This window comes from Mobula birostris, chromosome 4, assembly GCF_030028105.1.
Source record: "Mobula birostris isolate sMobBir1 chromosome 4, sMobBir1.hap1, whole genome shotgun sequence".
NCBI lineage: Eukaryota > Metazoa > Chordata > Chondrichthyes > Myliobatiformes > Myliobatidae > Mobula > Mobula birostris.
Window position 1 is genome coordinate 28,247,518 of NC_092373.1, and position 119,681 is coordinate 28,367,198.

At 43.0% G+C, this 119,681-nt stretch overlaps 1 protein-coding gene across 9 annotated transcripts; it reads left to right on the forward strand.

Moving 5' to 3' along the window:
• Nucleotides 1-31,810: 31,810 nt before the first annotated feature.
• Nucleotides 31,811-119,407, forward strand: zbtb38 (zinc finger and BTB domain containing 38). Of its 9 annotated transcripts, none has more exons than XM_072255066.1 (4): nucleotides 31,811-31,906; nucleotides 69,776-69,882; nucleotides 90,666-90,807; nucleotides 95,413-100,569. In XM_072255066.1, exon 4 carries the CDS (start codon nucleotides 95,413-95,415, stop codon nucleotides 99,526-99,528), a length of 4,116 nt encoding a protein of 1,371 aa, XP_072111167.1. In that variant the 5' UTR covers nucleotides 31,811-31,906; nucleotides 69,776-69,882; nucleotides 90,666-90,807; the 3' UTR covers nucleotides 99,529-100,569. The 9 variants fall into 9 exon arrangements, 8 of the variants coding, with proteins under 8 accessions (XP_072111167.1, XP_072111169.1, XP_072111170.1 ...); XM_072255068.1 differs by lacking the exon at nucleotides 31,811-31,906 and adding an exon at nucleotides 34,332-34,386; XM_072255062.1 differs by lacking the exon at nucleotides 31,811-31,906 and adding an exon at nucleotides 43,142-43,308.
• Nucleotides 119,408-119,681: the final 274 nt, after the last annotated feature.

The window sequence follows — 119,681 nt, forward strand, 5'->3', positions numbered from 1 at the left end:
TTTGATGACACATCAAGTCTCCTCAAATTCCTAATGATATATAACTGCTGTTGTGCCTTCTTGAAAAGTTCCTCAATATGTTTGGCCCAGGATAGATCCTCAGAAATGTTAACCACAGAACACAGAAAACCTACAGCACAATACAGGCCCTTCGGCCCACAATGCTGTGCCAAACATGTACTTACTTTAGAAATTACCTAGGGTTACCCATAGCTCTCTGTTTTTCTAAGCTCCGTGTACCTGTTCAGGCGTCTCTTAAGAGACCCTGTCGTATCCTCCTCCACCACCATCGCTGGCAGCCTATTCCACGCACTCACCACTCTCTGCGTAAAAAACACTTACCCCTGACATCACCTCTGTACCTACTTCCAAGCAGCTTAAAACTGTGCCCCCAAATGATAGCCATTTCAGCCCTGGGAAAAAGCCTCTGACTATCCACACGATCAATATATCTCATCATCTTATACACCTCTACCAGGTCACCTCTCATCCTCCGTCGCTCCAAGGAGAAAAGGCCGAGTTCACTCCATCTATTCCCATAAGGCATGCTCCCCAATCCAGGCAACATCCTTGTAAAACTCCTCTGCATCCTTTCTATGGTTTCCACATCCTTCCTTTAGTGAGGTGACCAGAACTGAGCACAGTACTCCAAGTGGGGTCTGACCAGGGTCCTATATAGCTGCAACATTACCTCTCAGCTCCTAAACTCAGTCCCATGATTGATGAAGGCCAATGCACCGTATGCTTCCTTAACCACAAAATCAACCTGCGCAGCAGCTTTGAGTGTCCTATGGTTTCAGACTCCAAGATCAGACTCTGATCCTCCACACGGCCAAGACTCTTACCATCAATGCTATATTCTGCCATCATATTTGACCTACCAAAATGAACCACCTCACTCTTATATGGGTTGAACTTCATCTGTCATTTCTCAGCCCAGTTTTTCATCCTATCGATGTCCCACTGTAAACTCTGACAGCCCTCCACGCTATCCACAACACCCCCAAACTTTGTGTCATCAGCCAATTTACTAACCCATCCCTCCACTTCCTCATCCAGGTCATTTATAAATATCATGAAGAGAAGGGGTCCCAGAACAGATCCCTGAGGCACACCACTGGTCACTAATCTCCGTGCAGAATATGACCCGTCTACAACCACTCTTTGCCTTCTGTGAGCAAGCCTATTCTGGATCCACAAAGCAAGGTCCCCTTGGATCCCATGCCTCCTTACTTTCTCAATAAGCCTTGCCTGGGGTACCTTGTCAAATGCTTTGCTGAAATCTATATTCACTGCATCTACTGCTCTACATTCATCAACGTGTTTAGTCAATTCCTCAAAAAGTTCAGTCAGGCTCGTAAGGCACGACCTGCCTTTGACGAAGCCACCTCACGATTCCTAATCATATTATGCCTCTCCAAATATTCATAAATCCTGCCTCTCAGGATCTTTTCCATCAACTTACCAACCACTGGTCTATAATTTCCTGGGCTGTCTCTGCTCCTTTCCTTGAATAAGGGAACAACATCTGCAGCCCTCCCATCCTCCGGAACCTCTCCCATCCCCATTGATGATGCAAAGATCAGCAGTCTCCTCCTGCGCCTCCCACAGTAGCCTGGGGTACATCTCTTCCTGTCCTGGAGACTTACACAACTTGTAAACACAAAATAATCTGCAGATGCTGGGGTCAAAGCAACACTCACAACACGCTGCAGGAATTCAGCAGGTCGGGCAGCATCCGTGGAAACGAGTCAACGTTTCAACGTTTCAGTCCTGACGAAGGGTTCTGGCCCAAAACGTTGACTCATCGTTTCCACGGATGCTGCCCGACCTGCTGAGTTCCTCCAGCGTGTTGTGAGTGTTACTTAAACAACTTGATGCTTTCCAAAAGCTCCAGCACATCCTCTTTCTTAATATTTACATGCTCAAGCTTTTCAGTCCACTGTAAATCATCCTTACAATCACCAAGATCCTTTTCCATAGTGAATACTGGGGCAAAGTATTCATTAAGTACCTCTGCTATCTCCTCCAGTCCCATACACACTTTTCCACTGTCACACTTGATTGGTCCTATTTGCTCACCTTTTATCCTCTTACTCTTCACATACTTGGAGAATGCCTTGAAATTTTCCTTAATCCTGCTCACCAAGGCCTTCTCGTGGCCCCTTCTGGCTCTCCTAATTTCATTTTTAAGCTCCTTCCTGCTAGCCTTACAATATTCCAGATCTCTATCATTACTTGGTTTTTTTGAACCTTTTCGTAAGCTTTTATTTTCTTCTTGACTAGATTGTAAACAGACTTTGTACACCACGGTTTCTGTACCCTACCATCCTTTCCCTGCCTCATTGGAAAGTACCTCTGCAGAACATTACACAAATATCCGCTGAACATTTGCCACATTTCGGCCATACATTTCCCTGAGAACATCTGTTCCCAATTTATGCTTCCAAGTTCCTGCCTGATAGCTTCATATTTCCCCTTACTCCAATTAAACGCTTTCCTAACTTGTCTGTTCCTATCCCTCTCCAAGGCTATGGTAAAGAGGATAGAATTCCACCCACAGAGACTCAGTAGACAATCCCTCCATGACTTCCGCCTTTTCTGCAGCCAAGACACTATCTCTGATCAGCAGTGCCACACCCCCACCTTTTTTTCCTCCCTCCCAGTCCTTTCTGAAATGTCTAAACCCTGGCACTCGAAGAAACCATTCCTGCCCCTGAGCCAACCAAGTCTCTGTAATGGCCACACATCATAGCTCCAAGTACTGATCCATGCTCTAAGCTCATCCACTTTGTTCATAATACTCCTTGCATTAAAATACATGCATCTCAAACCATTGGTCTGAGTGTGTCCCTTCTCTATTACCTGCCTATCCTCCCTCTCGCACTGTCTCCAAGCTTTCTCTATTTGTGAGCCAACTGCCTCTTCCTCTGTCTCTTCTGTTCGGTTCCCACCCCCCAGCAATTCTAGTTTAAACTCTCCCCACCAGGATATTGGTCCTTCTGGGATTCAAGTGCAACCCATCCTTTTTGTACAGGTCACACCTGCCCCAAAAGAGGTCCCAGTGATCCAGAAATCTGAATCCCTGCCCCCTGCTCCAATCCCTCAGCCACACATTTATCCTCCCCCTCACTCTATTCCTATACTCACTGTTGCGTGGCACAGGCAGTAATCCAAAGATTACTACCTTTGAGGTCCTGCTTCTCAACTTCCTTCTTAACTCCCTGTAGTCTGTTTCCAGGACCTCCTCCCTTTTCCTACCCATGTCATTCATACCAATATGTACCACGACCTCTGACTGTTCACCTTCTCACTTCAGGATATCGTGGATGTGATCAGAAACATCCCGGACCCTGGCATCTGGGAGGCAAACTACCATCCACGCTTCTTTCCTGCGTCCACAGAATCGCCTTTCTGACCCGTAACTATAGAGCCCTCTACCACTGCTGCCTTCCTCTTCCTTTCCCTACCCTTCTGAACCACAGGGCCAGACTCTGTGCCAAAGGTACGGCCACTGTCACTTCCCCCAGGTAGGCTGTTCCTCCCCCCCCACCAACAGTACCCAAACAGGAGTACTTACTGTTAAGGGGGACAGCCACAGGGGTACTCTCTAGTATCTGACTCTTGCCCTTCCTCCTCCTGACTGTTACCCACTTATCTGTCTCCCGAGCCTCCGGTGTGACTACTTGCCTATAGCTCCTCTCTATCACCTCCTTACTTTCCCTGACCAGACAAAAGTCATTGAGCTCCATCTCCAGTTCCCTAACCCGGCCCCTAAGGAGCTGCAGCTTGATGCACCTGGTGCAGATGTGGCCACCTGGGAGGCTGGGAGTCTCCTGTACTTCCCACATCTGACAACCAGTACAGAACACCAGCCTCACAGACATACTTCCTATTTCTATTCCTGACAGGTAGCTTACCTCACCTCGACCCGTTATTGCCAAAGCCCTACCACTCTGCCTCAGATTACTCCGTCGATGACCACTCCTTTGATAATCGCTCTGCTAGGCAGTGTCTCCCTTTTATACCTGAACCGTCCCTGCTATTTAACTCACTAAGGTACTCTGGTTATAGCTGCTGATAGGCCACGTACAATGGACAAATGCTCTCAAAGTTCCCTTTTTAAATAACCGCCGCCGACCTGAGAGAAGTCCCTCTTGGCAAAGCTCTGTTGACGACGCTGATAAGCCATGTACAATGTTGACACCCATAAAATTGAAACTGCTCACTTTTCCACTTTTGGTTCCTCAACGTGGACTGTTGTGTGTTCCCTTGACTTCCCTTTCCTGAAGTTCAGAATCAATGCCTTGGCCTTACTGACATTGAGTACAAGTTTGTTGTTGCAATACCACTTAACCAGCTGATCTATCTCGCTCCTGTATGCCTCCTTGTCACCATCTGAAATTTTGACAACAGTAATTGTGTCATCTGCAAATTTATAGATGGCACTTGAGCTGTGCCAAGCCATTGTGAATGTAGAGAAAGTAGAGCAGTGGGCTAAGCATGCATCCTTAAGGTGCAACAGTGTTGATTATCAGCAAGGAGAAGATATAATTTCTGATCTACACTGACTGTGGTCTCTCATTGAGGAAGTCAAGGAACCAGTTGCAACAGGAGGTACGGAGGCCCAGGTTTTGGAGCATGTCCTGCCTCACCAGCATTTAGTGCTCCATTTCCTTCCAGCTGAGGTGACATATCACTCACGAGTTTGTCAGGGCCATCTATTGCATTCAGTGCTCTCAGTGGGTCCTTCTCTACATCATCGAGACCTCAGACAGATTAGAGAACTGCTTTCTCGAGCAGCTTCCTTCTGTCCACTAGAAAACTCAGGGTCTCCTGGTATCTCTGTCATATCAAATTGACTTTGAGCGATTACCATACCAACATGTCACTCCATGGCCTCGTCTACTGCCATAAGGCCGCACTCAGATTGGAGGATCAACACCTCATATTCCATCTGGGTAGCCTTTAACCTGATGGCAACAACATCAATTTCTCCAGCTTCCATTAATTACTCCCCCATCCCCCTTCTTTCTTCCCATTCCCCATTCTGGTTACCTTCTCATCCCTTTTCTTCTCCTCACCTGCCTATCACCTCCCTCTGGTACCCCTCCTCCTTCACTTTCTTATTTATTTATTGACATGCAGTATGGAACAAGCCCTTCTGGTTCTTCAGGCCACACCACCCATCAATCCCCCAATTTAATGCTCACCTAATCATGGCACGATTTACAATAACCAGTTAACCGAACAGCTAATACGTATTTGGGTCTCTGGGAGGAAGCCCATCAGGTCACTGGGAGAATGTACAAACTCCTTTCAGGCAGCGCTTTCCCATGGTCCAATCTCCTCTCCTATCAGATTGCTTCTTTCTCAGCCCTTTGCCTCTTCCTCCAATCCCTCCCAGCTTCTTATTTCATATCCCCTTCCCCCCCACCCACCCACCTTCCTCCACACCAGAGCACCCCTACATTCAGCCCTGGGCACGGCCATTCATACTGGGCTTTTCTCACACAATGAACGCTTCACAATGAACGACAGGGCAATGTTCTACCTCATCTAACACACCTGTGTGATGCGTGGCCAAGTGGCTAGGGCATTGGCCTAGTGATCTGAAGGTCATGGGTTCGAGCCTCGGCCGGGGCATCGTGTGTGTCCTTAAGCAAGGCACTTAACCCACACAAGGCTCCGGTCTACCCAGCTGAGAATGGGTACTGGCGAAAATATGCTCGGGGTTAACCTCGTGATAGACTGGCGTCCTATCCGGGGGGCGGGGGGGGGGGGATGTCTCGTACTCTCAGTCGCTTCACGCCATGGAAACCAGCATAAGCACCGGCCTGATGGGCCACAAAGGCTCATGACAGACTTCAATCCTTAACTTTAATCTAACATACCTGTTCCTGTCGGAGGATGAAAAATCGGTTTATTACTGTCACTTTTACCAAGTTGCAGAGAAGAACGTGCCCTACATATGGATGGCACAGATCAAGCCATTGCGCAGTGCATTGAGGCCAATCAACAGCAGAATGCAGAACGGCGCGTAACAGCGACAGAGGAAGTGCAGTTCAGGTGGGCAGTAAGCCGCAAGATTGTGAGGACAAGGGTCCACTTTATCATCTTAGGAAAACATTTGATATTTGATAACAGGAGTGTAGAAAGTGTCCTTAAGCTTGGTGGTATGTGCTTTCAGGATTTTGTATCTTCAGCCCAATGAGAGACGGGCAAAGAGAGTATGTCCAGGGTAAGTGGGGTCTGACGTTGCCCTTACTGAGCCACCAAAAAGCATAAACAGTTACAGCAGCTCAGCACAGGCATGGGAAGGGGAATTGAAATGGCACGTAACTAAAAGCTCAGTTTCCCTTCCCCTTCCCAACCCGATCTGTCCATCGTGGACCTCTGCACATCAAGGGTGAGGCCCAATGCAAACTAGAGGAGCAACACCTTATATTCCGCCTGGGTAGTCAGCAACATAATAGCTCCAATACAGAATTCACTAACTTCGGGTAACCTCTGGTATGCCTCCACCCTACTTTGATCCAGCCCTAGTTGTCTCATATTTGTTCCGCTTCTCGTAACTCCCTCCCCAAAACCTCTGTCATTGCCCATTTTCACCCCTTCACTGCTGGTTCCAACCAGTTATTTCATCCACCAGATCCCCCTCCCCCATTTGGTCCTGGTTCCATCTGCCTCTCTCCGTGTTGTAACATGAACAAGGTCATTGGAGACACTGAACCTACTGGATATAGAAGTGTTTTATTCATCAGAAATGAGCAGCAGGCTCATTGAGACCTGTTCGGAGGAAGAGATCTGTTTGACCCAATATTACATGACATTTTATATGCTAAAGATCAAAGGACAGTTCTGTAGTTACAATGTATTTACAATGCGTCACTTGAATTACATGTAACTTTCACACCTCCTTCTTCACACCTACACTCCAGACACCCAAAATGAATGTTAACCAGCATTGTCTGGTTTTCAATTAACTGGTGTCCACAGCGCCAGGAAACTATTGTCCGGGGCTGCATTTTAAATTTAATCTACAATACACGTTCAGGTCTAAAGATTGGTTGCAGAATATTTTGTTATATAACCTAACTCCAGTATGCAGCCTCACAGTCCCTCCTCTTCACCCTCCTGGACAAAAATACATTTGTTCCAGGAGAGGTCAGTTATCCCTGACAGTTACCTACAAGACTCTAAGCAGAGATTGTGTCAGAAATTTAACCAGCAGTTTTAAAATGGAGCTTCATTAGTCGTATGCCTGCTGCCTACTTCCCTGTGGGCTGATTGCAGTTTAATCACATTCTTTATCTTCACCCCTTCATTCTCTGAAAGCTAAAACTCCACATTGGTTGCCCTCTGGTCAGGGGCACCAGCAAGGTAAATGCATCAGGCTCACAGCCCCTCTCATCAGTGTACAGGAGGGGTTGGGTGGTCTCTCTCTAAGTGACTGCAAGGATCTAACCCCAGGGCATCCCCTTCCGGCCTGTCCAGTCGATCGCTGGCCCAGCCACTGAAAGGGCCCAGCTCATTTGTATTCACTCCCCATTCAGGCCGGGGTAACTGTTTTCAGATGCTGAGTGGATTTTCTTTTCGTTCTCGGTCCGACCTGAAACCTAAGTTGATGTCTCTGCTGTAACTTGGAGCCCTTTGCATCTAATTTTCCCAAATGTTTTTCTATACAGTACTGAGCTATACAACTAATCAGCTGCCTTCAGCAACCAGCTTTCATTACAGAGTACCGTTACTGTTATACTTTAACACATTGTTCACGGCTTGGTGTTGCGCTCTCTTGGTGTCCTCTGCCTTCGCGTTTGCTTCCATCGGCTGTGGTCAGGTCTGGTGCAGTTGGCTGGTGTTCATCACTTGGGTTCTCTGCAATGATGCCATTACCGGGTACACTTGAAACTTTGCTCTGTCTGAGGGGGTGACAGGAAGGTGGGTCATACGACTTAACCTGAGTCCAGTGTTTCCACTGGCTGCCTCGTTGGGACTATACACCAACACAGACGTTAATTGTCCAGAGCACCGCCTGTAGTTCCAACCACCTGGGGGTGAAACCTGTTCTTTCAACCGGGTCCCTTACCGTGACTTGGTCAGCTGTCTGCGGGAGGACGACCTTCTCTCCCTCTGGCTCTCACTCTGGTCATCAATATGTCACTGTTGCTTTCTTGATCCCTCAATGTGTTACCCTGGTTCCAGTGGTTCTTCGCATCTCCAAGTAATCTCTCTAACCTGGCATTTGTATTTCTTCCTGTACACTTGGAATTTCTGTTGTTCTTCCACTGCCCTCTTCGCACTGATGTCTGTCCACTCGTTCCCTTTCTGCTCTGCACTATCCCCTTTCTGGCGAGCCCTTACTTTAATCACTGCTACCTCCTCAGGCAACTACACTACATCTCACATCTCCTGACTGTGCTGGTCTCTGACCCATGACTTCCTGACATGATACCCACACATCGCCCTGTCGCTGCTCCCTGCTTCGGGCTGCTGTGGGCCATGCCAGCTGCTCGGTGGGTCACACATATTCGCTGTCCCGGTCTTGTCCCTGTTATTTCTCCTTTTTCTGAGTCTATGATCACACCTGCCTTACTCAGTGTGTCTATTCCCAGGATAGTACCCTCATTGTTTGGGCACACCCAAAAAACCTACAGGAAGCTGCACTACCTTAGTCTCAAATAACAGGGGCTGACTTCTCTCCGCCCTCATTATTTCATCTCCTGCTCTGGTAATGTAAGTCACCTCTCCAGTCACGGGCAAGGGTAGATCAATTATCAATATCATGTCCACAAACATTTCACATTTCCAGCCCCCTAGTAAACTTCTTTTGTTTCCATGGATGGCCACTGCAGGTAATAGGGGTGGCCGTCGACATTTGTCTGACCTTACCAGCTCTATAATCTGGTCAGCAGTCAAGTCGAAAAGAGAGGGCACTGCTGTGGATTCTGCCTGCTTTGGTGAGTGATTTTCACACTTTGCTCTTTTCTCAGGGCACAGCCTCCAGCCATGGCCCGAGAAGCCACAACTGTAACTCCAGTGGTTCCTTGCTAAGTGCCCCAGCTGCTGGCACACAAAGCAAGTTCTTCGCTTTTACCAACATGTGTATATCTTTGGGGTGCATCAGGTGGATTTTAATCATTTCCTTGAGCTTGCGCCAGAATCCTGCACTCCCGCAGGCGACCCTATGTGAGGGCAACTCTGACAAAATGCTGTGCTTCTCTCTGGGGATGAAGGGCTTATGGATGGTCGTAATCAAAGTCAAGGGCTAGCTCAGTTCCTCAGGGTTCTCAACCCAAAGTTGCCTGACCTTAATCGGTGCTAGCCCAACAGAAGTACCTGAGGATAACCTTTCCTTCAAATATCTCCACACTAACTCCCATATTATGCAAAATATAAATGATGGACAAAAATCAAACAATGCACACTTATGTACGCTGCAATCTGCCACTTTTGTGCATCTGAACTCATAATGGCTGTTGTATTCCTTTGCATCTAACTGTTGCAGACATATTGTTAAAACACAGGTACACTCATACACACGTCCACCAAAATTCAGTTCCTGGAACGAGTATACGTACTCGCACTGGCATCACAAACTGTCAGTAACCCTCCCTTCGCAACTGGTGGCCCATTGCACCAAACTAACGCACAATGTTTGGTCTCTTACATAAACACACACACACCAGACTACTGTTATGTCCATTAGATCAGCTTTCCACTGTGCTCGTGATATCTCACGACCTGTAGCCACCGACCCGAACAGATCCAAGTGTGAGTGCTAATTTTGAAAACACTCACTCACTTAGACTGCTGAGATCAATAGTCACACAAAGGTATTCTGGATGAGCCCCCAGATGTAACGTGAACAAAGTGACCAGAGAAACACTGAAGCTAGAGGATATAGAAGTGTTTTATTCAGCAAAACCAAGCCACAGGCATCATACTGAGAGCCTTGCAGAGGAAGAAGCCTGTTTGACCTAATATTACATGATATTTTATAAGCTAAAGATCAAAGGACAGTTCTATAGATACAATATATCTACAATGCTTCCTTTGAATTACATATAATTTTCACACCTCCTTCTTTGCACCCACACTCCAGACACCCAAAATGAATGCTATTAAGCATTGTCTGGTTTTCAATTAACTAGCATCCACTGCTCCTAGAAACTATTGTTCAGGACTGAATTTTAATTTAATCTACAATCCCCATTCAGATCTCAAGCTTGGTTGCTGAGGTTAATATTTTGCTCTCCACTGTGTTCGGGGGGCAAAATAACCAAACTCCAGACCACCCCCTAACACCCCATTCCTCTAATGGTTCCCATGATCACCTTCCTTGCTGGTCAGATCCCAGGTGTGCTTGCAATTATCACCCTCCCATCAGTTTCTGACTCTGACACAACCAGCCACCCACCCCGCCCAAAGGCTGGCTCAATCAGCTTCTATTTTCTGTCTGATTTCCCTATCACACTCACTGCACTTATTTTCTAGCAAGGAATCTTGCAACTCTACCTCTCTCCCTAGCCCGTCATCCGTCACCCCCCTCCAAGCACATGTCACTACCCCCCCGTCCTCTTTATACTGCCCATATTCTCTCAGTCCTGATGGAGGGTTTTGACACAGACAGTTCCTTTCCTCCCCACTGATGCTTTTCGACCTGCTGAGCTCTCCCAGATCCCGGTCTCTGCAGTACTCTCTCGGGAATACGTGCAAACTCCACACAAAAATCACCCAAGGAGCTGCTTGCTCCCCTTCCGACCATTTGTGCATGCAAGAGAGAAAGAAACAGAGCACCCATGATAATCAGATTTCACTGGGCCAAGAGAAGGGGCAGGAAGTGGACCCACATACTGGATGCCCTGAGAGAGGTAAGGATTTACTGTATGTCATTACAGTGCTACATCATAATCAGGCAATGCAGTCCTGGTGAAGGATCTCAGCCCAAAATGTCGACTGCTTTCTCCCCTCCATAGATGCTGCCTGACTTGCTGACTTCCTCCATCATTCTGGGCATTTTGCTCAAGATTCCCAGCATCTGTAGAATCTCTTATGTTTATTATTTATTCCCATCTTGCACCTTGTCATGCCTAGTACTAATTAGTTGTCTCATCACTTGGTTTAAAGTGGTCCAACAGCACTGCCTGGAGTCAAGTTGGCTGTTGTAACCTGGTGCCAGCCTGCCCTCTACAGGTGCTAGGAAGTATTTACAAGGTTTGTCCTTTCACTCTTCAAACCACCAGGAAAGGTTAAAGAAAATCCTCAGATTTGAAACTGATTAGATGTTTCACTGTCAAACTACTTCTGTGTAAGGTATTCTTCGGAATGGAATCGTGGAGCTTGGAATTATTTCCAACAGTGCAGTGGCACCTCACAGCTCTGGGGATCTGGGTTTAACCTTGACCTTGGGTGCCTTTCGTGTGGAGTTTGCATGCATTCCCTGCGGCCACGAGGGTTTCCACAAGTGCTCTGGTTTCCTCCAACAACCCAAAGGCATGGCAATAAGCTCATTACTGACTGTAAACTATGACTTTGTGTAAGTACATGGTGAAAAGAATCAAAGGGGATTTGATTGGTGTCTAACAGAGGGTAAATTACAGGGATTCAGGGGAATAAGCAGAAGGGAAAACCGACTCTGGATTTCACTTCTGGAATCCAACATGGAGCTAGTGGGCTTGATGTCTTCCCCTCCTTCTCTGTCATAATAAACATACAAATGAGTCATTTATTACACCAATCTAGTTTGTTGTTTAATATATGTATTAGATTGTGTTACCCCACAACAAAAATATTACTCCTAAATCTACTTTTATGATTTACAGCTCTTTAATGCACTTTGAACCATAGGCTTGTGGGATGAGATATGCTATGGCTTTGAAACGGGATGTTTTCTTACAAATATTTGTTTAAAGCTTTGTATTAGGTAGGTTGCATTTACTAAATAGTCTGGGTTAGCTTTTCTTAATGCGACTGGTAGGTAATGGAATATTTGTAGCATCTGATATTATTATCAATCACTCCCTGATCAAAAATAAGTTAAATGATATCAAACTTCCTCTATTTAGAGATGAGAAAATCTGCAGATGCAGGAAATCCGAGCAACACACACAGACTTATGTTACAATTATGTGGTTTTTGTTAGTTTTTAAGTCGGTTTGTCATGTGTTTTCGTGATATCATTCTGGAAAAACATTTTTATTATTTCTTGATGCATGCATTACTAAATGACAATAAAAGGGGACAGCATGTCCTCATAATAATAATAATAATAATAACAATAAATGCTGGAGGAACTCAGCAGGCCAGGCAGCATCCATGGAAGAGAGTAAACAGTCGAATTTTTGGGCCGAGACCCTCCATCAGGACTGGAAAAAAAAAGATGAGAGGCTGGAACAAGAATGTGGAGAGAGGGGAGGAAGAAGTACAAGGTAGTAGCTGATAGGTGAAACCAGGAGAGGGGAAGGAGTGAAGTAAAGAGCTGGGAAGCTGGTAGGTGAAAAAGATAAAGGGCTGGTGTGATAGAAGAAGGTAGAAGACCATGGAAGAAAAGGAAGGGGAAGGAGCACCAGGGAGAGGTGATGGGCAGGTAAGGAGATAAGGTGAGAGAGGGAAACAGGAATGGGAATGGTGAAAGGGCTGGCAATTACTCAAAGTACAAGAACCTGATGTTCATGCCATCACCTCCAAACTTCCCATTCTTAATTCTTGGACATGCTTGCTATAGGTCTAATGCTTACTTTGTTAACTTTTACTTTTAAAGTATTTATGGAAAATCTTATGATCTGTTTATACTTCAAGCTAGATTTAAATCAAATTCTTCCTCACTTTTTTTGGTAATTTGCTGCTTTTCTTTTATTCCGTCCAATTTTCTGACTTGGCATCTACCCTTAAACTTGATGTTCTCATTCATTTCTTGATTTAACCAAGGATGGTGGGTCCTCCCCTTGGAATTTTTTTTTCTTGTTGACAGATACCTAATCTGTTAACTTGTCAAGATTCCTTTAGGTTCCTGGTAAGGTGTATCGTCTGAATGATCATAAACACAAGATACTCTGAGATGTTGGGAACCTTGAGCAACACGCATGAATCGCAGTCGATATTTCAATGCTGAGACGAGTCCCGATGAAGAGTCTCAGTCCAAAACATTAACTGTTTATTCCCCTCCTCAGATGTTGCCTGATGTGCTGAGTTCCTCCAGCATTTTGATTGAGGGATCCCTGAACCTAACTTGTCATCTCACCTTAGCTCGTTTTACCTCTTATTTGTTTTTCTTTCAACTTAAAATACCCATTCTTCTCTCCCTCAAATTGAATACTTCCTGGCATCTAAGAGATCGTAAATTAATCCGATCTTGCTGTCCAATAACTGGTTAAATTTCGGCTGCTCACTAATTGGCTGCAGACTGGGTTGTTCAGAATCAGGTTTAATACCACTGGCAAATGTTGTGAAATTTGTTGTTTCGCGGCAGCGGAACATTGCGATATGCCATAATAAAACTGTAAATTTCAGGAAGAATTATAAACATTTTTTTAAAAGTTAAATTAAATAAGTGGTGCAAAAAGTGAGAGAATGAAAGTAGTGAATTAGCGTTCATGGGTTGAATATCCATTCAGAAATTGGATGGAAAAGGGGAAGAAGCTTTTCTTGAAACTTTGAGTGTGTGCCTTCAGACTCTTGTACCTCCTTCTTGACGGTAGCAATGAGAAGAGGGCATGTCCTGAGTGATGAGGGCCCTTAATGATGGATGCCGCTCCTTGAAGATGCTGGGGAGGCTAGTTCCCAAGATGGAGCTGACTGAGTTAACAACTTTCTGCAGCTTAGTTTGATCCTGTGGAGTGCTCTCCGCCCATACCAGAAAGTGATGCAGCCAGTGAAAATGCTCTCTGTGGTGCATTTGTCAAAATTTGTGGGTATCTTTGGTGACATACCAAATCTCCTCAGACTCCGAATGACAAATAGCCACTGTCGTGCCTTCGTTGTAACTGCATCGATATGTTAGGCTAGGATATTGGCACCCATAAACCTGAAACTACTCACCCTTTCCACTTCTGATCCCTCAACGTGGACTGTTGTGTGTTCTCTTGTTACCCTTTCTGAAGTCCACAATCAATTATCTGGTCTTATTGCCATTGAGTGCAAGGGTGTTGCTGTAACAGCATTCAACCGGTTGATCTATCTCACTCCTGTACACCTTCTCATAGCTGTCTGAATTTCTACCCGCAATAGTCGGGTCATCAGCAAAATTTATGGATGGCATTTGAGCTGTGCCTAGCCTCACAGTCCATAAGACATAGGAGCAGAATTAGGCCATCTGGCCCATCGACAGTCATGGGTGTGGAGAGAATATAGAACAGTAGTCGACGCATCCTTCATTTGCACCCGTGTTGATTATCAGTGAGGTGGAGATGTTATGCAAAGAATATCATGGACGAAACGAATATCTAATGAGGATGTCAAGAACACAGCAAACACAAAAAGAGAAATAATGTATGAGATCATGAAAAGGCAACGTAACTTCATTGGACATGTGATTAGGAAAGAGGAGTTAGAATGCACAGTAATTACGGGAAAGATTGAAGGGAAGAAAGCAAGAAGGAGACAAAGACAAATGATGATGGAGACAGCAGCCAGAGAATTGGAAATGAATACCAATGAATTGATCCACTTGACCCGAAATAGGAGTGTGTGGGCCATGGCAGTCAAAGCTCAAACTGGGCACGGCATAGTGATGATGTTGGAGATGGAGATCTTATTTCCAATTCATGCAGACTGTGGTGTTCCAGTGGGGAAGTTGAGGATCGAATTGCAGAGAGTGGTGCAGAGGCCCAGATTTTGGAGCTTTTTGATCAGAAATGTGTGAATGATTGTGTTAGATGCTGAGCTGTAGTCAATAAACAGCAGCCTGACATAACTATTAGTATTGTCCAGGTGATCCAAAACCGTGTAAAGAGCCAGTGAGATCACATCCACTATCATTGTGATAGGCAAACTGCAGTGGGAATATCGCCACTGTTCAATTTCCTGAAATTGCTTTGCAAGTATTTACCCAGGATGAACACTAGGAACAGACTATCTCAGGTACAGTTGGTCATACGATTTTCCCTGAGTATACATAGATTAAAATCCCCCCCTTATTTTCACAATTCATTTCTGACAAGCCCCCATCACCCTTTGTATTCTGTTTCATTGACCAAAAACTCAACTATTGAGTTATATTTTAAGGGATTCCTTGAGGAAGGGAGGATAGAAGGGTGAGAGAAAGGAGATATAGGGATGGAACCAACGCACCAAAAGGCTTCTAACGAGGTTTAATTGGTTTGATGATGATGTTATTTCCTGGCTGGGATACTGAGGACTAAGAGACACTGAGTCAAAACAAGGGATTGGCCATTCAGGTCTGAGGTGAGGAGAGTTGTCTTCAGACAGGGGACGATGAAGCTTCCCAAGTCTCTACCCAACGGAACTGTGGAGGTTCAGCTGCTGCAATGTATTCAAGGGAGAGCTCAGGAGATTTTATCTAAAATATCAAAGGAATTATGGTGTGTGGAAGTAGTATGTAAAAATGTTACTGAGGCAAAAGATAAGACAATTTTGTATTAAATACTGGAGCAGGCAAAATGGGTCAAATAACTTCCTGCTTCTCCTTTTTCATGAACTCTCCAAAACCTGGAATGTACAGTGTACTCAAGGAGTGAGAACTGTAAAAGACAGACTGCTGAACTTTGGAGTCCCGTGTGGAGGAAGTCACAGCTCAAAGTGTGATTAATCTTTGATGAATGAACGGTAACATATATTAATCATTATACCAAGAGGGAGTAAGCTTACTACCTTGTTTGCAATAGTAGATTGTGCAGTAGAGAAAATAAAACAGAAATCTTAATGTGGCATTGCAAACAAAAACATTGAAAGCGTAAATGAGATAATTAAGAAGATGAAAGTTTAAAATGGGCATCTAAATTAAAAAATTATGTACATGTATTTAGTTTTTTTAAAAAGCATTAATGAAGTAAACTAAGAAATAGATTTAAACCGGAAGCCTAATAAAGTAATAAACTCAACTCTCAGTCAAACAAAGATCAGCAATTGATAGCTACATAGAAAGACTATAAAGGCAGCCCATCAAAGACTGATAAAATTAATTGCAACTCAATGGCAAATCTGACAGTGAAGTACTCCTTTACACTTTTTTTTCCTTCAGAGAGAAAGGAAATTAAACAGATTTGGGCAAAATCTGATCTACAAAGCGAACAAGCTTGTGTAGATGAATTATACTCGCCAGCTTGCTGGGGGTATGATTCTTTTCCAAAGCAGAACGGCTCACATGTTACAATGCCAGCTATTGAGTGTGCCCTGATCATTATTAACCCATTGCTTTCCTCTAACCTCAGCACCACTTTATCCTTGAAAGGGCATTAGCGCTTAAATGATAGAGGTCAACTCCCATCTCCTTAGTTCAACGAGAATTGAGTGTGGAGGATGGGTGCCTCGCAAGTGTATTGTCACAGATATAGATCACCCTCCTGGACGTGGGTAATCCACATTATGCATTGTTTTAGTTTTGGTATTGTTCTTTTGGAAATTCTCACACTGCATTGGACTTATTTTTAACACACTATGTGCTTGGAGAAAGCTGACCCATGTCTTAACATTTGGATTGGATTCTTCCATTTAACAATACAAAATTTTCACTGTTGTCTTAATCCCTTCAGAAAATACTCACAATAAAGTCAGTATACGGACTCAATGTCTGCAGAGAACAGTTATCCCAGCCTGTGACCATAGGCATTTGAAACAGAAAGGGCTTTGTGATAACCCTGACAAACACTGAATAGAGGCCAGATGTAGAGGGAACCAGAGAGGGGGAGGGAGTGTTACCAACACATGTCAGAAATACCCCCAACACACGGTTCAGTTTACAGTTATCAGTGATACGACTTGACCTCGTGAGCGAGTGAACCTCAGGCACCACGTGATGACGTGAAGTAAAGCGTTGCATTATTCAGTCTGGATTACCCAGGTCTGATGTGGAGCTGGAAGTAGTGGCGTAGCTGTTATACAGTCCATCGCACTGCTTTCAGTTCTTGCTTATTTAAATAGCTGTTAGAAGGCAGTTCAGTGGGAGCAGGCACCTTGACACTGAAAAGGCTCACTGGCACTTTCCGAACCAAATGGTTTGCAATCCAATCACAAATAAGAGAAAATCTGCAGATGCTGGAAGTCCAAGCAACACACACAAAATGCTGGAGGAACTCAGCAGGCCTGGCAGCATCTATGGAAAAGAAAACAGTCGGTGTTTCAGGCTGAGACCCTTCATCAGGACTGGGTATGCCTATACCAAAGAAGCTTAAACCCTCTATTCAACCCTGTCTCTCCTGAAGAAGGGTCTTGGCCTGAAACGTCGGCTGTACTCTTTTCCATAGATGCTGCCTGGCCTGCTGCGTTCCTCCAGCATTTTGTGTGCGTTGAATGGTTTGCAGTTCCAGCCGGTGGGTTGAATCAGCCGGAAGCAGAGGGTCACTTCTGATTTAAGCTGCTTTTGCTTGTTTCCCACCTCACTACTCTCTGCCGGGTTGCTGAGTGCAGGTGAGGGAGTGAGAGATTTCCAAAAGCAGACGCCTGAGAGCAGGTCACCAGCTCTCCGCCCTCTGACGCCCCGCGTTCGACGCAGACGTGTGATGCAGAATGTCCGTGGACGGAAGCGGGGCCAGACAGCAAAGGGTCTTGTTTTGCTGTTGTTGTTTTGTTGCTGTTTGCTCTGTTGTTGTGGTTGTTGTTCTGCTGAACATTGTGGCCGTGCTATGCCAGTGTCAGAATGTGGGGTGAGAATTGTGGGCTGCCCCACAGCACATCTTTAGATTGTTAATGCAAACAATGAATTTCACTGTATGTCTTGATGTACATGTCACAAACAAACAATCTGAATCAGAGCTCATTGGGTCAGGCCCAAGAAATCCATCAAGATGAAGGGTTTTATCAGCAACAAAACCAGTTTAGACTGCAAGTGATATGCTGTCAGAAGTTTGAACAGGCAAAACGAATGAATTGTTAACATCTGAGAAGCCTGTAATGGCCAGCCGGATGATGGAATTCATCCCCACAGACTGATAAAACGTTCATTTGAAGAACTGTGAACCAATTGACCCAACAGTCATAATGGTGATGTGAACATAAGCGATTCTGCAGAGACGGGAAAATCTGCAGATGCCGGAAATTCAAGCAACAGACATCAAAGTTGCTGGTGAACGCAGCAGGCCAGGTAGCATCTCTAGGAAGAGGTACAGTCAACGTTTCAGGCCGACACCCTTCGTCAGGACTAACTGAAGGAAGAGTTAGTAAGAGATTTGAAAGTGGGAGGGGGATGGGGAGATCTGAAATGATAGGAGAAGACAGGAGGGGGAGGGATGGAGCCAAGAGCTGGACAGGTGATTGGCAAAAGGGATATGAGAGGATCATGGGACAGGAGGCCGAGGGAGAAAGAAAAGTGGGGGGGAACCCAGAGGATGGGCAAGGGGTATAGTCAGGGGGACAGAGGGAGAAAAAGGAGAGAGAGAAAAAGAATGTGTGTATATAAATAAATAACGGATGGGGTACGAGGGGGAGGTGGGGCATTAGCGGAAGTTAGAGAAGTCGATGTTCATGCCATCAGGTTGGAGGCTACCCAGACAGAATATAAGGTGTTGTTCCTCCAACCTGAGTGTGGCTTCATGTTTACAGTAGAGGAGGCCATGAAGCCACACTCAGGTTGGAGGAACAACACCTTATATTCTGACTGGGTAGCCTCCAACCTGATGGCATGAACATTGTCTTCTCTAACTTCCGCTAGGCCCCACCTCCCCCTCGTACCCCTTCTGTTATTTATTTATGTACACACATTCTTTCTCTCTCTCTCTCTCCTTTTTTCTCCCTCTGTCCCCCTGACTATACCCCTTGCCCATCCTCTGGGATTTTCCCCCCCTCCCCCTTTTCTTTCTCCCTCGGCCTCCTGTCCCATGATCCTCTCATATCCCTTTTGCCAATCACCTGTCCAGCTCTTGGCTCCATCCCTCCCCCTCCTGTCTACCCCTATCATTTTGGATCTCCCCCTCCCCCTCCCACTTTCAAATCTCTTACTCACTCTTCCTTCAGTTAGTCCTGACGAAGGATGTCGGCCTGAAACGTCGACTGCACCTCTTCCTACAGATGCTGCCTGGCCTGCTGCGTTCACCAGATTCTGCAAAGGTTGGAAATGCTGATCAACACACACAACGTGCTGGAGGAGCTCAGCAACTATGGAGGGGAATAAGGAGCTGATGTTTCAGGCCAGGACCCTTCATCAGGACTGGGTATGCCTACACTGAAGAAGCTTAAACCCTATCTCTTTGCCCCCTGTCTGTAATCTCTGCTGCTGTCTGACTCTTCAACCATCTGCTCACTAAGACTCGCACCTATCACCTGCCAGCTTGTAGTCCTCCCCCTTCTTATCCTGGATCTTGCCCCCTTCCTTTTCTGTCCCGATGAAGGGTTTCGGCCTGAAATGTAGACCGTTCATTCCCCTACATAGATACCGCTTGAGTTGCTGAGTTTCTCCAGCACGTTGTGTGTGTTGATCTGGATTTCCAGCATCTGCAGAATCTCTTGTGTTTATGATCTGCTGCTCCACTGCGAAGTCCCTTCAACAGGAGTTCTATGAGACTTTCTCGCCCTGCTCCCCCTCTGATGTCCCTGCTGCTCTCTAACTCTTCCACCATGTGTTCACCCAAGCTCATTACCACAGCCAAGTGTCCTTCCAGAGAACTTGTCTCTGCCACCATCTTGTGCTCCCCTCCCTCCTTATCCTTTGCCTCCCCTCATTTTATTATTCTGGCTCCTGCCCCCTTCCTTGTGCTTCCCGATGAAGGACCTCAGCCAGAAACATTGACCGTCCATTTCCCTTCCATGGATACTGCCTGACCCACTGAGATACTCCAGCATTTTGTGTGTTTTGCGCAATCCTGATACAGTCTGGTTCTGCTACAGAAAAAGGGTATCTCACCATCAGAACTTTGGTGTCTTTCCTCATGTGAGTCAACTAGTTCAGTCCACTTCCATCCACCATTCAGTCAGCACTGCCCTTCAAAGATCCTCTTTTCTGGTAACCCCGTGACATTTTTGCTTTTTTCCCTTATGATTGAGGTGAAAGAAAATTCCGGAAATGGCAGCAGTCTCAATTCCCAGCATTCCTTCTTGTTCTGTACATTAGGCAGAAACTCTTCCGGGTGCTTTAAACACGATGTTAATTCCAAGAATGAATCAGAGTCTCCCTGTCAAGATGGGGAGCAGCAAGGGACTTCACTTTGAAACAAATCAGTTTTATAAGCAAAACCAATAAAAAAGAAGCTGGAGGAATTCAGCAGGTCAGGCAGCATCCATGGGGAGGAATGAACAGAGGACGTTTCAGGGCCAGACCCTTTGTCCACTCCTGAGAGAGGGGAGCAGGAGATGATGGTGGAGACGAAGAGTCTCAGCTGAAAACATTGACTCTTTATTCCTCTCCACAGATACCGCCTGACCTGCTGAGTTCCTCCTGCATTTGTATGTATTGTTCTGGATTTGCAGCATTTGCAGAATCTCTTTGTGCTTATGCAAGATTTTATACTTTACCTTTGCATTTTGATATTTCTTGGATGATTATATCTTGTTTGTTAATGTTTTCTTATTTCTTTAATGGTTTTTATTGCAAAATTCACAATTGTACCTTCTTCAATGGAATCCCACCACCAGTCACACCTTCTCCTCTCCTCCCCCTCTGCTTTCCACAGGAATCATACTCTCTGTCTGCTCATTCCTCCCCCATTTTACTCCTTTCCCTCCTCCCCAGGCACTCTCCCCTATGACTGCACAAAGCATAACACCTGCCCCTCCCCCTCCTCCCTCACCACTGTCCTCGGCTCTAAACAGCTCTCCCAGCTGAGAGACTATTTCACATGAGAAACCTACAGTGTGATTTATTGCATCCGATGCTCCCGTTGTAGCCTCCTTTATATTGGTGAGAACGGATGGAGGTTAGGGTACCACTTCGCCAAGCACCTTACCCCATCTGCCGTGGTTATCTGGATCTCCTAGTGGCCTGTCACTTTAAATCTTCTTCCCATTCCTATCTCTGCCCTCAGCCTCCTCTACTGCCCAGTCGAATCTAAATGCAAACTAGAGAAACAGTACCTCAATTTCCACCTGGGTAGTCTCCAACCTGGTGGCATGAACACTGAGTTCTGAAACTTCTCCCATCAGATTCCATCATTTTTAGCCAAGTTCTGACATCACTCCCACTCTCTCCTACCCCCCAAAATCTGCAATCACTCCGCTGACTTGGATCCATCTACCGCGGTGGTTCCCGAACTTTTTTATGGTTACCGCTCCCTTGGCTCCCAGACCACATCCCCAGTGACCCCTCTCCCTTTCCGGCTATTACATCAAACTATAAAGGATTTTGACTTACGATGCACAGCGAAAGAAAAGCGGAACTGCATATTCAAAGTAGTGACAAATAATTGCAAAAATTATTCAAATCTATTTAAAGCTACAAATAAAATTATTTCTTTGCTTAACTACTATAAAAGCAATTTTCATCAACAATTTCAGAACATACATTATAGTCCAACTATTCACTGCTTCGTTACTTTTTCACCTCTCAATGAGATGGACGGGCTTGGTGCAGTGATACCAGCTTCTCAACATCTGGCTGAACGTCACTCAGAAGGAGTCTCAGATCCCCATGTGCAGTAATTTGCAGTCTGCTTCATTGCTTTGAAAGAAGTTGGGCAACTGCACTGAAACTGTGCTCCACTAAATATGACGTTGGAAATGCAATGAAGAACATCTTGATGTTTTTCAACAGTGCAGGATAGGCACTCAGAGATTTCTTTTTGCAACCAGAAGTCTCAGTACGACTTTTTGAACCTTGGCTTCAGCTCAATCATTTTGTCGTTAAGATCAGTTCTTCCTCCGCCCTTCCTGTTAGTTCCTCATTACAAGTGTTCAGGAATGGATGTACTACCCAATCTGGAGTTTGGATCGAGACAAGATCCTGAAATCTCTGACATGTCTTTACACAGCTCACACTGTACTTGAAGACCTTCATCTGCTATTCTTTCTTTCTCTTCCAACTCAGAGGCTTGGGAATTGGAAAAGGTCACAGTGACCGATGTTGCTCTTAAATAAGATTAACTTGGACCGAAATGTAGAGACAACTGATCAGACTTTGATAAGATTCACATCATCCTTAGCAGTTGAAGACTGAGTTCATTAAACTTTGCGAATAATGCTGACAAATAAGCAATGCCGTGCCTAATGTTCTTAAATTGATTACTAAATGAAGTATTCGAGTCTTCAAAGAATTTTATCACAGTTTCAAAAAGTGCATAAAAGCGTCTCAGGCCATTTCCTTTTGAGAGCCATCTGACTTCCGTGTGCAACAGCAAACGTTCAAGCTCTTCATCGTTCTCAATCCAAAGCTCTCAAAATAGTCAAGAATTGAGAGCATGGAACTTGACTTTATTTACTGCTGTGATAACAATATTTATGCGGCTAATTGTTCAAAAAGGGTTCTAAAAGTAAACCTAGCAATTATCGGCCTGTGAGTTTGACGTCAGTGGTGGGTAAATTGATGGAAAATATTCTTAGGGATGGTATATATAATTATCTGGAGAGACAGGGTCTGATTAGGAACAGTCAACATGGATTTGTGCGTAGACGGTCATGTTTGACAAATCTTATTGAATTTTTTGAAGAGGTTACTAGGAATGTTGACGAGGGTAAAGCGGTGGATGTTGTCTATATGGACTTCAGTAAGGCCTTTGACAAGATCCCGCACAGAAGGTTGGTTAGGAAGGTTCAATCATTAGGTATTAATGATGAAGTAGTAAAATGGATTCAGCAGTGGCTGGATGGGAGACGCCAGAGAGTGGTGGTGGATAACTGTTTGTCAGATTGGAGATCGGTGACTAGTGGTGTGCCTCAGGGATCTGTACTGGGTCCAATGTTATTTGTCATATGCATTAATGGGGTGGTAAATTGGATGAGTAAGTATGCAGATGATACTAAGATAGGTGTAGTTGTGGATAATGAAATATGTTTTCAAAGCTTGCAGAGAGATTTAAGCCAGTTAGAAGAGTGGGCTGAAAGATGGCAGATGGAGCTTAATGATGATAAATGTGAGGTGTTACATTTTGGTAGGACTAATCAAAATAGGATATACATGGTAAATGTTAAGGCACTGAAGAATGCAGTAGAACAGAGGGATCTAGGAATAATGGTGCATTGTTCCCTGAAGGTGGAATCTCATGTGGATAGGGTGGTGAAGAAAGTTTTTGGTATGCTGGCCTTTATAAATCAGAGCATTGAGTATGGGAGTTGGAATGTAATGTTGCAACTGTACAAGGCATTGGTGAGGCCAAGTTTGGAGTATTGTGTACAACTTTGGTCACTGAATTATAGGAAAGATATCAACAAAATAGAGAGAGTACAGAGAAGATTTACTAGAGTGTTACCTGGGTTTCATCACCTAAGTTACAGAGAAAGGTTGAACAAGTTGGGTCTTTATTCTTTGGAACGTAGAAGGTTGAGGGGGGACTTGATAGAGGTGTTTAAAATTATGAGGGGGATAGATAGAGTTGACATGGATAGGCTTTTTCCATTGAGAGTGGGGGAGATTCAAACAAGAGGACATGAGTTGAGAGTTAAAGGGTAAAAGTTTAGGGGTAACATGAGGGGGAACTTCTTTACACAGAGAGTGGTAGCTGTGTGGAATGAGCTTCCAGCAGAAGTGGTTGAGGCAGGTTCGATGTTGTTGTTTAAAGTTAAATTGGATAGATATATGGACAGGAAAGGAATGGAGGGTTATGGGCTGAGTGTAGGTCAGTGGGACTAGGTGAGAGTAAGAGCTCGGCACGGACTAGAAGGGCCGAGATGGCCTGTTTCCGTGCTGTAATTGTTATATGGTTATATGTTTTAATCACTTAGGTTTCATACAAGATGTTGCCTGAGAATTGCACAGAGAATGGTACATATGATAGGTACAGCTTATTTCAAGGAAGTAATGACCCCATGGTGGCATCTTGTCATTCATGCACAAGCAAGACTGTTGGTGAGCAGAATGCCCTTCTCTTTGAAAAATTGCTTATCAACCCAAATATTGACTCCCCCTTTGTATCAGTTTTGCATCCCTTTACAAATAACAACTCTTGAACCATGTTTTCATATTTTATGAAGCAAACATGACAAAGAAGCAAAGATCCATTGTCTGCCAAAGTTGACTCATCCAACTGCAGAGCAATTCCTGTTGTCCCAAATATGCTGCTCAATGTGCCTTCCACATTCTCAGACATTTCACCTCTTCACCTTTGAACAGAGTTGTTGATAAATGGAAGCGCCTTAATTGTTAACCGACGCAAAGCTGTACTCAGAACCTCCCTTACTGCTGGCAGAATCAGTTCTTCTCCAATTGTATGGGCATTTCCAGATTTAGCAATGAGTTTTGAAATGTTGCACGAACCATACAAGCCATCATTGTTTTCTTGTGAAGTGCCTGGAAACATGTTTCACAGAGCATAGAACACAGAAATCTACAGCATATTACAGGCCCTTCAGCCTACAATGATGTGCCAACAATGTAACCTACTCTAGAAACTGCCTAGAATTTCCCTACCGCATAGCCCTCTATTTTTCTAAGCTCCATGTACCTATCTAAGAGTCTCTTAAAAGACCCTATTATATCTGTCTCTACCATCTTCATTGGCAGTGCATTCCACACACCCACCACTCTCTGTGTGAAAAACTTACCTCTGACATCCCCCTTGTACCTACTTCCAAGTACCATAAAACTATGCCCCCTTGTGTTGGCCATTTCAGCCCTGGGATAAAGCTTCTGACTATCTACACAATCAATGCCTCTCATCATCTTATACACCTCTATCAGGTCACCTCTCATCCTGTGTCGCTCCAAAGAGAAAAGGCCGAGTTCACTCAGCCTATTCTCATAAGGCAGGCTCCCCAATCCAGGCAACATCCTTGTAAATCTTCTCTGCACTCTCTCTACAGTATGCACAACCTTCCTGTAGTGAGGTGACCAGAAATGAACACAGTACTCAAGGTATTTTCCATTTCTGAAAGTTTTCATGAAGTGATTGAAAATAAGCCGTTTTTTTTTGCTTTATCAGGATGTATTTACTTCAACTGTTTAAGAGCCTGATCAGTTTCTTGCCTCACTTGAAAAAACTTTTTCACACAACAGATACATTGTCTACTGGTGATTGCTTGGTGCTGGTATAAATCCATATTTCAAATTCAGTCTGCTTTTGCCATTTTCATTATGGATTAACGACCATGGTCAATCACCTCTTGTTTAAGTTCAACCTCAGATGCTGAGAACAATAAAGAAGAAGCTTATGACATCATCATAGCTCAGGCAAAACCTGACTCTCTTCCTGAAGGTGCATAAAGTGGGTTGGTGACCAATCTCAGTTTGGCCGTGGACTAGAGAAATGCGGTCAAGACCATTCGGAAGGGCAGATTCTGAATTTTTGCCCCACTGACCGCCATACCCTGATTCTCAGGAATTGTGTCACTGCATGATAAGACCATGGGAATCTTACCAGCTAACACTGTAATACAGTAGTGAATGACAATCATGTGAGGGCTGGGCCCAGAAATAACTCAATTTCTTCAGTCCAGGTTTCTCATTATATTGCCAATAGTCACATTGCTTTTCAAGAGATGAGACTATGTGATCATTGTCATCATTTATGAGGTACTGGCGATCAAATGTTTTAATAAGTAATTCATTTCTTAAATTAAGCCTGTAATCCCTCAGATGCCCCTTGCTACTTAGTGCCCCCACCACCTTTTTTATCTTTATCACCCCTTTAGAAACTCCCACTGCCCCCAGGGGGCACGATAGCGGCCACTTAGGGAACCACTGATCTATCACATACCCAGACATCCCACCCTGCAAAAACGCATTTCAGGGAGGTAGCACCCCCGCCCCCCGCAACCCCATACTCCCTCCCCACCGGTCGACCTCCAAGGGTGTATATAATACTTTGTTTAGTGATTTTGTCTCATCTGTAAACCAAGTTCAGTAAATGCAGAAAATGCGATATTAAAATATGTACTTATACTATATTATCATGCTTATTCTATTACAACTTTAAGCAAGTCTACAGGGAGTTTGGCCTCATCACGTAGGACATCAATAGAGTAGCTCCTTAGCAGCCAGCCAGCTAGTTTAAATAACGTTAGCTATGCTAATGAACGGATGACACCTGTTAAACTCACCTCAACATGTCTTTTACAGTCTTAATCCACCATGGGCAATAGAAAAGTCACTGTTGCAAACAGTGCAGCGAGCAACACTGTCATTATTTTTGAGGTCGACTGTAAAGCCCGTCCACAGGGAAAACTGATAGATCTACTTAGCAGGGGACCCCAATCTTTTTTGCACCACTGACCAGTTTAATATTGACAATATTCTTGCGGACTGGCCGACCGGGCGGGGGGGGGGGGGGGGGGATGTTAATCACGACCGGAATGTAGGTGATAAGTCAACTATAAGTCACTTATAAGTGGCTAATACACTCAATTACGTTTCTAAACGGGTTTATCTAACAAATTTAATATTAAACACACAGCGCATATTTTCCTCCCATGAATATAGTGATAAGCCAATTATAAGTCAATACTATCATAATATTTTAAGTAACGTTTGGATATTAAACACACAGCGCATATTTTCCTCGTATGAACATATAAATCATTGCAACACACCAATATCGTTGAATCAGTGGGAGCCCTGGGCTTGTTTTCCTGCAACAAGACGGTCCTATCGGGGTGATGGGAGACAGTGATACTCGAAGGGGGTTCCTTATGTCCAGTCTATTCCACAATTTAGTTTTCGTTGCATTCATTGCAGAAAAACCCGCTTCACAGAGATATGTTGGAAATGGAAGCAACGTTTTCCGTGCTTCCGTGGCTATCTAAGGATATTCAGCCTTGACTGTGATCCAGAGTCCCAGCAGAGATGTCATGTCAAACTTACTTTTCATCCCGCCATCATTTGCAAGCTCGAGGAGTTGATCTTCCTGCGCTGACATGGATGATGCGTGCATAATGACCTCATGTGAGTAATGACCTCGCATGCGTTCAAGTTCAACAGTGCATGACAGGGAATGAGGAAAGGTGCAACTGACTCGTATCATTTCATATCGCCAAATCATATTGTTTCCTCGCGGCCCAGTGGTTGGGGACCACTCTTAGCACGAAGAGAGACCAATCAAGATGCTCGCTCTCCCTCTCCCTCTCTCTCTCAAAAAAATCGATTTCCAGGATATTGTATATAATTTCCGGGCGTCAGGGATCTTTCTGCAGCTTTTTGTGATCCTATACAACGGCCCTTCCACGCCAGACGGTGATGCGGCCAGTTGGAATGCTCTCCGTGGCATATCTGTAGAAATCACACACACAAACACACACACACACACACACACACACACAATTTGTATATAAGATCTCCCATCAATCTCTTGCACTCTGGGGAATAAAGTCCTAAATTAGTCAATCTTTCCCTATAACTCAGGTCCTGAAGTCCCACCAAAATCCCTGTAAAATCCCTTCTCTGCACTCTTTCAAGCTATTGATATACTTCCTGTAGATAGGTGACTAGAACTGCACACAATACTCCAAATTTGGCCTCAGCATGTTTTATACAACTTCAACATAACATCCCAACTCCTGCTGTCAGTGCCCTGATTTAGGTGCCAAAAGCTTTCTTTACGGCCCTTTCGAACTGAGATGCCGCTTTCAAGGAAATATGGATCTGTATGCCCACGTCCCACACACCCCAGTGCCCACACCACTCACTGTACTGTGTAAATCTCATACTGGTTTAGCCTCCCAAAACTGTTATAGAAACATAGAAAATAGGTGCAGGAGTAGGCCATTCAGCCCTTCGAGCCTGCACCGCCATTTATTATGATCATGGCTGATCATCCAACTCAGAACCCCGCCCCAGCCTTCCCTCCATACTCCCCGATCCCCGTAGCCACAATGGCCATATCTAACTCCCTCTTAAATATAGCCAATGTACTGGCCTCAACTGTTTCCTGTGGCAGAGAATTCCACAGATTCACCACTCTCTGTGTGAAGAAGTTTTTCCTAATCTCGGTCCTAAAAGGCTTCCCCTTTATCCTCAAACTGTGGCTCCTCGTTCTGGACTTCCCCAACATCGGGAACAATCTTCCTGCATCTAGCCTGTCCAATCCCTTTAGGATTTTATACGTTTCAATCAGATCCCCCCTCAATCTTCTAAATTCTAACAAGTACAAGCCCAGTTCATCCAGTCTTTCTTCATATGAAAGTCCTGCCATCCCAGGAATCAATCTGGTGAACCTTCTTTGTACTCCCTCTATGGCAAGGATGTCCTTCCTCAGATTAGGGTTATGTCACCAAAGACCTCGCAGGTTTCTACAGATGCACCACGAAGAGCATTTCAGCTGGCTGCATCACTGTCTGGTGTGGAGGGGCCACTGTATAGGATCAGAAAAAGCTGCAGAAAGTTGTAAACTCAGGCAGCCCATCATAGGCACAAACCTCCAGAGCACTGATGACTCAAAGGGTGATAAGTCAAGGAGGAGGTAGAGGAGCCTGAAGACACACACTCAATATTTTAGGGACAGCTTCTATCCCTCCACCATCAGATTTCTGAACGGACAGTGAACCCATGAACACTTCCACAGTATTTATCCCCTCTCTTTTTGCACTCCTCGTTTAATTTAATTTTATTTTTATGTATACTTCTTATTGTAATTTATGGTTTTTATTGTTATGTATTGCAATATTCTGCTGCCACAAAACGACAGATCTCACAATGTATGGTAGTGATATTTAACCTGATTCTGATTCAAAGTGCAACATCACACACTTGTCTGCATTAAATTCCATCTGCCATCTTCACCTCCTTTTCCCAGCTTGTGCAGATCCCTCATCAAGCTTTGAAAGCCTTCCCCACTGTCCACTATGCCCCGAGTTAGAATCAGGATCAGGTTTAATATCATCGGCATATGTCGTGAAATTTGTTTACTTTGTGGCAGCAGTACAATGCAATACATGATAAATATAGAAAAAAATAAATTACAGTAATTATATATATGTATATTAAATAGTTTAAGTGAAAAGAAGCAGTGCAAAAACAGAAATAAGAAGAAGTAATGAGGTAGTGTTCATGATAGTGTCCATTTAGGAATCGGATGACAGAGGGGAAGAAGCTGACTGTGTGCCTTCAGGCTTCTGTACCCACTTCCAAATGGTAACAATGAGAAGAGGGCATGCCCTGGGTGATGGGAGTCCTTAATGATGGATGCTGCCTTCCTTGAAGATGCCTTGGATACTATAGAGGCTGGTACCCATGATGGAGCTGACTAATTTTACAACTTTCTGCACGATTTCAGTCCTGTACAGTAGCCCCCCCACCCCATACCAGACAGTGATGCAGACAGTCAGAATGCCCTCCACGGTACGTCTGTAGAAGTTTTCGAGTGCTTTAGGTGATAAACTAAATCTCCTCAAACTCAGAATGAAATATAGCCTCTGTCTTGCCTTCTTTATAGCTGCATCGGTATGTAGGGACCAGGTTCAGTCCTCAGACACCCAAAAACTTGAAATTGCTCACTCTCTCCACTTCCAATCCCTCCCTTGTCTTACCCTTTCTGAAGTCTACAATCAGCACAACCTTGGTGTCATCTGCAAATTTGCTGACTCAGTTTACCACATTATCATCCTAAATCATCAATATAGATAGTAAACAACAGACCCTGTACCACACCACTAGTCACAGGCCTCTAATCAGAGAGACAACAATCTACTACCATTCTCAGGCTTCTCCCACTAAGCCAATGTTGAATTCAATTGACGGCTTCATCCTGAATGCCAAGTGACTTAGTCTCCTATGTGGGATTTTGTCAAAGCCCTTGCTAAAGTTCATGCAAATAACATCCAACCCCTCCCTTCATCAACATTCTTGGTAACCTCCTCAAAAAGCTCTATATGATAAGTTAGACAGGTTCTACCACAAAGCCATGTTGACTATCCCTAATCCAGCCCCTGCATACCTAAACATGTACTTACATATTCAGTCCCTTAGAATACCTGGGTGGTGAGCGTCCCTGGTGACGGATGCTGCTTTCCTGCGTCAACGCTCCATGTTGATGTGCTCAGTGGTGGAGAGGGCGTTACCTGTGATGGACTGGGCTGTATCTACTACTTTTTGTGGAATTTTCTATTCAAGGGCATTGACATTTCCATACCAGGCTGTGAAGCAACCAGACAATATACTCTCCACCACACATCTATAGAAGTTTGTCGAAGTCTTAGATATCATGCTAAGTCTTTGCAAACTTCTAAGGAAGTAGAAGTACTGCTGTGTTTTCTCACAATTGCATTTACGTGCTGGGCCCAGGACAGGTCCTCTGAAATTATAACATTGAGGCATTTAAAGTTACTGACCCTCTCCACTTCTGATCCTCTGATGAAGACTGCCTCATGGACCTCTGGTTTCCTCGTCCTGAAGTCAATAATCAGCTCCTTGGTCTTGCTGACATTGAGTAAGAGGTTGTTGTTGAAACACTCAGCCAGATTTTCGACCTCTCTCCTCTATGCTGATTTGTCACTACCTTTGATTCGGCCTACAACAGTGGGGTCGTCAGCAAACTTGAATATGGCATTGAATCAGTGCTTGGCCATACGGTCATAAGAATAAAGCAAGTAGATCAGGTAGACACAGTAGACACAGTTTTGTGGTGCACCTTTGCTGATGGAGACTGTGGAGGAAATGTTGTTGCCAATTTGAACTAACTGGGATCTGCAGCTGAGGAAATCGAGGATCCAATTTCACAAGGAGGTATTGAGGCCAAGGTCTTGAAGCTCATTGATTTGTTTTGAGGGGATGACAGCATTGAATCCAAAGCTGTAGTCAATAAAGAGCATCCTGATGTATGCATCTTTGCCATCCAGATGTTCCAGGGCTAAGTGAAGAGGGCATCTGCTGTGGACCTGTTGCTTCGACAGGCAAATTGATCACTCCCTTCGTTGGATGGAGGGTGCTTATTTTCCTAATGCTTCTCTGAAATATTCATAGAACACTTTTTCCTTCTATTGCAGGATTTTGTAAACTACAAATTGTTGCATTATGATCTATTCAGTTGTATAACTTGAGTGTTTTCATAAAGCAATAACCCATTTGTTGGTAAATTAGCAACATAATATCCGGATTCAAGATTGTTTATTGTCATCCTTCAGTATATGAATTTAAAGGAGAACAAAATGATTGTTACTGTAAATCTGATGCAGGATAAGAAAACACAATAGATATAAAAGCAATCCTATAAAGTTCAACGTACAAGTAACTGAGTGTGGCCATATATACATAAGATAAGATGCGTGGACTGATTGTATGTGCATGAAGTGACACCAGGTGTAGGAACATCTGAACTCATACAGGAAAGGTGACTCTTGCAACAGGTGCGCTTCCAGGTAGCTGCAGGACATATGAAGGCACAGTAGGACAGAGCCTCTGTCAGCGTAGGCTTGAAGGGTGGATCTGAAGTAATTTATTTGAATTTTCTACTTCATGTCACACATAAAAAGTGAACCATTAGAAGTCGGGTAAATCCTTATGATGCAGCTTTGATGACAACAAGAGGCTGTTCCAGCGACTGGCCACTTGATGGAGTGATGAGTTTGGAATCGTTTCAATGAGGCTTTAGTTCAAACACTTGGAGTGAGCGGTGTGAGAGACTCCGACAAGGAAATGTAAATGTGAGCTCACCCCAATGGCTGCTGGGGCAAGTCACTAACTTATCAAAGTTTAACCTTCCTTACGGCCTATAAAGGAAAGCAGGTAAGGCCAGGACAGTGGTCCCAAGCACGGGAAACTGGTGCAAATGTTCAATGTGAAATGTTTACAGTAAAGCTGAAACATGGCTCTGTTCCCTGTGCAAACCCATGGGGTGTAACTGTCGTGCTACGCACACTTGTTACCTTGTAGACGACTGATCAGTGAGTCAGTTCACATTGCCAGCTTCAGCTTTTATGGAATTAACACTGAGCAGTAATTATCTAGGTTTTCCAAGTAGCTTTCTTTCCTTGCTCTCTTCCACACTTCCGTCCTTCATGAGCAGAGGTTTAGCTCATTTGCAGAACGGGATCAGGACCAGCATTCCACGGAAAGCTTTAATCTTTCACTTCCTGCCCTGCCCTGCATTACAGTCAAACAAATCTCCACGTGTTTGCTACTGTTATCAGCAATAGGATTTTTATTGCACTCATTGTTGCAAAGTTCAGTTATTGTTGCTTTGGTCTTGTTTCAACATAATTCTGCGTATTTCTTGGTTTTCAATTACAATTGCTTTTTGATGGAATCAAGAGAGTTTCAGATTCTTGTCCACGGATGAAACAACAATGCGTTCTTTTTCCAGTTACTAGTGGAATCTTTGGAGCTCTATAACTTGTAGGACAGAACTTCCTTGCCAAACTTTTTCCCACAGGCTAATTGACAGATTATCCTTTAAAATCACCAAATCTCAATTAAGCCTGCAACCTCGAGCCTCAAATTTCATGCCAAATAACAGGAGGTGTTGGCAGAAAGATGCTGGTCGGGACTGCTTGAGTATTCAATTAGTTTCAAAGTGAAGAGATATCCAAGTAAATCAATTTGCACAGAGGGCAACTGTCAAGCTCCCCTTGAGTCCAAGTGACATTAAGTGCATGGCTGCACTGACCTTGGGCATGCTGTGACCCAGCTGGTTGTGTTGCCAATTGGCCAAAATACTGCATTCTCACATTTTTTCAGTAAATGCCAGAGACGGCAATTCAGCTGGTGAAGATGCTTCCATGTCTTCTTCTGTCTTTTAATAGTGGTTGGCAGTCCAACTTAAAGGTGCATTTCCACCACCAACTGGACTGTGCTTTCCTGATATCATCATCCAAATGTAAAACTGAATCCAGTGTCATTAAATGCTCCAAGAACTTCACGCATTTTAAAGTAGTGCTGAACCAAGAGGATGTCCCATATTTTCCTTGCCAGTCCAAGAACAGTGGCAACGGCCGGAATGCTCCCCCCTCCTCTCCAGCCACTAGAACTACCGGACCACGTTCCAATGTGCAGTCTGCAATTCCTTCCGGGATCATGGTGGTGGTCTGTAAAACTGGCACCTGCGCTCCAAATCCTTTTTGTGATGAAGAAAATGGTGGGGGTGGGAGGGGGAATTGGTAGGGACATAATATTCCAGCATTGATCAATAAGGGAAAAAAGACCATCACTGAAATAGGGGGGGCCGAGTCACTGGTTAGGTCATCTGCTTCAATTCATAATAAAGTTTATTCAAGTGAAGTGGTTAAGCAATATAGGGATAAGGCTCCAGTTGAATATCCTGATGTGCTGGAAGCAAGCTGTAGCCAAAAACCCATGCTATTCATTCCTACTCTGACATTCACTTTGAACAAGGCATCACTCCCTCCTTGGTGCACATTTCAAACGAGCCAACAGGCTCTCTTTCAGTTATCGCATCTCTCCTTTCCTCTCGACCTTCAACCATGCTTCCATTTGGATGTTCCATCTGGGTGGCTTCCCAATGAACTTTGCATCCCTGACAATTTATGTCATCTACATATCCTAAGGATGCAGAAGCAGATGGTCCAATTCACCTAATTGTCCATGCTGTTATAATGGGTTCTTGATTTGGTGATTTTCATGCCAAACCTGAGCTCAGTATGATTGGGATACCTTGGACCAGTACTTCTGTTTGAACCTGACTGTAGAAGTTAAAGAGTTCTTAATTAAAAAAGAAATTTCTGCATTTGACAGATTGTATCTTCCATCACACAGGTGGTAAGGGTGAACCAAATGCATATGAAATTACCTGCCAATCACAGATTACAAGATGTTAACAGTGTTTATGTATATTCTGTACTTCTGTTGTTTTTGAAATTGTCCTTCTTTGGGTCAGAACTCCTGTAGTTTGCATTTAGGAATTTTGTTTCTGATACTGAGGCCACATTCCCTCTTCTTGTATGTTTGTTTACAAATTTTTAGGTGATTGCTGTTGATAAGAATAAGTTGCTGGAAGACTAGATTTTGCACTGTGTGGGCAGTTAATGAAATCACTCTTCACGGGCCAGTTTCCTGCTTTTAAACTGGAGAGCTGTAAGTCTGAGACACCTGCTCAATGACGAACTGAAATCATGTTAATTAATTGGTTTAATTGGAATGAACCATATGACTTTTCTCAATTAATCAAGCATGCTTCTGTCAACATGAACTGAGTGGAATGGATGGAATATCTCAGTTAGCCTGCAAAAATGGGTTTGAAGAAAATTAAGGTACGATATTTGGTAAAGATCCTCTGAGGTAATAACTTCACTATCACTGATATACTTTTCTATAACTTTGCCTAACTTGGTTCCTACTTCACCTCATCCGCCCTTTCTTAAACAGTTCCTCAGACTGGAGGATGATCTGATCTGACCCAGAAAGGACAATTGTAAATGGAGTGGGAGGCGTACGAAGGCTGGGTAGATTGGGAGGTAGAGTGGTATTTCTGCCATTTCTCATTGGATTCTATGGGCTCCCAATGAAAGGGCTCCAAGTTTTTAATGGCACCCTAGTTTCAGTGCTCTTGGGCTAGACATTCCTAGGAGTTGGTGGGGATGTTGCATTTTATTGAGGAGGCTTTGAAAATACCCTCTGTCAATTTGATCACCTTTTGCTGAGAAAGAGCTGAAAATAGCATTTGTTTAGGGACCCTGATGCTGATGGTGACTGTGTGTGTGATGGTCTCTTTCTCTCTCTTGACCACTGCTCCTTGTGAAAGGTCCCTGTGTTTGAATGGCTCCCCTCTTCCCCTCTCCCCCTCGATGCTGTTGGAGGATGGTGCTGGATTTCTGAGTCTTGTGCAAGGTTTAATCGGCGTGGATTGGACTCTGTAGTTTAGCTTCTAATGTGTTTCTGGTTGCTCTTTTTTTTGTTGCTATTTTGTGTGATTTTCATCGGGGCAGCCCACGGATAACAAGCAATACAGCGGCAGATTAAACTGAGCTGAACTGAATATGCTTGGACTCTTTTGATGACTTTGGGGGTTGGTATTTTTCAATTGTTATTTTTACTGTTTGCATGATTTTTTTTTGGTTTGGTGTGTGGTGGGTTTCATGTTTTTCTTTGAACAGGTTCTATAGTTTTTTTTTGTTCCGTGGCTGTCTGTGAGAAGACGAAGCTCAGCTCAGGGTTGTATCCTGCGTGCATACTTCGATAATAAATGTACTTTGACTTTGGGCATGTGAGCGATGTGGTCTGGCCATCCAAGGTGATTATAATTTTTGCATGTGGTCTATCAAAGCTTAAAAGTTCAGAAGTAAATTTTATTATCAAAGTACATGTATGTCACCATGTGTAATTCCGAGGTTCATTTTTTTGCAGCCGTACACAATAAAAACCAAGAAGCACAATAGAATCGATGAAAGATCGCACCAATAGGATAGACGAACAGCCAATGTGCAAATGACAATAAACTCTGCAACATCAAAAGGAAAAAAATAACAATAATAAATAGATAAGCAATAGATATTGAGAATGTGAGATAAGTACCTTGAAGGTGAGTCCACAGATTGTGGAAACGATTCAGTGTTCGGGTGAGTGAAGGTAGCCCCTCTGGTTCTGTGTAGTGGGGGTACTTAACGATGGATGCTGCTTTCCCGCAACAGCACTCTGAGCAGATGTGCACAATGGTGTGGAGGGCTCTAACTGGGCCGCATCCACTACTTGGATTTTCCAAACCAGGCCAATCAAAATACTCTTCACCACACTTCTCTTGAAGTTAGGACACTGACTGTAATTTTTGCATGTCATCTTGAGGGAAGTGTGAGGTGGAGGGTGAATTCCTGCAGGCAGGAACCCTCTGCAATTCCATTTGTGAGGTAATAAAAATGATGATGTATAGTAGTTAATACTATTCCCTAAGGTTCTGATGGAGATGCTATGTGGTGAGGTTCATGTCCTTGTGATTCCAGATGATAGAAGACCGACATCGCTTATTTGACGATCCCTTCCTTGCTTTGTATTTACTTAACAAACTGAAAACTTCAGTTCATTTAGTGCAGGGGACCACGAGTTTTAATAGTGGTGCTATTTACACAGAAGACAATCTGACTGAAAGCTAATATTTTGACAGGTCCTGAAGGTAAGTGAGTGTTTCCTGTTCTCTGGAAGTCTCCAGCCAGGGTTCACAATTTCAGAATAAGGAGTAGGCCATAGACCATAAGACATGGGGGGAGAATTAGGCATTCGGCCCATCGAGTCTGCTTTGCCACTCCATCATGGCTGATCATCATCCCTCTCAACCCCGTTCTCCTGCCTTATCCCTGTAACCTTTGATGTCCTGATTAATCATGGACCTATCAACCTCTGCCTTAACTGTACCCTGACCGGCACAGCTGTTTGTGGCAAGGAATTCTACAGGTTCACCTCCTTCTGGCCTCATCTATTCTAAATGGACGTCCCTCAGTTCTGAGGCCCACAAGAGGAAACATCCTCTCCACATCCACTCTATCCAGACCTTGCAATGTTTGATAACTCTCAATGAGATTCCCTCTCATTCTCCTAATCTCCAGCAGGTACAGGCTCAGAGGCATCAAATGCTCCTCATGTGTTAACCCTTTCATTCTCATGAACCTCCACTAGACTCTCTCCAATGCCAACCCATCCTTTCTTAGATAAGGGCCCCAAAGCTGCTCACAATACTCCATGTATGGTTTCGTCGATGCCTTATAAAGCCTAATCGTTACATCCTTGCTTTTGTATTCTAGTCCTCTAGAAATAAATATTAACATTGCATTTGCCTTCCTTACCGCTGACACAACCTGCCTTTTGGGAATCTTGCATGAGGACTCCCAAGTCCCTCTATCTCTGATTTTTGTATTTTCTGCACAGTTAGAAAATAATCCACACCTTTTTTCCTTGTGCCAAAGTGCATGACCTTGCACTTCCCTATATTATATTCCATCCTTTTCCCATTTCCCCCAATCTGTCCAAGTCCTTCTGCAGACACCATTCTTCCTCAACACAGCCTCATATCATCTGCAAACTTGACCATAGGGCCATCAATTCCTTCATCCAAATTATTGACAGATAATGTGAAGAGAAGTGGTCCCAACAGTGACTTATACGGCACATTATGACTCACTGGCAGCCAACCAGAAAAGGCCTCCTTTTATGTCCACTCTTTGCCTCCTGCCAGTCAGCAAATCTTTCCATGCTATTGTCTTTCCTGTAATACCATGGGCTCCTATTTTGTTAAGCAGCCTCATGTGTGGCACCTTGTCAAAGGCCTTCTGAAAATCCAAATAAATAACATCCAGTGACTCCTTTGTCTACCCTGCTTGTAATTTCTTCAAAGAATTCTAACAGATTTGTCAAGCAATGTTTCCCCTTTAGAAAACCATGCTGACTTTGGCCTGTTTATCATGCGTCTTCAAGTACTCCAAAACCTCATCCTTAATAATAGACTCCAATATCTTTCCAATCACTGAAGTCAGGCTAACTGGCCTTTAATTTCCTTCCTTCTGCCTCCTTGCCCTCTTAAAGAGTGGAGTGACATTTACAATTTTCCAGTGCTCTGAAACCATCCCAGAATCTAGCGATTCTTGAAAGATCAATACTAATGCCTCCACAATCTCTTCAGATACCTCTTTCAGAACCTTGAGATATACACCATCTGGTCCAGGTGATTTCTACTTTCAGCCTCTTCAACTTCCCAAGCACCTTCTCCTTAGTCAGACACCGTTGCATTTCTGCTTGTGTCTTCCACAGTGAGGACTGATTCAAAATGCTTACTAATTTTGTCTGCCATTTCTTTGTCCCCCATTACTTCCTCTCCAATGTCATTTTCCAGTGGTCCAATATCCACCCTCATCTCTCTGTTACTCTTTGTATATCTGAAAAAACCTTTTGCATTGCCTTTTTATGTTATTAGCTAGCTTCCTTTCATATTTTATCTTTACTCTTTATGGCTTTTTTTCATTGCCTTCTGTTATTTTTAAGTGCTTCCCAATTTTCTACCTTTCCATTATTTTTTTGCTATATTGCATGCCCTTTATTTTGCCTTTATGCTATCTTTGACTTCCTTTATGAGCCATGATTGTTTCAGCCTCCCTTTAGAGTATGTCATCTTTGTGATGTATCTTTTCTGCACCTTCTGAAATTCCCTGTGAAACACTAACCATTGTTGTTCTGACATCATTCCTGCTGGTGTCCCCTTCTAATCAATGTTGGCCAGCTCTTTTTTCTCATGCCTCAGTAATTCCCTTTAATCCGCTGCGCCTGTAATTCTTATATATCTGACTTTAGCTCCTCTTCTCAAACTATAGGGTCAACTACTGCCTCCTAAGGGTTCCTTTACCTTAAGCTTCCTAATCAGATCAGCAACATTACACAACACCCAGTCCAGACTTTCTGTTCTGTTCTGTTCCTCTGGTGGGCTCAGCCACAAGCTGCTCTAAAACACCATCTCATAGGCATTCTACAAATTCCCTCTCAGGATACAACATCAACTTGATTTCCTCAATCTATCTACATATTGAAATCCCCCATAACTATTGCAACATTGCCCTTTTTACATGCCTTTTCTATCTCTCATTGTAATTTGTAGCCCACATCCTGGTTACTGTTCAGAGGCCTGTATATAAGTCCCATCAGGGTCTTTTTACCCTCGAAGTTTCTTAACTCTACCCGCAAGGATCCTACATCTTCTGATTCTATATCACATCTTTCTAAGGATTTGATTTCATTTTTTACCAATAGAGCCACCTCACTCTCTCCACCTGTCCTTTTGGTACGATTTTTATCCTTGGATATTAAGCTCTAAACTATGATCTTCTTTCAGCCAAGACTCAGATGCCCACAACATCATGTGTGTTGATCTCCAACTGATCATCTTGCCTTATTCAAATAGAACCCCTTCAGTCCTGTATCCATCATCCTTTTTTACTTTAGCTCCATGTTATATTCCAACATATTCTACTGCCCTTTCTCCAGACTGTCCTTTCTTAGATACAGTGTTCTCACTGTACACTGTATCTATTTGTACACCAACTGCCCCATTCTCAACCCTGTCACTCCAGTTCCTATCCCACTGCCAAATTAGTTTAAACCCTCCACAACTGCTCTAGCAAGCCCGGCCACAAGGACGTTGGTCTCCCTAGGGTTCAGATGTAACCTGTCCTTTTGATACAGGTCATACCTTCCCCAGAAGAGATCCCAATGATCCATAAATCTGAAACCCTGTCCCCTGCGCCAGGTCCTCAGCCAAACCATCCTATTCTTGCCCTCACTGGCACGTGGCACAGGCAACAATTCGGAGACTACTCTAGAGGCCCTGCTTTTCAGCTTTCTGCTTAACACCCTATATTCTCTCGTCAGGACCTCTTCCCTTTTCCTTTTCCATTGGTAGCATCTGTTCATCCTCCTCCTTTAGAACGCTGGGGACCCGATCTGAGACACCCCTGACCCTGGCTCCTGGGAGGCAACATAGTATCTGGGTGCCTCTCTCATACCCACAGACTCTGCTTTCTGCTCCTCTGATTATGGAATCCCCCATTACTACTGCTCCCCTTTACTCCCCTCTTCCCTTCTGAGCCACACAGCGAGACTGGTTGTTAGGGTTTACCCAAGTAGATTTCACCCCCCCACCCCCCCAACAGTATCCAAAGCAATATACTTAGTACTGAGGGGAATGTCCACAGGGGTGTTCTGCACTGGCTGCCTGTTCCAACTCCCCCTCCTGACAGACACCCAGGTACCTGCCTCCTGCAACCTGGGTGTGACTTCCTCACTGTAGCTCCTATCTGTTACCTCCTTATTTTCTCGTATGAGTCGATGTTCAGCGAACTGCAGCTCCAGTTCCTTAACAAGTTCACTCTGTGGAGTTGCAGTTCGATGCACTTCGTGCAGATGTAGTTATCAGGACGCTGGAAGTCTCCCAGATTTCCCCCCATCTCGCACAAGCTACATACCACCTTCGCCAGACCCATTGTCAGCTCACCAGCTACATACTAACAGGAAAAAGAAACTTATCAGAAACTTTCTTACTTGCTTTGAACTTCCTCCTGTGCTTGCCCAATCTTGTCCTCATCTAGGCCTGTTTATCCAAAACTGCCCCAACAATGACCACTTTGCTTAAACCTCCTTTCTTTTTATTCGCCTCGCGCTGATTGCCACCCGCCGAGAGGAAAGCCAAAAGCACACAAACTCCTTTTTACCCTCATACTGCATTACCAACGAACAACCCTTCGTGCTGACTTCAGCTCACCGAAAAGAAGCTGACAGCTCCCACGTTTTTCCTGAACCTTGCGCTGCGTCACCAACGAATGCCCTCTGGTGCTGATTTCAACCCGCTTAAAAAAAAACATTGTCCATTTCAGATCAAGATGAGTAGGGACTGTTTCTCTTGGGGGTCCAAAATTTTACCTTCTAGGCCATGCTCTCTTCCAGCTGCGACTATCAGGTGAGAGGTAGAGGAGCCTTAGGCCCACACCACCGGGTTCAGGAACAGTTATTTCCCTTCAAGTATCAAACTGCTGAACTGGCATGGATAACTTTGCTCACCTCAACACAGAAGTGATTCTGTAACCTCTGAACTCAATTTCAAGGATTAATGTTCTTAGTTTTGTCTGTCTGTCCAACTACACAGTTTGTCTTTTGCACATTGGTTATTTCTCAATCTTTATGTTTAGTTTTTCATTGATTCCATTGCAGAACTTTGGTGACATATGCGTACTTTGATAATTAATTTTCTTTGAAGCTTTTGAATTTTGAAGCTGGGAGAGCTGTGGAGACCAAAGCATTGGACGGATTCAAGGCAAAGATGGAGAGATGGGGGAGTTTGTGTTGCAGGAAATGGTGGAGCTGAGGCCGAGATCGAGATAGCAATTGCAGCATCAGAAGGCAGGGCTGGCTGAAGGGTTCACATGGCCTACTGCTGCTGAGGGGCAAGTTGACAATTCAAGGTTCCTATCCTGAACTGCCAAGTTTAAGTTGGTGCGGCGCATACAGCTCCAACTGAAAATGTGAAAATTCTGCTCCTTGCAGTTTCTCCTTTCAAAGTAGCAACTAAATGTTCGGCTTTCTAATAGTCATGCATTGGCATACCAGTTCTCAGAGGTGCACTAAGCGTGATGGGGGGGTGGGGGGAGAGCGAGAGAGACAGAGACCCCTTCCCTACCCCTATTTTGGAGCAAATGGTCTGCTTGACCCAACACTGTGTGAAATTTTGTGCTAAAGATCAAAGAAAAATTCAGGACAATTCAAACAAACCATATTTACAATGCTTCCTTTGAAGTTCATGTAACAGTTTCAAATGTCTGGTTCTTCCCACCAACACACCTCCCTGATCGCACCTATAATTACAGACCCCAAATACAAACGAGTAACAAATTTAAATCAGCATTGTCTGTTCTTCCATTTCATGTGGTTCACAGTTCTGAGGGACCCATTGTTCAGAGCTGCATTTTAGATTTAATCCACAGTTCATATTCCAATTTGAAGGCCAGTGGGTGAAGTCAACTTAAAGTTATTTGCTGCAGGTGCTGACCCCAAAAATCGCTCTAACAACGGTCAAAAGAGTTGCACAGGCAGAACCTCATAAGTAGGTTTTGTACAAACTTCTCAGAAATGAGAATATTTCAAAAACCCTCAGTATGGAGACCCTGTAAATCATAAACTGTAGCCATCGAGCTTGTTTGTGCTACTGGCACTAGCTGGTATAACCATTAAAGCAACCAATGGTACAGCACTCTATATCAGAGATCATTAAAGCAGCGACCTCAGCAGACACAATGTGCTGCTTTGCTGCTGTAACATTGCTCTGCTTTCATTGGCTAATATTTTATTCCTTTCCACATTGCTTTCTGTTCACAAATTATAACTGTCAACAGACAATTGATTTTGGAGCTTGAGTTCGGTTTGTTTGAGTCAGGCAAAACCGAATATCTGAATTTTGCAGCACACACAATGATAGAGGAAATCGGAGGTCAGGCAGCATCTACAGAGGGAAACAATCGATTGCTGTTTTGGGCTAAGACCCTTCTTCGAGACTGTATCTGCAGGTGCTGGAAATCCTGTTCGTAGAGTAATATAACATTACAAAATCCTACCTTGGCGCCTCACCGTGGCGTAGGAGTGACACTGGCTGAACATCAGCGAAGTATGGTGGGGACGTTCTCTGGTGGGTCTAACCCAGCCGTGAAGGTGATGTTCCATCAACGTACTACTAGACTAGGTCTAGTAGTAGGATCGTGGCTAGCTGAGTCAAGGAGGTAAGCACGCCTTTGCTACTTTGAGGTTATGCCTCTTCAGGCAAAGGCTGCACCCAATGAGGACGCCGGCAGCAGGGCGTCTGATGGTGTCTGTGGCAGATGAATCCAAAAGGGTCAAAGGTACAGCCACCTCGGTGGCATGCGGAGGAACCAGAGTGCTGGTCAACAGATGGCATCACTCGACTAGTTAGTTGTCACTACAGGGCAGCGTCCTTATCCGCTAAGCCTGTTACACTCCTTGTGTACCACTAAGCATCAGATTTGGAAGCCCAGAGACACTGTACGGTGGGGGCACGACACCGTCTGTCTTGTTACTGTGCAAGGCGTACAGTCAACATCGAAATCGATGGACAGCCGAAGAGGAAGAATATAACAGGAAAATCAGCCCTTCAGCTCAGTTTGTCCATGCCGAGCATGTTGCCCAGCAAGACGGATCCATTTGGATCAGAGGGAGGTGGGACAAATGCAGCCAATTGTCTTTCAAATGTTGAGAATAATTTGAGCTATCAAGAGTGTTTGTCACTGTTTGTGCTTGTTTTGTTACAAAGTAAACAATTTTGCAAGAGGGTTAACTTTTGTCATGACCTCTGCACCTGTTAATAAGTGCAAAAGTCAAACCACATTCTCTAGCAATTTTGAAGCTGCAACCCAGTTTCTTCATTTGAATAGGCAAAGGTGGATCTCTTCGTAACGTCACCTTGGTCTGTTTACACCTAAAAGCAGCAATGCCTCAGTAGCATTAGGTTTGCATTGAAAGGAAATACAAGTGCAGAGATCCGGAGCTTTTATTTGCATAGTGTTTACAGCTCCTGTTCCCTGAGCTGGCACACAGAGAATGTTTGTGTGTAACCTTTCTCAAATGCAAAGGCGTTTCACTGAGAGTTCTTCCCTCTGTGTTGTGCATACACTTCCCAGGCATGACGTGGCAACAGGACTGAGGTAAGTTGTGCTCTTTGCTGCAGGGTGTGTGCTTTAATTCTAAGATATGAGGTGACTCATTACCTCCTGCACTGGCTCTATTTCACATTCTGCTCAGTAAATAATTCATGTTACTGTACGTGAAATGAATGCTCGTGTAAAACTATTTACTCTATTGGAAGAAGCTCTGCTATGACAGCTTAACGTTCCTTACTAAAACTCTGTAACAGGATCCACAACGTTCCACGATCATCGTTAATATCCCATCTGACTCACCATGTCCTTCAGAAAACGAAAGTGGCCTTCCTTATCCCACTTAGGTGTACATGTGATTCCCGTGCCGCCGGCATTGACACAGGACACCCCCTTCAGTTCAGGCTCACAGAACACCCTAGCACAGAATCAGACCCTTTGGCCCATCTAGTCCTTGCCAAACTGTATTCTGCCTCGTCCTGTTGACCCGCACTTGGATAATAATTCTCTATACCCTCCCACTCCCATCCATGTACTTAGCCAAAGTTCTCTAAATGCTGAAATCGAACCCACTTCCACCGGCAGCTTGTTCCGCCCCCGGTGAAAAAGTTCTCCCCCACCCCCCCACCCCCGTACCCCCTGAATATTTCAACATTTGCCCTTAACCTATGACCTCTGGTTCTAAGTTCACCCAAACTCAGTGGAAAAAGCCTGCTTGTATTTACCCTTTTGCACCTGTCACCTGCCCCGTGAGTATCTCGTAAGCATGATGTAATTGTCTCGTGGTATTGGCATGATGTAATTGTCGTGATAGTGGAGTGATGTGCTGTCACGTGATGGCATGTTCCAACCGGTATAGAAGGGGAGACCGCAGTTTGTCGAGTAGTTGTTTTTGTTGGGGAGTCACAGTTGGTGGTCACGTAATCGCAGAAGGAGAGAGAAAGAGAGAGTGAAGAATTGCCAGCTTCATACGAACCCAAAGAGTTGGGTAGAAATCAACAGCATTCTGTGTGCCTTGAACGTAATTGACATTTGGTATGGTCCATACGGGTACTGTGGCACACACTTTTGGTTAACCACTGCATGGTCTCGGGTGTTGTGTGGTGACCACCTCCGGCCAAAGGTCAGTTACTGTGAGAAATCTTATTCTTCGTGGTCTCTTCAGACAAGGCATTTCTCAGCTGAGATCTACGTCAGCAGCTTCGTCTTTCCTTCAAGAATCGCTTCACCGCTGGTTCGGGAAGTCTCTCTCACTTATTTCAGGAATCGCTTGGACTTCTTAAACTACCACTTTAAGACTGTGCTTAAGAAAGATCTGATAAGAATTGTCTTTAAGTTCGACTGTTTGATAACTATAGATGCATAACACTTTTAACTTCTGTTTCAGTTAGTCGTTTGTTTACTTTTCTATGTTTTTGAGTAGAGATTAATAAATTTTGTTGTTTATTTATTAAAAAACAGACTCAATTTCATATCTATTGCTGCTGGTATGTAACACACCCTTGCACAGAGTGTGGCAGGGCATGATGGGAAAAGAAGGCAACTTCATATGAATTCTGGGAGAAGGAGCCACCATCACATGAACACTCTAATCTGGTACAAAGAGGAACTGGAACTAAACAGCTGCCTCAGCTAACCAAGGCAATGTGAAAGGTTGCCAAAACTCCAGGGAGGCTCAGATCACTAAATTAAGAACGGAAAAAGGGAGAATGGGGCAGATGTGTCCTGCTTAGCCATTCCTAGAATGAATGACTTCAGTCATGAGGATCCGGGGCAGGGGTGCGTCAACAAATCTTCTAAGAGTTGGGACCACGCTGAGTTTGGGACAGGGAAAATTCCAACCCCCATTAGAAGAAGTCCAGCCAGTTCACTTTTCATGGGTAGTATTTGATTTTGTAACTTAGTACTGTATCACGACTGTTAAGTTAGAGTCCTGACGGTATATATGTTGAAATGTGAGCAGTTCTCCTGTGTTTTGGGGATCCAGTGAGACTGTACCTCACGAAAGAAACATGATCCACTAACACGCACAAAATGCTAGAGGAAGTCAGCAGGTCAGACAGCACCCACGGAAATGAAGAAACAGTCGACGCTTCGGGCCGAGACTCCTCTTCAGTTCTGGAAAGGAAGGGGGAAGTGATCTTTAGCATTGCCAGGCCTAGAAAACCAGGCGATGAAGGATTACCTTCATTATACTAAATTACAAAATCAATTGCTACCTATGAAAAGTGAACTGGCTGGGCTGGACTCTGACAGGGGTTGGAACCTCTGGCAGTATGACCAACCTTCTGAGAGGAGAGTGAACTGAGAGATAAAATTGACGGCTTGGATATAATTGTTAAAGACCTCTTGGTAGACAGATTAAAAATATATTACTTTTAAACAAATTGGCAGAGTGATTGGAGGGGAGATGAAATCAGAGTGTGCTGGGGAGACTGGCCGAAGGTCTGTGAATGAAAGCAGAGCTACAGACTGAGTGCTGAAAGATGGTATGGTGTTGCAGCTCTTTTTAAACCAATGCAGATGTGATGGACAGAATCACCTCCTTTGGTGTCATGTATTGTCTGTGACCCTAATGTTGAAGCCCTGGTTTTGGTGAAAGGCCTGTCCTTTATGTTTGCACACTGAATGGCAGGACAGTGTGAATGCTGCTGAATAATGATTAGAGGCCTGTTCTAATGATCCAGGGATATTGGCCAGATACCAGCTGGGAAATTTAATTTCAAGTAATTTAATATGGAATTATAAAGTCTTATCAGCAATAATGACCATAAAAGTACCAGATTGTCATGAAAACCCAGTTGTTTCTTAGCATTACAATCATTTTTGCAGGATAAAGGAAGCCTTAAACTAGAGGGCATAGATGTAAAATGAGAGGAACATGAATTAAAAGGAACCCAAAAGGTAAGCATTTTCACACAGGGTGATGGGTATTTGGAGCGAGCACCAGTCGAAGTGGCAGAGGTGAGCGTAAATGCAAACTTTAAAAGGAATTTGCACAGGTACATGGGTAAGAAAGCTATAAAGCAGGGGTTCCCAACCTTTTTTAAGCAATGTACCTTTACCATTAACCAAGGGGTCGCTCGACCCCAGGTTGGGAACCCCTGGTATAGAGGGATATGGGCCAATGCAGAGAAATGGAACTAGCTCGGGGAGGTAACTTGTTGGCATAACTGAATTTGAGCCAAAGGGCCCATCCCATTCTGCATAACTCTAAAACTCGTGTCCTTCAGCCATCCTTGCCTAGTTTGACTCCACATTCAGCAATCAATTGACTCTTAACTGCTTCTTCAATCCAGGAGGACAATAAAATTTGGCTTCAATGGCCTACCATGTGGCCTTTGTTGCTTTTTCTGTGAAAACAGTTTCTTCAGCTCCATAATTTGAACATCAGTGACATCGCAGTAATGAAGGCAACAGTGCTGTGTGGAGTCATTCTAATGCAAGTGTTCAAGGCAGATCTAATTCAAACGCAAAACGTCTTGGTTCAGAAAGACACTGGGCCTGTGCATGCTTCTTAGACCAATGAGCATTCCATTTTGACCATGGTATTTACCACGGTTACCTGAAAAGTGACTTGGCCAGTCTTTGCAAACAAGTGTAAATCTGGAGATGCTGGAAATCCAAGCAACACACACACACACACACACACACACACACACACACACACACACACACACACACACACACACACACACAAATTGCTGGAGGAATTCAGCAGGCCAGGCAGTATCTACGAACAAAAGTACAGTCAACGTTTCAGGCACAGACCCTTCATCAGGACTGGATTTATAAAAAAAAAATGAGTAGATTTAAAGGGTGGAGAAGGGGAGAGAAAAGCACAAGGTGATAGGTGAAACTGGGAGGGGGAGGAATAAAGTAAAGAGCTGGGAAATTGATTGGAGAAAGAGATGCAGGGCTGGAGAAGGGGGAGTCTGATAGGAAAGTACAGAAAGACATGGAAGAAAGAAAAAGGGGGGACACTAGAGGGAAGTGATGGGCAGGCAAGGGGATAAGGTGAGAGAGGGAAAAGGGGATGGGGAATGGTGAGGAGTGGGGGGGTGGGGGGGGGGTAATTACCAGAAGTTCAAGAAATAGATGTTTATGCCATCAGGTTGGAGGCTACCCAGACGGGATATAAGGTGTTGTTCCTCCAACATGAGTGTGGCCTCATTGCAACAGTAGAGGAGGCCATGGACTGACGAGGCCAGTCCGAACAGGTTTTGACCCAGGAGCCTGTCAATCAAATGAGGAGTATTTGCCAGATGAGTACTCTTGGTCTATGACATTGAAGACTTCTTGATTACTATCGGTCAGTTTATTGAACAAATGATATTCAAGTTATGGACTTGTGGCTCAAATGAAGTTTATCCATTTTATGGCCATTCAACCAACCTAACATCCTGTCATGATATCCCAACCTTTTCCGGCAGAATGATCACATGATAAAGACTTTTATGCATATTATTCTGCATTCGATATTCTTGCAGCTATGAGCAATGGACATGGTACTGAATGCAGTAGTATGCACCTAAAAAGGGTAGCATCGTGGTTTGCGGCATACTATTACAGCACTAGCGATCCAGGTTCAATTCCACTGCTGTCTGAAAGGAGTTTGCACATTATCTCCGTCACCAATATCCTCCCAATTCTAAAGATGTATGGGTCAGTAGACGGTGGGAGTGAGCAGGAGGACTATATTGACTGACTAATGATGGTGGGTCGATGAGCCGTTGTCATGGTGCTCATGGTTACTGGCCAGTAGGGGGCAGTGGTAATCAAGATGCAACCAGGCTGATAATGATGGACTGTTGGTGATGACAATGGTGGACAGGTAGCCAATGGCAACAGTAGGCAGTAAACCGGTGGGGAGGGTGGGGGGGGGCAGCAGCGGCAATGGTGGGCCTTTGGTAAAGGCTGGCCGGTGGTACTGGTGGCCTGATTGGCTGTGGATAAGTGGTTGGTGTCCATTTGTGATGACAATGGTAGGCCGATGGCAACCTCATTGCTGGGTCGGTAGCAGCTGCCCAATTTCATCAATGGCGGGTGGCCGTGGTGTTAGTGGTAGCAGAGGAGGCTTATTAAGTTAGGATTATTATTCTGTCAGGATAGCCTCCAACCTGATAGCATGAATATCGATTTCTCTAAATTGCTGAAATTTCTCTCCATTCCCTCCTTCTCTCTCTTTCCATCCTTCATTCTGCTCTCGCCCCTTCTCAACTGCCATCACCTCCCTCCCTTTCTTCCATGGTCCACAGTACTCACCTAATACATTCTTTCTTCAGCCTTTTGCCTCTTCCACTTACTGTCTCCCAGCTTCTCACTTTGCCGCCCCTTCCCCACCCACTGTTCCCCTCACCTGGTCTCAACTGTCACCTCCCAGATTTGGACACATTACACTCACCCCCCCACCCCCCACCCATCTTATTCTGGCTTCTGTCCCCTTCCTTTCCAGTCCTAGTGAAGGGTCTCAACCTGAAATGTCAACTGTTTGTTTCCTTACATTGGTGCTGCCTGAATTGTTGAGATCCTCTGGGGGGGGGGGGGTGTGTATCAGGTTTATTTTCCCTGACATGTATCATGAAATGTTATTGTTTTGTGGCAGCAGTACAGTGCAAGGTGTGTTGGCACATGGCCAAGTGGTTAAGGCGTCGGTCTAGTGATCTGAAGGTTGCTAGTTCGAGCCTCAGCTGAGGCAGCGTATTGTGTCCTTAACCACAACATTACTCTGCAACGACACCGGTGCCAAGCTGTATGGGTCCTAATGACATCGGTGGTGTGGAGAGGGGAGACTTGCAGCATGGGCAACCACCAGTCTTCCATACAACCTTGCCCAGGCCTGCGCCCTGGAAACCTTCCAAGGCGCAAATCCATGGTCTCACGAGACTAACGGATGTCTATTTACTGTGCAAGGTGTAAAAGATTACTGTAAGTTACAATAAGAAGATAAATATTTCAAAAGAAGAATAGTGCAGTAGTTTTCAAGGACCATTCTGAAATCCGATCCAGGATGGGGATGGAAAGGAGTATCTTGGCTCCTGTGCCGCCTCCCTGATGGTAGTATTGAGAAGGGGGGCACGTCCTGGATGGTGAGGATCCTTACTGATGGATGCCTCCTTTGTGAGGCACCACTGCTTGAAGATATCCTCGATGCAGAGAGGGTTGTGCTCATGATGGGGCCTCTTTCAGCCCTGTGTTCTGCAGCCTCCTTACTGATGGGAAATGAACTGGGGGGGCATCCTCAAAGCCGTCATCATACGTGCCCTGTTGTATGACCTGGGGCGATCGTGGTCTTCCTTCTGTTGACCATGATTGTTAGAGAAAAATTTTTCCACAGAAGCAGTTCGTCACTGCTGCCTTCTGGGCAGTGTCTTTACAAGACACATGACCCCAGCCTTTGTAAACACTCTTCAGAGATGGTCTGCCGGGCGTCAGTGGTCGCATAACCAGCTCTTTTGCTAAGCACCAGCTGCTCATACGACTGTCTACCTTCTGCTCCCATGGCTTCAAGTGATGCTAAGCAGGTGCCACACCTTGCCCAGGGCGACCTCCAGACTAATATACGGAAGGAGAGCCTTGCACCTCCTTTGGTAGAGGCGTATCTCGACCCCACCACCCTATCCTCAAAAGTATCAGTAATAAAAATTCAACTTTTTGTTCAGCGAGGCCTTCTTGAAGGTCGTTACTGTGCTACAATCCTGACAATGCACAGTTAATTAAATGCTGAGTTGTGTAGCTGCAGGCTTCAATGTTCGCCTGAGCTTTCCTCCTCGGGAGGGTAGAAATGAAGGGACCCCACTGGAGATCACAGCTGTAATAATGTGCCATTTAGAAACTGGCTTAACACATAGTTTGCAATTTTTTTTTGACTCGCTTGTTTGATGTTTAAACATACCATGGCTATTTAGGTCATGTTATTTTATGTTCTTTGTTTTTCATTGCATATTAATTAATTTCCTGCTCAAGAGACTTGGTTGCAAAGCAACCCTCATGACGTGAGCTGATATTTTCAGTTTGCATTTGAACGCTTTCAGAAAATAAATTGAAAGTATCTAGTCATTTAAGAAAAAATGAAGGATGTGGAATTTCGCAATGCATCCCACTGTTGTGTATACATCGCTAGCCTGGAGATATTTGTAATGCAATTATTTCCATATTAAATATATTCCATAAACACCAATGACTATTCATGTGACTTGAGACTCTGTCTCTGTGGTTGCTGGTGCAGAAATGGAGCGATTAATTACAGCTTTGGAGCAGAGAAATCGAAGGGCTGAAGGCTTTTAAATTTTTATGCTTTTTGAAGGGGGAATCTAACCGTTCAAACATTTACTTAACGATTCCATGTGAGATACAAGATCCGTCTTAAATTACATTTTGATGAGCGCTACCTAGAATCGCCCGGCTCTGTCAAATACTTCCACCTAATGGTGATACTCTCTGCATCCTTTTCTTTGCACCGCATTTGCAATGAAGTACTGAGCTTCTCGAACCGAGCTGTTAAGCAGGCTGACTGGACAGGAAGCTGGCTACTTCGACCATTTGATGTGCCTGTTTCCCCATCACTAAAGAATTTGGTTGTGCTGCCTTTTTATTTCTCATCTGGTGATCGGTCTCGTCTTGCATCATCAGTGCTTGACAACAGTGTTTTTTACTGTGGCCTCCTATCCATTTGAAGTAGCACCATGTAGTTGACAGCTACTGAATTTAAGGTGAGCTGCCCCTCCCCCTCCCTTAGCTATGGTGTAGTGTACAGCAGAACTAAGCTTACTCCTGCAAGCCAAAAATGGCAGGCAGGTTTAATGCTGGTTCTTTTCTTAGCATGCCATGTATTGATTACTGTGTTCGATGGCTTGTGCTTAAATGTGAGTATGTACATACTGTGCATATGTTGCCTTGTCAGCTTGAGAATAGTTGGGACGGTATTACAATATAGAACAGATAATCCTTCATTTTCAAAAAAATAGCTTCATATAGCTTGAAGTAATGCATTACTGAAATACCATTTAAGTACCTTTTTATGTGAAGCTGTTTGCATGCAGCGTTTTTTAAAAAAATAATAATTTCTTGCTTTGTGATACCAAATTGGTCCTGTACGGCAAGCTCCGTCCAAATGCCTTTTCTTTTGGTGTTTACCAGAATTCTGATATGAATTTCTAGGTTTCAGATATCCAGGTTTATAATACAGTTGGCCGATGCAACATATCTATTTTTAGCTGTGAAGTCGTGCACATTGTGTACCAGCGTTTTGTATGCTTCTGACTGGTAATTTTGACAGTGAGTTGATTCTCACCTAGTGTGACAAGTGGCCTTTGCAGTGGTCAGCTTCGGGCTCTGAGCTCTGGGAGGAATGATCTTTGCGCGACAGCTTTCATACACTTGCAGATGGGTTTTTTTTTGCTGAGCAGTCTTGTTGATGAGCAGAATTTTCAGGAACATCGTTTCTTCGAGAAGTAGCACAAGAGCGATGACAGCTTCATGAGAATTGGTCCGTTTTGATTTTCCCCCTCAAAAAAAAGGTAATTAAGACAGTTGTCCCTTACTTGGTCTCTTTTGTTTTGCATAAAAATCTCAAAAATATTTTTATTATATTTTGTTTGCCTTTTTTCAATCTCCTCGCATGCAGATTTTAGCGCACAATCATTTCCTATTTGATATTTCTGTAAGACTGGGAAAAATTTTTAAAAATCTTTTCGCGATGTCCTTGGTTAAGGATGTTTATCAGACAAGTTTGACTGCTAGTCAAAATTTGCAGTTTTTCTTCCTAAACTGAGGAATGTGAGGGGAGGGTACATCGCACTTGACTGTAACAGCAGACTATAATATCTAATAGCACTGAGGTTTAGTTTGATGAATGCAAATGGTTTTGCATCTTAAAATCTTTATCACAAATCTTTTTAAGTGTACTTTTTTTAAAATCCCAAAGCTGTGTTTGAAGAAATAGAATAAGAGAAATATATCTCGGAAACAGCAGTTTTTCATTTCTGTACAAAACATGAGTTGCTCATTCATCTCTGAAAATAATGCTTTATAGAAATTGTTTCTCTTCCAAATGATAAACCCCATCAGTGAGTACTGCCATTTACTTAATTCTGAAGATCACAGCCCTGTGTTTAATAGAAAGTTCATGTTCATCATTGTGTGCCTATTTTAGTAATCGTGGTTCTGTTTTATTTCCAATTGGCCTGGTGTTCCTCAATCACTCTGCTCTAGGGAGAGGAGATGGATGTTATAATGGAAATAGCTGGGCAAGTGATTATCAGCGGGACATATCCCATTCTGTGATTTGGTTTCTAACCTGTATACCTGCAAAATGAAGGGCTCGTGGAATCAATTGCCTGAGAATTAATTAGTGCAAAATCCGAAAATACAATATGCTTCCCAATAACTACTGCATAACAACATGTTTCCTTGACAACCGCATCCTGTTAGCATGAAAAGCAACAAAAAAAAACAGCATTGGTTCCCCAAGCTCGTTTTTTTTCCTCTTCATCTGCATATCTTTATCATCACCTATCTTAGTATCCTGACTCTCTTCAGGCTGTCACATTTACACTTGGTTTAGGTTTGACCTTGTACCAAGAAAACTGTAAAATGGTATCAGTGCTGGGTGAAGTCAAGGGATTAATGATGGAAGAGTCTTTATTTTAACTTGGTTGAGTTTAAACTTCAGAGGAAATGATTTTTTTCCCCCTCTTTTTGTCTGCTATTAAGCGCTTAATCCAATATAAATGAAAAGGGAAGTGAACACCTTTTTAATTTTACACTTTAAATTATTTTCTTCTGCTTTTAAGTGCATGGTGTTTGTTGGCATCCAAAGCAATTAGTGTTCTACAATTGATCTGCCGAGCAAGCTGACCACCGTCTAATTAAAAATCCCAAATGTTTGTAAAGGCAGTAAAATAGAGGGTGATAATAATGTGATGTGCTGAACCCAGTTGCAAATACTCATGTGTAAAGAATTTACTGTTCCTTTTTGTGCCAAAAATTAAAATCTATGCACAGGTCAAACGCGCAAGGTTAACAATGGCATTGTAGTCGCAATCTGATTCTAGAAGGTTCAAATGGGGAAAAAAAATCAATGCGCATTATAATCTTAAAACCACATTAAATACTTCACCTTTTGATTAGGGCACAATATACTGATGTGGAAATTGTCCGTTGGAGAAATCCAGGATTGCTGCTCAGTAGTATTACAACTGTGAGCTGATGTGCTTTCATCAGCAGCCATTTTACAGGAGCTGATCGCATTTTGTTTCCCTGCAGTTGGTTTCAAAATGGCTGTTTGCTGCTGTGGTTATGTTCACAGCCTTGCAGCGCAGCTCTGTGATGACCTGGATAGAGATGGGTGCAGCTCGCTGCACTTGGGGACAGGCAACGTACACCAGAGTACTCCAATGACAGACAGAGCAATTTTGTTTCGAGCTCCAGTAATTATATCATGATTCATGCCATAACAGCCTTGAAGCATAGTATATTGCTTTGAAATTGCACATTAGGTTCAAATTATTTAAAATTGTTTGCTTCAAAGGCGATAAAATGTTCACAGATCATAACAAAGAAGATGGCGTGGCCCAAGTACTGTCATACATAGCAAAATATTTAACCTCTCAAGCAGTAAACACACTGATAATTTCAGTCATGGTGTTGTAACATAGTCCTACCTTGAATCAGATACAAAGGAAAAGCTGATTAGGTTACATGCTCCCTATCATTTTAGTAGCTGACTGATGGCTTAATTTTAGGAACTAATATAGAGAGCATTTATTTTAAATGTCCTTGCCGCTGTTTCTTACCAGGACATTTGACAGCAAAAAGATTTGAAACTAAAATGAGCTCTGGTACGATCTGTAGGTTTGGGTGGTGGGGGGGAAGTGCAGGGCACATAAGCAAAGAAAGCAAAAGATAATGGCATTGAATAAAGAGTTCATCAGCAGACATCTTTTGAAGCCTTCGCTTACAAACGCAGATAAAGTAGACCCTGTTGGAATTGCTGAGTTAATACTTCTGCAGCTTGTGATGTGCATCTAGGTTGTGACTGTGGTATTGCAATGTTGTATTCAGCAGAAGCCACACTTCTGTCTGAGACTCATTTAGCAGATTTTTTTTTCAACAGAATTTAGACCACAATGTGCATTAATACAAAGTTATATTCAGCCTCTTGTGGTTAGACCTGTGTACACAGAGGCTCCTCCCATCGGTGCAAAGGACAGAGATGTTCCTTTTTTTCTGGTTTAGATTTATTGTGCACTCTTCCACAGCACTGAAATACGAATCTCAGTTTACATTACCTGGTGCAACAAAGAAAAATTATAGTTGACTTCAAAGATGTACCAGTTGTATTTTTAGGGCAATTTCTCTCTCCACTAATCCTTCATGCCACACACAGATTCAAGCTGAGGGGGCTGGTGGGGTGACCTCTTTTTTGACCTCCAACTGTATGGGTCTCAACCCTCCAATGGGAGGCCTATTTAGTAGCAGATTAGTCCATAAATAGGTGTTATTCCCTCCTGTGGCAGACCGTCGGGAGCTTGGCAGGGGAAAAGGGTCCAGGGGTTCATATGCTCAATGTAATACTGCTTTATTGTGCCTCTGCTGCCTTAAGTAAAACAATTTAACATGAGAGAGCACACCATAAATGTGTGATTTCTGAGTTTTAACAGCATCAACAATTACATTAACATGGCCACACTTCATAATTTTACACCAATAAGTCGAAGAAATTTAAATGTAGCTCAACTGAGAAACCTCCATCTCTTGCTTTGTGATTAACGGTTCGGAGAGAGACCTTGAAGGCCATTTTATGGAGTAATTAGTCAGCAAAAATCTAGTTATAACAATGCTTAACCTTCCAAATATTTCAGCCGTACCTCATTTTTCTGATTTGCCCTCAAAAAAAAAGCAACAACAAAGGATTTACCCTCAAAAAAAAAAGCAACAACAAAGGATTTACCCTCAAAAAAAAGCAACAACAAAGGGATGTTATTTACAGAATTTGTGTGTGTTTGGTGGGGGAGAGTCTTATGCTGGTGAAGAGACGAGTATCTGTTCATTTGGAACATTTCACTGTCTGGTTGCCTTTTGCTGTGACTATCAATAGAAAAAATATTTGAATTTGTGTATCTTTGTTTTGTTACGTAAAATGGGTAATAGTCTATAAAATTTGTCTGTCAAATCTGAATCTGCTCTTGATCTATTGTCTCTGATCCATGCTCTGTGACACAGCTCCCTTGGCTGAGGGGTGGGAGATAAAGGGCGGATCACTTTAGTTTGGATTGATGGTGCAAAATTATTTGAATTTGATAAGTTAACACGAACAGGGTGAAGACATTAAAGCTGGACAACACAAAACAGCAGAAATTTATTTAAAATATCAAATATTGACATGAATTTAGCTCAAATGAAATTGACCAATTTTCTTCTTTTAAATGTTTAATTTTTTTATATAATATACAGCACAGTAACAGGCTCTCCCAGCCCAATGAGCCCACACTGTCCAATTACACCCATGTGTGACCAATTAACTTACTAAACTGAAGCATCCAGAGGAAACACATGGGGCCACGGGGAGAACGTACAAACTCGTTACAGACAGCAGCAGGTATTGAACCTGCGTTGCTGGCACCGTAAAGCGGAATGCTAACTGCAATGCTACCACGCCGCCCCAAATATTACACTGCACTGAGAGATGAGAATCAAACTTGAGGCAATGAGGGTGAAGTAGGACGATGAATGTGTGGACAACCCTTGGTGCGTGAGTTGCCATTTTAGCAGGTGGAAGTCAGGCTCCTTGGTCTCTGTGATCATGTTGCTTACATGTAGGAAGAACTATAAATGGGATTTGGATGTTGCAGTGCGTGGGTTGTAAAGCACTAATTTAAGGAATTGGTAAATTACATTTTGTTTGTATATACAAAATTATTACTTGACAAATTAATGAGCTACCGATTGAGCGTAATCTGTGTCAAAGATAACTGCATTATAAAATTTCAATTGTCTGATCTTAATATACATAATTAATTACAGCAGCTGCTTCATTAAGTAGCTGCTATACATCATGCTTTAACTTAAAGAGCATGTACTATTATTAGATGTCCTTAATTAGAAAAATGTTTTGGCGTAAATGCAGTAAATGGGAAAACGTTATAAAACCAACGGGTTAAAATTTGTAAGACATACAGGAAGGACAAATGTTAACCCTGTTTGCTGTTGAGAGAATGAAAGACAGACAAAATTTGAAACTATTTACTAAAGAAGGGCTTAGGGAATAATATTGGTTTCACCAACCCTTATCTTCCTGATACTGGCTATTTTAACCTCTGCTTTTGACGGACAAAACGCAAGCTTATTATAAAACGAGATTCTGCAGACGCTGGAACTCACACAAAATGCTGGAGGAACTCGGCAGGTTAGGTAGCATTTATGGGGGGTGGGGTGGAATTGGAGCAGCACAGTGAGGACAGTGGCGTAGTGGGTAGCACAATGCTTTACTGTACAGGCGTCCTGGGTTCAGTTCCCAACGCTGTCTGTAAGGAGTTTGTACGTTCTACCTGGTTTCCTCCTGCAGTCCAAAGACCTACTGGTTGGTAGGTTAATTGGTCATTGTTACTTGACCAACGGTTAGGCTAGGGTTAAATTGGAGGGTTGCTGTGTGGCGTGGCTCAAAGGGCCAGAACAACCTACTCCACGCTGTATCTCAATAAATAAATATTCAATGCTTTGGGCTGACGCTCATCATCCAGACTGAAACTGAAGGGGGGAAGAAGCCAGAATAAGGTGGAGGGAGAGGAAAGACTATGAGCTAAAAGGTGATAGGTGCAGCTGGGTGGATGGTGGAGAGAGGATGAAGTGAAAAGCTGAGATGTGATAGGCAGAAAAGGTAAAGGGCTGAAGAAGGAATCTGATAGGAGAGGAGGGTGGACCATGGGAGAAAGAGGAGGAGAGGCATCAAAGTGCTGTGATAAGCAGGTGAAGAGAAAAGGTAAGAAGGGAGACAGTGGGCAATAGAAGAAAGAGGGAGCGGGAAATTACCGGAAGTTGGAGAGATCTAAGTTCATGTCATCAGGTTGGAGGCTACTCAGGCGGAATATGAGGTGCTGCTCCTCTAGCCTGTGTATGGTCTCATTATGACTGCAGAGGAGGCCATGAACTGACATGTCCACAAGCTTATCATGTTGTTAGGGAGGTTTCTCCATGGCTTTGAAGAATTGCACTATTCAGAGGCAGACCATTCTGCCCACATTAGCCTTGCTGATTCTTTGATAGTATTTCCCTTACTCTTTATATTCAAAATCAAAATGCCTTTTTTTTTTAAAATCTATTTTGGATTTGGATTTTGTTCTGTGTCTGGTGCAGATGTTTGTTTCTGTTTTGCCTATCAGAATATTCCATGCCTGAAGGATTTCTTCTTAATCTTTCCCATTCCAACGAAATGTGTCTGGATTTCCTCCAATTGAAGCCTAATGTGAAGCTAATGAGTCTTTTCTATATTCCTATTAAAACTGAGCACCCGAAACTGAATATAGGGTTCTATAAGGCCTCACAAATATCTTTTAAACATTAATTATCATTAAATTTTTTGAACTCCCTGTTTCATTTTATAAAATCCATCATTCCATATTTTATATTTTCTAGCAGGAATCTAGATATCCCGAAGTGACCTTGAAGTCAGCAAGAGATCCCACGAGCTTTTATTCATTTGTATGGATATTGCTGGCAACATCGGCATCTAATGGCCTTCATAACATTGAAGAAAATGGTGTCCTCCCTTGTGTGCTTTGAGAAGTAACTGATAAGCAATTGGCATTGCCTTTGAGTAATGATGAAGGATTTCCGAGTAAGGCTGCTGTGTGACCGGGAGGGCACAGGCGCCAGTATTCACAGAATGACATGGTTCCTTAGTTGTTGCTGTTCCTTTCCGCGCCTTGTGGCGCACCTTGCCTTTTCTTCAGCATTCGTCTGTTTTTCACCAGACTGAGTTGCTAGCCCAACAATTGACCCATAACGGATGGAAAGTGCGCATGGAGCCGGCCGGATTCGAACCCAGGACCACTTGCCTCACGGTCCAGCACGGATGCCGCTACACCACCGGCCCGCAATGGTCCCTCAGTGGGAGAGATCATAACACGTCAGGAAGCTTGGGCAAGACGTTATCATGGATTGTGTATCTGCAGTCCAGGACACAAAATGGATAGTGGGCTGAAAGTTAGTCCTGACGAAGGGTCTCGGCCCGAAACATCGACTGTACCTTTTCCTAGAGATGCTGCCTGGCCTGCTGCGTTCACCAGCAACTTTGATGTGTGTTGCTTGAATTTCCAGCATCTGCAGATTTCCTCATGTTAGCGGGCTGAAAGGGTGGGCTGGGCAAGGAGGGACTATTGTGAGATATTTGGTTGCATGATATCCAGCTTTTGGACTAATATTGAAACTCTTAACCATGTGAAGAGACTCAGAAATGATAGAAACCTTTAGTTTCACTCAGTTAAGATACCTGACCTTTGATCTGCTCTTGAGATAAAAGAATTTCGAAGCAAATCTAGGAAATTTTAAATCAAGGGTAGTCTTGGAGGTGTTGTTGATGGCAACACGATTGACTCTGAAGGGAGGTAGTCAGACATTCAGGTGGCCATTGTCAACTCCTCAGTACTGCATTATCCCTGGACTCACTGTACCTCAGAGCAGGCGACAGTAATAAACCAATTTTACCACACAGAGCATGGTATCCCTACTTTTGAGATGTGTTTGGGGTGAGGGTCATTGAAGGGACACACTCAGCGGTCACTTTATTAGGTACACCTGTACGCCTGCTTGTTAATGCAAACATCTAATCAGCCAACGTTCGGCAGCAACTTAATGTATAAAAGCATGCAGGCATGGCTGAGAGGGTTAGGATTTTATTCAGACCAGACATCAGATGGGGAAGAAATGTGATCTCAGTGACCTTGACTGTGCAATGATTGTTGGTGCCAGACGGGGAGGTTTGAGTATATCGGAAACTTTCATGGACGACAGTCTCCCGAGTTTACTACCGAGAATGATGCAAAGAGCAAACAATATCCAGCGAGCAGCAGTCCTGAAGGTGGTGAAAACGCCTTGTCAATGAGAGAGGTCAGAGGAGAATGGTCAGGTTGCTTCAAGCTGACAGGAAGGCGACAGTAACTGAAATGATCACACGTTACAACAGTGGTGTGCAGAAGAGCATCTCTGAATGCACAACATATCAAACATTGAAGCAGATGGACTACAGCAGCAGAAGACCACAAACATACACTCAACTCGGTGGCCACTTTATTGAGTACTGGATGTACCTAATAAAGTGGCCGCTGAGTATAGCTTTATTTGTCTGGGTCTAGCAAATAGCCTTGTTGAACCTTCCAAAGGGTTCTTGCACAGAGGTGGCTGGTGTCCAGTAGCTCCCAAATTTATTTTAGATACAGTGTGGGATAATTCTGGCCTTTGACCCACACCGCCCAGCAATTCCTCAATTTAATCTGAGCCTAATCATGGGAAAATTTAGAATGACCAATTCACCAACCAACATGTGTGTCTTTGCACTGTGGGGGCAGAGGACCAGAGCACCTGGAGGAAACCCACAAGGTCACTAGGAGAACATATAAACTCCTTGAATGGCCAGCGAAAATTTAACCCAGTTCACCTGTACTATAAAGCATTGTGTTAACCACTACGCTACCGTGCCACTTTGAAACAATACGAGTGTTTATTTTTGAAATTACTAACATTAGCAAATAACCATATATAACCATATAACAATTACAGCACGGAAACAGGTCATCTCGGCCCTTCTAGTCCGTGCCGAACTCTTACTCTCACCCAGGTTAATTTTGCTAGATTTCCACTGAAACATAATTTTATATGCTTCATGTTTTTATCTGTTGCCTGGTATGGCCAACAGTAGATTAAGACATATCTGGAGAGAATGTATCAAGCAATGTCCTGAATCAGGGAACTGGCGATTGTGGTAAATCAGGAAAGTGGTGGAGGAGGTTGAATAATCTGGAATTTAACTCACTTTAGAAATTAATTGAAATGATCAGCTCATGGGTTGTTCTGTTATTAGCTAGAGTATGCAAAGCTGACATTTTTACTTCAATTGTGAGCAAGACATCACAATCATGGTTGTTCTTTGTCCATGTTATATTTTTATCTAGAAAAATGTGGATTTCAAGAACTGAATATTCTTGAATTCCTTTGAGATCCCAAAGTCGGAATGATAGCCCCAGCCCTTGTGGGGGTTGGGGGGGGTGGAAATTCTAGTCACATCAGAGTTGAACGTTCAACTGTGCCAATGCTTCTGCAAAAACACTACAATACACATAATTGTGATTTACGTGTCCTTTGTTGGTTCTGACTAAAAACCGAGAACAAAATTCCGTTTATTGATTTTCCAATAGTTGTTTTGACTTGTTAGAGCAGATAACTGTGCTAACGTTGCCTGCAGGTTGCAGTGGGTAAAATGGCTTGTGTTTACTGCTTCCTTTTTATAACATTAGCACTTTGCGGCCAATAAAGTACATTTTGAAGTGGAGTCACTGTGGCAATGTATTAAACTTGGCCTTTGGATTCTCACATCAATTGTTTTTAATTTTGTGAACACTGAGCGAAGGTGGTTAAATTGTTTGCGTGCTTCTGGGAGAGATTAGAAGCAGTAGTGAAAGGGTTAACTTCAGTTTTGGGCAAGTGGACTTCTCCCATGTCTCTGCCCGAAATGCGAGAGAGGTTGGCATTTCAGGATGCCCTACCCCTTTCCTTCCACCCCCCTCCAATGCTGACAAACACTGCATATGCAGTCAGTAATCACGACACTTGCAGATCGACAGCTCGCTTTTCAAAAAATAAATTCGAGACAGGCAATTTATTTTGAGCATTGCTCTTCCAATCACAAAACCTTCTGCAAGTAGTCAGTTCATCTGATTGCACCTGCTCAGCTGTCTTGTGATTGTTCTCGTTTCATTGTTGTCACTAGACTCTCGTCCTGTCTTAGGGGCTCGTTTCTCTTCAATCACATGACTGCTTTGTCTCTCAGTGGGAGTAACAAGGGTCACTCATTGGTCAAAGATTAACAGTTTGAAATTTAGCAGTAGGCTCGGCAACATATGAAGCTCGGTCGGCAGATTTTTACTGTCAATTTTCTCCTGAGTGCACTGTTCTTGCAGCCGGGTACGAATATATTAACTGACCTTAATTGAGCATATGTGTCACAGCATTTCTCTTGCATATCCACTGTGGTTTAGAATTAAAATAGAACGGTTTGAAGTTTATTTTTAAAAAATATGCAAGATATCAGTCAGAATTCCATTAAGGAAGGCACAGGCACAGTAAGAAGAGCCACTGTTTCACAGTGTCGTATTCCTGGTTTCAATTCCAACTGGTACCAACTGTACGGAATTTGTACTTCTCCATTACTGCACGCGTCTATCCCAAGTGCACCATTTTGCTTCCCCATTCCAAAGATGTACGAGTTGGTAAGTTAATTGGCCACAGTAAATAGCGCCTAGTGTGTGAGTGAGGGGCTTCTGTAGATTGCAATAGCATTGATACTAAAGAGTGCAGTTGGTGCACTGAAGGCCCTGTTTATGTGCCATGTCCCTCTATAAATCTGAGGCCACTGTCTGTAGTTTTTGTTACTTTCTTGTGACTTTTGAGAACTACTTAGCTTGCTTTGTTCAAAAGTTTCTTTTCCAGTTACCCTGTATTTACTGAAGAGAGGTGCTGAGTCTTTGGGAACGTGCTAGTCCTGAAGTTGCTGGTCGAGGTATGTTTGGTTAGGTTGACTTTTTCCTCATTCTCCGCTCAAATGACATGTGCCTGGCAAGCTGTCAATCGTAACAGGGCTTTGGCATCGGGGCAATGGCAACTCTGATGAATAACAAGGTCAAATAGATGGTCTCTGCTCAGTGAGATTTGAACAATGGAAATTCTAAGAAGCATATTTAATTTGGGAGGATGATTTTAAATTTTGATATAGCAAAAGAGAGAGAAACACTGTAAGAGGGAGTGTGAGTAAAGAGATAAAGTGTCCAAAGGAAAAATTAAAATGTGACTTCTTTCAAGGCTGGGAATGGAAATAAATATCACGAGGTGCCACTCTGCAGACTCCATTGCGGTCGCAGCACAGGTTTAGTTGTTTTTTTAGATCCTTATGAATGATTTGGGGGGACAGAGAGAAGAGTTTAAGGGTCAAGTTGGGGTTTAGGAACAGGGTTGCGGGGGGGTATGGAGGCCAGGCTGGAGTCTAAGCCTCTGATCCATATTCAAAGGCCGGCGATGTGGATGTGGGATATCTGTGGCCGGATGTCAGGCAGGCGGACGAGGGCTGGTGGTCCATCTCACCCCCCCCGCCCCACCGAGTCAGCCGGTTGTCAGTGGGTTCCAGCATTGGAGTTCAACGTGGGCAGGAGGAACAGGCCCATGAATCGGCAAGGCCGGAGTTTGAGCCTAGCATTCGGTGATCGGCAGGTCCTGGGGTTGATGCCAAGGATCAAAGCCTGAGTGCTGAATCAGCAGGCTGGAAGCCAAAGCCTATTGGCCAGGGCCCAAGTCCGTGAACCTTTGCAGGTCCGCTGGAGGAGTTGAAGACCTAATGCCCTTGAGTCTGAGTCCGCTGGAGGCTGAAGACCGCTTGCCTTGAGATGGAGGAGTGCGTGTGTCATGGAGGGGAGGATTGAGGTTTCACTTTTTCTTGTTGTTTACTGTTTTCTTGTGTTCTGTGTTTTGCCGGTCATTGTGAGCATGTTATGTTGGTGCCTGGAATGTGTAGCCAGTGACCCTTGCGGGGTATGCTGCCCCTGCATACCCCTCGGGTGTGTAGGTTGTTAATGTGAATGACACATTTCACTCTGTTTCAATATACATGTGATAAATAAATTTGAATCTTGAAGCTAAGCATTTGTTAAATACATACAATTTTCTTGACTCCCTCTTGTCCACAATTTTCATAAAACTAATTTCTAACAATGGTTCACTCTTCAATGAAAGGAGGCACCGTTGTAATGGGTTTATTTCAGTGTCAAGGGTTTTGATAGGCGGCCATTAATAAGAAATGTATCATTAGCCGAGTACACGTGCAGTTAACCACTGAACTTGACTTTTGACAGTAAGCTTAATGAACAATTAACATGAAAATTTATCAAACTTGTGGTGAGATCATGGGCTTTTTACACTGCTTTGTATAAATCAGAGGGTCTGCCTTCCTTACTGCCTATTGCTAGGTGATTTGTGTTTTAATAGACCACACATCCTTCATTTCTTTTGTTATCCAGCAAGTTCTGGCCATTACTCAATGTGTGTGACTAATGAGGAGCAGCAGTTAATAGAGCAACCAGGATGCAAGTGGAAGTTGTATCAAAGAAACCACAAGGTGGAACCCTAATGTCAAGGGTCAGTGTTGAGGAATTGCCAAATGGGCTGAGCCCAATTTTAACAGAGCAAGAATTGTTGCTAAGATAGGCCCAACAATCCTGACCATGGCTGTGTCAGTGTGTCTCTGGCCTCTGAGGAGAGCTGTATCTCACTTTGGATTTGCTGGGAGTGTTACCGGTGGGCATGAGCAGGCTGAGAAGTAGCTTTCAGTGTTTGAATCGACATCACCCTGACACCCTGGTAAATAAATAGTTCAGTTCTGGAATGCCTGAAGCTGCTTTAATGGAGCAGACTCCAGCTCCTCCTATTCCCACAGGAAAGCTTAAATGAGAAGGCATTTCTTCTGCCATTTGAAATATACCACAAATACTTTCATTTATAATCTCTTCATCCAGCATTTTGTGTGTGTTGATAGTCAAAGCAAATTTATTTTCAGATTATGTACATGTCACTGTGTACTACCCTGCGATCTATAACCGCAGGTGACTCTGCCGGAGATCCAGAGTAACGCACACACAAGCTGGAGGAACAGCAGGTCAGAAACCTACGGAAATGAATAAGCAGTCGACATTTTGGACTGTGACCCCTTGTCAGCACTCCTTGCAGGTGTGCTCGATAGTGGGGAGGGCATTTCCTGAGGTGGACTGGGCTGTATCTGATGCTGTAACATATTTCCATAGTGTGAATTGGTTATGATTAATATACTATTTGCGTTAATACAGGCTGCATTAGTTATAGCGCAATTAGGAACACGTCTTTAAATCCAATGCATTGAAGGTAACTAAAACTTCTATATCTAAGGTTTCTTAGAAAAGTAACCACGTTTTATAAGAAATACATGTACTTCAGCTTGGATGTGTATGGCCCTATAGCTTCTGCAGTGTTCTTGGTAGCTCATGTGTGAATCCGACTGGCTTCTGTGACAGTAGTAATTTCAGGCGGATGGTCCACTTGTGCTAAAATGATGGCTAAGGCTTCTGCCTGAAAATAGCAGTTGGGTCTAATGACATCGAAGAGCCTTGATATAAATGTTTAACCAAGATCTCTGCCTATTTTCTGCAGAGTCTGGCGAGTGCTTTGAAAGACAAGTTAGAAACATACCCTGTGGGTTCAGTCTCTGAGCAAGCAGCCGATGAGACCCTAAGGTGTTTATTTGAAGTATCAATTCATTGAGTTTTGAAGTGTTTGTGGATTTTTTTTTTGTATCATTGCAAATCTTCAAAGGAAGATCTTTAAAGAGAGTCTTCTACTTTTGAAGACAGTAACCTCAACTAAACAGCTGTGTTTGGGTTCACCACATATTGAGAATTTAGCCCCGTATTGCAAACCAGTTCCTAAAGGCAGCCAAACGTATATTGCAAATTCCAAAGAACCAACTGCTTCTGAAATTGTCGTCTTGTACACTTAGGTGCAGAAAAGTGTAATTCTGGCAGTTAATCTTCATAGAAGTATAAAATAACAGTAACTTGAATAAAGAAACATTGCTCCAGTCTTGGATGGTGCTACATGGCATTGAAACAAAGGAGTTACAAAGGGGCAGCATGGCAGCATAGCAGTTAGTTCAGTCATTTTACAGCGCCAGCAGTTACTGATCAGGGTTCGACTCCCGCCACTGTCTGTAAGAGATATTGTATGTTCTCCTCATGATCACGTGTGTATTTCTTCTAGGTGGCTCCGGTTTCCTTACAGATTCCAAAGACTTGCGGTTAGGGTTAGTTGTGGGCAATGTTGCCTCTAATTTGTAATGACCAGTGTGCACAGAAGTCTTGTGATGTGCATTTTTATTTGCACAGTGACGATAATATGGGCACACGGAATTTTATATGTAGAGGTATTCATTTTAACAGCTAGCAAATTAATAAGAACTTCGATCTCCTCTGGGTTTGATTATTTTTGCTCTCACGCATCTGTGTTCACACAAAACATGTAATGAAGGATTTTCTCGACAAAGCTTTTGCACACTGTCCACATGTGATTTGCTTGTTAAATGATGCTTTAAAAAGTCAAGTTTCCAAATATCACTCCACTTCTTCCTACTTGCAAATTCTCCAGCAACTTTTGCATCACAACAATACATGCAGGTAACACCAGTTTCTGCACTGTACATAAATATTTCTCAGAACTGCATGTTCCTGAAATCATGAGCTTTCAGTGTAGCAGTTTCTACTGTTTCATTAAGCTATTCAGTTTTAAAGAACTAGCAGTTCTGTTGTGCTTCGTGCCCTTTGCTTTTTGGAATTTTACATAGTTTCTCAATCACTTCAATAAAAACAGTATAAAGAAGCCAGTTCTAAAATCTGCAGACAAATCATCACAAACTCCACGTCGTCAACACCATCCACATCAGAAACCGGAGAAGGAAATGTGATTGTGTATCATTGTGAAATGTGAAATATACTTAACATGCCAACATGTCAAGCTTCTGTGCGCAGTTTAAATTCCTTTGTGCACTAGTAGCAAGTGATGTGTGTACGCACACGTGCACGCCTTGGAGGGAATTTTAGTTGTGGGCATGCTATGTCGTCGCTGGAAGCGTAACATCACTTGTGGGCTGCCCCCAGCACAACCTTTGGACTGTGTTGGTTTTTGACTCAAAAATGACACATTTCACTGTATGTTTCAATGGAAGTGTTACAAATAATAAAGTTAATCTACATCTTTCAACTCCACTTGCACGAAAGGTTAGTAAATAAACGTAACAATTCATATATAATAAACTTTACATAGACCAGTTCAGTTTCTAACTTTTTCTGATGATATTTGCCCCATTACTTATTTATTTCTCTGTTTATTGAAATACAGCATAGAACAGGCCCTTTGAGCCGTGCTGCCCAGCAATCCTCTGATTTAACCCTAGCCTAATCACAGGACAATTCACAATGACCAGTTAACCTGCCAATTGGTACATTTCTTGGCTGTAGCAGGAAACTGGAGCACCCAGAGGAAACACACACGGTCACAGGGAGAAAATACGTACTCCTTACAGGCGGCGGCGGCGGCAATTGGACCCTGGTCACCTGTATTGTAAAGTGTTGTGCTAACCACTGCACTACCATGCTGCCCATTAGATGAATGATTTGCAAAAATATGCATTATTTCATTTAAATGCCATACTGTCTCTTTGAGCTAGTTTAAGACCTGCCTTTTATTTGGTGGTAAAATTACCTAATATCTATTTCAATGATGTTTCAGAGCCTTTGTCAAAAGTGCTCAGTCTCCTAGAAGTTAGATTGAAGTCTCTTATTTTGGTGTCAAAACCACTTCAACCAGTGTGAACACTTGATCTTTGTGATCATTCATATTCACCCAGTTTGTTGAGTGTTTAGATGAAGAGCAACCTAAAATGTTGTGATTGGGGGATAAACAAAATTGCTTTTTTTATTTGTAACCTAATAAACCTACTTTATAAAATGTTCCCTGCTTTTCTGTAAAGTGCATTTTGTAATGTAGCTGTACTGATTACTGTACTCAAAAGTGCAGAATATCACAAAGTACATATTAGATCTCGTACGGCCAGATTTGGGAACAGCTTCTTTCCAACTGTGATAAGACTGCTGAATAGATCCTGATCCGGATCTGGGCCGTACCCTCCAAATATCCGGACCTGCCTCTCGGGTTTTTTTGCACTACCTTACTTTCCCTTTTCTATTTTCTGTTTATGATTTATAATTTAAATTTTTAATATTTATTATTGATTTGTACTCCAGGGAGTGCGAAGCGCAGAATCAAATGTCTCTCTTGATGATTGCACGCTCTAGTATCAATTGTTTGGCGACAATAAAGTATAAAGTATTTGATATATTCATTTTTATAAGAGCAAATACAAATTAAGAAAATAAAATAGATTGGTAAGATTCCGTCTAAATGAAACGTTTTTAGTCTGAAACTTTACTGGAGGTCTGGGTACTTTCTCTTCCCAACTTTGGATAGACCACACTTCAAACTTACTGAATTACTGCTGTTTTCAATGTACTCTTCCATTTTGCAATTTCAAACTTTTTTATACTGGTGCTGAGCTTTCAATTTTGAAAAACGTTTCCAAGTGAAGATTTTTAATCCCTTCTTACTTAGACTTGTGAGAGCAGTGCTGGCTGACCCATTGGGTAATAAAAGAAGTGCACATGGGAAACACTCAACAGATCAGGCAGCATCTGTGGAGGGAAAAAAAACACGTTAATGTTTTTTACTGAAGACCTTTCATCAGGACTGGGAAAGAGAAAGGAAGTTAGTTTCAGGTTGCAGAAAAGCTCGGGAATAGGTGGGTAGAGTGAGTGGTTGCAAGATAATTCATGTTGGTAAGTTACTGTAGGGCAGTTATAGAGAAGAGAAAATGCATATATTGTGTGTGGGGGGGGTGCTGGGCTATGAGATAGGTGGAGTCAGCTAGTGAGAATGCAAAGGGGATATGCAAAGATGTAAAATCCAGGACAGCAGAACAAATAAAGAAGGTCAGGCTGTGCTAATGGGTGGAGGGAGAGAGAGAGAGAATGGATCACAGATGGAAGACTTGCAGCAAAATTCACCAATTCTGATACAGACAGTGTAAGTGAATTACCTGAAGTCTTTGAACCAGATATTGGGTCCAGGAGGCTGCAGATCCTTGTGCTGGCTCCCGTTATTTCACATCTTTGCTCTTCTCTGTCCATGGTCTCCCACTATAATGATACCCAGTCCAAGTTTCGGGAACAACACCATCACTTCCATTTTTTTCACCAATTCAATGTAAATTTATCATCATAATACATAAATGTCACCGTATACTACCTTGAAATTCATTTTCTTGCAGACATTTACAGAAAGATAAAGAAATACAATAGAATTTATGAAAACTGTGCATCTACAAAGACTGACAATTTGCAAAAGAAGACAAATCATGCAAAAATGAATAAATACCTAGCACTGAGAACATGAGTAGTGGAGTCCTTCAAAGTGAGTTAACAGGTGATGGAATCGGTTCAGAATTGAGTTGAGTGAAGTTATCCATGCAGGTTCAGGAGCCTGGTGGTTGTACGTAATGACAGTTCCTGAACCTGGTGATGCAGGACCTTGGACTCCTGGACCTCCTTCCCGAAGGCAGCGGCAGCAAGAAGAGAGCACGGCTTGGGTGGTGGGGTTCCTTGATGATGGTCGCTGATTTCTCGTGGCGGCACTCCTTGTAAAGGTGCTCACCGGGGAGGGCTTTACCTGGGCAGTTTGGCACATTTTTCCCTTTCAGCAACAGTATTGATTTCCACATTTTGTAACTTTAATTAATTTTCTCTCTTCCCAAGTTCTGATGAAGGGTCTTTGATCTGAAATGTTAACATTGTTTCTCTTTCATCAGATTCTGTCTGACCTCTGTGTTTTTCAGCACTTTCTGGTTCGTCTTCAGCTTCAACTTCCAGTATTTTGATTTGCAGCGACATATAGGAGATTGTAACTTCAGATAACAACAGCTGTGTTTAGTTAAAAACTGATATAAGGAAAAAGAAATATTTACATTTTATATTATAAAATTCCTTTAACGACCCATCCAGGACTTTACTGGCAGTTAAATGCTTTAAAATTGACTGTATAACAGGAAGCACAGTACCTAATTTGTTTATAAAAAGCTCCTACGAACGGCATCGTAATGATGACCGAATAACTGGATTTTTTAAAAATAATGCTAATTGAGGGATGAATTTTGGTGAGTATGTTAGTTGCCTTCAAAATGGTGTAGGGAGTCTTTAATGGCTATCTGGGCGGGTTTAGCATACACACAGTACCAGACCAGAGTATCGGTTTATGGAGAAAATGTCCATAAGAAGTTGATTTAGAAATGAAATTTATCGCCACCTGCCTGATGTTTAGGGAAGAAAAATGGAGAACAGTGAGAATCATTGTATGCCTAAATGAAACAAGTCACTTTTTCACAGCTTTATTTACCCTAGGTTTCCAGATCTTCAACGGTTTCTTATCAGTAAGTATAACGTCTGAGCCAAATGAACGCTGTCTCAGGAATCCCAGCCAAGTTGTCAAGGTCATAACCTAGATATAATGAGCTGGGAGAATCTGAGAGGAAACAAAACACTGCTACTTTATCTGGAGTGTTTCAGTTCCTGTGTCATTGAAGACAGAAGTTAAGGCTTCAACGTATCCTTTCTGTTTGTTTCAGAGTTAAAATTCTTCACTGAGATTGGAAGATTAAGTTTGTCAGAAGAACAAATACTTAAAATGATTGCTGATTAAGAAGAGAATTCTGGCACTGCATGCATCATCCAGGTTAGTTAAAGACTAAATAGAAATTTTATTTGAAATCAAAGTTATAATATTTTTTGACATAAGCTGCCAAAATTGTCAAAACACAAAAGTCCAGAAACTGGAGGGAAGTGGTTGAATTCCAAGAATACAATCCTTGAGCCTCTACTGTACCAATTAGATGTTTTAAGCATGCGACTTGTACATGGGAACTGAAATTTAAATGACCCCAGATGCAAATGTTTCACACGTCAGAAGATACAAATGATCCAAGAAGGAACAGATATCAGACCTGAGATCCTAGTCGGCTCACACAAACTTCCAAGAAGAAAACAAAGCACAAAAAAATCTCTTGCACTCTTAATTCATGAGCTTGAAGCTCTTCTAGCTCAATAGTAGTAAGCTGATATGTTTTGGTATTTTTAGATACAGTATATATAAATGTACGTGTCTTGTAAAAATATTCAGCCCCCAACACTTTGTTCACATAAATGAGGGTTACAACCAGGCATTTTGATCAATTTAACTGAGAGTCACATACTCCTTTTTTTTCCACAGTAGAGACCAAAAAAAAGGGGAAAACTGTAAAGCATGAAAAACTCAAATTCAAAAGCTGAATTGTCAGCAATTCAAAAGTATTCATCCCACTTTGCTCAGTACTTAATTGAACTTCCTCTCACAGCTATTACAGCCAGTAGTCTTTTTGGATAAGCCTCTGTTTGCTTCGCACAATGTGATGGAGCAAGGTTTGCCCATTCCTCCTTGCAAAATTGCCATAGCTGTGTCAGGATAGTTGGGAACACAGTGGACAGCAATCTTAGTCTTTCCAGAGATGTTCAACCAGGTTCAGTTCAGGACTCTGACAAGTCTATTTAAGGACATCAATTTTCTTCATTTGAAACCACTCCATGGTTGCTCTGGCAGTGTGCTTCGGGCTGTTGTCCTGCTGAAAGATGAACTTCCTCTCCAGTTTAAGCTTTCTGGCAGAGCCTAGCAGGTTTTTATCCAGGATCTCTCAGTAGTTAGCAGCATTCACCTTCCCATCAATCCTGACCAGGTTTCCAGTGCCTGCTGCTGAAAAGCATTCCCATAGCATGATGCTACCTCCACCATACTTTACGGTAGGGATGGTGTTACCTGGCTGATGTGCAGTATTAGATTTACGCCACATGTACCACTTAGTGTTGAGGCCAAAAAGTTCCATTTTAGTCTCAACCAACCACAAGACCTATTCCACATCTTTACAGTGTCTTCTAAGTGACACTTTGCAAAGTCTATGGGCAAGGAAATGCTTTTTCTTTAGCTAGGGCTTCTTTCTTGCCCCTCTTCCATAAATACCCTTTTTAATCAAGGCCTTGAAGACTGTGGAGCCATGAACTTCATCTCCAGTTGCAGCCACTGACTTCTGCAGCTCACTCAAGAGTGACTGCTGGCAACACAATAGCCTCTCTTACAAGTACCATTCTTTTCTGGCAACTAAGTTTAGAGCGGATGACCTGACCTAAACAGTGTGGACATGGTTTCACGTTGAACTACACTGAGCTCCAAGTTGTGTTCAGTGCCCTAGGGATGGTCTTGTACCCTTCCCCAGATTTGTGCTTCTCTGTTATCACTTCCCTGACTTGCCTTGAATGTTCTTTTGTCTTCATTTTGGTTTGGTCTATTGAAAATCTACCATACTGTTGGACCTTAGAGAGAGAGAGAGAGTTTCAATTTATGAATAAATTGAAAACAGATGATCCTCTAATTTTCTACATCGACAAATTAGGTGAGTTGGCAAGGTGATATACAATATTGCACCTGAGGAAAGTTAACGTAGTAATGACAAAGGTGATCAACACCCTATCAGCCTCACAATTTTGGTTTTTAATTTTTAGTAAATTGTTAACAAGTTTTGGAATTTTCCTTTTGATTTTTACATCATGCACAATGTTTTGTAGGTTAGCTCAAATATCCTACTTCAATACATTCGTTATCATTACGTGTTGTGTCGTATGACTTTGGCGATCATGGTGTTTCCATGACCATGATTGGTCTTGGCAAATTTTTCAGCAGAAGTGGTTTACCATTGTCACCTTCTGGGCAGTTTCTTTACAAGATGAGTGACCCCAGCCATTATCAATACTCTTCAGAGATTGTCTGTCTGGCGTCAGTGGCCGCATAACCAAGACTTGTGATTTGTACCAGCTACTCACACGACCATCTATCATCTGCTCCTGTGGCTTCACGTGACCTTGATCAGGTGGGGGTGGGGGGGTGGCTAAGCAGGTGCTACACCTTGCCCAGACTAGCAGAAGGAAGAAAACACCTTGCACGTCCTTTGGTTGAGACGTATTTCCATCCCGCTATCCAATTATATAATGTAAAATGTATTGTATTATATATACATGTATTATGTTGTAATCAATAGACTATTGCTAACTAATTATCTTGGAGACTAGCCTTGCACATTATAATCCTTTATTATGAGTTTAGTTATTCAAGGATATCCATCTTCATTTCTTTAATATTCAACAACAAGATGGTTCTAATCACCCAATCGTACAATGTTAAATAAAGGAATAACCAAATTATTAATAATTAGGAAGACGAGTGTAACTCCTTCCCTCAGATTGGACCTTGGAGGAGTAAGTACTAACATAATCATAACCAGTCATTATAGGGTATTTACAGGTACATTGAGCAGGGTTTACTGGGTGCATATGGCCCCATCAAAGGTCTGTGATACCTCCGATCATAACTTTCCCATAGATTTATATCAGCAAGCTTTATTCCATTGATAAAGTTAATTAAATTATATATACTCTAATAAATGTCATGAAAATTCTGAACCAGACCATATCTTACTCATCTTTGGGGGGGGAGGCATTGTTGATGAGGTCATTCTGTATTCAGCCTGAGAAAATGGGGCCACACCAGCTTTTGAACGAGTGCAGTCTGTGAGGTGAGGATTTTTTTTTCTTAACGTGGTCTAGACCAGGGGTTCCCAACCTCTTGTGCCACGGGCCCCTACCATTAGACAGGGGGCCAGTGGGCCCCAGGTCGGGAGCCCCTGGAGTTTGACCTGGAGGTGTGAAAGGAAGTCCAACATTTTCACAAGTGTGAAAAGTGCGTGTCTCAATGGAAACAGATGCATTTACCATTTCTGACGCAGGAAGCCATTTCGCCCATTGCTTCTATGCCAATTGCTACTCACCTTTGTCCCACCTTCCAGCCAGGTCCTTGGCTCTGACCTCCCCGGCTCTTCAAGGCGAGGAGGGTTTCTGCATTGACCACCTTTCAGGCAGCCAGTCCCAAATTCCTCCCACTCTTTGGGTTTATCACTCTTAATCAGAACCAGGAGGATTATCACGAACAGGTATAGCAAAATTTGTTGTTTTGTGACAGCTATACTTAACATCTATTATAAATTGCATATTTTAAAAATATGCAATTTTTAAAAATATTTTATATTTTAAAAATAAAAGTATATTTTAAAAATAAATAGTGCCAAAAAGAGAACAACCTAGTGAGATAGTGTTCACGGACCATTCAGAAATCTGTTGGCAGAGAGGAAGAAGCTGTTCCTAAATGTTGAGTGTGAATCTTCAGGCTCGTGTATCTCCTCCCTGATAGTAATCAGAAGAGGACAAGTCCCAGGTGGAAAGGATCCTTAATAATGCTGCTTTCTTGAGAGTTATAAGGAAACAATTTAAGAGTTCTTGGGTGGTGAAGGTCCTTAATGACGCATGCCACCTTCCTGAGGTTCGCCTTTTGAAGATGTCCTTGATGGTGGGGAGGTGAGTACCCATGGTGGAGCTGGATGAGTCTACAACGCTACTAGCTTTTCCATTCTTGTGCATTGGTGCCTCCATAATAGATGGTGATACCACCAGTCAGAATGCTCTCCACAGTGCATTTGTAGAAATTTGCTGGAGTTTTTGGTGACGTGCCAAAACTCCTCGAAATCCTAATGAAACTTAATCCTATCTTCATATGAGTAGTCACTGTTGTATTGTACAAGTGATCTTTGTTTCCTGTTAAGGTAGACATTGGCTGCCTGTTTTTTGAAGAAATATTGAAATGCTGCAATAATGAAGGGATTTGCAATTTAGAACTAGAGATTGAAGTACTTTCACTGGGCTGAACTATTTAATCTTTGTTTTCTTTACGCCATATTTTCCTCGGAGATCTTAATAGAAAACAAACTTAATCTGCTTAAGCTTTTTTAATTGGGTTGTGGGGAGGGTGGATGACCTTGTAGGTGGAAAATGCGACATGTTTATAAAAGCAGGTCTCTCCCTTTTTATCATTTTCTTTACCTCCAATGTGAGAAGCACAACACTGTCCCTGTAATGTAACTGGCACCACCTAGTGGGAGAAAGTGTCAAAATACTAATATAAATATACTTGCTCAAGTGTACGAGTGGAATTGCCTATGATATTTAAAACTTCCTTTTGTACTATAAGAAAAATTATATCAGATGTCCATAAAGTGAATTTTAATAAAGAGTTGCTGAATTGTATGGTTGGCATGAAACCAGCTTGAATAAGATTAATTGTCTGAGAATGTTGGAAATATTTTTCTGGAAGCCAGCCAAAGAAATTTGTAGTGGGACCACTTTGTCACAGAATTGAAAATGTATCAATGTGGTGACTGGGAAAGAGAATTCCATATTATGCAAACCAAATGGAAGGTTTCAACAGATAGTGCTCCCAAAATTTACAGCTTTCTAGGTGGGAATATTTTTTTTGTGTGTCAAAGCCATCTGTTAATTACTTCCAACAAAGTATGAAATGTTTCCCCTTGCTGAGTCATAGTTGTAGAACACTACAGCACAGAAACAGGCCCTTTGGCCCATCTAGTCTGTGTCGAACTATTAATCTGTCTTGTCTCATCAACCTGCACCAAGACCATTGCCCACCATAACCCCTCCCATTCATGTACCTATTCAAACTTCTAAATGTTGAAATAGATCCTGCATTCACCACTTCCACTGGCAGCTCGTTCCACACGCTCACCCTCTGAGTGAAGAAGTCACCCCCTTGTATTCCCCTTCAGCTTTTCACCTTTCACCCTTGACCTTCAGGTTTTGTGAATAAAACATGTGAGAGTCATTTTATGGGCTTAACAAAGCCTTGGCCCTTTACTCCCACTATGAACAAAGCAAAAGCAGTCACCTTAAACTAATGTCATTATGTGAGACAGTCTCTTAAAGTGAACACAACAACTCATTGGCAGTGTTTGTGAATTATGTAGAACAGTTTCTGTTATGAACAATGTGTATCGTCTGGCACCCAACTCATTAGCCCACACAGGCACCTCCCCCCACCCCCCCCACACCACAGAACACACCAAAACCAGCATTGTCAGTCTGTCTGGAGCTCGTGTAAACTGTCCAGCTCGGGTCATATGTGCCCTGGTCGGAGTAACAGTAGGTGCCTCTAGCTCATCCAGGGATGTGCTGACAAGCACGGGGACTTGTTGTGATTCAAGGGGTGTGGTAGTGGAACCATCCAGGTCTTGTTGGGCCAGTTTAAGGCAACCTACAGAAATACATTGAGGTTTACCCTTCCCTATCTACAACCGAAGTCCTTTGCCCTGTTCCAAAACACAGAATAGGCCATCATAGGGGGGGGTGTTGACATCATGGCTAACAAAAACAAACAAGGTAGAAAGTAGGTCAACTGGAAATCAAGAGTGCTGGACGCCATGATGGGAGGTAGGAATAGGTGTAAAAACAGAATTGAGTTTGCTAAGGAAGGCGGAACGCAGCAGTGACACTGACCAGGCGTTGTGGTGTCAGGAATAGAATCACCCGGCACCTGTATTGGCTGCCCAAACACCAACTCAGCTGTGAAGGACTGCAGCTCCTCTTTTAGAGCCGATCTGAGGCCCAGCAGGCCCAGCAGGAGGTGATCATACCAACAATCATCTGTCGGGGAGGCCCTCAGAGCACCCTCTAAGGAACGGCGAAACCACTCCCACAGGCAACCATCTCTGGGTGAGATGCAATTTAATGCTGAGGTTCTGGGACCGCAGTCAGAAGAAATACCAGATGGGGTACCGAACCGAGCGACCTGGTGTCCACAGCCATTCTCGATGCTAGGGGGAGACCCCTGGCCAGCTGGTGGTGGTACGGTCCACCGTGGTAAGGAGATGCGTGAAACTGTGAGGGAGCAGGTGGGAGGGAGGGAAACGGGACCACCAGATCCACATTGACATAGTCAAACCATTGCTCAGGGACTGATGGGGCCCGATTGTGACAGTTAATTTTTGCCCACTGACTCACAACACAAGCTGCACTCCAGTCTCACATGTCTTTCCCAAGGCTGTGCCATGCAAACTTTAAAGCAACCAGTTTCTGTGAAGCCTTCTCACTCAGATGCAGGAGGCTGTGAATGGAGTTTAAAACAGTATGTCTCCAGTTTGCAGGCACCGTGGGGCGAGGGTGACTGGTTGAGGGAAACTCCTGCGTTCCCGATCTTGACATCAGACAACCACAGGCCTGTGACTGCTGTCCTGTCAGCCTAGACTTCAGGGTGGGTCGGCTTGAGTGCCTGTGCTACACAGGAAGTGTCACCCTGAAAGGCTGTACATAATGAACAAGAGATGATCCTGGCAGCTGGCACCCACAGTGTTCACAGATTGTGGCACTGTCAAAGCTGCACTGTGGTCAGCACTTTCTGGCGGTCGTGGCAAAAACATAGGCCCGGTGTTGACTGGCTCAGAGCCGCTGGAGTGAGTTTGCTGGAGGCCCTGCTGACTGGGCTTATTGAGACAGGGAAAGAAGAAAGAATGACACTCTTCTGCCTGGCTGAGAGTAGACTATTGGCCATTTTAGCAAGCGGCCTATAGTCTTTCACTGGTGTATTAGCAAGGGCTGTGAGAATTTGATCAGGCGTTTGGTGCATAGAGAGTTCTTTTAAAAATACGAAAGGATGGCGATTGCCCTAGAGAGAGAGCATGTGGTCCATTAGTTCTGAAGGTCGAGTGTCAGCCAGGCTGGGCAAAGGGAGCGATTGCCTGGCAGGCTCAAATGCAGTCCAAAAATTGGTAATACGTGAGTATTTGGAGTGACATATTTATCACATGCAGGTGGGTCTTCCAGTTGACTTGTCCCTCTGGCTACAGTGGAGCCTCTTGGCATTGCCACAATGTAGTAAAATTTGGTATCATCTACGGTGATTTCTTGCAGCTTCTGCCTGTACAAACCGCGTGGTAGCGACTGCTCCCAAAACTCCAGCAGCTTCAAAGCGTCTGCATTGTTCAACGTGCCGTTGAGTACTCTGGAATCGTACATGGGTCACCAGTAAAAAACATGCGAGAGTTGCTTTATGTGATGCAGCCCTTTACATCCATTATGAATAAACCCAAATCAGTCGCCTTACACGATGTAGTTATGTCAGACACTGTCTCCTAAATTGAACACAACAGTGACGGTGTTTGTGTATTATGTAGAACAGTTTCTATTACGAACCATATGTGTCATCTGTTGCTCATTACGTTACCCTACAAAACTATGATCTCCAGCCTCTGAGGGAAAAAGCCTGCTTGTGTTTACTGTAACTATACCCCTCATAATTTTTTATACCTCTATCAAATCTCCCCTCATTCTTCAATGCTCAGGAAATAAAGTCCCTACCTGTTCAACTCAGGTTCTTGAAATGTATCAATTGCCAAGAGAACGGGAAGAAAAGCATTCGGGTGCAAAAAAAAAGAGTAAAATCACTTTGTTTAGATGTAAGGCACTGGCTCACTTGGTCTGAGGAAAGTGCCACTTCCTGTCTGAATGTGCAGTGAAATGAGATCTCATCAGGACTTCGTCACCTCTCATTGACTCCAATGTGCATCTCTCACTCTGTCTCACATCACTGAATATATTGAAGGGTCTTGAAACATTTTGACAATTGTTTTTCAATTTCACAATAGTCTTGGCAACACAGATGTGAAAATAGCTCTAAACCTTGCTGCTTTTAAAAAAAAATAAACATGCTTGAAAGTGGTTTCAAATTTATACTATTAACAATTGACTGGCAATGCTAGTGTGTGAACATTGGAAATCTGAATAGAAGCCAGACAAGACTGATAATAATTTTGATCCAATACTTCAGCCAAACGATCTGTCTCACAGCTGACTTTGACGCCTAGACAAAGCAATGGTTAATATTTAATGCAATTGTCAACATTCAGTGCTAAGACTGCTGCAGATATATATCTGACCGAAAGGTAGTTAACAATTTAAAACTACATCACTTAGGGTAGCATTTTAAATATTTGCCCATATTTATATGCCTTTGTCCTCGTCTAGCAGTCTGGTCAAACTACTGTAAAGATCTTTGTTCCATGTATTCTGTGTTAGATAATTTATATCACATTAAATAGTCTGAACTCTGAATTTTTCTCCTTGTGTGCAGATGAAGTGACCTTGAAATGTCGCACTAAGTGGTACAGATAGAGCATATTGTGACTATTACTAACAGATGTGGAAGTGTCAACACAGAGGTTTCAAACAAGAGGACATTTACTCTTGAAAGATATGAGCTGCCAACAGAAGTGTTTGATTGAAATATCAAACAATTGAAAAGCCTGCTACGCATCTATCTACCTGAAGGATTTTGGCAGCCGATGGTTTTTTAAATCCTAAAAGGAAATGTTTTCCTGGCATCAAAGCAATTTAGCTTTGAGACCGAGGGTTACAGAGTTGTACAGCATGGCAGCAAGCCCTCCTGCCCAATTTGTTCATGCAGACCCCCATTGCCTAACTGAGCTGGTGCCATTTGCCTGCATTTGACCCAGGGCAGGGGTTCCCAGACTGGGGTTCCTACCCATCAGATGATGGTAGGGGTCCATGGCATTTTAAAAAAAAACGTTGGGAACCCCTGTTCTAAGCCTTTCCTAACTATCCAAATGTTTTTTAACGTTAAACACGAAATTCTGCAGATGCTACACACAGACACAGACACAGTGTCTTGGCCCAAAATGGCGACTATTTATTCCTCTCCATAGGTGCTGCCTGACCTGCTGAGTTCCTCCAGCATTTTGTGCGTATTTTAAATGTTGTCATTGTACCTGCCTCAAACACTTCCCCTGGCAGCTTGTTCCATATACTCGCTGAACTTGGTGCGGAGCAATCTTTTCCTCCTTATTTGAACCTATCCCCTCCAGTTGTGGGAGAAAAACTTTATTTTATTGAGATATAGCTCTTCACCAACCCTTCTGGCCCTTAGAGCCACATCCCCCAATAACCCCTGATTTCACCCCAGCCTAATCATGGGATAATTTACAATGACCAGTTAGCAGACAACTGGTGCGCCTTTGGACTTTAGGAGGAAACCAGAGCACCTGGAGAAAACCCATGCGATTATGGGGAGAACATACAGACTATGCATCTTATCTATGCCCCTCATGATTTTCTAAACCTCAATAAGATTATTCCTCAGCTCAAACTCAAAACTAACCCATTCAGCCTCTCATTATAACCCACTAACATCATCAAATCATTTTTTTTTTAACAATCTCTCCAGTTCAATGCCATCCTTCCTGTAGCAGGGTGCCCAGAACCAGCGCATTGTTGTATACCTACAATTTTATCAGTGATTTTTATTTCCCATCAGTCAGAAGTCATAGAACACAACAGCACAGAAAAAGGCCCTTTGGCCCATCTAGTCCATGCCAGCCAAGTCCCATTGACCTGCAACCTGGATCATAGCCCTCCACACCTCTCCCATCCTTGAATGCATTCCAATTTCCTCTAAAAGTTGAAACTGATTGCACATCCAGCCCTTCTTATTAATACCTTTTCTCCAGGTAGGTGACCAGAACTGTACACAATACTCCAAGTTAGGCCTCACCAATATCTTGTACAACTTCAGCATCTCAACTACTGTACTCAATACTTTGACTTATGAAGTCGTAAGCAAAGGAATCACTCATAAATGGGAGAAAAATTTCTCATCATTGTCACACTCTGCTGTGTATTAATTGAGACCTTAACATTGATAGTGCAGCTCACAGGGCATAATGGCCTTACTGGGAGTACTTGTGCTGTTACGTCCTGGAGTTGGTAATAGCCTCTGAACTGGTTGGAAACTGGAAACCACAATCTCCGAAAGTCGTCAAAGTGAGGATGAAATGAGATATTGTTGTTATTGGCCAACATGTGGGATAACAATTCACCTTACTTTGCTGGGATCTTGTCCTTGTATAAAACAGCTGCTTCATTGCATAATCCCTTCCATCAATGTTGGACAGCTTTTGTTCCAAATTTATGAAGTTGAAATTAATATAAAAGGAAAGTGACTTGGCTTGGAAGCTGCATTTGTTTTATGAAAGTAAGATGTGTGGACTTCAAAGTGTGCTTGAGCAGGAAGAGTAGGCTTTGAACTAGAATAATAATCAGGTTGCAGAAAATTCTGGAGATTGTTAAATCCAAGGCCACAAATTCGTTCTTTTCAGAAGAAACTTATAAAATGGAATTAGGTTGAAAATTCCTATAACCTCTTGAAGTAGATCTAACTCTTGGAATAAATCAAAATGCTAAAAATACACAATAAGTAAAGTGGTATCTTTCTCAATAGAGCTGACTTTTTTGATCAAAGGTAACGTTACTAACCAGAAGAATTAAATTTACTTCTCCATCCACATGGATTGTTTGATATACTGAGAACTTCAAGCTAATTCCTAGTTTTAAATTGATTTCCAGTATCCTTCTGTACTGTTGATTAATTATCATTCATAAAATATGTAGTTCTGGTCAGAACCCTGGATCAGAACATCTGAGAGAGAACCAAAATAGATATATTGAGTGGAGCTGAAATTGTTCCTGTAACTGGCAGGATATTGGTCCACTAACAAGTGGGATTTAGAAGGTGCCCATTGCTCAAGCAGTGATGATCTCAGCTAGTGAGAGCAACTATAATACGCACTCGCATTTCTAATCACAGTAAAGGTAGACTGACACATCCTGGTCCCTAAAATCGAACGGAAAGGTTAGATCATCGTTGGTGATGAGGCACTGGGGGAAATGGATGGAAACTAAATGTTTGCCTCAGAGAAATGGTTGTGACAATTTTGAGTTTAAACTGAAAAATGCAAAACTACAAAATGCTTCTTCTGTTGTACAATCCAAGCCCCTTAGCTATCAACCTGTTATCCACTCATAAATTCCAGTAGGTAGATGAGGGTCCTATCCCTGCAAGATGTTGTGACTCTGATCTAAGTCGCCAGAGAGACTGACGTTGGTGATATAAAGCTCTTTGTTCATCATGACAAGCAGGAATTCTCCTGGAGGCTCTCTCAACAGGGTATTACAAACTCAAAGTACATCACATTCTTTACATCATCAAGGTCAAAAGTAACAATTGCTGATAAAATGCAATTTCAATAATTACAATGACATCATTTACTTCCAATGTTTTGGGGTTGGCAATGCCTGCTCATATTTACAGTGGGGGACAATCTCATAATTTTCAAACACCTTGCCTGGGACAAAGCAATTCACGCAGATGGTCTGAAAGCTTCTGGGGACAGAGATCACAGACACCCAAAATCAATGTTGCCCAGGCCGACTCGGAGTACACAAATATCTTAACTATTGATTGATCAACTAAACCTGTGAGCAAGTTCAATGGGGTAAGTGATGGGATCAGTCTGGTCTGCCAGCTTGAACTCAGTTACAATGGTGCAAAATTACTTAGCCTATTTTGCCTGGTTTGATGCAGGTGAGAACATTTCACGGTCACTTCACTTTGCAAACCATATCTCTTGGTATCCAAACCCCAGCAGCCTGTGCTCTGTGAACAATGTCGTTTGCAAATTTGTACCTTTCTATGAATAAACTCTTCTCAGGCTTCCAGCTATGTACAGGTATCGATTATAACTGACGTTTTGATGACAAGCTCTGCCATCTTCATCAGCGATGATATCTGGGCATGTCTAGTCCGGTGGTATTTACACCCCATAGTCCTCATCCAATCAGGTTTCTGCTCTCCCACCTTGAATTCCAGTTCTTACTTAGGCTGAGACCTTCGTCTTTGTTAAAATTCTTTTCCTCCAGTTTTATTTCAATGGCTTCCTTCACCAGACAGTCCCAAAACCCATTAGTGCGGCACAGTAGTTTTGTGTCAAAGTCAGTCCTATAGCCATTGTGAATGCAGTGTTCTGCTACTGCTGATTTTCCAGGTAACCCAACAGATACACCTCCTGTGCTCCTTGATGCAGGTTTCCACCATGTGTCCTGTCTGCATGATATAAGCTGCTCCACATCCATAGGGAATCCTGTAAATGCCAGAAGGCCTGGGCCCCAGGTCAGCTTTGACCCACATAGGTCGTGACTTGTACTTCCTTGCAGGTTTGTGGATGGTATTAATCTGGTATTTCTTCAGGATCCTGGCAATCCTATCAGAAACCATGGAAATATATGGAAGACAGGCAGTAGTGATGAGTTCCTCCCTGTTGTTAGGTTTCCTGGTTTTTTCCTTCGGCCCTTTTAAGGGCCCAATTGATTTCCTTCACCTTGTAGCCATTCTGTAGGTACGTTGTGCACAATCGTCATATTTCTTTGGGGAGACTTTCCAGGTCCGAAATAGTTTTTGCATGGTAGAAAGAAGAAAGAGTTGCTCTATGTTTGGATGAGTGATAGTGGCTGTTATTGTTGGGGTATAATGCAGAGCAGTGTATATCGGCCTGATGGGATGCACGGTGGAAACCTGCATCAAGGAGCACAGGAAGTGTATCCGTTTGGGTTTCCCAGAGACACCGGCAGTAACAGAACATTGCATTCGTAATGGATATTGGACTGACTTTGGCACAAAACTACTTGCCGCGCAAATGGCTTTTGGGACTGCCTGGTGAAGGGAGCCATTGAAATAAAACTAGAGGAAAAGAATTTTAACAAAGATGAAGGTCTCACTCTAAGGACTGGAATTTGATTGTAAACAAGGTGGGAGAGTGTAAACCTGATTGGATGAGGACTAACCAATCAGGAGGGACAGACTATGGGGATATAAACACCGCCGGACTAGACATGTCCAGGCATCATCCCTGATGAAGATGGTAATTTGTCACTGAAATGGTGGTTATAATTGATATCTGTATCTGGCTGGAAGCCCAAGAAAAGCTCATCTGTCATATACGCCAAGAAAGCACTAGATCCTCTGTGCTCTTCTGTCTGCTGCACAAGTTTGACAATTCAATATGTATAATTCTTGCTGAGCAACTCTAAGAAGATTTTGTAGCTATAAACTGATCATCCTCTTATTTTTCCCTGTGATATTTTGCACAGAATTTCCTTTGAAGCCACCATGTGTTCTGAAAATACATTGCAAGCATGCTTGCCAATGATCAGATGCATTGACTTAACACTGGAATATTATACACCCCAAGTTTAGTTGTGTTGCCGTTGAAAAGGTCAGCATGGCAGCCTGACTTGTTTAGTATTCTATCGAGACACTGAAAAGATTGGCATAATAATTAAAGAAATCAATATTGTGGAGGTGGAAGAGAAAGATGACTATATGAAAAGCCTAAAACAACATAATGTGTGAATAAAAGGCAATGCTCCTGATGAAATTGGGCAAGAGTACATGGTACTCTAATCTTCCTAGAATGTGAAATGCCTTCTTTAAAGGTGTTGTGGAAAAACTTGACGGTTACTTTAACTTGAAGCTATACGAAACAGCTGAAAGCTTTATCTTTGGACCAAGGAATCAGATACACATGTGCTAGTTAATGAGCACACTGTTTCATTACAGAGCTTATCTTTGCACTGCAATTTTGCAGTTTTTTGATTGTATCCTACACAACGGATGTGTGGATGGATTGATAGATGAATGAACTTGGTCGAAGATATTGAACATACAAAACCTGCTACTCAAACTTGAGTGTTTAAAGAAATAAATTCCCATGTCACTGAAATGGCATCCAGGAATGCTAGAGAATTTTGGCCGCCACACCAAATGAACAGTTGCAGCCCTCATAGCATAACATTAGTCTACAGTTATTGAAGTAGCCATCAATTTTCAAAGTAATTGATAATTTAGAATAATGTTCCAGTTGCAAAAACAAGAAGTCAGATTTTTGACAGCCTACAGATTCAAGGTTAAAATGAGAAGCAAAAGTAATTTCAGAGGCAATTCAGAACAATGTCAGAACATTTTCGATAATGCCATTTTGTAGTTTTTATTCTGGACAATTGGGAACTTGGGTTGCATTGTATCTCTGGCACCATCAGTAACTGTAGAAACTAGTCATAGTTTCAAGTAACAGCCAGCGCATTGACATGCACGCTAATACTGCTGCAAACTGTTCAAGGCATCTCAGTTTGTGCACTTGCAATAGATCTGATGCAATGAATCATGTTCAGATTGAATTGGATAGGTTAGAACAAAATGGTTGCCTGAGGAAAATTTATCATTGTGTGTGGGTCATGCCAGAAAAGGTTGTGGCCAAGATAATCAACATGGTCCAATGGTGAGAAGACATTGCATTCTATGCATGGTAATGCCGCTGGCATTTAGGGCAGCAATGAAGGTCCTCCATCTCTGGTGGTGTCCAGGGCTTCCTTCATCATGTCAGTAGCTTCCTCTTGGTTTTCACCGTCAGTCATGCAAGTCCTCGATGGAGACTCAGGAATACTATCACACTCGGAAGTAGAATGATTCTTCACTGCTGTTTCCATTACAATTTAGTTTTACCAGTCAGGGTTGTTAGCCCTGAGCTGAACCCCTGAACCTGGACCACTCTTGGTCTGGCCTCTTACCCTTGATCTGTTTGGCATGGATGACCCTACCAAGAGCTAAAGCATACTTCAGCCAATATTGAGGCACACAGGCCTCCAAACCATGACAAGGTTGTAGTGCTTTTGGAGGCTATTGTGCTGTACGTGACGAACAATATCTGCTTCTCACTTCTTAAGACTTTTTACACATAGTTAGCAAAATCAAAGATCTTTACAAAATTATACCATCCCTATGTCCGACACACAACTGAATGTTGGTAAGGATGGTCTCCAATATTTGACAGCAACGCCCCCAGAAGAGTCAGCTCATTGAAAAGAAATTCCTTGGAGTTGATTTTTTTTTTGACCAACTGTAGATAAAACCTTACAAGAAGTGAATCATTGCTTGTGCAACTAAGATGGACTGTTGATTACCATAAGCACAGTGAAGAAAATTTTCTGGTTTTAAAGGAAGTGTTCTTGAGATTACAAAAGCATAAAGTGAAGTGAAAGCAACCCAATTGTATGTTTTTGTAATTTGTGATATTGTATCTTGCTTTGAAGACTAATGTCAGTGCCCTACAGCCAGAGAAGGATGGAGGCCATCATCAAAATGCTTATCTGAAAATACACTGGAGCTTGGGCTGTTCCTGGGGATGGTGCAGGATTATAAACAGTTGCTTTCAGGTCTTGCAACATTGGTCCTAATATCGCATTGGAATAGCATTTTTCACTTGCACTAGTTCAATACTTTTTGTCAAACTAATGCAATTTTTTGTGATCTATAATAATCAAAGGACATCATTGCAATGTCAAATAGTTAAATAACTAGTTAAAATTAAGTCACTGATATATTGAGTATTGATGGTGTAGGATGCATAAATGGTCACTTTGAAAACTGTCCTTAGAATTTTATTTTATCCCTCTTGACATGCAGGAGTATGTCCTGCTTAGTAAGGTCATCAGAGTTTTAAGAGAGAAGGCAGAAGAATGGGTCGAGAAGGAAAATAAATCAGCCACAATCGAATGGTGGAGCAGATTCAATGGGCTGAATGGCCTAATTCTGCTCCTATATCATATAGTCTTATGTGATTGTGAAATGGATTGGAACAAGGAGTGATCTGAGTTTGTGGGTTGAAAGCACGAACAAATTAGAAAAGCTAAGCTTTTCTTGCTTATCATGAAATGCTGTCAGTTGAAGTTAGCAAGGGATCCATCAAATTATAACGTGGATGCCCCGTGAAACTATGTGCCAGATAATGGGCAAAGGAAGCCCTTCAATTTAACTTTGCAGTCCCTGTGAGACTATGAAATTGAGAAGAAAACATTTAGAATAATACTTGGAGTTAAAAAATTTAATTTATTCTTTAGCCTGGCAATTCTATTTCTCAGGCAATAGATTGTGATCGGGTCCAAAATCAACGATACCTACTATGGAGGTGTCAAAGATGTAAATTGGATAATCCTACCGCTGTACAACCGAGTGCAGGAGTTCTAAACTAAATGCCATTGCAGATGTTCTCTCACAGCTACCTTGTGAGAACTTTGGATGCGAAAATGTTATCAATGTATTAAATGCGGCTGACGTGGACTTTCCACTGACTATGTCTGAAATCACAAGCAGACCCAGTAAGATTTGCTACTGTAAAAGGTTTGTGACCAGAATTTAAAAGTTGACATATTTGAATCGTGCAGAGATAAAGAACCGAAACTGTTTCATAGTCATCTCAGTGAGCTGTCATGTGAGTGGGGGTGCAACAAGTGGGTTCATAAAGCAGTAATACTCCTTTCCAAACTTTGTACTAAATGCAAGTAAAACTTGTATGAAAGTAATTGAAGAAGCTTTATTTACTGGCCCCATTTAAGGCCACAAATCATTGAAGGGCAAATGCAATACTTGCCAGGGTAAGTCACCAAAATCTGCTTTGCAAATATGGTGATGGACTCTAAGAATTTTGTAGAAAGGCAATGACAAGCGACAAATAGTGGTTTGAAATGAAAAATGGACGTATTATAGATGAGAACTACTCTGACATGTTGTAGCTTAAATGAAGAAATCACTTAAGATGTCAGGTGCTAGCAAGCAATATTCATTTTGAGGGGGTCACATTGGACTGTAGGATTTGTTTCTGTACTGCATGCACTGCAGACTCTATCACTCTTTTCAGATAATAGTCCTCCATTTCAGTCTCCTCTGTTTGATGTCTTTATGAATTGACTTTATTACTTACATCCTTCATATACATGTGAAGTAAAAATCTCTGTTACGTCTCCGTCTAAATTTGCAACATGCAATTTATAGTAATTTATAATAAGTAGTATGTACAACAGGACAGTCAATATAACATAGAAATACAGTTGTGTCAGCATGAATTAATCGGTCTGATGGCCTGGTGGAAGAAGCTGTCCTGGAGGCTGTTGGTCCTGGCTGTTATTCTGCGGTACCGTTTCCCGGATGGTAGCAACTGGAACAGTTTGTGGTTGGGGTGACTCGGGTCCCCAATGATCCTTCGGGCCCTTTTTACACACCTGTCTTTGTAAGTGTCCTGAATAGTGGGAAGGTCACATCCACAGATGCGCTGGGCTGTCCGCACCACTCTCTGCAGAGTCCTGCGGTTAAGGGAATGGTGTCAACCACGTCTCTTTGCTCTGTATAAGAATATAAGAAATAGGAGCAGGAGTAGGCCATCTGGCCTGTCGAGCCTGCTCCGCCATTCAAAAAGATCATGGCTGATCTGGCCATGGACTCATCTCCATCTACCTGACTTTTCCCCATAACCCTTAATTCCCCTACTATGCCAAAATCTATTCAAACTTGCCTTAAATATATTTACGGAGGTAGCCTCCACTGCTTCACTGGGCAGAGAATTCCACAGATTCATCACTCTCTGGGAAAAGCAGTTCCTCCTCATCTCCATCCTAAATCTACTCCACTGAATCTTGAGGCTATGTCCCCATGTTCTAGTCTCACCTACCAGTGGAAACAACTTTCCTGCCTCTATCTTATCCGTCCTTTCATAGTTTTATATGTTTGTATAAGATCTCCTCTCATTCTTCTGAAATCCAGCGAATTATGTCCCAGGTGACTCAATCTTTCCTCATAGTCTAACCCCCCCCATCTTGAAAATCAACCAGGAGGACCTCCAAAGCCAGTATATGCTTCCGCAAGTAAGGGGACCAGAACTGCATGCGGTACTCCAGGTGCGGCCTCACCAGTACCCTGCACAGTTGCAGCATAAACTCTCTGCTCTTAAATTCAATCTCTCTAGCAATGAAGGCCAACTTTCCATTTGCCTTCTTGACAGCCTGCTGCACTTGCAAACCAACCTTTTCTGATTCATGCATAAGCACTCCCAAGTCCTTCTGCACAGCAGCATGCTGTAACTTTTTACTATTTAAACAATAATCTGCTCTTTAATTTTTCCTTCCAAAGTGGATGACCTCGCATTTACCAACATTGTACTCTATCTGCCAGACCCTTGCCCAATCACATAACCTACGTAAATCTCTCTGCAGACCCTCCATTTCTTCTGCACAATTTGCTTTTCCACTCAATTTGGTATCATCAGCAAACAGATACATACACTCAGTCCTCTCTTCCATATTATTAATGCATATCGTGAACAGTTGCAGGCCCAGCACCAACCCCTGTGGCACACCACTCACCACTGGTTGCCAACAGAGTGACCCCCAAGTATCCCAAGTCTCTGCTTTCTGTTAGTTAACCAATCCTCTGTCCATGCTAATACATCACCCCCAGCTCTATGCATCCTTATCTTATGGATAAGTTGTTTATGCGGCACCTTGTCAAACACCTTCTGGAAATCCAAGTAAATAATGTCCATCTGTTCTCCTCTATCCACTGCACCCATTCTATCATCTAGCTTCAGGTGAAGAAGCTGATAGGTCAGTCAAAACAGTCACAGAAACTTTCTGGAAGGACCTGTTGCCAGGATATTCAAAACTCAACATGAAACATTGATTGGCTAATTTCTTGCTGTCAGAGAAATCTCTTTAGAAACTTCCTGTTGGCTAACAATTGAAAGATGCTGCAGCTGCCTATTCAGCAAACAGCTGCCCTCTGAGAAATGTGGAGACTGGGCCCTTTGAACTAAAGCAAATTGCAATGTTCGTTTTCTTTTAAAGCAAGTGTATCCCAATTTTGTTTTTAATTTTCATGACTTTGGACACAGCAATAATTTAGCATATCAAACATGTACAGAGTACAGCTTCTGATAACTGTGTTTAGGAAAACATCTCCATTCCAATCTCCATTTGGTCCCCTAATCTAAGTCATAAATATAGATTGTAAATAGTTGAGGCATCCTCACTCTCCACTACATATATCGTGCAAACTTGAAAATAGACCATTTGACCCAACTTTCTTTCCTGTTAGTTGCCAGTGATATATTCTCTCAATGCCAGGAGGTTTAACAGAGGATTCACCCTTAAAGCACCTCAGTGAATGCCCTTTAAGCAGCACCTTAATGAATAAGAAATCCAAATCCACCAGTTACCAGTTCTCTTTATCCAGTCTGATTGTTACATCCTGAGAGAACTTATCAAATCTTTCAAAAAATATTGGAAGACCATTGTGACTGGAATGTCAACAAGTCGGATGCATAAGACCATGAGACTATAAGACAGAAGGACAGTTTAAGGTCATTCTGTCTATCAAATCTGCTCTGCCATTCCATCATGGCCGACTTATTGTCCCTCTCAACACCCTTCTCCTCATAACTTTTGATGCCCTGACTAATGTCAAGTCTTCCTCCACAGCAGTGACTTCTAAATGCCCTTTCACCTTTTGACATTTGAACCTATTAACCCCTGATTTAAATATACTCAATGACTTGGCCTCCACAGCCATCTCTGGCAATGAATTCCATGGATTCACCACTCTCTGGTAAAGAAATGTTTGAAGACAATTTTACTGCACCAGTATTTTTGGTTTTATTGTTTCATGGTTGCCTTGATTATTGACTTATTTTAATGGATCATATTCTTGGACACAGCAGCCAAATTAATCATTTATTCCCTACCCATTTCCTCTGTACGCTTTCCACATGGAAGACTCCATGGAGTATTCACATGACTGCCGTCAAACTGGTCCAAACACGTTTTTTTTTAAATTGACCTGAGTAAGCCTTGTCGTGTCTGATCTTTGCATTTAATGCTTAGGCTGGAAGGTTAATCCTTGTCATTTTGAGACGAATCAGAATCATTGGCATGTGACGTGAAATTTGTTAACTTAGCAGCAGCAGTTCAATGCAATACATAATCTAGCAGATGAGAAAAAATAATAAATAAAATAAAACATAAAAAAGTACAGTAAATCAAGTACATATATTGAATAGATTTTTTTTAAATGTGCAAAAACAGAAATACTGTATATTAAAAAAGTGAGGTAGTGTCCAAGGGTTCAATGTCCATTTAGGAATCGGAGGGCAGAGGGGAAGAAGCTGTTCCTGAATCGCTGAGTGAGTGCCTTCAAGCTTCTATACCTCCTAACTGATGGTAACAGTGAGAAAAGGGCATGCCCTGGGTGCTGGAGGTCCTTAATAATGGACACTGCCTTTCTGAGACACCACTCCCTGAAGATGTCTTGGGTACTTTGTCGGCTAGTGCCCAGGATGGAGCTGACTAGATTTACAACTTTCTGCAGCTTCTTTCGGTCCTGTGCAGTAGCCCCTCCACACCAGACAGTGATGCAGCCTGTTAGAAGTGTGATAATAGATCATAGCACAGAGTAGCCCGCCCACTATTACTGCACAATGTCTGTCCACTGATACTCGACGCCTCTTCAACTTTTGCATATTGGTCTGCAAAGCGGAAGCTGGAGATGCACTGGAGCCGCTGTACAAACAACGGCCTTGTTACTTCAATAGGACTTCTGACCTTTTAAATTCAGGTTTTTCTTTCTTTATTTGTCTTCAATTTACTGTAGTTTTTTAACAATACTCTATTTAAAATTCTGACGCATTATGTACAATTATGGTTAATTCTAAACTTTGCTAAGTGGTTCTATTCCACAGCCTTTTAATTTATATTGTGGCTGAAGAAGTTACTTTCAAACATGGTTCCTGAACCATTTCTCTCACTTGCCAGACTAACTGCTGAGCTGTCAACCATAGCATGTCTCACCTCTGCGGAAGCGGGGAATTTCAGTCAGGAGTGGTACGACCGTGCTGCCGTGTGATACGCACCACATACAGTATTTGGAGACGACTTCAGACACAGCTAATACCTGGTGATTGATAAGTACCTTGATACTATAGAGCATAACTCCTTTCCATCGATTGCAGCTGATCATATCTGAGTGAAATTGTGCTTGTCATGAAATTGGAGTGGCACACACAAAATGCTGTACTCTTTTCCTAGATGCTGCCTGGTCTGCTGAGTTCCTCCAGCATCTTGTGTGTGTTGCTCGGATTTCCAGCATCTGCAGATTTTCTCCCCTTTGTGATGTCATTGGAGTGGACACTTTCAATTTTGATCTAGGTTAGCTTGATTCACCCTTTTGTTTGGCATCAGGTGCATGAGCCATTTTAAAAAAAACATAAATTACAGCTCAAAGCTCCAGCGAACTCTCAAATAACAGTCAGAAGGTGGAATATAACATGCTGCGATTACTCAGGTTTAAGGGACGTTGCTGACATTGGCAAACTACTGGCAGTAATTCTTTAATGGGAGCTTCAAGGAAAGTTGAGCTGGACTTTTGGGATGATGGGGAACCATTGGCCAGGAGGCCATCAACAAAGTGCTTATTCTCAAACACATTGCTCCCTGGACAGGTCTATGTACAATGTCATTATAGACTGGGGTTTTCTAAGGCTGAAAAACATTTGCTTTCCTCTGTCTGTCATGAGCTTCACACTGGCTCAACATCAGCTGCCGACGAGTTCATATTGAGCCTCTGCACCAAATGACTGGAGGTGAACCAAATGTCTCATCGCTTTACTCTCAGATTACTATTGGATGTAGTCAGCATGATGTCATGTCCTCCTCCACAGCAGTCACTTCTGACAAATGCCTATTGTCATCTGTACTCCCACTTATAAAGGAGATACCCAGGTACATGGGCGGCCCAGTGGCGTCCTGGTTTGCCAAATGCTATTATAGTGCTGGTGACCGGGTTCAGTTCCTGCCGCTGTCCGCAAGAAGGAGTTTACTTGTTTTCCCTGTGACCATGTGGGTTTGCTCCCGGTGCTCCGGTTTCCTCCCACATTCCAAAGGCGTTCTGTTTAGTCAGTTAACTGGTCACGTGGGTTTAACTGGGTGGCACACACACAATGCTGTCCGGCCTGCTCAGTTCCTCCAGCATCTATGGAAAAGAGTACAGTCAACGCTTCAGGCCGAGACACTTCAGCAGGACTGGAGGGGAAGAAAAAGGAGTAGATTTAAAAGGCGAAGGGAGGGGAGGAAGAAACACAAGGTGGCAGGTGAAACTGGGAGGGGGGAGGGGTGAAGTAAAGTGCTGGGAAGTTTATTGGTGAAAGAGATTCAGGGCTGGAGAAGGGGGAACCTAAAAGGAGAGAACAGAAGGCCATGGTAGAAAGGAAAAGGGGGAGGAGCACCAAAGGGAGGCAATGGGCAGGCAAGGAGATAAGGTGAGAGAGGGAAAAGGGGATGGGGAATAGACAAGGGAGGGGGTGGCCATTACCGGAAGTTCGAGGAAATCGATGTTCATGCCATCAGGCTGGAGGCTACCCAAACGGAATATAAAGTGCTGCTCCTCCAACCTGAGTGTGGCCTCATCACTGCAGTCGATGAGGCCATGGATGGACGTACAGGAATGGGAAGTGGAATTAAAATGGATGGCCACTGGGAGATCCCGCTTCTGGTGGACGGAGCGTAGGTGCTCGATGAAGCAGTCTCCCAATCTATGTCTGGTCTCGCCAATATACAAAAGGCCACACCAGGAGCACCAGATACAATAGGTGACCCCAACATTCTCTCAGATGAAGTGTCACCTCACCTAGAGTACTCTGACTATGCCACCATTGCTTTCGACGAGGGCTGACCCATTAGACAGGCTTATTGCAAAGGTGTCCAGTCTCTGCTGTCTATAGAGCAGGATGAAGATGTTTCTTTCACAGAAGAGATGGAAGGTTTGCATATCACTTCTCTGCTTTCAAAGGAAAATTATATTCACATCTTCAAGGACTACCACCATTGAGGTCATGCTCCTTTTTCACTACTACCAATCAGCAGGAGGTACAGAAGCCTTTGGCCCCACGCCACACCAACAGTGATTACCCGACAACCATCAAGCCTTCTGAACCAGTGTGGATAACTTTCGCTCACCTCAACTCAGAACTGATTCCACAACCTACAGCTCACTTTCAAGGGATCTACAAATCATGGTCTCAGTATATATTTTTTAATTTGCACAATTTTGTCTTCTTTTGGTTGTTTGTCAGTTCTTGGTTGTGTATAGTTTTCCATAAATTCTATTGTATTTTATTTTCCAGTAAATGCCCGTCAGAAAATGAATCTCGAGGTACATATGGTGACATATACATACTTTGATAGTAAATGTACTGACTTTGATTTTGACATATTCAGCTCTCCTTTGAGAGAGATAGAGCAGGAGTAGCAACTCTTTACCTCCTGGTGTGGTGGTCATCAGCACACTCCACTCTTCTCTGCAGGTCCAACTCCTCCCGAACCGTCAAAACTGCAAGACATGCTTTTGTACCCTACAAAGATAGAGGTTAGCAGCACTCGTAAGTTGCACCCAAAACAGTGAAGGGGCATAGTGCAAATTATAGATCAATCAAAGGGATGAAGTAGATGAATGCCACCCACACCACCCATGCACCGTCTCTACCAAGTTGCTCCTTTCCCACCTGTGGCAGTGTCTGTGGATGTCAATGCTGGAAATACTCAGCAGGTCAGGCGACATCTCATGAGAGAAACACAGGGCTGACGTTTTGGGTTGATAACCTTTCACCTGTAGGTCCCTCCCCCTCCCCTTTTAGAACCCACTAACTGTAGTGGAGGCAGATTTTCCTTAGTCTTCAGGGGCTGCCCAAAGAGAAAAAGATAGAGGTGTATGTGTGTGTGTGTGTGTGTGTGTGTGTGTGAGAGAGAGAGAGAGAGAGAGAGAGACCGTCTGAGGCGGTTGTATTTTTAGCGCTATACAGCTCAGTTGAATGTAACTTGAGGGGTTTCTTGCTGCATTGCAGGTTGTTCTGAATTCTCAGTCCTGGAGGAGACAACTCAAGCCACCTTGTGCTATGCTTCGCCTGATCCAAATGGTTCTTCTGGTCTTCTTGACATTCAGGACCTCTGCAATGAACATATTTCACTATAATATTGCTCCTTATGAGTTCTTGTGCTCAGCTCCTCTCCCTCGAACCTTCTGACTTGCCCATAGCAGCTGTAACTTGCCTACAATGGGTTAAGTGCCTTCTTTGATTGACGTAGGCAGTTATGTTAAATTTAACATGGTCTCATTGAGAATCATGCAGGCCAGCTTCTAGTGTTTCTGAGTGTAGACACTCTTGTTTTGCATGATTAATTTTGATTATTTTCACAATATTTTGAGGAGGGCCTGATTTTGACACTAAATGCAATGATTTGTGCACAGAAATATGCATAATATCCAGTTAAATTTGTACTGTCAGTGGATCTGTCAGACAGTCACTGTGGTTCACACCATGGATGCCAACTGCCTTCTTTCAATTGTGAAGATTTTCTGTCTTTAATCTGTTTGCAGAAAATATCATCCAGTAATCAAAAGCACTTTTCTGACTGTAGCTTCCTTGCTCGTCTTTTTTGTCTTAAATCTTGGGATGAATGTAAACAGATGTGAACCTGCAATGTAAATAATGTGATAGTTGAGGTATTAGGCACAACTAATTCTTATATTCAGTATTATAACTTCAATATTGGGTGGAGGTCAGAGCAATTGATTTAGTCCCCAATCATATCAACTGCCCAGAAGAAAATAGTCCAAAATCTCCAGCTGTTAAAGTAAAGTGGAAGTAGATTTCATTCAGAGGTTATAAAGAGAGATTGGTTGGGCTGGGTTTGTTCTTCCTGGAATAGAGGAGGCTGAGGGGGTGACGTTACAGAAGTTTATAGGTCTTATGAGGAGGTATCTCTTTCGCCAGAGGATGGTGAATCTGTGGAATTCACTGCCACAGATGGCTGTGGAGGCCAGGTTATTTGATACACTTAAAACAGAGGTTGATAGGTTCTTGATTAGAAAGGCCATCAAAGGTTATGGGGAGAAGGCAGGAGAATGGGGTTTAAGTGGAAAATAAATCAGTCATGATTAAGTGGTGGGGCAGACTCCAAGGGCCAAATGACCCAATTCAGCTCCTATGTCTACGGTCTTGTATCATATACAAGAGATTGCAGATGCCAGAATTGGGAGCAACAACCAATTTGCTCAAGGAACTCAGTAGGTCAAGCTGCAGCTGATGGGGTGGTGGGAAAGGAGCCACTGATATTTCACATTGGGGTTCTGCATCAGGATTGTTAATGCGGAGGGAAGATGAGTGGTATAAAGGCGATTAGGGTAAGGGGTGAGGAAAGAGCCAATACGTGATAGATACTATGTTAGTCCATGAGTTGCGAGTGTGGATTGTGATAGTTCCTAAGCTAGTATGGACAGGCAGTTTACCATTGAATAAGATGCACTTTTAATAATGGGATTAAATAAGATTTTCTTGTTTGCTTGCAAAGCAACCAGTTTAGCACTATGCCTGTAATAATGACATCATGGGAACAAGTGTTTTCACTTGTTTCTACTAATATGAGATTAAGATGGATCTTTAACATGCACGTGGTTAGAACTCGATCAATATCTAATATTGATTAAATTCATTTATTTTCCTTCCAGATGACTGTCATGCCATCAAGTGCAGATATCATGGACAACTCCCACAGCCAGACTGTCCTTGGTTGCTTGAATGAACAGCGCACCAAAGGTGTATTCTGTGATGTCACCATTGTTGTGGAAGACACAAAATTTAAAGCCCACAAGAATGTTTTGGCAGCGTCCAGTGCTTACTTTAAGAACCTTTTTTCCAGCCAAGAGTTGTGGTTGGTTGGTCATATCCTTGAATTGCCTGACTTCAAGGCAGAAGTGTTTGCAGAAATATTGCATTTCATCTACAGTGCAAAGGTGGTTGTCAAGGGATCTGAGCGAGTGAAAGATCTTGTGGATGGTGGAAAAAGATTAGGGATATCATTTCTGGAAAATTTGATGCCCACGCCCCAGCAACACATTACGCCTCTGGATGTTTTGTGCAGCCCGTCTCCCAATTCTACTCGGTCGCTTTCTCCTGCTTCTTCCCTCTCCTTATCGGCCAGTTTTCACAATCTGAAAGCGGAGGCCTGCAATTCTGTCTGTGACAAAGGCAGTGAAGAGTTTCAGCCTGTTAATGGACCCCGCATCACAAACGCGTTCTCCATTTTTAACATGCAGGATGGCAGCGACTTGTATTTTCCACTCGACTTAACGGCCAACGTCAACAAAAGAGCAGCAGAATCTGATAAGCTGTCCGCGGCATGTGTTCCCCAGGATACAGCTAAAGCGCAGCAAAAGCCTGCTCAGACATTCGCTGAACATTCCTATGCTGTGTTCTCCTCCAGAAAAGATCAGCAAAATGGTGAACACCATGGTCTTCAAGAAGCTTTACAAGAAAATGATAACCCTTTATGTAACAGTAGTTGCAATACTGCTGGCGCTGGAAGCAGGCAGGATTTGCATCCTGATTTGCAAGGCCAGATCTGCAAGCCAAGCCAACCATCCCATGCTGCCACTTCAACTGACTTCAAGGTTCTACGATTTAATTTAAACGTTCTGCAGACCACAAGCAAAAGTAGTCCAGTAGGCTTTGTGCCAGTGGCTGAGCCATTAAATGAGCCTACCTTGAATTCACAGGAGACTTCAGGTGGAGCTACAGATCCAGAGAAACGTTGCCCTGCTGCGGAAAATATCGCCCAATCGGTGCCCAATGCGACTTGGTCTGAAGCGGTGCCGGAAGTGGAAAGCCGAGCTGCTTACAGCTGCAAGTACTGCCCGCGGTCTTTCAGCACCCGAGTTTCATTGAACGTCCACTCCCAGATCCACACAAGCCTCTTCGAAAAGCCCCTGTCCTGCAGGCACTGTGGTAAACCGTTTGTTCATCTCAAGAGGCTCCAGACGCATGAGCACCTTTGCCGAGGGCCAGGAACAGTAGTGCCTGACTCTGAGTCCACAGACGAGCAAGTGGAGAACTTTTCCAGCGACAATGAAGTCGCCAGAAGTGAGGAAGATGTAAATATGACCTCCTGTACTTCAGAATCGGAGAATTCCAACAAGCACTCGATAAACTTGGTACGGTCAAGGCGAAGTAGCAGCTCGCCAGACCCAGAACATTTTGTGAAGGTTGTTGACGGACACATTTTGTATTTTTGCAGTGTTTGCAAGCGCTCCTACGTAACTTTGTCCAGCTTGAAGAGACATGCCAATGTTCATTCTTGGAGAAGAAGCTATCCCTGTCATTACTGCAGTAAAGTATTTGCTTTGGCTGAATATCGCACCAAACATGAAATATGGCACACTGGTGAAAGGCGCTATCAGTGCATCTTTTGCTTGGAGACCTTCATGACCTATTATACTTTGAAAACCCATCAGAAATCTTTTCACGGTATTGACCCAGGTCTACCCACAAACAAGAAAACAGCCAATGCTGGATACAGAGCCAAGATGTATCCATTCAAACTCTACAGGCTTCTACCTATGAAGCTGCAAAAGAGACCCTACAAGACTTACACACGATCGGGTCCAGAAAATTTCAACAGTAGTCAAACTATCAGAGTTTCTTCAAATGTTGATCTCGGTAACATTTCCTTTGGCAATCCGTCGTCTGCTTCAGAGGATTTGCAGGACAAGTTGATCTCTTCGGAGACCACTCCTTCGGAACACTCGTTTCATTTTGCGTCAGCTCAGGATGGGCAGAGTGAAGGAGCAGAACCACCACCACGCCTGTCAGGAGCCAGTGATGGCCAATTCAGTGATTCCTTGCTTCCTTGGGCTTCCACAGAAAATGAAGCTCATTATGGTGATAAACATTGTATTGAAATTGAACAACAATGTTTAGCCACTGATGTTAATACAACAGGTCCCTCTGTTATTAACTATGGGCATACAGCACCCTCTGTGATAATGCATAGCAACAGGGTTTCTTCTGTTATAAAGCATGGAAATGCTTTTTCTTCTGTCATTGCGTATAGTGGTGGTAATGATGGTTATCAAACGTGTCCAAAGGCCAATGTTAGCAGTGATTCTTCAGATACAAAAACAAGGAAGAACACGGCTAAGGACAGTCTTAAACTACAGAATAAAGGTAGTTATAGGAAGACTGTAGAATCAGCAAAGGGAAGTGGACAACTCTCAGGACCAGGAGCTGCACACAAGATTCGTTCAAGTACTTTCTCCGAAGGAAGCCGGACAGAAACCTACATTGCAAAGCCTGCTTGCCCTGGAACCTCCACTGACAACCAGGTAGCCCCTCTTTGCCAAATTACTGTGAAAATTGGGGATAAAGCAGTCGTACAAAGACACATTGCTGGCTCCAAACTGTTCCGTAGAAAAGGCCGGAAGCCAAAATGGGTGGTGTCAAAAGAGGAAAAGGTGGTTGAAAATTTCAAGATGGAAGAAGATGAAGATCAAAATATGAAGTCGCCTGACTGTCCTGATCCTGCTGGAAGTAATGCGGATCCTGCAGGAGGCGCAGAAACATGCGATGAAATGAGTGATCATGATTCAAATGACAAGCTTTGGAGACCGTACTATAAGTACAAGCCAAAAAAGAAAGCTAAAGCATTTCACAAAATGAGAAAATCTAGGTGGAAAAAACAGCATGGATCTAAGGACCATAACCTTCCTAACTCTATATCTAGCACAACTGAAGAAAAGGATGTTCCTGAAGAAATTGCTCATAATAACATAATTAGTGATGAATCCCAAGACTGGAGTAATCAGCTTGATAACAGAGTAAAACCAATTAAAGAGAAAATAGAAAGTGACCTACAATGGGGTGCAACTAAAAAGCCTTACTCATGTACCCTCTGCGCAAAATTATTTTCAAACCCTTCGACTCTGAAGACACACCTAAGGTGTCATACCGGTGAGCAGCCATTCTCCTGCGAAACCTGTGGGCGCCGATTTTCAGTCCAAGGAAATCTCCATAAACACAAACGCATTCATCTGGGTATGAAAGAGTTTGTTTGCATGTACTGTGACAAGGCCTTCACTTTGAGCGAGACCCTGAAAACGCACGAGAGGATTCACACTGGCGAGAAACGGTACCGTTGCCACTTTTGTCCGCAACGTTTCCTTTACCTGACGACTAAGAAAAATCATGAGCAGAAGCACTTGGAAAAAAAACGTGCTCAACAGGAAGGGAAAGAACACGTATGCTTCCAGTGTTTTAAAATATGTAAAACTGCAGCTGCACTTGGTATGCACCAAAAGAAGCACGCAGTAAAACCTTCTGCTCATAAAGATTCTCAGGTATTGTTGGACTACAAAGATGACCAACACACAAATTTGAAAACAGAATCCAAACACAAAAGTAGAGCAGAGGCAGAGGATGAATACCCTCTGCCAACTACATCTGGAAATGATGACCAGATGAATTGTTCGCTCAGAACAGAGCCATTGCTTCCCATCACCCAACCTGAACTGGCACCCGTACCACAGAAGACGAATTGTGTTGCATATCCATGGACAGCAGCTCACAATGTGGGACCACGTCATTTGCAAAGAACGCTGCCAGAGAACAGTGAGAAAACGTGGAAAATTCACCAGCAAAGTCTAGATATAAATCTGCCTCTTTGTACAAATAGTTCATACAATCCGCATGACAGAAGCCATGGAGATGATGAAAGACTTGCTTTCTATCAACGTGCTTCCAAAATGTTTTATAGCCATCAGGTGGAGGGGATAGTGTATAAAGCTATGTGAAAGGCCTGGTCGAGAAACGTATGTGCTTCCTTGGACTCTGGAATGATGTAGCAATATTCCCTGAAATCCAACATATTTAACTGAGAGGTTTCAGTAATTCCCCAACTGTGGGCAGTAGTATATTTTGAAGATGTTGAAAAGTCAGATTTTTAGTGAAATTGAAAAAGAATTCAAATTTCCTTTTGAAGCTTAAAGGTTCTGCCGTTTTGTTGCTATATGCCCTAATTTCCCAGAGTTGTTAGATGTAATCCATTGCTATAAATTTGTTGAAACAAAAAAGAATTATGTTTTCATTGCCTTATGACAAGGTGCAGAAAGGCAAATCCATGGTGTAAGAGGAAGTTCAGAAACAAAATTGAATAATTTATTTTTAATGAAAGAAAGGGAAAGTAGAGTAAGTATGATATAGCAAACATCCAACGCATTTGTGTTCTAAAACACCAGAAAATATTGAAAGGAAACAAAATGATAACCATGACCAATGTAGCAGTAGACTTATTCCAGACTTTGTGGCTGCACATGTATACATGGTGATTCCATGTATGTATATAACTTTTTTTTTACTACATTAATATATAACTGGATAGATTTATTTATGATCTATTCCATGTTCATGAGTAAAGGTCTATTGAAAAATATTGTTGTCTTGAAAATCCAGTTCAGTTGAAACTTTTTTTTCTCTATTTTATACAAAATGAGACTTAAATCTTGGCGAAAGGAAAACTAACAGTTATGTCCCTTTGCTCTTTCCTAGAGTGACACATGCTTTAGTTTTGTAGGTTTTTTTTACTGTAAAACAGTTACAAAGATTTAAGGATTTTTCCTATTGTACATATTGTGAATAACATGAAATTCCATCCTGTAAACTTCTTGTGGCAGCCATTAGATTAACATTTCACATAATTAAACGTAAAAGAGTTTGGTTGTGTCAAGCCGAATATTCATTCTTATGGTGAGGAAAGGGATAAAGTTACTTTTGGATAAAAGTATGAAGAGACATGTGAACACTGTAATGATATTGATGGAATTGATTTGATGTAATAAAGCAAATTTAAAAATGTTATTTTTTTCTGTTTTTTTTCTTGGTGAACTATGTGCAGCATTCAGTTCATTCTCTGTAACTTGTTTTAACTTTGATCACAATTGTAATGTAGTTTAATTTTAGGAAGTAAATCAGCATGAAGCATTTAGAGCTGATTATGGAGACAACATAGCCCTTTTTATTGAGTATTTTAATGAGTATTTTGCTGGAGCATTATCATAGCATAGTTTGATTTATAAACATTTCCGTTTCATGGTGACCATAAGTGATTTCATTTTATTTAGAGATGCAGCACAATGAGCCCATTCAGCCCAACTGTATCCATGTGACGATTTAAACCGGAAACCGGATACCCAGAGGAAACCCACACAGTCACAGGGGAGAAGACAGTGGCAGAAATTAAACTCAGGCCACTGGTTCTGTAATAGGACTGTACTAACCACTACACTACCATGGTGTCAAAGTTGCTGGTGAACGCAGCAGGCCAGGCAGCATCTCTAGGAAGAGGTACAGTCAACATTTCGGGCCGAGACCCTTCGTCAGGACTAACTGAAGGAAGAGCTAGTATGGGATTTGAAAGGGGGAGGGGGAGATCCAAAATGCTAGGAGAAGACAGGAGGGGGAGGGATGAAGCCAAGAGCTGGGCAGGTGATTGGCAAAAGGGATATGAGAGGATCATGGGACAGGAGGCCCACGGAGAAGGAAAAGGGGGAGGGGGGGAAAACCCAGAGGATGGGCAAGGGGTATAGTCAGAGGGACAGAGGGAAAAAAAGGAGAGAGAGAGAAAGAATGTTTGCATATAAATAAATAACGGATGGGGTACGAGGGGGAGGTGGAGCATTAGCGGAAGTTAGAGAAGTCAATGTGAGGCGACACTTCACCTGTGAGTCGGCTGGGGTGATATACTGCGTCCAGTGCTCCCGATGTGGCCTTCTATATACTGGCGAGACCCGACGCAGACTGGGAGATCGTTTTACTGAACACCTATGCTCTGTCCGCCAGAGAAAGCAGGATCTCCCAGTGGCCACACATTTTAATTCCACGTCCCATTCCCATTCTGATATGTCTATCCACGGCCTCCTCTACTGTAAAGATGAAGCTACACTCAGGTTGGAGGAACAACACCTTATATTCTGTCCGGGTAGCCTCCAACCTGATGGCATGAACATTGACTTCTCTAACTTCCGCTAATGCCCCACCTCCCCCTCGTACCCCATCCATTATTTATTTATATACACGCATTCTTTCTCTTTCTCTGTCCCTCCTTTTTCTCCCTCTGTCCCTCTGACTATACGCCTTGCCCATCCTCTGGGGTTTTACCCCTCCCTCCCCCTTTTCCTTCTCCCTGGGCCTCCTGTCCCATGATCCTCTCATATCCCTTTTTCCAATCACCTATCCAGCTCTTGGCTCCATCTCTCCCCCTCCTGTCTTCTCCTATCATTTTTGATCTCCCCCTCCCCCTCCCACTTTCAAATCTCTTACTAGCTCTTCCTTTAGTTAGTCCTGACGAAGGGTCTCGGCCTGAAATGTCGACTGTATCTCATCCTAGAGATGCTGCCTGGCCTGCTGCATTCACCAGCAACTTTGATGTGTGTTGCTGGAATTTCCGGCATCTGCAGAATTCCTTGTGTTTACACTACCATGGTGTCCCAGCATTCAACAGCAACAACTTGCAATTGTTTAGCTCTTGTAACTTCAGAAAAAAACTCGCTTCACAGGCTGAATAAGAGTTAAAATTGGCACTGGGCTGAAAATGGGAGATGTAAGTAAAACCTTAGTTCAAGGATTTTTTTAAGATGGGACAGAGAGACAAAGGTTTAAGGAAGGATCTTCAGAAATTTGGGCCAAGTCATTACCACATTTGAAATGAAGGTCACGCAAGAGGCCAGAAATAGAGGAACACACAGTTTTTAGAGACTCCAGAAATTGAGAAATGTTCACTCTGCCTCTCTTCATGATTACCAACCATATACATGTAATTTAGTAAATCATTCCACTCAATAAAGTTTATAAACCCAGTCAGAGGTCCTTTGGCAAATACTTCAATATCTGCTTTGACAATTATGTTGAATGCAATTTGTAACTCCAGTTTTTTCTTTCTAGCATCTGAGAGCTGCAGGCTGAACATTCAGTTGTAAATTGATTCCTGCATAGGTAAAGAATGTCAGTTTAACTCCTTGCTGCATCATAATTTGTGGAATTTAACTTTAGCTCTGCATTGATGCTGTCTCTCCACTAATTCACTCACCTCTTCAAAAATATCAATCAGATTTCTCAGACATGATTTACCTTTTTGCAAATTCACATTTGTATCCTTCAATCAATAAAAAAAATGTGCAAGATTTTCATTTGTCCTGTCATTTATTCCAGCAATTATCTAACCACATTCTGCTCTATAGTTCCCTGTTTTGATTTCCCTTCTCTGTACCTGTCATTCTGTTTTTGAAGACTGGGGATTATTTTCCAATTTAATATGATAGTGGTAGGCGATGGCTAGAATTTAACATTTCCTCTTTGTTTAAAATAGAAACATAGAAAACCTACAGTACAATACAGGCCCTTCGGCCCACAAAGTTGTATCGAACATGCCCCTACCTTAGAAATTACTAGGGTTACCCATAGCCCTCTATTTTTCTAAGATCCATGTATCTATCCAAAAGTCTCTTAAAAGACCCTATCGTATCTGCCTTCACCACTGTTGCCAACAGCCCATTCCACGCACTCACCACTCTCTGCGTGAAAAAACTTACCCCTGACATCTCCTCTGTACTTATGCCCAAGCACCTTAAACCTGTGCCCTCTTGTGTTAGCCATTTCAGCCCTGGGGAAAAGCCGATGACTATCCACACGATCAATGCCTCTCATCATCCAATACACCTCTATCAGGTCACCTCTCATCCTCATTTGCTCCAAGGAGAAACGGCCAAGTTCATTCAACCTGTCTTCATAAGGTATGCTCCCCAATCCAGGCAACATCCTTGTAAATCTCCTCTGCACCCTTTCTATGGTTTCCACATCCTTCCTGTAGTGAGGCGACCAGAACTGAGCACAGTACTCCAAGTGGGGTCTGACCAGGGTCCTACATAGCTGCAACATTACCTCCCGGCTCCTAAATTCAATTCCACAATTGATGACGGCAAATACACCATATGTCTTCTTAACCACAGAATCAACCTGCGCAGCTACTTTGAGCATCCTATGGACTCAGACCCCAAGATCGCTCTGATCCTCCACACTGCCAAGAGTCTTACCATTAATACTATAGTCTGCCATCATATTTGACCTACCAAAGTGAACCATTTCACACTTATCAGGGTTGAGCTCTATCTGCCACTTCTCAGCCCAGTTTTGCATCCTATCAATATCCCGCTGTAACCTCTGACAGCCCTCCACACTATCCACAACACCCCCAACCTTTGTGTCATCAGCAAACTTACTAACCCATCCCACCACTTCCTCATCCAGGTCATTTATAAAAATTCTGAAGAGTAAGGGTCCCAGAACAGATCCCTGAGGCACACCACTGGTCACCGACCTCCATGCAGAATATGACCCATCTACAACCAGGTTTTGCCTTCTGTGGGCAAGCCAGTTCTGGATCCACAAAGCAATGTCCCCTTGGATCCCATGCCTCCTTACTTTCTCAATAAGTCTTGCATGGGATACCTTATCAAATGCCTTGCTGAAATCCATATACACTACATCTACTGCGCTACCTTCATTAATGTGTTTAGTCGCATCCTCAAAAAATTCGATCAGGCTCCTAAGGCACGACCTGCCCTTGACAAAGCCATGCTGACTATTCCCAATCGTATTATACCTCTCTCCAAATGTTCATAAATCCTGCCTTTCAGGATCTTTTCCATCAACTTACCAACCACTGAAGTAAGACCCACTGCTCTATAATTTCCTAGGCTATCTCTACTCCTTTTCTTGAATAAGGAAACAACATTCGCAACGCTCCAGTCCTCCGGAACCCCTCCTGTCCCCATTGATGATGCAAAGATCATCGCCAGAGGCTCAGCAATCTCCTCCCTTGCCTCCCACAGTAGCCTGACACAATATCTAATCTGAAAAATATGAAATTCCACCTTCTCACTGGGTAGAGCTTTAAAAAAAAAAGGATGAAGAAAAAAAATGGGGTGACTTAATAGAGGTGTGCAAGATGATAAGAGGAGTAGATCAAGAGGACAGCCAGAGAATTTTTCCTAGGGCAGAAATAATTTTATTTTTTACAAGAGAATATAATTTTAAGGCGACTGGAGGAAAATACAGTGGGGAATGTCAGAGGTAATTTTTTACACAGAGAATGGTGGGTGTGTGGAACGACCTGTCAGGGGTGGTGGTGGAGACAAATACATTCGGGACATTTAAGAAACTTTTAGATAAATACATGGACTAAAAGAAAATGGAGGCCTATGTAGGAGGGAAATGTTAGATCAGGGGTTCCCAAACTTTTTTATGCATTGGACCTCTACAGTTAACCTGACAGGTCCATGGACCCCAGGTTGGGCACCCCTGTGTTATCTTGGAATAGGTTAAAAGGTAGGCACACCATGAGGGGCTGAAAGTCCTGTTCTGTGCTGTTATTATCTACCTTTAAAAAGAGACAAGCAAGTCGAGCCAATATCACGGATGAATGACTGATCCTGACGGTGAATTGAGTTCTACAACTTAACATTGAACCCAAAAGGCTGTGCCACACCCAGGTAGAAGATGGAGGTCCTGTTTCTAAAGCTTGTGTGGACCGTAGACTAATAGTTCTGAGTAGGATAGGGGTGGAGTATTAAAATGGCATAAAGCAGGAAGCTCTGTGTCGCCCCTAAGGATTGAAGGCAGGTGCTCTACGAAGTATTTACCAACTTGTGTCTGGTTTCTCCAGTGTAGAGGAGACCACCCAGTCGATATGTAATTGCCCAGACTGGAAGAAGCAAATTAATACTGCATCTGTTTTTAAAGTCCACAATGTTTTCTACAATTTTGAGGTTAAAGTTGAGGAGAGAAGCACGTTTCATCGTAACATGGGAAATATTAAATACAATACAAATGAGCGGCAGGAGAATATCAATATGTGACATTTATAAGGTTGATTATTCACAGACCCGTCTGCCAAAATACCATCAGCTGATCTTGAGTAACACACACAAAATGCTGGAGGAACTCAGCAGCTCAGGTAGCATCCATGGAAAGGAATAAAGAGTCAATATTTTGGGTCTTTTCTGGATTGCTGCCTGCGGCATTGGAAATTGTGGGATAATTAGATTAGGAGACCTATAGTCATGTTGTGTATTCTGCCTACACTTTAAAAAACATTTTGGTAATAACAACACGGAGGACAGCAGAGTTGTGCAGAAGATACATCTCCTGATGTGCAACTCCAGTGACCTAGTGTGGTGATGGTGTGGCATTTCCACCCAAGTCCTCGGTTTCTGTCCTAGATCCCAAAGGTTTTAACCAGTAACTGTAACCTATCCTAGTGTAGGATTTAGGCAGAAGCATTAGAAGAGTTGATGTGTCTGTAAGGTTATGGGTGAATAAGGCGATAGGAACATTCTGAGACATGCTATATACGCCATGGCCGTCACTGTGGGAAAACCTTCATGTCATCTTCATGGAAGAGAATTGTGTTAAGGAAGTGTGAGCAAATGTAAAATGGTCTCTGGATGTTTCTGAACAAGAGCATGAAGTAGAATTAATTTGCTCCTTCTGATCATTATGAATTGCTAGAGATGCTGGAAGTGATACGTTGTGCTGTCATAGGGTCATAGGGTATTTCTACCTACTCAAGGGTAGACAAGGTTGTCTTTTATTGGAAAAAAAGGAACGGAAAACTACAGTTGCTGAAATACAAAGATAATGTTGGAAAGACAGATCAGAAATTCAGGCAGAATCCGAGGAGGGAGAAATGGTTGAGATCATTGATTCTTCATCCCTGATTCATGCTGGTGGTTTCTGGCTGTTTGGTGGAGAAGCACTGGTTAGTGCCAGTCTGCCCTGGGCTTCAGTACCTGGACAGTATGGTGCTGAAATGCAGTAAGTGGTGGACTCACTGCTGGATTTAGTGCAGAGACGTTCTTTAACCAGCATTAAAAAGTTGATCATTTTCTTTCTTCTTTGATTAATACAGTTTTACCTTATAAAATTATTTACATAGCTTGAAGGTAGCTTAAATGAATATTTAACACCGTTAATTATTTAAATGTCATTTGATTATTTCTGAAAGTCATTAAAGAAAACAAATGGGAAAGTCCATGGACAGGACTTTGGTTTCCACCACCTGTAACCTACACTCTTGGTTCATTCCATCTTATTGAATCTCAGCCACAATGCTGACAGGATATTGGAAACCACAAATCTGTAAAATATAAGTGTGATGGCAGGCATCCCATGTAAAGCTAATGCAAGACAAGGGCAGGGTCCAACACTGTCTGACTCACTGTCTTATCTGAAAGATGACACTTTGGAAAGTACAGTATTCCCTCACGACTGCACTGAAGTTGGAGTACAGATTTTGACATTATGTCTATGGAGCTTTTGCCTTTTGTTTGAATGATTCTGTAATGGCAGTCCACCTTATGGGGTGTCTCCCACTTACTTGTTCATTAACTGTAGATATGCTGTACTTGTATCTAAATCTCTTAAAACTAAATTAGCTTAAAATTCATACATATAGAACATAGAACATAGAATAGTACAGCACAGTACAGGCCCTTCGGCCCACAATGTTGTGCCGACCCTCAAACCCTGCCTCCCATATAAGCCCCCACATTAGATTCCTCCATATACCTGTCTAGTAGTCTCTTAAACTTCACTAGTGTATCTGCCTCCACCACTGACTCAGGCAGTACATTCCACGCACCAACCACTCTCTGAGTAAAAAACCTTCCTCTAATATCCCCCTTGAACTTCCCACCCCTTACCTTAAAGCCATGTCCTCTTGTATTGAGCAGTGGTGCCCTGGGGAAGAGGCACTGGCTATTCACTCTATCTATTCCTCTTATTATCTTGTACACCTCTATCATGTCTCCTCTCATCCTCCTTCTCTCCAAAGAGTAAAGCCCTAGCTCCCTTAATCTCTGATCATAATGCATACTTTCTAAACCAGGCAGCATCCTGGTAAATCTCCTCTGTACCCTTTCCAATGCTTCCACATCCTTCCTATAGTGAGGCGACCAGAACTGGACACAATACTCCAAGTGTGGCCTAACCAGAGTTTTATAGAGCTGCATCATTACATCGCGACTCTTAAACTCTATCCCTCGACTTATGAAACCTAACTCCCCATAAGCTTTCTTAACTACCCTATCCACCTATGAGGCAACTTTCAGGGATCTGTGGACATGTACCCCGAGATCCCTCTGCTCCTCCACACTACCATTACTTTGTACTCTGCCTTGGAGTTTGTCCTTCCAAAGTGTACCACCTCACACTTCTCCGGGTTGAACTCCATCTGCCACTTCTCAGCCCACTTCTGCATCCTATCAATGTCTCTCTGCAATCTTTGACAATCCTCTACACTATCTACAACACCACCAACCTTTGTGTCGTCTGCAAACTTGCCAACCCACCTGTCTACCCCCACATCCAGGTTGTTAATAAAAATCACAAAAAGTAGAGGTCCCAGAACAGATCCTTGTGGGACACCACTAGTCACAATCCTCCAATCTGAATGTACTCCCTCCACCACCACCCTCTGCCTTCTGCAGGCAAACCAATTCTGAATCCACCTGGCCAAACTTCCCTGGATCCCATGCCTTCTAACTTTCTGAATAAGTCTACCGTGTGGAACCTTGTCAAATGCCTTACTAAAATCCATATAGATCACATCCACTGCACTACCCTCATCTATATGCCTGGTCACCTCCTCAAAGAACTCTATCAGGCTTGTTAGACACGATCTGCCCTTCACAAAGCCATGCTGACTGTCCCTGATCAGACCATGATTCTCTAAATGCCTATAGATCCTATCTCTAAGAATCTTTTCCAACAGCTTTCCCACCACAGACATAAGGCTCACTGGTCTATAATTACCCGGACTATCCCTACTACCTTTTTTGAACAAGGGAACAACATTCGCCTCCCTCCAATCCTCCGGTACCATTCCCGTGGATGAGGACATAAAGATCCTAGCCAGAGGCTCAGCAATCTCTTCTCTTGCCTCGTGGGGCAGCCTGGGGAATATTCCGTCAGGCCCCGGGGACTTATCTGTCCTAATGTATTTTAACAACTCCAACACCTCCTCTCCCTTAATATCAACATGCTCCAGAACATCAACCTCACTCATATTTCAAATTCCTTCTCATTGGTGAATACCGAAGAGAAGTATTCATTGAGGACCTCGCTCACTTTCACAGCCTCCAGGCACATCTTCCCACCTTTATCTCTAATCAGTCCTACCTTCACTCCTGTCATCCTTTTTTTCTTCACATAATTGAAGAATGCCTTGGGGTTTTCCTTTACCCTACTCGCCAAGGCCTTCTCATGTCCCCTTCTTGCTCTTCTCAGCCCCTTCTTAAGGGTCTTTCTTGCTTCCCTATATTCCTCAATAGACCCATCTGATCCTTGCTTCCTAAACCTCATGTATGCTGCCTTCTTCCACCTGACTAGATTTTCCATCTCACTTGTCACCCATGGTTCCTTCACCCTACCATTCTTTATCTTCCTCACTGGGACAAATTTATCCCTTACATCCCGCAAGAGATCTCTAAACATCGACCACATGTCCATAGTACATTTCCCTGCAAAAACGTCATCCCAATTCACACCCGCAAGGTCTAGCCTTATAGCCTCATAATTTTCCTTTCCCCAATTAAAAATGTTCCTGTCCTCTTTGATTCTATCCTTTTCCATGATAATTATAAAGGCCAGGGAGTGGTGGTCACTGTCCCCTAGATGCTCACCCACTGAGAGATCTGTGACCTGACCCGGTTCATTACCTAGTACTAGATCTAGTATGGCATTCCCCCTGGTCGGCCTGTCCGCATACTGTGAGAGGAATCCATCCTGGACACACTTAACAAACTCTGCCCCATCTAAACCCTTGGAACTAATCAGGTGCCAATCAATATTAGGGAAGTTAAAGTCACCCACAATAACAACCCTGTTATTTTTGCACCTTTCCAAAATCTGCCTCCCAATCTGCTCCTCTGTATCTCTGCTGCTACCAGGGGGCCTATAGAATACCCCCAGTAGAGTAACTGCTCCCTTCCTATTTCTGACTTCTACCCATATTGACTCAAAAGAGGATCCTGCTACATTACCCACCCTTTCTGTAGCTGTAATGGTATCCCTGACCAGTAATGCCACCCCTCCTCCCCTTTTTCCGCCCTCTCTATCCCCTTTAAAGCACTGAAATCCAGGAATATTGAGAATCCATTCCTGCCCTGGTGCCAGCCAAGTCTCTGTAATGGCCACTACATCATAATTCCATGTATGTATCCAAGCTCTCAGTTCATCACCTTTGTTCCTGATGCTTCTTGCATTGAGGTACACACATTTCAGCCCTTCTACCTTACTGTCTTTAGACCGTTTATTCTGCTTCTCTTTCCTCAAAGCCTCTCTGTATGTTAGATCTGGCTTTACTCCATGCACTTCTTTCACTGCTCTATCGCTCTGGGTCCCATCCCCCTTGCAAATTAGTTTAAACCCTCCCGAACCATGCTAGCAAACCTACCTGCAAGGATATTGCTCCCCCTCGAGTTCAGGTGCAACCCATCCAATCTGTACAGGTCCCACCTTCTCCAGAAGAGATCCCAATGATCTAAAAATCTAAAACCCTGCTCCCGGCACCAACTCCTCAGCCACGCATTCAACTGCCATCTCCTCCAATTCTTACCATCTTTGTCACGTAGCACTGGCAGCAATCCTGAGAACGTCATCCTTGAGGTCCTGTTCTTCAGCCTTCTGCCTAATTCCCGAAATTCACACTGCAGGACCTCATCCCTCTTCCTGCCTATATCGTTGATCCCAACATGTATCACGACTTCTGGTTGCTTTCCCTCTCGTACCAGGATGTCATGCACCCGGTCAGAGACATCCCGGACCCTGGCACCCGGAAGGCAACAAACCATGCGGGTGTCCTTCTCACGTCCACAAAACCTCCTGTCTGCTCCCCTGACTATAGAGTCTCCAATGACGACAGCTCTCCTCTTCTCCGTCCCACCCTTCTGCACCACAGGGTCAGACTTAGTGCCGGAGGCCCTGCCACTGTGGCTCACACCTGGTCGGTCATCCCCGCCAACAGTATCCAGGATGGTAAACTTATTATTCAGGGGAATGGCTACAGGGGTGCTCTGCACTACCTGTCTGCTCACCTTCGCTTTCCCCCCTCTGACTGTCACCCAACGACCTGCTTCCGACAGCCTAGGTGTGACTACCTCCCTGTAGCTCTCATCTATGACTGCCTCATTCTCCCTTATGAGTCGAAGGTCATCCAGCTGCTGCTCCAGATTCCTTACACGGTCTTCCAGTTCACCCAGCCGTATGCACTTCTGGCAGATGTGACTCTAATATAATCTAATAATACTCCCCACACATTTTGAAATAAGTGTTGCTCAAACAAATTTTGTGTTTTGACTATATATAGGCAGTATGCAGCAGGGAAGACCACTTTGGTTTGCACACCTGAAAGAGCTAACATATCTTTCCAGCCACACGGTTTTAACATCTGAGTTTTATAAGAAATCTACAATAATTCCAGGCCTCTGCTCCACACTCATAGTGACGAAGGACATCCAGTGTCTAGACCCTCACTCCGCATTTGTAGGTCAGTGGTGCGAACATCTGGAATCTAGACTGTTGCATCCAAAGGCGGGTGACATAGATGTGTGATAAAAAGTCATCTGTGGATTCCGGGCTGTCTCAGGACAGTGGGTCCTGGGATCAAATGTTTGTGCAAGCAGGAGGCACAAGGGCCAGTGAATCCAGAATCCAGGGTCTTGTCATCGGGGATCAAAACTCAGGATCAAAGCCTGAAAGTCAATCAGAAGTCCGGAGGCTGAAGGTGGATGGCTAAAGCCTGGAGACTGCAGGCCTGAAGGCCTATACTATACTGGGGTTGGAGGACTATCAGCCTGTGTGGGTGGGTGGGAGGGAGGTAAGGACTTGTTCTGATGTTATTATTTTGTTGCTTGTTGTGCTCTGTAGAGCATTGTGGACATGCTATATTGGCACTGGAATGTGTGGTGACCTTAGGTGTGTTGGTAGTTAATGCAAACATCACATTTCACTGTATGTTTCAATGTACATGTCACAAATAAATGAATCTGAATTTGAATTACATCATTTGACAATGGCCACCAATGTTAAATGATGTAATTCAGGTCACTTTTTGAAAAAAACAAGCGGATATTGCTTACCTCTAAGAGGACCACAAACTTGTCGCGGGTTTTGGACACTTACCTGCCTCAATGACCTGGAGGGCTATGTTGGCTGGACTCAGGGCTTTATTCTTTGGCTCTTGGTAGGGTCACCCTTGCAAACAGGTCAAAGGGTAGCAGCCAGACTAAATACAGTCCACCAGTCCTTCAGGTTTGGGGGTTCAGCTCATGGCCAATAACCCTGACTGATGAAACAAAATTTTTGAGGAACAGCATTGAAGAATCCTTCTGCATCTGAGTTTGAATATCCTTGAGTCTTCACCTGGGACTTGTATGACTGACATGATGAAGGAATACCTGAACACCAGCATAGATGGAGGACCTTCACTGCTGCCCTAAACGCCTGTGGCGTAATGGGCAGTAAGTTGAGTGAGTGATTTTGCTTGCATTTTGGACAGCAGTATTTGAATATCCAGCAAACTAATTAAATCAAATAATGTCTTCAGCCGTCCGTAGGTCCCCTGGCGCTTAAAGTCCTAAAAAGTGAAATGTTTTCTACATTTATTGCAATTTCTCAAAAAAAAAGATGTTATCATCTGCAAGATGCTGCAAGTAATCATCAACGCTTTATCAGCTATCAGATCTGTCAGTTGATGTGGGTTCCCTTGGGATTGTGGGGAATGAAAACTGTAAGGACCCAGGTCATTAACAAGTTGCATTCTAATCTCCTGATATGTGTGCTGTCATACGGGGCAACAAGGATCAACATTGGACATGCACCCGTAACCCGAAATGACACGATTTTGGTTAATTAATGGTTTGTAATAAGAGTTCTTGCCTGAGATATTATCATTAATTTATTGTTGTTAGTTGTTGGTCTTTTAATTCTGGCCCTTCAAACATTCCCAAATTTAATTGTGTTCAATGAAAAATTCAAGTTATATAGTACCATTAATGAAACAAATTTCTTGTTACTTTACATAGAAATACTTCTTAAAAGCAGCTCTTCATGTTACTCTAGACACAATAAATTACTTGAAAGTCTTGTGCTTGGAATAACATCCGTACAACACAACATCTGTCTGCGTGAGGGCATAAAAGGGTTATAATGAAATCTTCCATTTGTGAATTGAATTCACCTCGTTGTTTGCATATTTCTTCCGGACTCTCTGAAGACGCAGAATATCTTCAGTGAGATAAGATATGAATCATTAAGCTGCTTTATGTTACCAGCAAGTGAAGCAAGTAAAGAAGATTACAATGAGTAACGACGCTAAATAATGAACACACTCTGCTTCCCTCACATTGGCAGGTCATCACTCTTGACATAAACAAAACAAGTACACGTTCAGTATTGTAGCTTTCTCACAGTCTTCACTGAGCCTACCTGCATTTCAGGATCCTGCGTTTTTAAAACAATCGTCTCCATCTTTGTTTTGTTAAAACTCTCTCTTTTCACAGCCTACTATGGTTAGACAAGATGGGCCCAAAAGTGTCCTGTGTGTAATAATTTCTCTAGTGATTGGCTGCAAAATAGAGATTACATGGTATTCTGAGGCACTAATAATGTTGAAACAATTTAATTAGAAGGTTGACAAGGACATAAAATGTAAATATACTTTTCATGTAAGTTGTCCCCACCACAGGACAGCTGGCCCAGGAAAGCCATAGCTTCTTCACAAACATGGCTGGTATGTCATCAGGGACTTATGGAGAAATCTATACTATATATGGTGTGAATAATTGGGACTTGCAGTCCAAATGACTGGGAACCACTGAACCAGAATAGTTTCAATAGGTACATTTAATGTCAGAGAAATGTATACAATATACATCCTGAAATTATTTTTCTTCGCAAACACCCACGAATACAGAGGAGTGTCTCAAAGAATGAATGACAGTTAAAAGTTAGAACCTCAAACCCTACCCCCCCCCCAGCTACCCCCCTCCCACGCACAAGCAGCAGCAAGGCAACAGCCACCCCCTCCCCCCCAGCAAAAAGGCATTGGCACCCCCCACCAAGTACTCAAACGTGCAGCAAAGCATCAATAAAGACAGAGACTTGCAGTACCCCAGAGACTACTCGTTCACCCTGTAATTCAACATTCCACAGGTTTTCTCTCTCTCCCCAATAAGGGAAAAAGGGGTGTCCCCATTTCACAGCGAGAGGGGAGACATAACACAACAACTCGCTAATTTTTGACGTTAAAAGTCTGTTGTGTCGCTTTTTCTGAACTTTGTGGCCAGAGAGTCAGCCCCAGAAAGGCTCAGGTCGCTGGACACACGGCCAGCAACTAATCCACTGCTCCCAATGTTTTGTGTTCTCCCGCGAAGCCTCATTCAGGGGCACCGACCTTCTATCAGCCCATCTCCAGAGGCACGAAAATCCGGCACCTGGAAGGCACACTAGTCTTCCAGGCCGTGTCCTTGGGATATCAAAAAGCAGCCGGTCGTGAGGACCTCAGAGCGGCTTCCATTCCTGCAAAAAACCAAAGTCAGGCTCTTCAAAAGAACTTTGAAAAGGAAAAAAAAGAGATATCAAAGACAGAAATAGAGCTGTTTCCGGAGATGCAAACAAAAGTGTTGCCGTTTAGCGCCATTGTGACTTTGCTCTGCCCTCTGAGTATTGAATATTAGCAAAATTATTTCATATTTTTAAATATCACAACTATAATTTAAAATGCATTCTGATTTTTTTTGACATCCACGTGACAACATATTTGAGCCAGACTGAATAACTTTTAGATAGTTCTTATAAAGAGCACATAGTCACTATTGCCATATTACTATTCAGTAGGAGAAGAGTAGTAAGAAATTGAAATCTGTTTTATTTTAGTATTTTTGTGGGCAAATGCTTTTCAAAATATTCTTAAACTTGGCAGACATACTTAAGAGCAGTTATTTCAAATTAGATACTTCCACCAGGGTACCTAAAAGGACATTTAAAATTATGGCTCTCCAGCTAGCCCAGCTACTCTGAGCTGCATTCACAGTAGGCCCCTGTGTGCTCTGTTTAGGATTGTAAGTGCTATAAAATGACTGGCCATTGTTTTTCTGTCTGTTTTATTTAGGATGTTTGAATAGCAACAATAGAGGTGAGCTGCACTCCTGGTAAATATGAGACATATAGATTCATAGATTGGGAACTGTCTGGAGACATGTTAAAATTGATTTTCCTCATTCATAATTACAATGACTCAGCAGTGTGGGCTTTAGCGTTGCTATCAAACATCTTGCAAGTCTCAGCTAGCCTTTTGAGTTCTGAGTTTAGCACTTCAGCCATGGGTTTTAGTAATAGGATATAAAATTAATAGTCTTGGGTGTATTTATTGATAGGATATAAAATGTTTTTAACAGCTACCTTTCCCCTGAGTCCACACACATACCCATATTTTAAAATAGGATGGATTTAAAATAAATTGTGTGGAAATACTGGGGGGATATTTTGTGCCTCCATAATACCATTGCATTTGAAAAACAAGGCGGGGTGGGGAGGGAATCAAAATAGCGGGAAGAAAGGAAGGGCTTGTGTTCCTGTCCATTCCAAATTTCAGTGGAAATTGGTCTAGTTTGCCAAAACCTACTTGGAAACGGGTGGGCACTCCGTGAGTGTACGTCAATGAGGCTCCGAGTATGTGATTAATGTAGCAATGCCTCTGCACTGTCAGACCACAGAGAGCACAGTACAGTATCTGCCGTTTGCAAGTGATATTCTCACGTGCGTTACTAAAGCTGAAGAAAGTTATCAAAGTATGTTGTCTCGTATCACGTGGCTTTCATTTTGTAATTTAGCGATCGTTGGTGTCTTTGTAGTTGGTGTGTTGCTCATATAATTGCAATTATTTCTCTTTCATGTAGGCGATTCTGGAAATTCTACCGGCAGAATGTGGGAGAAACAGCTGCAGGTTGTTGGAGGAAACTGAGCTGCAGCTGGAGGGAGAACAAATAAAAAGAGATGTGTTCACATGAGCACAGACCCAGGCTAACACACTTGCAGTGCTCAAAGAAACAGTGCATGTGGAGGCAGTCCTCCAAGGACACTGTGATATGATGCAGCCAACTACCACTTCGGATATCTTCTCGGTATCCAAGCACTCTTATAATCTGGGGTAGAATGGTGATCAGGGACACCTGCTACTTTTCCATTTTGTCCTTATCTTACTACATTTTAAGTACACATAATGATTTAATTCAAAGGTTCAAAGGGTTATTATTATCAAAGTATATAACTCTGAAATTATTCTTCTCCAGATAGCCACGAAACCAATAAATAAAAGAACAGCAGCAAGATCATCAACTCCCAAAATCCCCCCTCCCCACACAAAAAAAAACAAAAAAGTCTTTGGGGTCATCTATTGCATCCAGTGCTCCCAGTGCGGCCTCCTCTACATCGGTGAAACCCGACGCAGATTGGGAGACCGCTTTGTCGGGCACCTCCACTTCGTCCGCCACAACAGACAGGATCTACTACCCGTTGTTTTCAGGGCTATGACGTCAATGCTTCCCCTCCCCCACCCCTTTGTCTTTCAAATTACTGGTTTTTCAACTGACGCTACAAGCATTCTTCAAATCCTTTCCCATCTTTCATTCTTCAGTCCTGACGAAGGTTTCCAGCCCGAAATGTCGACTCATCATTTCTGACTGATGCTGCCCGACCTGCTGAGTTCATCCAGCGTACTGAAAGTGTTGCTTTGATCTTTTACGGCATCTGCAGATTATTTTGTGTTTACAAAAAAAACAAACAAAAATGGAACGGGCAAACAGGCACATTGACCCCCCCCCCCATCCCCTTCCCCTACACACAAAAAGCAAGAAAGATCGGGCAAAGAACATAAGAGTATAAAAGATCTAAGACTGGATAAAAAGTCCAAGGACCAAGTCCACATCCAAATCACAGGAAACCTGAACAAAATTCTCCGGGCAAAGCAACAGCTTCTCCCCTCTCCAGCAGCAGAGCGATCTCACCAGCAATCAAAAGGCAGTCTTTCCTCTTTGGCAGCAGAGTGATCTCACTGGTGATCAAAAGGCAATCTCCCCTCTCTCACAGCAGAGTGATCTCACCAGTGATCAAAAGTCGGTCTCCCCTCTCTCACAGCAGAGCAATTCCTCTAGTGATCAAAAGGCAGGCAGCTGACGCTCCCCTTTTGCATTTGCCTATATGTTTCAATCTCCCTTATTGCCTTAATCAGTAAACAATGGAAGCTTTAATTGGTGAAATGGCTGGTGCCCTGTCCCACACACTTCTCACCATGAGGTTTGCGCACACTGCCTCTGCCTCCTAGAATCCTCTCGGAGACTGTAGAGCGCTGAAACACCCAAACGATCTTTAAACTGTAAATCACAGGCTCCAACAGTTCCAGAATCACACTTAAGATGAAAAACAAATGTAAAATACATCAAAGGAAGTGAAATATATGGTTTCATGATCTATCCAGAAGATGTCGACTGCGGGAGCGTTTTACGCAGGTGCCACCTTGACCAGATTCCCTGCCTTAATCACAATGCAACTATCTCAGAAACAGCTAACAAGTCAACCCTATTTATCCCTACTTGTGGCATGGATTTGTCTGTTTTGGAATGATCACCTTATGCGTTTGGATAAAATGCCTTTGATTTTAACACACTTGCTTTGAGTTTATTCAACGATTCATTATTGGGTTAAATACTCTTCCCAACCTCCCTCATTCTGTTTATGACCCAAACTGCCACTTTGTCTCGTGTCCTTCACTCTTCCCTTCGCATCTTAACTTTCACCATTTCTCAACAATCCACACCCTTTAAAACAGAAGTCTACAGCCCTTGTAATTCAGTTTATTGCAACTCTGGTCATAGTCTAGTTGATGCATACACTATCAAAACAGGAAAGTTCTCTCTTTTCTCAGAATTGGTTCACTGAACTGTTCCCACAATCTATGGACTTATTTTCGAGGGTTTTTCATCTCGTGGTCCTGATATTTATTGCTTTTGTTCTATGCTGCAGTCTGCTGGGGCAGCAGGGTAAGAGCAGCTGATGCCAAGAAGATCGATAAGCTCGTCAGGAAGACTGGTTTCCCTGGTGGTTGTGTCTAAACACATAAATAGCACATAGAAATCTACAGCACCTTACAGGCCTTTCAGCCCACAATGTTGTGCCAACCATGTAGCCTACTCTAGAAACTGTCTAGAATTACCCAACCGCATAGCCCTCTATTTTTCTAAGCTCCTAGCTATGTACCTATCTAAGAGTCTTTTAAAAGACCCTATTGTATCCGCTTCCATCACTGCTGCCGGCAGTGCATTCCATGCACCCACCACTCTCTGTGTGAAAAACTAGCCCCTGACATCCCCTCTGTACCTGCTTCCAAGCATCTTAAAATTATATTCCTCATGTTAACCATTTCAACCCTGGGAAAAAAGCCTCTGGCTGTGCATACGATCAATGCCTCTCATCATCTTATACACCTCTGTCAGGGTACCTCTCAGCCTCCGCCGTTCCAGGAGAAAAAGCCAAGTTCACTCAACCTATTCTCATAAGGCACACTCTCCAAACCAGGCAACATCCTTGTAAATCTCCTCTGCACTCTCTCTATAGTATCCACATCCTTCCTGTAGTGAAATGACCAGAATTGAACACAGTAATCCAAGTTGGGTCTGACCAAGGTCTTATAAAGCTGTAACATTACCTCACAGCCCTTGAACACAATCCTATGGTTGATGAATGCCAACACACCATACATCTTCTTAGCAACACTGTCAACCAGTGCAGTAGCTTTGAATGTCCTATAGACACGGACCCCAAGATCTCTCTGATCCTCCACACTGCCAAGAGTCTTACCTTTAATATTATATTCTGTCTTCAAAGCTGACCTACTAACATGAACCACTACACACTTATCTGTGTTGAAGTCCATCTGCCACTTCTCAGCCCAGTTTTGCATCCTATCGATGTCCCACTGTGACCTCTGACAACCCTCCAGACTATCCACAACACCCCCAACCTTTGTGTCATCAGCAGACTTACTAACCCAGCCTTCTATTTCCTCATCCAGGTCATTTATAAAAATCACAAAGAGGAGGGGCCCCAGAATAGATCCCTGTGAAACACCACTGGTCACCGACCTCCATGCGGAATACGAACCATCAACAACCACCTTTTGCCTTACGTGGGCAAGGCAATTCTGGATCCACAAAGCAAGGTCTCCTTGGATCCCATGCCTCCTTACTTTCTGAACGAGCCTGAGAGGAGGATGCTGCAGAAGTTATGGAGCATTATGGGTGATGCCTCTCACCCCTCCATGGCATACTGGACAAACCTTTCATAACAGACTGATTCCACCAAGGTGCACCACTGAACACCACAGGAGATCCTCTCTCCCAGGGGCTATATGACTCTAAAACTCCTCCTCCTTTACTATATCAGTATATGGTTTCATTGCACATCTGTATTTTGCACTATTACTTTTTAATGCACATTTCGTATTATTTTCATACCTCAATGCTTAAATTCTGTATTTTAATGTGTATATTTCTGATTGAGCAACCTTGCAACAATAAATTTCTTTGGGACAAATGAAGTTTTATCATCTTATTTTCCTATTTATTATTACATTTTCTCTTTCGTATTTGCAGAGTTTGTCATCTATTGCACGTTGGCAGTTGGCTGTGGACTTTCATTGATTCTATTGTGTTTCTTGGATTTACTATGGATGCCCACAAGAAAATAAATCTCAGGGTTGTATATGGTGACATGTTATGTACCTTGATGATAAATTTACTTTGGACTTTGAAGGTTGTAGAAATCCAGAGTGTGGCCT

Excerpts from the sequence above, each read along its gene's own strand:
- zbtb38 (XM_072255066.1), top strand. The coding sequence starts at position 95,413 with ATGACTGTCATGCCATCAAGTGCAGATATCATGGACAACTCCCACAGC.